The following is a 144,179-nucleotide window of genomic DNA, read 5'->3' as shown; positions in this document are numbered from 1 at the left end:
GACATTGAGTCCGCTAAGACATGTAGTCAGACTTGAATATGATGAACTGGACTTGGAGTTCTTGTTGAAGACACAACTTTAGAACATTCCAAACAAGAATAAAAGGTTCTGAGGCATGGGTTCCACCTTTGCTGTTTGATCGTAGTCACCACAGTAAAGTTCTCGGACAGAATGAGAACACTCTTTCCCATATAGATCCCCTGAAACGCTCTCGAAATGGCTTTAATCTTGAGAATGTTGGTGTGTAAATGGCGGTCCGAATGGGGCAACACTCCGCTATCTTCTTGGAATGATGGAAGATGTTCTCCCAGCCCTCTATGCTCGCATCCATACTGTGATTTCCGGAGACTGTACTGGTAAATGTATACCCAAAGTGAGGTTGCCCCATCCTCTAAAATGGAACCTCATAGTTGTACCGATTCTGAGAGGTTGATCCAGGGAGCAAAGTGTCAGCCTCCATTTGGACAACATAATCAGTTGTAATGGGCACATAATTGGGTTGCCATACATCCTATTTTTACATCGCATTTCCTCCTTTTGGGTCTTTACATCTACAGAGACATATTACAGATACACCCACTCTCCTGTTCTAGTTTTTGAAAGTTCAAACATGGCACCTTAATAAAAAGGCATTATGAGGACAACGAGGTCCGCTGTCGCATTGATCAAACTGAGCAGGCGAAGGAATTCTCGGGCGGAGGGATTGTCCTGTATCCTGAGGGAGACATACGCTGTTTACCCGCGTGTTGAACTCCATACCTAGCTTGACAAAATGAGGTCGGGTTTGTTCTTGTTGATAAGGAAGCCAAGGATGAGAAGGACAGTGACAAGAGATATTATGCCTTGTTCAAATATATAACTCACCTGATGTTTTTTTTGTAGAATGTTGTCCAAGCAGTTTGATGTTGCTACTATAGAGGTGGTCCTGACATTGACCATTACCCGTTCCATCAGTCGTATGAAAACCAAGGACTGATGTTGAGTCCAAACAGGATTGCCATGAACTGGTAAACTGTGTTTTTGTATGAAAATTGCCGGACGTGAAGATATACATGTTGTAAGTCCACACTGATTGTGTAGTCTCCCTCCTGAACGGCATATAGATCCCGACAGGTGAAGAGTACGGTTTGCCTTTTGAACCAGAAAATAACTTTGCATTAAAAATGTAAATCAGATGACATGAACATACAATACAATCAGTAAAACGAGAAAAGTACAATATAAAATCTTGAACCATAATGGATGACTCTCCTCTTTCCGAGAAAAAGACAGCATACAGTAACAAAAAGGTCGGAGTGGGATGTCAGCGTCGGTGGTCTGCAAAACAAATCCCTGCGTGCAAATAATAATAAAAAAAACAGAAGAAAAGAATAAAACTAACGAAATTTGAACCGACAAATTATATATGTAATTAAACTGTCTTTTTCGTTTTTAATCAGTTATAATCTAAGACATTGCAGTGGAGTTACAGCACATCATCACAAAAGTGGCTATAGGGTGCCAAGTAAAAAGTAGATGTTCGAAACATATAATAATAATCTGCATAAAACCCCAGCAAAAGGCAGGAAGACAAAACCTTCCATATACATGTAAACGTGAAATACGAAAAGTCAAAAATATAAAGTGGAAACATTGTTCAAATTATTCCAAGTATACATAAAACAAAAGATAAAGGTAACAAATAAAATACTTCATGCGGTTGAGTAACTTCAAATTGTATTACCAAAGTTGTCAGTGTTGCTAATTAACACACTACAATGGACAGACAAGTTTGTTTTAACGGCACATTAAAATAATACTGGCTATATCATGCCGAGGAAATGGGAGTCGCGTGCCCTTCCCACAGACACTGAGGCAGCCGACAAAGGGCTGGAATGGGCGGTGGGTATCGAACCTGCAACACAGGGAGCACGGTCCCATGCAATGCCAGTTTGAGCTACATCTCTTCCCAAATAAGCAGTACAATTTACAAAGTAATAGGAATGGGAATATAAAACAAATTGTTATTGATCTCGGAATTCATTAAATTACCAAACTGTTATAAATAAAACGCAAACCTATTCTTTGAAGTTGCTGCGTATTGCATATACAAACTAGCCTATATTGATTCCAGTCAGCAGCTGGAAGCGAGATGATTTACGCTAGTCTGATAAATCGACCAACTCCCATCCCCAAATTGTGTTGATAATGATGGACGGTATCAGGTTGATTTGATACAACATGTTTATTAAAATGTGCAATTTTGCTGCATACAAATCTTTGCAGAACACACCTTCGTACACTTTAGACACTTACCAGTATTTGGTATTAACCATATCTAGCGCGAAATTCAAAATGGTCACATGACAGACGGTTGTGCTATTTTCTAGAGAAGCCTCTGTCCGTCTTTCAAATGTGGTAGTAGTATTCAGGGCTTACTGGGGGTGGACTTTGGTTTAACTTTGACTCTCTGGGTCTGGATTCTGGCTCACTCATGTCATCTTTAAAATCACTGGCATGGATTTGAGCCAAAACTTCAGCTACTGTGCGAGGCGATAGCTCACGTTTCTGACTCTTACTTTCTTCTCCTTTCTTCACGAAATGTTGATCGTTTCATCTTGATTGCAAAACGTTAAATGACTTATTTTATACACGCCATGGTCCCCTTTATTTCAATGTATGGCCCGTGTCTTTCCCATATAAAGGGTTAGTCTCTTCCCTCAAAGTATTCATTTCACTCTCAATCTTAGCAGAAAGATTTAAGAGCAGTGCTTGGTGTCTTATGAAAGTTTTCTGCAGAGAAGCTGACGGAATACTCCTCCTCCTTTCAAGATAAAAGTTAATATACTTGATATATCTGTAAGAAGAAAGGATATTGGTCTTCTGAATGTCCACACTATAAAAGCAAGACAGGCGTCCAAAAAAGACAAAGGTCAAGATCTGACACTGGTCTTCAGACCGCCCTAAGAAACAACAGGAGCGGGAGGAAGAGAAGGCTTCCAAGCAGGAAGAAGAGGAAGAACCCAGACACGTCCAGACAGAGAAGAAAAGAGGACGAGAAAGTGAGGAAGAAGAGAGTAAAAACGTGTGACAGTGAAGAAATTCAGGAAAAGGAGAGTGAAAAAACAAAGAAGACGTTTGTGAACTTTTTAAAGTGATGTATTGTGACACTGGATTGTAAATTTTTACCAGATAATATACCAGAAAGAAAAACGTAAGTGTCTCTTGGTTTTGATATTTACAGTAAAAACCTACACTCACGTACTCGCACACGTATATCATAGGTAAAATAGGGATTTGAGTTTGATTTTATTTTGACAAACATTGATGTGTGTTTATTTTTGTTTGTGTGAGTGCGCGTACGTGTGTTTGTGTCTTTTTTCCTTTATCAATCCCTTTTCATTACACTCATGTGTGTTTGTTTTCTGTGAATGTGGAGTAGTGTGACTATAAGCACTAACTCATTTGATGGCTCTCTGAAAAGAGTATTAATCTAAGGATCCAGAAGTTAGACGAAGTATGAGTAAGAGAAGAAAACTTGTGATGTGTATGAGAGGGTATGCTAACAAACAAATCAAAGGACCTTGTCAGGGCCCCTCACCTGACTCGAAAAAATGCATATTCTCTCTTTGCCAAATTGATGTATTTTTTTATTTTTAAATGTCTATATATGTATATATAACATTCCCATTGCCCCATGACAGTCCCAATCCATTGTTGTTATAATCAATTTCCTTTTCCCTAGACAGTCCCACCCCTGTTAAAATACATTTTGTCTCTACAGTGTCTTAATGTTCCGGGATATGTTTAGTCTCCGTTAAACGAGGTACGTGATGTGATATGTCGAACCGAAGTACACAAGTTCTACGCGTGGGAAAGTAACGACATAAAACATTCGATAGCATTGAGTCGTTATCACATCTTTTCAATGGATGTAATATGTAAAAACCATATATAACTATTTTTATAATGATAACATTTGACTTTTATTAGTTCTAATTTCGAAAAGTTATGTTGCTGCCAATGATACGATACTGGGTATACAGCTATAACGAAGAGTTAAATGTTGAGTGATTGTCAATGATACGATACTGGGTATACAGCTCTAACGAAGAGTAAAATGTTGAGTGATTGTCCATGTGCTGGATTATTAACAGATAAGTAGAGATGTGCTTCACTCAGTTGCTGTGAGATAGGTTGAGGTTGGAAACCGCAATTCCCTCCCCCTTTAAGCGCCCGGCAAAGATTCGGAGTAATTCACCCTCACCTCAGTGTAACCGGGGCAATTATTCACAGAACTTTTATTTAGGAGGGAGAGGTCGGTCAGTGATTGACAACTGATAAAAAGCTGTTCTCTGTAGCAGAGTAGGAGTGTCAGTAGGGGTGTCACTAATATAGAACTTGCCTCTGGACTCAGCCAACCCTTGAAACGCCACTCGTGTCACTGTCTTATGTAACTCCCCTTTTTAGCAGCAGAGAGGACGAACGGCCTCTATTGACTCACTCGTTATGCACAAAAATAAGCCTTCCTGAAAATCGCAGAAAAAGTGTTCGAATGGAAAATCGTAGCGAAAAAAGGGATTGCGGTGACTGAGTGCCAAGTATGAGACTGCGCCCTCGTTGCTGCTATTAATTAAATAAAATTATAACAAATAATGACAAACCTCGGAGAAGCTCACACAACTAGATTAGCTCGAGAGCGAGAGGAAGCATTAAAAAATTATATACCATCAAGAGATGCTGTTAAAGAAAAATTACAAACGCGACAAGAATCCCAAGTTGAATTCGCAGAAGGTGCAGAACAGTTATTTAGACCTGTTAGAAAAGTTACTGAAAGAGTTGTAGCAGCTACTGAAGGTCTTCTTCCATCAATCAAACAAACCGCTGACCAAACTGAAAAATAGCAAAAAGAACTAAACAAACAAAAAAGATTTTACGAGGACTTCCAACTGAAATAGCTGCTGGTCAACTTCCACCTATCGAAGAAGAAATACAACATGTATTTGATAGTATTGATAAAGTCCGCAAGGAGGTCAGTGATGTAAAGAAACTTGTTACGCCAGAATCAAAACCATCTCCAAAACCACCAATTCAATTTACCAAAGAGGGTCATAGATAACTTTATGAGAAGCCTAGGTTGATTGCCGCTTACGGATATAAAGATCGTGATAAATTATTAGATCCAAATACCGCCGATATTTCAGAAGAAAAATGGACTCCTTTTATATTTCGAACATTTTAAAATAGACAGAGAATCAACAGTAAACACAGGGAAAAATACGAACAATTTGTGAAAGAAATTGAAGATATCAAAAAACGTCCGTTACCAGGACATATTTTATCATCCAAAAAAAACTTCATTCGCTCCACCTCGTATTGAGGAGGAAGAATTTTACGATGCGCCTGGTGCTACTGGTAGTGGTTTTGGAAGTGGTCTTGTTACTTGTCCTAATAATATCATCAATGATGTGCAACGGTTAGAAGTTCTCAAAGGAGGAAAACGAGCTGGTAATAATTCTCCAGAAATCATTAATGAAGCAGCTGATATTTGTCGACGATTATTTCAAGGTGGTATCATGGATATTACCATTTACCGTGAACTTGTTGATGAATTCGTTGATGACTATAGTGATTAGATAAATGGTAAATAAATAAGATGATCATACACAGTAACGGTCACCGCAGACCCGTGATGGTCAGAGCAGTAAACTCGCGATTACCTGTTTACAGAGTGTATTCCGGAGATGGACTTGGCGATTTTGTTCAGGGATTATTTAGAAAGATGGCTCCCAAAGCAGCACCAATTGCAAAACAGTTATCAATGAAAGCTATCAAAGTTATTCTTGAAAAAGCTCCTGGTGCAGTTGCTAGTGCTGCTGGTAAAGCCTTCACGGGAATCAAAGACAGAATAGCTCAACTATTACGCAGACGTCAGACTGCTAAACCGCAAGTAAACTTGCCACGGACGGTTTTACCGTCTACAGAGGTTATGCCCGCGGATGTCAGTAAAATAATAAACCAAGCCGCAAATCAAAAACTAGCAGCCTTGGTAAATAAGCGTAAAGATGAAAAAATAAACACGAGTTTTATTTCAGGAAGCGGAGTTTCCCGAAGGTCTAGGTGATCACGATTTAAAAAATGAGCAGTATAATAAAGATGTTGAAACGTATATCCGATACAGCATTTGACATGGACGAGCCAGTCCAAAAAGATGAATCTGTACGTGATTATCAATTTCATTCCTATGACGCGCGTATACCTAACGCACAAGGAAGAATTGAATTGCAGGTCCATGACACAAGTAGATATTTTCTACCCGCTGAGGCTTTTATTGAGGTACAAAGTGAGCTTGTAACAGGTGTTCCTCTTAACACACCATATAGGGATAATGCCATAGTTGGTTTTGTTAATAACGGTATTATGGTGTTATTTGACAGTGCCACGTACATGATTGATGAAAAAAACATAGAAACAATTCAAAAAGATGTTGATGTGGCCACCACAATAGTAGGGTTAGCAAGATGCTCTGACGATTATACAAGATCAACTGGCGTGGCGATGATGTTTTACAAAGATAACTCTAATCATCCTGATCATAGGCAATTTCTTCAAGTACGAGTGCCACGAAATACTTCGGTTGATCCACAACCAGGTCCACCTGAAACAATAGAAAGACCCGCTGATGCATTTTTGATGCTACAATGTCAAAATCCTGATCACAAGTTAGGATTTGCTGACCGTAAATTAATGTTGAAAGGTAACCGTAGAATATTTTCATGCGCGATTCCACTGTCACATATCTTTGGATTTTGCAGAAATGTTCGAAAAGTTATCTTTGGAGCGAAACACACAGTTGTGCTTGTACGAAAAGGTAACAGTAACGATGCTATTTGGAGATCAGACGCAGCTGCTGCTGATAAAGTAATACTGTTTAAACTATCGCTGTGGATGCCAGTAATGACCCCATCGATTGCTGAAGAACAGCGATTACTTTCTTTTATGAATACAGGCGGTAAGTCTCTGTTATCATGGTACTCACTGTCCATCGATAGTACCCAAAGTAACATTACTGGGTTATTCACGTGGCAAATAGCAACTCAACAGGGTATATCTGCAACGAGACACATATTTGTTGCGTTGCGAGATGCTGCTCGGGTGGATAATCAAGAACGTTCCCATATGATATTTGACAAACTAGGTGTTACCGAGGTTACTTTGAGGATAAATGGGCACCAAGAACCATCCGAGGATATAATTTTAAATTTTGAAAACTATTTTGTTGCGCGCGCGTATCATCGATGTTGTCGTATATGGGACGTAATCAAAACATAGATACTGGTTTACAAATCTCACAGCTGGATTTTACAACATTTTATCCAATCTATTACTTCTTGCTGAAACATTTAGATTTATTTAGGCAATCTGTCGTTGATATACACTTTAGAGCTAAGGTGAATCCAGGTGTTGTTGCTAATAACAAAGCAATCGCGGTTATACTCAGCGACAAAGCAGTGTTACTTGAAGGTGCTTTTGGTCGAATGAGAATCGTTGATGCACCAGTGGAAAATCTTAATGTGTTACCTTAATCCACGTTATTTAGAAACACGAGTATTTAATAAAAATGTAATATTACCATGTTAGTGTTAGTCTGACTCCTGGTCAGATCAAAAAATTACAACCCGTATCAGCAAAAAACGTGGGACAACAATAACGCTAAAGCTCAATCAAATCACAGGCGGTGAAAATAAACTGTCGTTGATAGCGCGTCAACTTAAACATCTCAATGACGACAAACAATCCCAGACTGGAATATGATTTAAACTTTCTGCTGGTGCTATCAACAACATGGTTAAAACGGGAAGAATATTCCCACTTCTCGCGGCAATACCAGCATTGATAGCTGATGATGCTCCAGCTGTTGCAAAAGCTGCTGCGTTAGGTGCTGTTGGAACCGCCGCCGGAATGGCATTGAAAAAAGCAACGGGAAAGGGTATAAGACTTCCGGGAACTTATCTAGGAAAAGGTCTGAGACATCCGGGGAGTTATCTAGGACGATCCGTTCAAGGAAAAGGTCTAAGACTTCCGGGAATTTATCTACGTTGAGCTTACAATAGGGATTTACACGGATGTCAAATTTTGATTTACTTGATGCGGCTAAACAACTCAAAATAAAAACTTAAGAGGGTTTTCTATGCGAGATCAATTACCACAACAACCAAACAACGCTGAAACAGGTATTATTAATCTCGATTCACGTGTTGGACCCGGTACTCATTGGGTAGCATACGCGATTGACCCTAGTGGAATTGTTTATTTCGATTCGTATGGGTTAGCTCCACCGCAGGAATTTATCAAGTATGTCAAACAGTCAGGGATCCCGGTTTGGTACTCAACGTTACCAGCACAAAATAAACCGATCCGCCAATATGCGGCCGTGAAGCAATTGCTGTGCTCGAGTCTATATCAAAATCATCATTACCACCTCACAAAGCTGTGCACAATTATACAAGTCAGCGTTGGAAATCTACGATTTGAAAACGAAGAAAAGAATAATGATTGATATTTACGGAAGATCTCGTAGTGATATTAGCATTAAAAAAAATCTGACATAGATTTATCAAAGTACGTGACCAAAGACGATCTAAATAATCTCATGAACCTGGCTGGGGTTGACCGAGATGAAGTTGTTGTTTTTCAGGACCGATATGGTAGGCTAAAAACCAGTAACATCAATGGAATGATATAGTTCGACGAGTTCTCGGTGCGGTCACAGATAACATCCCTGTGTTTACTGGCGGTGGTAAAATCATACACTCAGATATATCGCTTACAACCATCAGAGATGAAATCGTTAATCGTTTAAAAGATACAGGCGACACAATGACAGATGAACTCAGATTGAGCGGAAATAAAACAGTAACGCTTGTAGACCCAACATCCGACGAATACGCGGCAACAAAAAAATATGTTGACGTTAACTACAGCGCCGTAGATAATAAATTATCCACGTTACAGGCCGAGTATGACGTTCATGTGAGTATGTTCACGAATCTTCGTAGAATTTTTAGAAAAATGAATGAAATCGCAGATGATTTCTTTGGTATTCCGTTGACCGCTGACATGAATCTGTCTGATATGAAGACGAACATTGATACAATTAAAACAAATCTAGAATATGTCATAAGTGGGATTCCAGAGATTGTTAGCAAAATTAATCTGATTAAAATTCCTCATAAACAGATCACCAATAACGTATACACAGTGTCATCGGGATTCGCAACATGGTCACAGCAGAATAAAACTCTCAAACTTACCGCAACAGTTACTGGCGTGTATATGCTGTGTTCAGTGCTGAAAAATTTGAGATATTTACAACGTATCCCTGGCGGCATTCAACCGACAAGATTTCCGGGCTTGTGTCTGTTGTGTTAAATAGCGGAACCGAAGAAATATTTATACTGGAAGCAGCTGATAAGAAATTAACTGCAACATCTTACTGGTGGTGTCTTGAATTCATTGCTGAAACGCCTCAATTGTTTACTGCGTAAAATAATAATAGTCTTAACAGAGTTATGGACAGAATCAAGAGTCCATTGATAAGTACACCGTGAAAAGTAAAAAAAATGCGTGCAGTTGCCATTGATGTTGTAGTTTATTCAGTGTCCACGTTAGTTGCGTCCACCGGTATAGTATTATTCGCGCTGAATCCGATAACAGTAGCGGTAGCAACGATATGTGTTTCATCATCAGCGGCCATCGCTGGTGTTTTTAATATTATAGCGAAAAAGATATACACGTGCACCACTACAAAATTACACGATTATGATACGCGGTTGCACACGGCAACAGCCGCGTACTCGAAATTATCATCGCTGATATAATCCAGTCTCGACGATACAACAATATCAGATTTCGAATTTACCAACATGGTGAAGATATACAATGAAGTAATTGATTCAGAAAACCGCCATTTGAAAAATGAAAATTTAAATAATGACCAAACTACTTGAGCAGATAGCCGCGAACACAGCGCCGATAAAAACAACGATGATATCGACAAGCTCAAAAAAACCAGAATTCAGTATTAATTTTCCAACTGCGATTTCAGTAAAAGAAATCGCTCTTGCACAGTTGCGAGTATACCACAGTTGGCCAAATATCAGATCAAAATCAATCGGTGAATTACAACCAAATAATTCGCTGTTGTTTCAAATAAAAATAAACCAGATGGAAATCCCCGACTGGAACGTCGTTGGAATACCAACCGGCAGTTGTCAAATCGAACAGATCAATGATGAATTTGCACGCAGAATAAAAAATATCACAGACCAGGAATCCAAAATAGCAATAACCGTTCACGAACCAACATTATCATCTACAATCGAGGTAACCTCTCCCGATTATGCCGTTGATATATATCAATCATCGATCAGATCAGTGTTAGGATGGCCTGTTGTTGCACCGCCTATACCTACAACACCACCAGAACCAGCGCGGTCTGATTTTACCACGGACAATTTTTCTTATCATGGAATTACCCCCATTATACGAAAATCATTATTTCCCTGATCTGAAAAATGTAACGGTGTTGAGTATTACTTTTAGATTATTTAGTAAAGACCATATATTGTGTAATTTCATTGTTAAACAATCCCCTGAAGGAGGAACTAAATCTATTGAGATTCGATTAGACATTATTATTGACTATTTAAAAGGGGCCCCCGAGTGGCCGAGTGGTCTAAAGCGCTCTCCGTTACGGATCATTGCCATCTAACTTCTGTCTGCGTGGGTTCGAGAGTCCAATCCGGCCAATGTTATTATGTGAGAAAGCTTGCCAGTAGCTACTCGTGAGTCGGTTGTTCCTTCCGGGGTTTTCCCGGGTTCTTCCTCCACCATTAATACTGGCCGCCATGTATAGCCTATTGTGTGTTGAAAAATGGCGTTAAACCCTATAACAACAACAACTATTTAATAGACATTAATCAAGTCATTAAACAAATAGAAATATTAAATCAGCTTGTATTCGACATGGAATATCTTAACCAGTTTGTAATTTATGCAATAATTACTTACACTGACGACAAAATCGCTATCAACAAAGATTTCTTGATAAATACAAAATAACAGAAGCTGATCTTTCGACATTTAAATTTCACGGGTATAACCCAGACGAGCTAAGAAAATCCACCAACGATATCATTGATGAGTTCTTTCCTAAAATACACGCCGAGTGGAGAAAGATAACGCCTTCCCGGGATAACATTTTCCGACACAACAAAGACCCAACGGGGACAGACCGTCATGTATCTCCAGAAATCGTAAATATATCCTCGGTGATCACGATCAACCTCGTCTATGATGCAATTGATGGAAGCGATCAGATAAACATAGAAATATCCACACAGGCACAGCAAGGATACATCTTGTATACTTTTACCCCACAAGCCCCACCGGGGTCTTTTATTGTGCAAGAACCAGTCAATCCCGTCTATCTGCGATGTCATAATCCACTGATATCAAGAATAAATTTCAAACTAACTGACCAACACGGGAACTTGATTGACTTTCGAAAGAAACGCTAAATCTGAATTTATATGTAAAATCGTAAAAACCGACAATTTTCAAAGATTTCCAATCGTGAAAAATCTACGATTTCTTATCAACTGAACAGCACAAAAAAATAATTCTCCTCCTTGTCAGTCAAGGTGGACTGAGAGAGACTAATACTGGATCAGACCCAAACTGTCGTTCAGATTTCACAAAAATAATTTTTTGTTTGAAAATCTGTCGGTGCTGTTAATTCTGATAAGGTAACAGGTAGTCAAAGTCGTGTGCGTCGACTGATTTGTTAATTATGACAAGGTAACAGATAGTCACAATCGTGCAAAACTGATAGATTTCACAATAATTTTTATTTATACTGAAAATTGATCAGTGGTAACAGCACACAACAATAATTCTCATCATTGACAGTCAAGGTAGACTATTTCCACGAAAGATTCTAACTTTCATTTTCATTACTTGACATAATTTTTTCGATTGCAAGAGAGAGAGAGAGAGACAAATTCCTTTACTTCACTTTCTTTTATTGTAGCTAGCGATTGACACATCGCCGCCTGAATTTTCTTTACGAATTTGTACTCGGATGGTAAAGTAATCTTTCCTTCTTCCCTTCTTTTTTGCAGTGTCTCATAATCGGAAATATTTTTTTCAGGATTTAGTTCATCAGATATATTTATGCCGTCGCTTTCTAATTTTTTAATAGCAGACATAATATCATTGATATTATCGTAATTCATTATACAGTATGTATATATATATATATATATATATATATATATATATATATATATATATATATATATATATATATATATATATATATATATATATATATATATATATATATATATATATATATATATATATTTAAAAGAAACATATTTTACTACTCGTGTGAACACCTAGGGTTTCCATATAACATCATAGCAAGTCCAGAGGGGTGTTTTTTACACTCAGGACAACACAACTGCATATGAGCCTCTAGGGTGCTCATATTACATCCCACCAGGCTCAGGAGCACACGAAACACAACCCCCTGTGTGAGCCTCTAACCTGTCAAACAACAGTCTAGCAGACTCAAGAGGGCGTGTTTTCGAGGACGTCACAACACATAGTATTTAAACTATTTATGACAAGGTAACAGATAGTCAAAATCGTGCAAACGTGGAGATCAAATGACTTGATAGTGGCAAGTAGAAAGATAGTTCTTGATACACTTCAACAACAATTATTTATGTTACATAAAGAAAAGTTTCCGGAATTATCAGTGTTATCGACCAGCAGATACGCGACGGCAAAGTATTGACGTTGATATATTAGGACCCTTGACAGAGTCAAGGAAACATAATCTTGTATTAAACGATATTGTTTTAGTTGATGTCAATATTGTTGAAGATGCGATAAAAATAAACAAATCTCCGTGGACGCTAGGATACGCAATGACAATTCACTCATTTCAGGGGTTAACCATCTCTGATACTCGACTTTGGATTGTAGATGATCGTGTCGAATGGTCAAATTTAGTTTATTTAGCAGTGTCTCGAGTCAGAAGAATATCGCAGCTGCGGAGAAATGTCATGGACGCTACAAAAATTATTGATGATGTTATTGACAGCAATATAGTAAGAAACAATTAGCCGGTTATAAACAAAGTGACAAAAGAAAAATAATCGGGAATTTGATATTGATGTTTAATTTATCAACGCGCTGAAGCAGCAGCAGAATAATAACTGTGTGAGCTGTAATTGTGTAATGTTATGGCAGTACTCGAGTAATAATCCAAGACAATTCACCGTAGATAGAAAAGATATTAGTCGCTGTCATACACGTGAAAATACGATGTTGACCTGTCTCGAGTGTAATCGACGTTACGGGTCTAGTTAAGTGATCGCGGTGGTAATTGCGTGTCTTCGGGAATTACTTGTAATTGTTCAAATGTAAATCCACGTTGAGGAGCAGTTGAATCTAATCTGGAGATTGCAGGTCTACCCGATGATTTTACCACGCTGGACATCTTTTGTGTCGTAATACTCCAGATAGGATCAGTTGCTCTGTTTTTTAACACCTTCAAGTTCACCAGGTTCATATAAATATCTTACAGTCACATTACCTAACACTGGCTGCACTGAAAAATCACGTCGTTGTACTGGTATATGCGCGCTTGTAATTGCATTAATAGGCTTCATGCTGGTTGTTCGAGTAATTTCATAATTTAACGCAGCTATCACACTTGGTAATCTTGCAACCCACTCTTTTGTCTTGAATTATTTCCTTCGCGTATTGATATCCAAATAACCGCTCAGCAAGTGTTCGATTAAATCGCTCAACAATTGCCTGATCTCGGTGAATTTCAGTATGTCCTCATCGTATTTTAACGTGTTGTTGTTTCGTCAGCGATGATACTGCACCCTGAAATTCTTTGCCAGGATCAACCTGTAGCAGCTGTGGCCATTGTAGACCACCTTGTGGTCCGAGTCCTCGTTGATAAATTAGTTTAAACGCAGAAGCTAATTCAGCAGCTGTCTTTGTTGATAACGGCTCAGCTTCCTTATATCTACTTGCAACATCAACAACAGTTAACGTGTATTTGTATATTACTCGACATCTAGTATCATGTGGTAAAAATAAAATATCAGCCTGATGAACTTCATTAGGGACGCTGACATCAAAATGTACGTATTGTATTCGTTCAGGCGGCGGCAGATAAATTTGCCATATCGGTTGTCGGGCTAGCCATTTTTCAGCAGTAGAACGTTCGACACCTGCCGCCGAAGCGAGTTTACTAATCGCGGAGCTACCTTACCCTTCATTGCAGATCTCACCAACCAATTAGCTAATGATTCTTTGAAAGATTTATTTTTTATGGAATTTAGCGGGTGAATTAATTTCACATCTGCGATATGCCGCTGCTGAAGATCTTTACTTTTATAAGATACATCATGAGCATGACACGCTTTATCAATAGCGTTTATTAGATATTCACCTGGTTTTGGTTAGTCTTGGCTTTCAAGCCTGATATCAAGTCTGGTACCAGGACCACATTAATTGTATCCTAGAAGGTGTTTTTCTCCTGGATATTTCGCCTATGGGGTTCCCGGTAATTTGGCTACCAAAGGCGGCAATATCACCTCCTCGGTTGTTTTGTTTTTAAACCGACTTGTCAGCGGGAATAAACTTAAATTTCTTTGTACCACATTGTTCACACTTACCTGTAACTGTTGACCTGTTATTTTTTGTTGTGTTGGTTGTTAGTTCACCTGTGGGGGTACGCGTCGTACACTTCACACAATATAAATCCATATTATAATTATATGGATGTAATTGATTTTTCAGCGACAAGAAAACAAGAACCGATCAAGCATCATGCTGCGTTACCAAATTATGTGCGAATGATTATCATAGGTCCATCTAGGTCTGGTAAAACGCAACTATTACTTAATTTGATAATGAGATGGTTAAAATGGGATAAGTTGTACTTGGTTGCACCGTCTGTAGATGATCAGCGATGCTACGATGTACTTAAAGACTTTAATGAAAACGCAGCGCTGTTGAATGAACGCGGTTATGATGTTATCGAGTTTATTACTGATATCGATGAAGCGCAATCTGTAGATGACCTTGTCGAATTTATTAATAATTTAGTTGTGTACGGTGATGTGATGCTGGATACACATTCAAATCCAGCTAGAATATTTTCTCGAGGAAGGCATAAAAACAGATGTGATTTATGTAACCCAGAGGTATACACAAATACCTAAAGTGATCAGAGACAATTGTAATATTCTTGCTGTGTTCAACGGAGTTGACACGCATACGTTGCAAAATATTCATCAGACCTGGTGTAACGGAGATATGGATTATAATCGTTTTAAAAATGTATTTAGTCATGCTCGGGCAACCCCGCATGGATTTATAACGATAAACTTGCATGACTCACGGTCACGATATCGAATCGGTCTTGATACAATTTTTACTTAATAGCAGCAACGAGGGCGAAGCCTCATACTTGGCACTCAGTCACCGCAATCCATTTTTTCACTACGATTTTCCATTCGAACCCTTTTTTGCGATTTTCAGGAAGGCTTATTTTTGGGAATAACGAGTGAGTCAATTAGAGTCTGTTCGCCCTCTCTGTTGCTTTTTTTATCAAAGAGACGAAACTGTTTGTGATCTACTAGAATCGTGATCTATATTGTCCCGTGTATGAAAGTCCTAACAACCGAAATACTCACCTGATACCCATGTGAGAAGCTGTCTGCTTATATGGGTTCGTGGAAAACCGTTATTATCTGTCTTGGAAATATACTGCGAATATTGTTCTTTACTGGAGCAGGGATATGCCTCAAAAATATGCTCGTGGAATAATGTGAGATTTTATAAATCATCCACTTTGATTGGTAAGTGCAGTACTTTCGTTTCTAACTGCATATTTATTTCTAATTCAACCAGAGCAGAAGAGGAGCTGTTGGGGAGAGTTAGAAGAAGCAGGTTTTACGTTATGCGTTTCTGTTTCATAGCGGTAACTATATCAATTTGTTAATGTATCAGATATTTGTCTTATTCTTAAGCAACTCCGTCAGCAGAAGACAACAAGGGTCTCTTTCCTTGATAAATGTAGTTTCTAGCGCGTGTACAGCGTGACTAACACAACTGGGCTGAGATAGCGGAGCGAAGTAAGAAAAGTAAAGTAACCATTCAGATAGCTGTCTCATGGGTGAGAAGTGAAACACCCTTGTATTTGACTCACGTAATTCTATACCGCTGATAGTTTAAGCGAATTTTTTAAACAGTTTTCTTAGACTTTTGCTGTGGTGATAATATCCGAATAATTCAGTTAAATGCAACAACTAATATTAAAGACACGTGACTTTCGCACAGTTTATGACGCCAACACTTTTCTGCTTATCACGAGGAGACAGGATCTCCATGCACATACTTGTACTAAATTTGGACATAAGCTATAGTATCGCAAATTTCAGTTGAATGCAGCAACATGTGTAAAATATGTTACTTTCAAAAGCTAAAACATCGAAAATTAACATCCTCTCGCCGCCGCAGTCGCGGACGTAAACTGGCCTACCGTTCACGGGAAGAATACAAATGTTTTATTATTGTTACAGCAATGTTTTTTATAAACTGAAGGCGAAAATGCAGCCTATTTAGGCAATGAACTGTAAATCATTTATTTCATTATAGTTCATTGATAATATGGATATCTGATAATAGTTTCTTTTTCTCTTCTAACAGTTGGTACCAATAGAAATCATACTTAACTTTGTAAATGACCGCAACAAACTTCTCAAAAGGGCATCTGTTGTCGTAATTATTAAGTATTATATAATAAACCCATTCCATTTAAGTTTAAGAGACGTATTTGAAAATTTGCGTCATTCATGTCCTAGTTTACTGAGTCGCTATCTAAAATATTCCACACAAAATAGGATCTGTGAAAGTTGCAGTTCTAATGTAGTTGAAGACGAATATTATTTTATTTTATTTTAGAATACGAAATGTAGATGGAGCTAAAAGACCGTTCAGTTGGAAAAAGACAAGTGCTTATAATTTTTTATATATGTTGTTAAAATATAGAAAATATGTAAATATTGTTGAACAATCTTGGAAGGCATTTGCATTATACTTTCAAATAGGAATATCACATCTAGACATTCTGCTATTTTTCGTTATTGATACATACACAAACGTTTACGAAATACAGCGTGAGTCTCCTAATGTATACATTTGCTAGTCTTCATGCTCTTGTTTGTTTTATTGTATATTGTCTATGCACCTAATTTGTGAATAAAATGCTGCTTTTACTTCTAGTAACCGTTGAATTTTAAACTACGTTGATAACTGTGTTTAAAAAATTAAGCTGGTTGTATGTAGGGGCGTAATGCTGCGGGAATGGCGTTCCTTTTTGCGTGTTACGATTTTTGCGATCGCCATTGTGCACCCCCACCCCGTCTGAGTAACCTGTGTACCCCGACTTCTTTATTGCGTTCTCTCACTTCTTTCTTTAACACTACACCACTGGTTGTATGTGAATCAAATAATTAAAAACATAATTATTTGAATTTGTACAAAACTTCAACAATCTGACTTCTGTGTATTTTATATATATACTAAAACCTATCACTGACACACTCTTAATGAACAAACCATCGCTGAAAAGCAATTTTAATACTTAATATACATACCATCCACGAAATGCAATTATTATTACCTTAAGCTCGAACAAATACTGCTACGAATTCAACAGATATTCCTTGGAACTGTTTAACCTGTTATATATGTAATACTCAATACCTTTCTGTTTTAAAAACTGGTGGTTTTTTTTACAGATTAGTCATAGTATTCTATATTAAAATTAAATATATTATCCTTATTTGTATTGCTAACTCGAACTTTATTGCCCGACGTGTATGGGTGTGAATGTAATGTAATTTAATGTATGTGTGTGTGTGTGTGTGTGTGTGAATCTCGACTCACTTATCTAATTGTTCTAATTATTCTGGATCTATCATAATCTAATTTCACCTTTGAATAACCAATTTATATCGTGTGTTTTGTTAAACAGAAAACACTGGACAGATGCTAACCATTCAATGAAAATTTGTTGTATTCTATTTTTCAATCGGATTTAGTGAAAGCAATGTTTTGCTATAATTAGTCACTCCACAAATTAATAGGTAATGGGTTTCTTTAAACGAAAGATACATTCTGTCGGCAACGACATTTTATCTTCCGTCGATTAGAAAACGGATACATTATCATACATTGACTAATTTAACACAGCTAACCTACAGTCTGGAATCATGCTCTCAGATCAAGCCAGATTTTACTTAGCGCCTTCTCGGCGCCCCGAGTGGCCGAGTGGACTAAAGCGCGCTCCGTTACGGATCACTGCCGTCTCACCTCTGTCTGCGTAGGTTCGGGTCTCGGATTCGGCCAATGTGGGTATGTGAGAAAGCTTGCCAGTAGCTTCTCGAGGGTCGGTGGTTCTTTCCGGGGATTTCCCAGGTTCTTCCTCAACCATTAATACTGGCCGCCATGTATAGCCTATCGTGTGCTGAAAATGGCGTCAAACCCTACAAGCAGCAGAGAGGGTGAACAGACCACTTAAGGGAGTGGTCACCCTTGTGTTTGGACCAAAAAAAATAGTGACCCTTCATAGAGGTCAATACCACGTCTACGATTATTGTTTGTCCTAAACAGAATTGTAGACGCCCCCTCTCTGCTGCTATTCATGTTGTAAAAGAAGTTTTTAAGTTTGATGAATATTTTTCTTTTCATCTGAATCATGGGAATCTTCGGAATCTTCGGAATTTGTTCTATGTTTCAAGTAATATTCAAGTTCTGATGGTGGTTTTTCTATTTTTGGATTTATGTTCTTTCTGTGTTTATAATATATCATCAAACTTCTGTATCGATCTCCACCGCAATTTTTGCAAATCTGATATAATCCTCTAACGCCGTTGTTACAACCAACACAACTTCGTGGACCAGCATGAGGATTTTTCTTTATAAGATAATTATGTTTTTTACAATATTCTCCACGACATTTTTTATCACATTTGTTAGTGGTTCCTTGACGCAACCATGCACAGTTGTTCATTATATGAATGATATCTTTTTAATTAAATTTACACCTCTTCTGCTGATATCAATTAAAAGATTGATATATTAAAAAAAATAATGGTACATTCGGAATCTCATACTGCAAGAATAGCTCGAGAACGATTAGAAGCAATTAAAAAATTTCTTCCTGTCAGAGACTCATTCAGAAAAAATCTACAAGCGCGGCAAAAAGCTCAATTTGAGTACGAAGAAGAAACTAAAAAACTGTTTAAGCCCGTCACTGCAGCTACTGAGAAAGTTACAACTGTCATCAAAGAAGATCTTCTTCCGGTATCAGAACAAACTGCAGCACAAACTAAAAAAATAGCAAGAAGAACTAGACAGACAAGGAAGATTTTACGAGACCTTCCAACTGACATAGCTGCAGCTCAGCCTCCACCTGTTGGTGAGGAAATACTTGAAGAAATTGGAAAACTTCGTACTGAGATAGGTGATATGAAAGATCGTGAATTAATAAAATCAGAAGAGGAGAAAGATGATGAAAGGAAAATAATTACGCTGAGTAATAAATTTACTAGTGCGGGTATCAGATTAATAAAAGAAATAGGGGATATTGATACGTTATCAAAATTTGCAGTAGAAAGTGTGGATAAAAAAGAAAAACTTTTAAGACCTGAATATAGTTCCGCTCGTATTAGTAATCCTGAAATCTGGTATAAATGGATATATCGTATATATTACGATAAAGATAGAGTTTACTCCAATGATGAGGTATATGATGATTATCGCAGAAAAATAGACATGTATCTTGCACAAAAAGAACCAAAAGTATCACAATCTCTCAGAACAATAAGTGAGGAAGAAGAAGAAGTATCACCCTCAAGACTATTTAAGAAAACAACAGAAAAAAGATCACCCTTAAGACTATTTAAGAAAACAACAGAAGAAGAAGGAGCAATGGGAAGTCGTCTGGGGGATGATTTTGTTTGTCCTGATAATATCATCAATGACGTGTCACGGTTAGAAGTTCTCATAGGAGGAAAACGTGCCGGAAATAATTCACCAGAAATAATTAATGAAGCATCTGATATTTGTCGGCGATTATTTCAAGGTGGTATCATGGATATCGGAGTTTACCGAGAACTTATCGATGAACTTGTTGATGACTAGTTGTTAGATAAATGGTAAATAAAAATAAGATGATAATACATAATAATCATCGCAAACCTGTACAGGTCAGAGCGGTAAACTCACGATTACCAATCTATAGAGCTACTTACGGAGATGGACTTGGTGATGTTATTCAGGGATTATTTACAAGGATAGCTCCAAAAGTAGCACCTGTTGCAAAACAATTATCGATGAAGGCCATTGATATTGTTCGTGATAAAGCTCCTGGTGCAATTGTCAATGTTGCTGGTAAGGCGTTCTCGGCGATCAAAGAAAGACTAGCACGATTATTGCGACGAAAACGACAACCACCAGTCAAATTACCAAGTACTGAGGTGATGCCTGCAGATGTCAGTAAAATAATAAATCAAGCTGCAAATCAAAAACTAGCGGAATTATCTGAAGAAGCAGAAAAAAATATAACAGCAAATTTAATAGCAGGAAGCGGTCTTCGTCGACGATGATCATCATTTGGAAAAATGATAATTATAATAAAAATGTTCAAGCGCGAATCAGACCCAGCATTTGATATGGAGGCACCTGTCCTTAAGTATGAATCTGTACGTGATTATCAATTTTATTCCTATGACGCAATACAACCAAATCTGCGGGGGAGAATCGAATTACAGGTTCACGATACAAGTAGATATTTTTTACCCGCTGAGGCGTTTATTGAAGTAGAAGGTAGACTTGTAACGAATGTTGTAGCTAATATGCCATATGCTGCCAATTTGCGTGTTGGTTTTGTCAACAACGGAATTATGGCACTGTTTGATAGCGCCACATACATGATTGATGGAAAAAATACTGAATCGATTCAGAAGGATGTTGATGTTGCTACAACAATAATTGGTCTAGCGAGATATTCTGACGACTTTACAAGATCAGCCGGTCCAACAATGATGTTTGCCAAGGATACTACTGACAACGCTGATCATGTTCAATATACTAAAATACGGACACCACGAAACACTGCATCTGATCCACAACCAGTTGATTTTGAACACGCAGACAGACCAGCTGATGTTTTTAATATTATAGGAAGTGTCAATGCGACTTACAACTTAGGGTTTGCAACACGCCGAGCAGCGCTGTCAGGAAATGATAGAAATTTTTCATGTGCAATTCCATTATCTCACATCTTTGGATTTTGCAGAAATGTTAGAAAGGTAATCTTTGGAGCTAAACACACAATTGTACTCGTAAGAAAGGTTAATGATAATGATGCAATCTGGCGAGGTGCTGGTGTTGCTGAAGGTAAAGTAAATATATCAAAACTCTCATTGTGGATGCCAGTAATGACACCATCTATTACTGAAGAACAAAAATTACTATCTTTTATGGATCAAGGCGGTAAATCATTGCTATCATGGTTAACAGTAACCACAGATGCTGTTCAAAGCAATGTTAATGGTTTATTTACATGGCATATAGCATCACAACAGGGTGTTTCTGCACCACGACATATTTTTATTGCGCTGCAAGATAATGCTCGGACGAATAATCAAGAACGTTCACATATGATATTTGATAACCTTGGAGTTAATGAAGTTTCCTTGCGGATAAATGGACATCAAGAACCGGCTGAGGATATATTGTTAAATTTTGAACAAAATCATGTAGCGCGTGCATATCATCGTTTGATGTCATTCATGGGACGTGATCAAAATATAGATACCGGTTTGCAAATATCACAACTAGATTTTACAGGTCTATATCCGATTTATTATTTTTCGCTGGAGCATCTTGATTTATCCAAGCAATCTGTCGTTGATATACACTTTCGAGCTCATGTTACTAACCCGCCAGGTGGTGGTGCCTTCTACAGAGCAATCGCGGTCATACTTAGCGATAAAGCCATGTTACTTGAAGGTGGTAGTGGTCGAATGAGAGTCGTTGATGCACCAGTGGAAAATCTTTAATCATTCAGAAAAATATTATTTATATAAAAATGTCGTATAGTCATGTTAATGTTACTCTGACTCCTGGTCAGGTAAAAAAGCTTCAATCAAAAACCGCCAACAAATGTAGAACTAAAATATCACTAAAACGAGATCAGATTAGTGGTGGTCCAAACAAATTATCGTTGACAAATAATCAGATTAAACATTTCAATAAAGCCCTGGAATCAAAAACTGGAGTTCAATTTCATCTTTCTCCGAGCGCCATCAAAGACATGGTTAAAATAGGTGGTATATTTCCACTTCTTGCGGCTATTCCAGCGTTAATAGCTGCTGCTGCTCCAGCCGTAGCAAAAGCAGCCGCGTTAGGTGCTGTTGGAACAGCTGCTGGAATGGCACTAAAGAAAGCAACAGGAAATGGATACAAAAAAAGGGACGCGGCTTAAGATTGCCAGGATCTCGTTGGGGGAGAGGTCTAAGGCTTCCACGTTAGACGTTCCAGCATCAAATTTTGATTTACTTGATGCTGCTAAAAAATTAAAAATAAAAGTCTTTAGAGGTGTTTTTATGCGAGATCAATTACCGAAACAACCAAACAAACTCGAAACAGGTATTATTAATCTAGACTCGAATTCAGGACCCGGTACTCATTGGGTATCATACGCGGTTGATCCACGTGGAATCGTTTATTTTGATTCGTACGGGTTAGCTCCACCCGTTGAATTTATCAAGTATGTTGCACCACTTCATAAAAAAGTTTGGTATTCAACGCTACCCACACAAACAATGACAGATCCGCCAATATGTGGCCGTGAAGTAAGTAATGTACTCGACGCTATATCAAAATCATCCAAACCACCACATAAAGTTGTGCATGATTACACAAGTAACCAATTCGTTGCGCGTAAAGCGTTTTAAACAACAGGTCTTATTATAATGGTTGATATTTCAGGAAGAAGATCTATCCGCGTTAAGAAAAAACCCGGCGACGTTGATCTGTCGAAGTATGTGACTAAAGATGACCTCGCTGATATCATGAACCTGGCTGGAGTTGACCCAGATGAGTTTGTTATTTTTCAGGATCGACATGGTAAACTAAAAACAAGCAATATCAAATGGAATGATATAATTCGACGAGTACTTGGTGCAGTTACGGATAATCAGAGATTCAAGTATATCATTAGCAACAATTAGAAATGAAATTGCAAGAAGCGTTGCTAATCGTGTGAGAAATACCGGTGACACAATGACGGGTGAACTCAGCATGAACGGAAATAAAATAGTAGTTTTTAAGAGATCCAACATCTGACGAAGACGCAGCAACAAAAAAATACGTCGACAACGTGGATGGAAAACTATACACGCTGCGGGCTGAGTATGATGTTCACGTGGGCGCTTTTGCAAGATTTCGAAGAAATTTTCAAAAAACCGCAGAAGAATTCTTCGGTACTCCGCACGCCATTGACATAAAACTCGTTGATATCAAAACTAACCTAGACACGATCAAACAAACACAGCAAAACATCGTAGCGGGAATTCCTGAGATTGTCAGTAAAACTAATTTGATTAAAATTGCAGCTGGAATAACTCCCGGACATATCACAAACATCGTATACACGGTATCATCGGGTTTTGCAACGTGGTCACAGCAAAATAAAACTATCAAATATACCGCAACAGTAACTGGCGTGTACAGTTGTCCGTGTTCAGTGCTGCAAAATTTGAAATATTTACAACGTTTCCATGGCGTCATTCAACGGATAGGTTTTCCGGGGTTGTATCTGCTATATTAAATAGCGGAAACGAGGAAATATTTATTCTGGAAGCAGCTGATGAGAAATTAACCGCAACATCTTACTGGTGGTGTTTGGAATTTGTAGCTGAAACACCTCAACTGGTTACTGCATAAAAATATATGGACGGTGCACAATACAGGTACAATCAAGCACGTGAATGGCAGGCGGCGTTAAAAGATCAAGTCGATCAATATACAGTAAAAGTAAAAAAATATCGACGACGATTAGTTATCGTTGATGTGATTATTTATTCAGTATCCGCTGTTGTTGCTCGAACCGGTGTCATATTATCAGCGGTGACAATGATGGCACCAGCAGCTGTAGCTATTTGTATTTCAGCGGCAACAACGATTGCAGGTGTGCTTAATATCATCGCAAAAAAATATGTACTTGCACGAACGAAAAATTATCCGATTACAAAATAAAATTACATACAGCGACGGTAGCATACTCGAAATTATCCTCGTTGTTATCAGCGAGTCTCAGTGATGGAATTATATCTGATTTCGAAATTTCAATGATGACCAAAATATACGACGAAGGTATCGGTATTAAAGATACAAGTATTAATAATGACAGAATTACTCCAGCAGATCGTGACCAACACAACTCCGCCAAAGATAACGATGATCTCGGTAAGTTCGTCTAATCCTGAATTTAGTGTTAATTTTCCTATTGCAATTCCAGTAAAAGAAATAGCACTAGCGCAATTACGGGTATATTACAGCTGGCCAAATATCAGATCAAAATCATTTAATGGTACACAAGCAAATAATTCGCTTGTATTTGCTAGTAAAAAAAAACCCGATGGAACACCTGACTGGGTTGTTGTTGGAATACCCACTGGTAGTTATGAGATCGAACAAATCAATGAGGAATTTCAACGTAGAATAAAATCAATAACTGGAAAAGAAGCAAAAATATCAATTAACGTTCATGAGCCGACGCTGTCCTCGACGGTTGAGATACATTCTCCTGATTACGTGGTTGATATTTATCAATCTTCAATCAGATCCGTACTAGGTTGCCCTGAAATTCCCCCGGTGTATGAAGGACTACCAGAACCAACTCGGGATGATTTTACGTCAGAGAACAGTCTTCGTCATGATATTAAAATGAATTCAAATTGGTTAGATTACATAGAAGAAAAACCAGAACAGAGGTGGAGGATACCTGTATATGATCCTAGAGCTCCTTTTAATAATCTTAATAAACGTATTATTACTTTGAATATTGATTCTATATTTGCTTCAATAAACTCAGACCATGAAATACAGGTAAATAATTTACGTGATAGTTTTCAAGAGTATTTATCTGATTTGACATCTGCGCGCGTTAATATTGTTAGGTACATAGAAGTTTTAAATTATATAGTTAATTCTTCTGAAGTTATCTATAATAGAATTAGAGATTCGGTTCTTAAGTCATCAAGCGATATAAAAAAATCCTTCGCAGCCAAGTACAAAATATCCGAAGCTGACATTGCAACGTTTAAGTTTCCTGATTATAATCCAGATAAATTAAGAAAATCTGTCAATGATGTCATTGATGATTTTTTTCCTAAAATACTCGATGCGTGGAAAAAACTAGCACCACTAGCAACTGTTCTTAGATATGATAATGATCCACATGGCGGCGGAAGACACGTATCTCCGGGAATCGTTAATATAACGTCGACGGTCGCGGTTAATCTAGTTTGTGACGTAATCGATGGCAGCTATCAAATAGATCTCGGAAGATCAAATCAGGCTCAACAAGGATACATCCTATACACGTTCACACCACAAGTTCCCCCCGGAAGTTTAATCGTGCAAGAACCAACTAATCCTGTGTATCTGCGGTGTCACAATAATATGTTAACACGAATAAATTTTAAGCTCACAGACCACCTTAATCGCTTAATTGATATACGTGGAGAAGAACTTGTGATAAATCTGTATGTGAAATCTTAATAGAAGCACGTGAGGGTTTTTATACACTAAACACTGACACGAGGATTTCTTAACAGTTAGATGAACATTTGTAACAGAGATCAGACTCAAATTCGATCAACTTAAAAAAAAAATATTTTTTTATTACTGATATGGTGATTGGTACAAATTAATCAGCCTTGCAAAAAAAAAATTATTCAGAAATATGTTTTTTTTTTTTCCTGAAAATTTGATCATTTTACACTACACGTGGTCAGCGTTGACAGGGACCCCAGTTACCAAAACTTTCATTTTCATTATTACTTTGGATCGTTTCACCAGTAACGGGGTTACTTTGGATCGTTTCACGATCTGACATAATTTTTCTTAATTGTCTTATGCGAGTACTAATCGTTTTCTTTGCCTCGTACTCGTGGGATAACAGCGTTTAATTCTTTCTACGGCGGCAGAGAGAGGAACGAATTCCTTCACCTGATTATCTTCTACGGTAGCTAGCGACTGAAACATTGCCGCCTGAATCCGTTTCATGAGCTTGTATTCAGATGATACTGTGTGTGTTCCCTGGTTTTTACGTTCTTGTAAAATCTCAAAATCAGAAACTATTTTTTCAGGATTTAGTTCATCGGATATATTAATTCCATCTTTTTTCAATTTTTTAATAGCAACAATTACATCAGTGATATTTTCATGGTTCATTATGTAATATATAAATCTTTAAAATAAAAAAAATTATCCCTATAGAACCCCTATCGAGTCTTTAGCGAGTTCGTCGGGATGTTTCAAGGACAGCACAACATATACAATGAATGAAGAGCCCCTATCGAGTGTATTAGCGAGCTCAGATTATGAATGAAGAGCCCCTATCGAGTGTATTAGCGAGCTCAGATTATGCATTGGACGGCACAAACATATAACTTAATTAAGGAAATGAATATATACAATGAAATGGATATATACAATGAATATATGCAAGGACAGTACAAACATACACGCTCAGCAAAAATCCCACCCACAATAATTAATCCCGTGGGTGATACGAAAATGTATCAACCACCGGTCGATATTGTGGTTGAATTTTGCTGAGCGGGGGGTTTTGCGGTTCCCCCATTATTATAAAAATCGCAATTATGCGCACCACCGACAAATTGTCAGCCATGGGGATTCGATCCTGGACCGCGAGCGTCACAGTCCAATACCATACTGATTGAGCTATCGAACCTTGTTAAAAACATATGTTTCGGAAGTTAATATATAGCTAAGGAACCAATATTTACACTAAAACAGCGGTTTCTGAATAATAACTACTTCTGCATTAAAATAACGGTTTCTGTATTATAACAACAGTTTCTGAATATATAAACAGCGTTTTTCCTAAGCAGACTGCAAATACAACCTGCGAATCAATAACAGCGGTCCTAAGTGGCATGAACACACCTGCAGATCGATTTATACCATAACAACGGTTTCTGTTCTGTGCCTATATTACAGCTTCCTTGCGGATCAATAACATTATCCTGATTTCTCGTAATGTTGTATGATGGGAAATATTTAAAAACCATAAATATACTTCTACGAGTAATTAATTACGACGTAATTAGTTAAACTGACTAACTACGATCATAAAAAATCAAAATTCTACGAAGAAAACTATATATTAAAAAGTAATCTCCCTTTAATATAATCAAAAATTCAGTAGTATACGATCAGACAGTACTGGGTCCCCTCAAATAATAAATGGTTTTGATAGTTTATCTCGTTAACAATATTGAAAGGTGATTTTCTGCTTATATTTTTTCGAGAAAGCGGTTTTCTATATATTTTCTGCTACTTTTTGTACTGAATGCGGGTGAATATCAAAATATTTCGCAGCAGAACATATTGAACGAAATATAATTACTTCGCCAGTTTCTGTGTTTGTAGAATTTACCGCCCTCTTTCCGATTGTCTTACATCTTCCAGTATTACCACATGCAGAGTTCACGCTTTGTGTGACAACTCGAAGGTTGGATAAATTATTGTTTTGAGGATTCCCATCAATATGATCAATAACAAGACCGTCATTGATCACTCCAAAGAAACATTCGTAGATGAAACGATGACAATGATATCTTTTCTTCCTAACAGTAAATCTAAGATAGCCATTACTATCAACAGTACCAACTGGTCTCTTCAACCTGCAGTGTCTAATGACACCATTAATATCTGATTCATAGTTTGTTATTGTGGGATGTGGGACAAAAATATTTTTCTCCATATATACAATAATATTATTTGTTTAAATCATTATTTGTCTAAAATCTTGATATATAATCCTCCACGGATTTTATAGCGTTCTCACCATTATTATTTTTTTGGTCATAATATCTTTTAAGTTCTCTGAACCGTTTTCCACCGCACTTTCCACATAATCCTGTTTTTCCTCGCACTCCAATACCACACCGCAGACATGGTATTGGTCCTAGACTTCCTCGTCGTATGTTTTGTGAGTGCATCCAACAAAATTCCTTTCTGCAGGATTTGTTGCATCGATTTACTGAGCCGATCATCAACCATCTGCATTGAGACATTGTATATATAATATTTATTATTTTAAATATTTGTTTTAATTATATGAACGAGTTTGAGAGATTATCCCAAACTAGGCCTGTTAAATATAAATTCAACCTCGACAGATTATCTCATTTGCCAGTGCGAGATTTGGTTGATCCGAAAAATAAAAGTTTGATCTCGAAAATTCGCGACGCCAAGAAAGAATTTTACACGGATGGTGCATCTCATACATGGTCAACGTTCAAGATTATACGCAACACTGACAAAGTCAGTGTCGACTCTGTCACGGACGCCACAATGGATGACAAGCGAGCGGCAAACATCATTAACTACATCGCTGAATACGAGGGCAATCAAAAATATTTCTTCAGAGTAAAATTTATTGTATTAACAGAAACAGGTAGTTGGATTATCCGTGACAAATATGATCCTGTCCTTGGTAATAATAAAACTGTCATATTAAGTAAAAATTCCAGACCGGGTCTACTGACGAGTATTGACAAACCGTATTATGAGCGAGCGTATCCTGCAACAGCGGTTATTTATGGAATCTATGAGATAAATAAAAAACCCAACGTTGATAAACTAGCGCCGATGAAATTTTCAAGGTTAAATTGTGTAGCCGAACGAGTAATAGAACACTTTACAAACGCGATGCGTGGAAATGGATTAACTGATTTAAGGCGTGAAAAAATAAACTCGTGGGCTGATTCAGTTAAGGATACCGGTGCTACAATAAAAGATGTTGCTGAACTAGGAAAACTATTAAAATTTCCAATAACCGTAGCGACATTAACGGGAGAGGTACTGTACGAATCGAAATATAAATCGAAAGGAGCTCCAATAAATATTATTGATCATAACGCGCATGCATGGACTAGCGCAGTAACAATATTTCCACGTGATCGAACTGTTAGATTTTACTCCGGAGGTATGTTTGATTTTATTAACGAAATAAGTAAAACCAATCCTGTATCGGTATGGTTATTTAAAAGTAATGTGGAAGGTGAATTTGATCAGTTTGTCAGACCAAATGGTGAAATATATCGAACAGAATCCCTCCATGACGAGATGAAAAATCTTGCGGAGAAGTTTTTAGAGTGCAAGCACGCGGAAAATACTGACAAATTACTAACTAATTGTTTTACCGTTCCATCTGTTGCGGCTCATTTGGCTAGAGAAAGAAATTCATGGAAACCAATACGATTTGATTTACTTGAAGATGTACACGCAAGTTGCGTCGAATACGGACATGGCGGATTGTGGAATACCAAATATAATTACAATGATGTCATTTCGGTTGATATGGTTGCATGTTATCCGGGAAGTTTTCTAGGATACGGAGATTGTTCTGTGTACTTTAAAAGATTTGGTCACCCTACAAACGAGATGAGGCGAGTGGCAATTAATGGACCATTACCTGATTTTGATCTGACTGGATTCGCCTGTATTGAATCATTCGAGTTTAACGAAAATCTTCACAAGATTTGTTATGTTTGGTTTGGTAGACATTTTTGTGAAAAACGTTGGGCACCTATAGTTTTATTACGATATATGCTAGATTGTGCGATACTGACATCGTTGGTGGTCAGTGAGGCGATTATATCATATCATGCACAGACGAAAGTTTGGTTGCTCATGTCAGATTCTGAAGTTATTAGCGAATTTAAGGATGTTTCCGAAGATGATATTCCTAAAATTCTCGAGAATAAACTCAAAACCGCAAAAGATCTCGGTAGAAAAATTATAGGTAAATTTACTCAAGGTGGTGCATATGATCATAAAAGACATCACGCACGATTAATTCTAGATGATGCCGAGTACGATTTTATAATCGCTGATACAACAGCAAGAAATATATTTGTAAATCGAGAAAGTGTTTATTTATCCGACGGAACAAAATTGGGTACGATCGTTGGTTACATAAATGACGTCTCCCCACAGTATACTCATCTAAGATCTTCCATGTTGGCTTACGTTTCCATAAATTTATTATCGATGATTAATAGATTTCCTGAGACCGCAGTCAGAGTCGCAACAGATTCGTTTTATATTTCAAGTAAATATTTAGAACCTGTTATGAAATTTACAAGTAATAATGAACGATGGGGTTCGTGGAGAATAAAAAAGGAACTATTACACAATTATACAGAATCAGCAGATGTTCCAATGAGAGATTTTTATCGTAAGGGTAATAAAATATCAGAAATGTCGAAAGCGCCATCATTGAGTGATCCAATAACCAGATATAAGACAGTATATCTTAATGGACCTGGTGGATGCGGCAAAACGACTCGAGCAATTAATGTTTTTAGAAATTCAGATATGATCGTGCTGACACCCACACATAGACTTGCACGTGAGATGAAACAGCGGCAAGTACAATCGTGTACGTATCATAGTTTCTTTCGGTGGCGCGGGGATACATGGACTCCTGAACGAATGGGAGAAAAATATATACCTAAAATGATTATTTGGGACAAGATATGTACGGTGTCATTGGATACATTAAAAACGTTTCTTGATTGGTTGTTGACGAAAAATACCGCTATAATAATGTGTGGCGATCATTGTCAACCGCCGCCTTTTGTTGGACCATCTCCACATGATTGGTTAAAAAATTTCGTTGATTATTACGAAGAAATAGATGATGATCATAGAGCTCTCGATGCAAATTTAAAGGAGTTTAAAAAATTAATCAGATTACAATCAAACAAAATTCAGTGTGAAATAATACGTGGAGTGATCTCAGAGACCTTAATGAGTGATTTTTTAAATTTATGGAGACCCACCGATTTGATCGTAGCAAGCAGAAAAATAATCAGAGACGATTTACAACAGCAGTTATTTCAACTACATAAAGAAAAATACCCAGAATTACCCATACCGTTGTGTTATAGACCATCAGATACACGAAAACAGAATATTAATGTTGATATTCCAGGACAGACTGAAAAACAGAATCTCGTATTAAATGATATTGTCGCCGTTGATATCAGTGTGGTCGAAGATGCATTACGCGCTGACAAATCTCCATGGGTGTTGGGATACGCTATGACGATCCACTCGTCTCAGGGATTAACTATTTCTGATACACGAGTCTGGATTGTAGACGATCGCATTGAGTGGTCAAATTTAGTTTATTTAGCGGTATCGAGGGTCAGAAAAATATCTCAATTACGTAGAATTATAATTCCTGAAATCGTTGATAAATTTTACATCATCGATGATAATATAATAAGAAAAAAATTAATCGGATACAAACAATCTGATAAAAAAAAATAAACGCGACTTTGATCTTGATGCTGAATTTATTATTGAGTTAAAACAGCAGCAGAATAATCATTGTGCAAGTTGCAATTGTATAATGCTGTGGAGGTATTCGAGTAATGATTCAAGACAATTTACCGTAGACAGAAAAGATAATAGTCGCGGTCATATACGAGAAAATATCATGTTGACCTGTCTTGAGTATAATCGACGTCGCGGAGCCAGCGCCTTGGGTGCTAGTTAAGTGATCGCGGTGGTAGTTGTGTATCCGCGGGGATTATTTGTAGTTGTTCACGTACAAATCCACGTTGAGGAGCAGCCGAATCTAATCTGTAGATTGCAGGTCTACCTGAGGATCTTGTCACGGTGGATATTTTGTGTGTGGTAACACTCCAAATAGGATCAGTCGCTCTCGCTTTACCACCTTCAAGTTCACCAGGCTCATATAAATATCTGACTGTAACATCACCCAATATTTTCTGTTTTTCAACATCTTTTCGTTGTGTTGGTATATTTTTTTTTGTGACTGCGCTAATGGGTTTCATGTTGGTTGTTCGTGTAATCTCATTATTTAATGCAGCTATCACGCTTGGTAATCTTGCAACCCGCTCGCGAGATCTTTATCCTGAATAAATTCCCTCGCGTATTGATATCCAAATAACCGCTCAGCGAGTGTTCGATTAAATCGCTCAACAATTGCCTGATCACGGTGAATTGCAGTATGACCTTGTCGTATTTTCGTATTATGTTGTTTCATCAACGATGATACTGGACCAAGAAATTCCTTACCAGGATCAACCTGTAGTAGCTGTGGCCATCGTAATGGTCCTCGTTGATAAATTCGTTCAAACGCGTCGGCTACTTCAGATGATGTTTTCGCTGATAGCGGCTCTGCTTCTTTATATCTACTTGCAACATCAACTACGGTTAACGCGTATTTGTACGTTTTTCTACGCACAGTATCATGCGGTAAAAACAGAATATCAGCTTGATGAACTTCATTAGGAACACTGACATCGAAATACGCGTACTGAATTCGTTTCGGTGGTGGTAGATAAATTTGCCATATTGCTTGTTTGGATAACCACGTTTTAGCAGTAGAATGTTTAACCGCTGCTGCATCAGCAAGTTTACCAATTGCTGCTTTGCCTCTCCAGTATCCTCTTGGTGAATAATAAATCGATTCCATTATTAATTACCAGCTCTAAGCGCTAATTTACCTTTCATCGAGAATCTTACTAACCAATTAGCTAATGATTCTCTAATATTTTTATTTTTTATGGAATTTAATGCGTGAATTAATTTCACATCTGCAATATGTCTATCTTGTAGATTTTGACTTTTATAAGCTACATCATGAGCGTGACAAGCTCGATCAATAGCGTTTACTGGTTCCTCGCCTGGTTTTGGTTGATCTTGATTATCGAGCCTGATATCAAGTCTGGTACCAGGACCGCAATAATTATATCCTGGTAGATGTTTTTCTCCGCTGTATTTAGCCCATGGAGCACCTGGAAACTTTGACATCAAATTAGCAATATCACCACCGCGCTTATGAGGTAAAAACGAAAATTTCTTTCTTCCGCATATAGAACATTTTCCACCATACGCTATTTTTTTATTTTTTGTTGTAACCGTAGCTAAATCAGTAGTTGGAGTTTTAACTCTACAACGTAAGCAATATAAATTCATGACATAATATATAGATGGATATAACTGATTTCTCAGCAACAAGAAAACGAGAGCCAGTTAAACACCCCCCTGCGTTACCAAATTCCATCAGAATGATTATCATAGGACCATCTGGATCGGGTAAGACGCAGTTATTACTTAATCTGATAATGAGATGGTTGAAATGGGATAAATTGTATTTAGTAGCACCATCCGCTGATGATCAACGATGTTATGATGTACTTAAAGATTTCAATGAAAACGCACGATTACTGGATGAGGGTAATGATGTTATAGAGTTTATAACCGATATTGATGAAGCGCCATCCGTAGATTCCATAGACGGATTTATTAATAATTTAGTTGTATACGACGATGTGATGCTAGATAAACAATCAAATCCAGCCAGAATATTTTCCCGAGGTAGACATAAAAATACAGACGTGATCTATGTTACTGAACGATACACACAAATTCCGAAGGTGATCAGAGACAACTTCAACATTTTAGTTGTGTTTAATGGCGTAGACACACACACACACTTAGAAATATTCATCAAACTTGGTGTGGTGGTGACATGAATATAATTAAATTCAAAAATTTCTTCTCACGAGCGCAAGCTACTCCACATGGATTTATAACAATAAATTTGCATGATCCAAGAACAAGATATCGTGTGGGTCTTGATAAGATATTTGGGTAAATTTAATTAAAAAGATATCATTCATATAATGAACAACTGTGCGTGGCTGCGTCAAGGAACCACTAACAAATGTGATAAAAATGTCGTGGAGAATATTGTAAAAAACATAATTATCTTATAAAGAAAAATCCTCATGCTGGTCCACGAAGTTGTGTTGGTTGTAACAACGGCGTTAGAGGATTATATCAGATTTGCAAAAATTGCGGTGGAGATCGATACAGAAGTTTGATGATATATTATAAACACAGAAAGAACATAAATCCAAAAATAGAAAAACCACCATCAGAACTTGAATATTACTTGAAACATAGAACAAATTCCGAAGATTCCGAAGATTCCCATGATTCAGATGAAAAGAAAAATATTCATCAAACTTAAAAACTTCTTTTACAACATGAATAGCAGCAGAGAGGGGGCGTCTACAATTCTGTTTAGGACAAACAATAATCGTAGACGTGGTATTGACCTCTATGAAGGGTCACTATTTTTTTTGGTCCAAACACAAGGGTGACCACTCCCTTAAGTGGTCTGTTCACCCTCTCTGCTGCTCTACAACAACAACAACAACAACAACCTAGCGCCTTCTGTAAAATATTTTATAAAATGAAAACCCTGGGGATAGATCTTGATGGGCAGAACTTCTTTAGTCACCAATCAACTTAGAGACACACAATTGCATTTATTTCATCACATCCCATGACTTATCAGTACGAATTTGAAAATGGTTATTTCAATCCATTTACAAAAAAACATGAATGAAGCGCCTAATACACATAATTATTACTATCTCAAATTGTTAACCATTCATGTGTGGCCATTTCCCGAGATTTCCTTATTTTAAAAAATTAATTATGGACCAGGTTACGAAACGAATCCCTTTTACGCTATAGTTTTGTGAATTCAATAGATTATGACGTCCTATGAGGTTAATTACTCGGCTTGAGCAACATATTCCCAACGCCAACTCACGGCAGACAAACAATTAATTGCAAAGATCTAATAAAGCTATAAACGGAGATGTAAATACAAATAGCATATACCCTTGGTTTGTTACGAAGATATTCCTTACTGCACTTGTACGAAAGGAGATCAACGCTGTTGACGGGAATAACTGATATGAACCCCGGGTATGTAGACAATGGATCAATATATTTAATACTCTCTCTCTCTCTCTTCAGTTTTCTATTACGAATTCCTACATTTATACAATATAATAATAATAATAATAATAATAATAATAATAATGAGGACATTGTATAGCGCCTTATCTTTAGAAGCTCTAAGCGCTTTACAACATTAGACAACACCTATAAGATAAAAAATCATATATAATGATATGATTATAAACACCAACACCATGAAATTAGAAAACATAAAAAAACATTCTGATAATATTTAAGGTAGGAAACATTATTAGGTCTTTAAGTTTGTTCTTGCAGTCGAAATAAGTGAGTTTTGAGAGCACTCTTGAATGGGATCACTGTGTCTTTGTGTCCAAGTTCAGTGGGCAATTCATTCCACGTTGCTGGGTCCTGGTATGCAAAAGAACGCAGCCCATATGACTTTGTTTTCGTAGTGGGAATAATGAGCATACGATTGTCAGAAGAGGAGCTTAAGTATCTTGCTGGTGTATACACATGGGTGAGGTCGGATAGGTATGTTGGACTCAAGTCTTTCAGTGAAGCGTAGCACAGAGAACAAATGTTGTGTTTGATTCTGGATCAAATGGATAGCTTGTGTAGGGTACAGAGCAGCAGGGAGGTGTGCTCTGATCATGGTACTCTAAGTATGATTCGAGCAGCTGTGTTTTGAACTTTTTGAAGTTTTTGGAGTAGACATTGAGATAAACCAGACATAATTGAGTTACAATAGTCCAGTCTTGAAAGTACTAATGAACACACAAGTGTTTTAGTGGCATCAACTGAAAGATGTTTGCGAATGGAGCTGATGCGTCTCAGCTCAAGATAAACAGCCTTGCATATGTTCATAACATGTTGGTGCAGTGTGAGAGTACTGTCCAGAGTAACACCTAGGTTTCGTACTGATTGTGTGAATTTAATGTTGGTGTTACTGATATTTAATATTTGAGGTAAAGGATGTGAAAGTAGTGAAGTGGGCCACCCTAGCGACAATGGGAATTAGCATTACAGAACCCCTTGGGCCACTCTAGCGACAAGGGAAATTTAACATGGATAAAAACCCTGGGTCACTCTAGCGACAAGGGGAATTTACCATGGAGAAAACCCCTGGGCCACTTTAGCGACAATGGGAAATTAACATGGGAACATATTTTGGGCCTGTTGAGCGACAAGGGAAATTTAACATGGGAGATAAAAAGCAATTCTAGAGACAAGGGGAATTTAACATGGGAATAGAGTTTGGGCCTGTCTAGGGACTAGGGGAAATGGAACAGGGTCGGGACCCTATTTTAATACGGTCCCGACCTGATGGGTCTCTATTTTTTTGTTTTTTTTAAAAATAAAAAAAAAAATAAAAAAATGGGGTAGGCAATTGAAAGTCGATCTCTTTTCGAGAAATGTGGTGGCCCTGAAAAGGGCCTTTGGTTTCATCATCATCTTCTTCTTTTATTTCCTCCACTTCTGTAGCCATCTTCTAACTTTTGCCATTATTCCTGTCTTATTTATTTCTGATTCAGGCATCCAGTCAGGATGACCTATCGCTCGGAATTTCTCCTGTATTCGTATCCAGTTATTGTTGAGTTTCTCAAAGCTTTCTTTTCTCTTTCTATTTTCTTCTTCTCTTCTTTCCTTAGTCCACTTTTCTTTGATGCTCTTTACCTCTTCCGTCATCACTTTCCTCATTACTTCTTCCGTTTTTGTCAGCTGGTCCAACCCCCATTTTACGTATCGCCACTCCGTCCAATTCAACATCTTTTCTAAGAAGCACCTGACTTCGATGACATTTTCAAGTGCTTCCTTTAAACTTCCCACTCTTACAGAAGGTGGGTCAATCAATCCTCTCAATCTCTTTTCCTATTCTTCCATCATTCCTTTTACTATCTCCTTTGCTTCTTTCAGAGTATTAAAACAGTCAAGACACTTTTCTAACTTGAATTCTTTCTCTATCTTTTCCATGACAAACGTAACATCTACTATCCAATAATAAATACCTATCAAATGATTCAGTAACGCTGTTGCTACCACCATTTCTTTGTCTTTATTCCGTGGAATGGGTTTTAATGGCTAACACTGTTAGCTTTATAGTTAAAGCGCAGACGTGATGGAAAACATCCCCCTAAAACAAAATTGATATTACCTAGATTATCACTTAAAACGCGCGGACGTGAAGGAAAACATCCCCCTACTTTTCTCATTTCATATGATCTACTATCCACATACGTGAAGCAGCAATTAACAAACCCAAAATCTAATATTCACACACGCAAAGCATTAAAATGAAACCCAAATCTACTATTCACACAAACGTACTTGAGCGCTTACAAATAAACACACACACACACACACACACACACACACACACACACACAAGAAAAAAGAGTCAGTGTTTATATTTACACTACTCTATATACACACATTGGTAAATCGATTACTATTTCTTTTCTAGAGTATTGGGTAGCCCTGAAAAGGGCTGTTTGTTTTTGAACTCCAGTGACACCTGGTTAATGATGGCACCTTCCAGGCCTGGCACAACACACACATCTTCTTCCCCAGTCTCCTTTTACTTTTTTTCTTGAGAGCGCAGAGGGAGGATGATTGGCTTCAGCATTCCAATCCTCTGTCTCTGGTATCTTGTAAGCCATCCTCTCTCCTATTTTGTTTTCCTCCTCTTCCCTCTGTCTTCTCTCCTCCTCTTCCTTCTTTATTCCTCCCTATTCTACTATGGCCTCCGCTGCCAGTTCATTTAACAGGCGCCTGACATATTCCAGATGTATCTGGAGTTCAAGAAGTTTGCTTATTCTGGTATTCATTGTCTTGTTAACGAATGAACAGTGTAGCTAGACTGCCAAGCGAGTTTCAATTTATACTAAAAGCGCGGACGTGAAGGAAAACATCCCCCTAAGACCAAAGTTATATTACCTAGATCATGACCAAACAACGTGCGGACCTAAAATAAACACTCACTCACTTTTTATACTACCCATCACTATTCTAAAAAAATTTATTAAACAAATAATATACTATCCACATACGCAAAGCAATCCAATCAAACCCCAAATCTACTCTCCCCACACGTCAAACAGCAAAAAAAAAACAAAAACAAACCATCATCATAATCTACTATCCACACAAACGTACGTGAGCACTTACAAACACACAATCATATACACAAACACATACACTCACACTATAAAAAAAGAGTCAGTGTTTATATTCACACTACTCTACCTACACACATTGGCAAATGGATTACTATTTCTTTTCTAGAGTATTGGGTAGCCCTGAAAAGGGCTGTTTTTTTGTTTGCTATGGCAATCTTTTAGTTTCTAAGAATGCGATGTCCTCTGACGATAGACTTTCTGACGATAGGTCTGCTTCTTCGGAAAGAAAAGAAGAACTCTTTGGTGTCGATACGACAATCGACAAAGCCTCTGTCAGGTTCAGGTTGTTGCTGCTGTTGCTCTCTCTGCTGTTTCTGAAGTCTGTACTTCTCTGTCCATTCTTCTTTCTCCCTGTTCACTTCTTCTCTGAAGAGCTCTTCTATCAGGTCTTCAGTGACTTTTAGCATTCTCACATTCTCTATCTCTTCTGGCTTCGGTATCAGACTGTGTCTGACCCTGTGCAAATTCACGTAGGCTTCGTTTAGCTTAGCTAGTTTGGAGCACATCTTCGTAGGAGGATGAGTCGACAATGGATGGTTAGACTGGAGGCTACCCCGGCTTTAAAGTCAAAGCGCGGACGTGAAGGAAAACATCCCTCCACGGTTTTCGAGCCGGAACGTTCAATGAGTGCCATGATAGGGATAGTAAGAAGTCAAAGAGCATGAATCAAGATTTCTATAGTCAAACAAACCACAAAGGCATTTTTTTCAAAACACAACATTTTTTATTCAAAAATCACTTAACACTAACAAACAACTCTAACACTTTTAACAATAATCCAACCATATAACATCAAACATTTTGTTTCAAATGACAAACATTTTTTTTCCAACTCACACATTATTTTGGACAAGGCTGACAACGTTGTGAATGAAATTGTGATTTCCACTGTTGGAAGTCATTAGGCCATTGATGGACACTACGTTTCCTAGCTTGAGACAAAAGATAAGCATAATGGTCACAAAACCATTCATCTACTTTCACGTCGTTTCTAGAAGAAGAACGAGGATCAAAATGAGTCACTAAATGTTCTAAGGAATAGCCCAGGCTGCGATGATGCAGAAAATACACACAATATTGTCCACACACCAAGGAATCTGTGCCTTGTAATTTCACATTATTGAATCGGTTGTCTGAGCATTTCTTCTCATAAAGTCAATGATATCGTCTTCCAAAGGGGGCAATCCATACGAATCGAAATATTCCACACATCCTTCTTGAGGAAAGTAGACGGCTACCCAGTGGGTTCCTGGGAGATGACTGTCGTCCGTGTTGATCACATAAGCTAGATGGTCTTGAGGTGTACGATGAGGGAGTTCATCTTTAGCACAGACGACAGGATTCCAAGAAGCCGAGTACGAGCTGTGGTTCAAAAGGTAATAAAGTTCCCAGTTATCCATTGATTTGTGTGGTTTTCTTCTTCACAGGTAATGATAAGTGATCAATCCGATCCTGACTTTTTGCATGATAATGTCTGACAAGTAAAAGGCGTTTAGATCCGACTTCTTACTCTGGTCCAAGAGAGATTCGATGGAGGAGAAGAATGTTTATCCAAGCCTTTATACCACTCGTTCAACACGAATTCTATCTCGATGTGATCTCAAGCTTTGTCCAGATATTCGTCCAATTTTTCTTCTTGACTTAACATCAGACATTTGTTGTGTTGAATTTGACTGGGATGATCGTTGTGACATCCATAGCACTCTTCCTTGATCAATTCTTTCATTATATCTGCCAGGACTGTAGCAAAACAGGAGACTAAATGGGCTTCTTGTTCTGGCCATCTTGACTTCATCATGATAACTTCTTCGTCTTGGGATTCTTCTTCTTCTTCCACGGTCTCCTCACATTCCATCTCCAAAGTTTCTCCACTAGGTAAAAAGGGATAACAGTCTTCCATGGCTTCTAATGATCTAGAATGACTTCTCTCAAACTGTTGATTTCTATGGTATTGTCAAATTCTGCATACAGGAGGACGTTCACTGTGTGATCTGGAGGTGGATTTGCAAACTGAAGTTCCACACGAATCTGACCCGATTTTATAGGGTGGCAATGTCCCTCGTCGCTGCCTTGGTCTGGAGTGAAATCAAAACCCCACAAAGCATAGCCTCCTGCATAATCGTCATACGAAATACCGTGACTGGTGTTGGTTCCTAACTGTCCCGTGGCTTCGTACAGGGACAAGTACGATCTCAAATAATTCTTCGCGACACCAAAGTTGGGCTCAAAGGGTCGGGTACACAAGGTCTTGCCGTCGCGACTGACTTCGATCTTGGACACATTGTAATGTTGAAACTCAAAAGGATTTTGATCGTGGGTTCCGTTGAAGGCTGAATTCCTGACGATACCAACAATCAAACGCTTGGGTAAACGCTTGGGTAACTGTCCTTGGAACAGATGATCTTCGATCATAGATCGCTGTTCAGCGGGAATGGTGAACGTTTTCACTTCTACGCGTCGTATCGGATACTTGGCGGCCGTTCTGCTCAACGTGTGACTGACGTCGTTTCCCACTTTAGGTAACACTTCCACACGACGCACGTAAAATCAGGCTTCTTGAACGATAGTTTTGTATTCATTGGCATGGGCCATCAAATGGAAAGCGGCACTGCTACAATTCAGTCTCTGACGGATATCCACCCCGTTGAGCAAATACTTTTCTTGTAACCACATGTCCAAAAGCAAACGATCCATCAGTTCTAAACTTCGACCTTGCAGAATTTTCTTACGACGGTCGTTAAACCCCACAGTGTGAGGATTGTCATCTTCTGTCAGGACTGTGTCGTTAAACGTGTCAGGTTTCCATACCACGCAAGCATCCAGATGAGTATTCTTGGCTTCTTTTCCGCACGTCAAGAGATTTTCCAGGTAGGCACGATATGGGTAAGTATCCATGCTGCTGCTGACCAGTTTGTTATTCAAGTACAAGTCCACTTCGCTGAACAAGGAATGCATGAAATTGTTGACAGGAGCTACTCTAGCATCGCCTCCTGGATTGGTGTTGTCCATTTTGATCTCTTTCACTTTCAAGTACAGGTAACTGCTATTCAAATCGATGTAATCTTCGGGCTGTCCTTTGATTTCAAACTCGATGGGAGCGGAATCCGTCAAGGAGGAGACGGGATGAAATTCCACCCACTGGGATTCTTGCATCGTCATCATGGTGGGGGGGGGGGGTGCATGGCAAGCAGATCCAGTTCCGACTTGGAACAGGTGCAAGACTCTCGGTGCATCATTTTTTTCTGTTTATCAATAATCGAAAACGTCTAAGTCTCGAACGGTTCTTCTTTTCTTTGTCTTTCTAGCTTTAGACGTATGAAGTCTGGTGAAAGGGTGTTTTCTTCATCGTCTCTTTCTGCCTTGTCCTTGCTGAATGCTTGACTCGGTAGCGTGCAGGGCATTTATAGGTGTGTCTCGTCGGCCCAAAAGGTCTTTGCCCGTTTGCAGCAAGACATTTTTGCCTGCCCTCATGAAGGCTTCTTTAGGATTTTGTTTGTCGATGATGACATTTTGGAGAAATTCTTTGCCTTGTGTCAGTGCCGCATCTTTCAAGGCGTGCAATCCGCGTGTCACCATTGGTTTCAACACCGGGGCCACCGAACGAAAGGGCGATTTTAACATATCTCCTAAACCGTGTCCTCGCTGTCGAGCAACCCCTCGGTACACTGGATACATGACTTACGAATCGTGAGAGAACCGTTTTCGAAAATGGAGTTTCACCGTGACTTTTCCTTTGGTAAACGGAATATTTTGTCCCAGATCTCCTTTTATAGCAATGTTGACCGTGTCCAAATACGACTTGCTGACAGGCAAATAGTGAGGATGTACAAATTCGCGGTGAACGTGGTAAGTGTTTCCACCTTCCTCGTCAGTGACCGTGGCAGAATCCACTTTGAAAGGAATGACACGCAGCAAAGGCACAGAGGTGTGTCCCACCACGTTGTACTCCACCACATCGGAGTACACAAACATCAAATTCAGTTCTTGGTTCAGTTCTACCGGGGCACGAAATAACTTGCTAAAAGACTCGTTGTCGTAAATGATTGGTAATTCGTTTTTCTTGAGCATGGCCTTTCTCATGTCCATGTCTCCGCCCAACATGTCAAACAATTCAGGACAAAATAAAATGGACACGATTTTACTCCCGTCAAATTTCATCAAGAAGCGACGAGCTGCTTCGTGGTATTCCATGGTGACACTTTTTTTAATACTTTCCAAAGCTTTCAGAAACACGACATTAAACCTGGAGGTTATGGTGCTCACCAAATGTTGACCACCAAAATAATAGCCTGGAGGAACGAACAAGTGATAGGTGGTGTACTTTTGATTTTTTGTGCCAGGGGTTTTCTTGTCATATTTGCCATGGGTATCCAAGTACTGTTGCAATTGTTCATCATGAACTTATACAGCAAAAGAATATTTTGATTGGGAAGGACATTGAGGACTTGGGTCGGGTGAATGATTTCTACTAAAGCCACTTCCCAATGGGCTTCGTGATCTAATGGGATGGTCTGAGGTAATTTGGCCGTGTAACAGCACAACGTGTTCTTGGGAAACACCTCCATGGAACTGTCACTGGGTAAGGTTAAGTAAAATTGGTTTTGGTGACTCATAATTCCAGAGTTCTGTGGCTGTCCGAGGGGTTCCTGGACGTCAGAGGCGTGTCTCCGCCCAAAATAGGGTTGTTGTTGTTGTTATTGGAGTGGTGACTGACACTGGCACTGGACACAAGGTTCTCATGGTTCCCGTTGGAAGAGAATTTCAGGGAGGGATTGGGAAGCAGGAAACCGATGCAACTGCTCAATAAAATGGTCCACAATTGTTTGTCTCCTTGTTGCAAACTTAAATTGGCGATGGCTGCCCCGATGACACAATACACCACGAAGATTTGGCAGAAAAAGACGATTTGCGTTTTAGGCACACGTTCTCCATATCACACCCACAAGGGTTGTTTCTGTAAATCTTGCAGAGAAGAACTGGGTGAAGGAGTGGTCGACGTAGCTGCGTCTGTCTGAAAGGGCATGATGGTCACTTCTTTTTATAGTCGATGACTTGCGAAGCGTCGATCCAAGAATCAAAACTGGGTGGATATCCTTTCCAACGAACTTTTACTTCTTTGACACGTCGTTTGCCCACTTTACGGGTTCTGCGTTCGAGAATGCTTTCGATGTCGTACACGTCGTCTTCTTTTTTGGTGACACGTTGTAACTCGGGTAAGTAAAACGTTCCTTTCAGCACTTCTCCGTTCATGTCTTCCAATTTATAGACGGTAGGATGACGGCCATGCACTCGTCCAGTGACACGAAACAATTCGGTCGTACAGTTAGGTAAGTAACCTTTGTCGAAAGTGCGTTTGGTTTTGCCAATGCGTACCCAATCTCCTACGGTCAACACTCCACTTTTCTTGGGGGCAGCCCTCGTCGGGGACGTACCAAACAGGCGCTCAAACACCAGCACTTCGTTCTCGGGAGTCACTTCTTGCGGGGCACGTCCGATGCTTCGATGGTAAGATTGGTTGTACGCTTGCACCAGGTGCGGTAAGATGTCGATGTACTTCAGAGTGTGGTGATGCGTAAAATATTTCCACATGCGTTCTTTCAAAGTGCGTTGAAAACGTTCCACGATGCTGGCTTTGGTTTCGGGATTCTCGGTGGTAAAAAAGTGAATGTCACGTTTCTTTAATTCTTTTTGGAAAGCTTGGTTCAGAAATTCGGTGCTTTTGTCCGTTTGCCATCGAAGAGGGTGACGACCGCTTTGTTTCAACACTCGTTGCAGGGCTCGCACTAACTCGCTGCTCGATTTGGAAGTCAAGAGTACGACCCAGGCAAATTTGGAAAAGACGTCGATGACACAAAAGAAATATTTGTAGCCACGATTGTAGCTGGCCAAATGAGAGACATCGGCTAAATCGGCTTGCCATTGATGATCGATGCCTTCCATTTGGGTGCGACTTCTGGCAAACTTGCGTCGGATGGGTTTGTGTAAAGTGTCGGTAGCTTGTTCTTGTAACCATCGTTGCACTTGAGGTAAACGGAGACTTTTCAGTCGCATTTTGGCAGCACGATACAATTTTTGAACTCCTGCGTAACCTGCAGGATGCGAGGGATCGTAGTAAATGCTGGCTAACACTTTTTCCATTTTGTGTTTGTGTGTTAATAAGGCACCCACTCTTGGAAGATGCTACTCTTTTTCTCTTGGGGTACTTTCTTGGATTGCAATGCTTTGCGTGTGCGACCAGCAATAGGTGTCGCAGAGGAGGATGTCGGAACAGGGGATATCGGTTCTTGTTTCACTTCTGTCTTCACTTCTGTCTTCACTTTCTTTTTCTCTTGTGATGAAGAAGGGGTGGTCATCATCTTTTTAATCCATCCAATTCTGGAGGTAGGTGGTGTTGTCAACTTGCGTACTTTTTCTGGTGGAGTTTGAAACCCTTCTTCTTCTTCTTCTTTTTCTCTCTTGGCCACTGGTAGTGGTGGTGGTACTGGTGATGGTGCTGGACTTTTCATCAAGGTCTTAAAATCTTTCAGAGTGGGTAGAGCTGTTTCATCTAAAGCTTTCTGGTGAAAGAGTTGCAGTCGTTGCAAGAGTTGATCGTACTTTTGCGATTTTTCTGTTTCGGACAAATCTTGGCGATCCATCAAGGACTGCAGTTCGTATTGTAACTCTGACATCTCGATCAAATGGGGATTGGGAGGTAAATGCGGGGTGTGTTGTTCTTGCCAACGATGGTATTCCATCCATCGTTTGTAAGTCACTAAAGCTAGTTTTCATCCTTCCATGGGGTTGTCAAGGGTCGATTCTGAGATCTTGGGACTTCCGAGGGCCTTTTTATCTTGCTCCCACCAGTCCTCCCAACATGGTTCCCAAGACTCCTTTCAGCAAGGGGCCTAACAAGAGGGGTAAAATGCCTCCACGTTGGACCAACATCTTCTTCTTTTGACGAAGAGGAATTTTCTTTTGAACCATTTGGCGAAAAACGTGACGATGTTTGCCTAAGCATTGTTTCTGGTGTTTGGACAAAGGGATCGTGCCTTTCAAGACGTTCAAACAACATTCGCACACGGTATCGATGACCTCTTTGGAGGCTGATTGAATTCGTAGGGGTGAAGAAGCTTTGGACAGGACAGATAACATGTCCCCATGTTTGACTAAACGTGGAGGCAGTCCTTTCCTTTTCTTTCCTTGGGGTTGTTTAGAAGAGGGATGTTTTTTGGAAGGTGACGTCTTTGAATCTTCAGGAGCACCAAAACACTGATACCCCGACTTTGTCACACACCTTTTTTATACTGGAACGCGTCGCCACTGATTGTCTTTACATCGTATCAACTTCAGGACAGGCATGACAGATCGTGCAGGGGTACGCAACGGACTAAATCGAGCCAGTTCTTGCTTGGACAAATCCAGTAAACTTTGTAACATGCCCGATCTTTCTTGGATTTTGATTTTGGGAGAAGGTACTTTGTGAGCAGCAGCCACTGCCACTAAATTGGAGGGTCCCGCCACTGGGGAAGTTCTTGGGGTCATCAACGGAGAAGTTCTTGGTGTGATCAACGTCTCCAAGTACTCTTCAGTTCTTGGTGTCATCAACGGAGAAGTGGATGAACTTGAGGCTGCCGGAGACGCAGGTCGTGGTTTGCGAGTGTAAGGTTGCGTCCTGGCCGAAGTGCCTCTCTTGCGACTAATTTTCTTCTGTGGACTTTTCTTTTTCTGGGGGCTTTTTCTCTGTTTCTTTTTCTGGGGGCTTCTTTTATTTTTCCGGGGTGGTGTCTGGTAAGAGGAGGGTCCCGCCACTGGAGAAGTTCTTGCAGACACGGGTCTCCTTGGGGACCTGGTCTTTTTCTTCTTCTTGGAGCTTCGTTTGACTTTTTCTTGGGGAGAAGTTTGGGGGCATTAGGATCCCATCTTAAGAGAGAGCGAATGATGACCCCTCCTAGAGTACCGCTCCCTCCAGGTTTCAAAATGATTTGCTTTTTGGTTTGAGTGTCGATGCGGGGATCGGCCAGTTGGGTCAAAGCGACTTTGTTTCGATCAAAAAAGCGTTTGGTTTGATGAGGAATCTGAATGATCCCTTGTAGTAATTGACGTGCCGTCACCGTGAACCATCGTAAGACTTCTTTCAGACTAGCTTCTAAGACACGAGCTCGTGTTTGTGGATTTTTTTCTCGACTGATGCCATACAAGGCACGAATCAATTTGACGGGAAGATGCGACTGAAGGGACGTCATATTCACACTGTGTGAGACAGACGAAAAAGGGTCTGAGGTTTTTATAGATTTTTTAGGTGGAGTGAAATGAAGTCGAGGACGGAGACGTGTACAGGACAGGCCCTCCGTCTTGGCACCAGTGGTGAAACAAGTGGGTACGAAATTGCAAATCATCGGGGGTCGTAGGTTTCAAATCGACGAGTAAATAGGCGTGTGGAGTTTGAGTGGCATCGTCGTACGCCTGAGTCAGCCAAGGTGTCCCTAACTGTTTGGCTAAGACTTGCACTTGCGATTTATCTCGAGGGCTTTTAAACAAGACCACGTAATGCGCATTGAGACTGATGGTGCGATGGGCTTTACTTTGTTGAAACAAATTTTGAGTGATGTAAACGACACTGGCATTACGATGATGCCCTTTGCGCGTGAACCACAGTTTAATTTCTTCTTCGTCTTCTCCTAACATGTCATTGAAAATGACCAAATGGGTTTGACGGGAGTCAGAGACGATGTCGTCGTCTTCTTTAGGAATGCCTTCCACAAACACAATGGAATCGCCTTGACTTTCTCGCAAGAGGGTGTACGCCGATTGCCACTCTTTGTAACACCACACGATGCTTTGAGGTGGAAGATCGATCAAATGATGTTTATATTCGATCAAGCGTTTGACGAATTCGGTTTTGCCTGAACCGCTAGGTCCAGCAATGAGCATGTTAAAAGGATGGCGAAGATACAAAGCCTCCCAAATGGCACGATCTAAGTGTTCGTCGATGACTTTGACAGTGGAGGAAGAGGGAGCAGAGACAGCAGAGGTAGCCATAGTGTTCGGAATGTCACTTGTGACACGAAAACAGAGAAGACGAGAGTTTATATACTTTTTTCAGGACACGTTTATTGAATGTTTTAAACATGAATACAAAAGACAAAAATACATAAAAGCCAAAGGCTTAAGTACAACGATAAAAGGCACATGATAACCATCAACGTGGAATAAAAACAAGTGTCTGTACAACATGTTTTGGGTAATGTTCTGACCAGTTCTATAAGGGGTAAGGTCACACAAGTGTCCTCCCGAGAGGGTCTTTCAGGGATGTCCACGACAGTCCTGTCCTGGGTGACGGGTTCTTCTGGTACTGTCACTAACACAGGTTGAAAAGTCGCAAGGCTCACAATCGCATTCCACTTCAGAAGCCCCAAACTTGAATTGTGGCTTTCTAAACTTGTTTTGTGTTTCTCTGAAAGTATTCATCTTGTTCGCTTGGTCTTGGTAGTCACAATGAACTATCGATCTTGCCTAGGGTTCCTTTGTATATACAGACCAATACCGACGTGTCCATACGGTAAGGTGAAATGATTGGGAAGTCGCACTCGCTTCTGGTACACGATTTGATAGACTTTTTCCAAGGGTCGACTGACGATGTGGTGAGTGGGTAAACGTACAATCTTGTTGGGTTGATAGGTGGTCACTTTAAAGTGTTCATCTTCTCCAGATTGCAAGGCTTCTTTCAATACCCCAAAGTTGACCACACGACTGGTACGATAATTCAGAGTCAATCCTTTCACTTTACACTTCGTGTGCACTTCTCCTTGTGGGTCCCGGTATTCGTAGCCTTAATTTTTTTGGACCGCCACTGACGAAACTTAGAATCTTGTCGTCGGGATGCTCGTCTGTCCAGGCTCCTAAACGGTCTCCTTCGATGTCAGGGTGCTGTTGACTCGGGTGATGGATGTAAATGCAACTGTCCGTGTCAAAGTACAGTACGCGTTCCCCTAACAGTTCTAAAGCTTCGTACAATTTTAAGCGAGCATGAGCTGTCACGTAAGCCGCAATGATGACATTTCCAAAAGGGTCGTCTTGTACAAAGTCCAGATCTTCTTCGTAATTGACCAAGATCAAATCCTCGCGAACGACGTCCACGTGTTTCATGAATTTGGTTTTGTCATGAATCATCTGAAAGTAGCGGGAAGGTTCTGTCAAATACTCCGTCTTGGGTAAACACGGACGTTGTGCCATTTTACTCCACAAGCAATTTAACATCACTTTGGCAAACGATCGCCTGCCTTTGTTTTTCTCGATGTGATCTAAAGTAATGCCTTCTTGTGCCCAGTATTTCTCTTTGAATGTCTTTTGGTCTTCTGGAGTGTGACACCAGGAAGGATAACCACTGGCTTCTTGTTTCAGTTTCAAAAAGGCATCCATGTAGTCTGCGAAAATGCCTTTCTGCGTTGGGTCACATTGTGGTATTGTTGTGTCTTGGGAAAGTGACAAATTTCGTACACTTCTAACAGTTGATATCCCATGTCCAGAGCTTTGAACAATTCTACGCTGACCCACGTCCCCATCAAGGCGCGTTCTTCCTGGGTGTGCTGGCAAGGTTGATCTTGGTTGCACGTTTCTGCACAAGTACGGCACAAAGGAAACATCAATTTGCCTTGACAATGGTGAGGTAACACGGGAAGATACAACTCCGTGGGAGGCAAAACTTTGCACTTGATCAAGCCTTCGTATCGTCGAATGTTTTTCAGGTCGATGTGTTCCTTGAACAATTGTGGGTGTCCTGCAAGAAAGCGACAATATTTGCACACGTAGGGATACAGCGAACACACGTCCAAGTATTTGATTTCTTTCCCTTTCTCTTCGTCGGCTTTGTACAGCAAACAGGTGGCATTGGTACTTCCTCCGTACAAACTATCCCTCGGGTTCAGGGGGTCCATGAACTGGTAACTTTCCACGAGGTGTTTAAACTCGGGATCGGTTTTCAAACGGTGATCGTATTCGTGTTCCCACATTTCCACCACTTGGTATCCTTCCTGTTCTAACTTTAGGCGTCGCTGACAAGTGGCCTGGTACAAGTCTTCCATGGTTCGTTGTAAAAACTGATTTTTAGTGCCACGGTCAGGATAACAGACGGGACATCCGTGAAATAAGCAACCGTTAAACTCGTACACGGTCTTGGGGTTTTCTAAGTCCCAACCATCGACCGAATGCGTTCCGATGGTCTTTTCGCCCCCTCTGTTGCGGGCATGCTGAATCCACTTGTCTTCCTTGTCGCACAAGTAATGTAACCAGCGTAGGGCTTTGACCGAGTATTGACGTTTGACATAGTTGGTCGTTTGAGGACTGATGACAGCTACGGTGTTTTCAGGCATGAATCGTTGCCGGTACACTAAGGAACACGCTTTGGCAATGGTGCAAGCTTCTTTCAAAGGATCGACCCCTCCGTGTTCCATGAACAGTTCTCGAAATTTTCCACAGCAACGTCGTAAAATGTCCACGTCGGAACGACAATACTTTAACATTTCTTCCTGAAAGTCGAAAGGGTCGGAGGCGTGAGCCTGGTACCAAGCGTAGAAAGCTTCTAGTTGTTCGGTACACATGTTGTCAGGGTCGTAATAGTGAGCCTCAGGCAAATGGGGTAGAACGGCGTGTTGATTGGCTTCCGTAATGAAAAAGTGTGGAAAGTACCCTTTAGCCATTTCTGTCATTCCAAACGTTTTAGGCATTCGGCTCAAAGGCATGGCCAAGTAACTCATCGAATCTTTAAACTGTACTTGTCCCACTTGCATGAAAATGATTTTGGTTCCGTTCAAAGTCACTTTAGGACGTTCGGTGCCTCTTTCCGTATAGTATCTCAAAAGAAACTGTCCATCGTATCCGGAGAAATTGTGAGCCATCACCGTGGCATGACGATGACAATCTCCGTAACGTTCGATGTCCTCTTGGCTCCACGTCTTGTCGATGGGGTCTAAGACCCATTGGGCAAAATCGGCTAGCGTGTTCGGTCCTCGAAAGATTTTTTCACGTCCTCCAGGAATCTTGCTGCAGCGAGGGCAATGACTGAAGATATGTTCCTGAATGCACTTCTCGCACGCTCGATGAACCACGCAGAAATTAGGAACGTGAATGCCAGTCTCTTGCATGCATTTTCGAAATCGAAAAAAAATGAAATTGCCTTTCTTCTTGTGACCGTCCTCTTTCTCTGGTGGGGGTTGGTATTTTTGCACGTAGCATTCGTGTTCCAAGTCCACGATGTGGTGACAAATGTGACTTTTTTTCTTTCCTGAACATACGTGTGCCTTGGCATTATTGGTACGCATGCCTTGTCCACACCTAGGGGACAATCTCAGCAGTTGACAAGCACATTTCTGCTGTGAACATTGCGTCTTCAAATGTTGTTGGTAACAGGTAGGGCTGACAAACGTGCGCAGACAAGTTGAACAATGCACTGGTCCTTCGCTCAGACAGGGTGGAGAGGCCAAACATCCTGAGTATTTCAATCCACAATGCTTGTGTTGCTCTCGATTGTTATAGCCATAGTCACATTTCTCACAGTAATATCTGTATCCCAGGAATCCGGTGATAGTGGTAATGGTATCGAAATGGTCATCGTGATAATAGACATGAATGTATTTTCCATCCTTAAAGTCTTTCCCTCGAAACAACAGAGGCCCGCGCATTTCTTGAGGGTGCACTTTCAAGGTGTATCGTGGAGCTAGGGCATCTTGCAATGTTTGCATTTCAGGAATGCCACAGGGTGTGTCTGTGGACAGGCCGGGTTGTTGCAACAGGAGTTCTGATTCACTTCGTTGTTTGGCTCGGTCGAATCGTTGAATAGTTTTCCAGGCTCTTTTCCATTCTACCGTGTCATTCTTGTTAGCATAGGTTCGTCCCACCACTATGGCCCTGGCTAAACACATCTGGTCTTGAGGGTTGTGAATTCGGACGAGACTCGTTTTGGTGCTGCGAAGGTCGTTCACCAATAAGACTTTTTTACGGCCAGTCCCTTGAGGAGGAGAGACGTGGGTCATGTCCAGTGTGGCTTTTCCATCGGTGATGTCAAACTGGTCATTAGATTGTTGTACGTGTTGAATCTTGTCCATGACTTTGGAAGCAGTCAATTCTGCAGGGCTGCTAAACTCGATCCAAACAGGGGATTTCAAACCGTCGTGTTGTATGGAAAGTCTCAAGCGATCGTATTCTTTGGGTTGACATTGTCGCTTGAGTGTGGTGAGCAAAGAATCCCACACCCCGGTGATGAACCCTTCTGCTTTCTCTAACGGTACTTCGGACTTGAAATCTTTAAACTTCACCGTGTATTTGTAAGCCGTGGTTCTAAATTTTCTAGAGGAGCGCTTTTCCGTCTCTCGAATGGAATAGTACTTTTCAGGGTTGACTGAGGGTGGTGAACTTTGTTTAGAGGGTTCGGATTCTGGTTCACTCATGTCCTCTTCAAAATCACTGGCATGAATTTGTGCCAAGACTTCAGCCCTGGTACGAGGCAATAGATCACGTTTCTGCCTCTTACTTTCTTCTTCTTTCTTCTTAAATGAATTGGATCGTTTCATCTTGAGTGCAAAACGTCAAATGACTCAAGTGTAAACACCATAGACTAATTTATAGTCATGGCAGACCAGCGTATATAAAAGGGTGTGTGTCTTGTCCTTTCACTATTCATTTCACTCTCAAACCGAGCACAATGATGGAAGAGACTAGCCAAATCGAACGTTTCATCAGAGCTTTGCGAGGGGTCATTAGAAAATTTTCTTCAGACCAGCCTTCAGACTACTCTCCTTCTTTTCGAGATAAAAGTGAAGATACTTGCTATATCTGTCAAAAGAAAGGGCATTGGTCTTCAGAGTGTCCAGACCGTCAAAAAAGAAAAACAGGGGTTAAAAGAGACAAAAGTCAAGATACCTGTTATTATTGTCAAGAAAAAGGACATTGGTCTCCAGATTGCCCAAAAAAGAAACAAGAGGAGTCAGAAGAAGAGAGGGATTCTTCAGAGGAAGAAGAGGAGGAAGATAGCAGCCAGGTGAAGAAAAAGAAACAGGAGAAGAAAAGAAGAAGGGAAGAAAGTGAGGAAGAAGAGGAGGAAAAGACTGTGACGGTGAAGAAATTTAAAAAACAGAGACTAAACAGTGAGACAGAAGAAGTGAATGTACTTTTTAAAGTGCTCTGTTGTGAATTGTGAATTGGATTGTAACTATTTATAAAAGAATAAATTAGGTATAAAAAGGTAAGTGTCTTTGAGTTTTGATTTTAAATAAGAAGCTACACTCACGCACTCATATACACGTACTATAGGGGTAAAATGTTTTTGTTTTTTTTGAGTTATTGGCAATTGAAAGTCTATCTCTTTTCGAGAGAAGTGGGTGGCCCTGAAAAGGGCCTTTCGTTTTTGGTGTAGGGGTGAATTTAAGCAATCAACTTTAACTACCTTAAGCCTTTGCCACGGCCGAGGCCTACTTCTGATGATGATGATTTGGTTGAAATCACTAAGGGTGGTACGGTAGGCTTAGCCACAGGGTTGGCGTGTTTAGCTCGGGAAGGTCGTATTCTCTTCGGTCGTGATAAAGAAGTCTGATACATTTGTTTCAGACTTCTTAACTCCGCTAAAATGTCTAACAGTACCGTGACCGTTTGATTTTCACCCTCTTGTTTCTTTGCTGCTGCTTCTTCTTCTTCTTGTTTTTTTCTTACCTCTTCTTGCTGTTGTTGCTATAAAAGAAAAGCTTGTTCCGCTTCCTTTTGTCGTTGTATAAATTTCTTCAATTCTTCTTTCTGTCTCTGTCTAAAATTCTCCACGTGTGGTAATGAAGGTGACGAAGGTTCCGGAACAAACTCTTCTGAAAGTAAGTCCGGGTTCCCTTGGGTGGTTTCCACTGCTGGTGCACCCCAATGGATCGTTTTCTGAGTTTCCGTCATGTTGAATCACTGTCGCATGGATTGACAGCGCACGGCACTAGCGAATCTATATAGACCACGTGACGTCACAGACTGTTCTCTTCGGATTGGATGCGAGCTGACTGAATTTTGTAACGCGTGTTTGGATTGGTCAATGAACTCAATCCGTTTCAATCCTTCCTCTACCTATAAAGCATGTGGACTGACGTTGAATCTTCCACCCTTGTGTCAACGATGATTTTCAGGACGGACATACCGATGTATGTCCGATGCGAATGGACAGTTGTCCATAGGACCGCCAGCAACCTATGGATACGTAGGATTTACGTGGAGAGGCAAGGATGCCTCAAAAGAGTCCTGATTTACGGTCCTACAGTGAGACGAAGCCTAAGGACAAGAAGAAGTCACAGATGCCCTTCATGTTAAGGGCATATATAAACCCAAAGGCCCTTTTCAGGGCCACCCACATTTCTCGAAAAGAGATCGACTTTCAATTGCCTACCCCATTTTTTTATTTTTTTTATTTTTTAAAAAAACAAAAAAATAGGGACCCATCAGGTCGGGACCGTATTAAAATAGGGTCCCGACCCTGTTCCATTTCCCCTAGTCCCTAGACAGGCCCAAACTCTATTCCCATGTTAAATTCCCCTTGTCCCAAGAATTGCTTTTTATCTCCCATGTTAAATTTATCTTGTCGCTCAACAGGCCCAAGATATATTCCCATGTTAATTTCCCATTGTCGCTAAAGTGGCCCAGGGGTTTTCTCCATGTTGAATTCCCCTTGTCGCTAGAGTGGCCCAGGGTTTTTCTCCATGTTAAATTTCCCTTGTCGCTAGAGTGGCCCAAGGGGTTCTGTAATGCTAATTCCCATTGTCGCTAGCGTGGCCCACTTCACTACTTGTGAATGAGAAAGTCTTTGTGTTGTGATCAGAATGGCCTCAGGTTTATCATCATTCATCTGCAGCTTGTTACATGTCATCCATGATTTCACATCAGAAAAGCGCCTCTCTACACCTTGGATGATAGCATCAACTTAAGTTATGTGGCTAGATTTGTATATTTGGGTGTCATCAGCGTACAATTGGTGAGTTGTTGTTGTAGGGTTTAACGCCATTTTTCAGCACACGATAGGCTATACATGGCGGCCAGTATTAATGGTGGAGGAAGAACCCAGGAAAACCCCGGAAAGAACCACCGACCCACGAGAAGCTACTGGCAAGCTTTCTCACATACCTACATTAGCCGAATCCGAGACTCGAACCCACGCAGACAGAGGTGAGATGGCAGTGATCCGTAACGGAGAGCGCTTTAGACCACTCCGCCACTCGGGGCCCCTACAATTGGTGAGACACTGGATAATGATATATGACACTTGAGAGCGGCTGAGTGCATAGAATGAATAGAACAGGTCCAAGAACAGACACCTGTGTAACACCACAACATAGATCAACTGGGCTGGAGTGTATTCCATTTGCAGACACAATTTCTGTCCTGTTGCCCAAGTAGGACTTGAACCACAGTAAGGCTGTATCATGAAAGCCAAATACATGCTGCAGATGGTGAAGTAATATAGCATGGTCTATTGTGTCAAATGCTGCAGACAAATCAAGGAGGATGAGAAATGTAATCTTTCCGCTATCCAAAGCAGAGAGAATGTCATTAACTACTTTTAGAAGAGTAGTTTCAGTACTGTGGCATGGGCGATATGCAGATTGTACATTGCTGAAAAGACTATTTAATTCAGATAAGATACAAGCTGGGATAGAACAACCTTTTCTAAGATTTTTTTATATGAATGGGAGATTAGAAGCTGGGCGGTAGTTCTTTAAATCGTTATGGTCTAGTGTTGGTTTCTTCAGCTCAGGCTTTACAATGGCAGTTTTGAAAAATGATGGGAATTCCCCTGATGAGAGAGAGGTATTAATAACATCAGCTAGTGAAGGCAATATTGGATATAAGAACTCAAGCAGCAGTGATGTTGGAATTGGATCAAGTTCACATGAGTTATTTAAAGTACAAGGCATGGATGCTTAAGTTGGCGTGTGTTATTTTTGTGTAAGCATTCAGAATAGTTGTTGGTCTTAAGGACAGTTTCATCACACTCTTGGCTAGAGAAATTTATTTTGGATACTAAAACATGAAAAATGTTTCAGTAAAGTTTGCTTGACAAAGTATGAACAACATGCGGTTGACATAAGTATGAGCAAGTGAAACTTCTGAAAACCGTGAAGGATAATGTCACGCGCTCTAACGCACACACACACACACACACACACACACACACACACACAGTGACCAAACTTTAAGAATCATGTGACATCGACAATACATGTGTAAAGGTCACGTTATTTTCGGCGTGACGTGATTGCTTTGATGCAATTGTTTCCATGACGTCACGTCATAGCTACCATCAAGAACACGCATACGTCGGATGCATTTATATCATCGGAAATGGTCTTTATAAAGTTTTAACAAGATGGCCTTTCCTGGAAGGCTCAGAGATGCAGTGGCCTCTGTCTCCCACTGCTGCTTTGAGGATGATGTTGATGATTATGATGATGAAGAAGATAATTATGATGATGATGTGGAATGGTATGGAACACCAGAACCAGCTATATTCCAGGTTCGTGCCAACTCAAGTATTGTTATATTGTTAAATGTACTTGACGGGGTGGTTTGGTTAGTTGATCGGAGCAGTCTGGCCTATATCGATGTTCCATGAAGGTCGTGAGTTCTTGCTTTCCTTCTTTGTCCTTGTACGAGCGAACACAAGCAATTTTAATATATCCTCTATCCTCTTTTAGTTTGCAGTTTTAAAGAATAAACTGTGGCTTAACGTGGTGTAGTCAAATCGGAAGATTTTCATATCGAAGAAAAGAAAAGTTTTAGCTTCCTCACTAACGTAAATGATTATGGCATATGTTAAAACACTAACGCTGCATGAAACTTTGTTTTATGTTGGATTTCACTTGTTGTTACATTCAACATTTGTTCCAACCTTAAATGCATTGTGACTGGTGTTCTTCACTTCAAAACAGCATTGCTTTGTAGTCTCTATATCTTTCAGTGACGTGTAGATGATCTTTAGGACCCCTTCTGCGTTTCTGTTCAATATGGTAATTTGACGTGTGTGTGCCTCTTTCTTTTACCGTTAAGAGTCTAGGGCGTCAACATACAAATTATACATTTTAAAACCGATGGCTGTCCAACCATTTGATAAAGTTCACTTGGAGCTTATGGAGAGAAGTCAATGGCAAAAATAGATTTTGGTCTGATGCTCATGGAATTATGGTCCAGTACATATCTTTTTGCGTTCTAAAACTATACAAAGCCTATCTGTTTATATGACTTGCTGTTTGTACAATGCTTGTATTGCCTGTGCTTGAGTTATTCTATGATTCCCCGTCAAATTAAGAGTTTCTTTCTTTATTCATATGGATGATCATTGACAGTTGTGAATAGTATCCATATTTATCATGATGTTTGACTCATGTTACAGTCCCGACTTTACATCCTAGCATTATATAAGCAGTGTCTCCTCTTGTACGAAATAGCTTGGAGATCCACCCTGCCTTTGCTTACTGTGCACCGTGTTGCCCTGGTAATGAAACCATTTTGCAAGTTCAACCAATAAACTTTATGTTGATTTGCTTCAAACAAATTAACATTTAATTCATATAAATTAAACTGCTTTAAGAGTTGTCTAGAAGTCATGCAGTTATAGTTGTTCTATGAAAATAAAGAAATACCAATGGCATTGTGTTAGGATACAATTACTGTTCCCTGAAAAGTGCTTTTATCCCGCATGAAGTGCACTTAGCGAGACATTACACACTGCCCGGTTAGTTTGGTTTTTTTTGTAAATAGACAACGTCGACAAGAAACGGCGGCACACACAATCTTTACATTGATGGATAACTTTATTTTACCATCTGAAGTAACTCGGATGTTGTTTCTATTTATTCTTCTCTTGCAGTTGTTTGAACCCGTTGCCACATTCTCGGTGAGAGCGTTTGATGAAAGAGAATTTGCAAGTACCCATATACGCATGAGAAAGAAGCGTACGTGCAAGATTCTAAAAAGGAAGAATGATGCAACTGCAGGTACTAGATTTATTCACAATCAGTGTCAATGTGCATTTGATTAATTTTCATTAAAAAAAAAACAATAGGTGTATCAGTCATTAATCGGAATATGTCACATTTCTTAGAACAGGGAACATTGTATTTCTGTCTTGTCATAGCTAAAATTCATGTATGTGCCAAAGTAAGTTAAAACAGAAAGAAGCATTGTCTTTCAAGATTGGTGGTCTAGCGTCATGGAGTGGGAATGAAATATCTGATCATAGATGACCAATAGACTCGTCCAAAACAAAATGTTGGTACGAATGAGGGATGCACAACAATTTAGTCAATTCATTCGCGATAATTTAGTCGTTAAAGATATGTATCCTAAAAATATACAGGCTCATTGTATCACTATATATGTTGAAACCATTCTGTCTAGCAATATTTACCCATGTTCTGTTTTAGTTTCTGGATGTGCACATGCTAAAAAAGCCATCAATTACACTGCCATGAAGAAGGGCTTGCAGCAACAGGCGTTTGGACAATGCACAGTAAGTAGGTTCTACTGTGTTAATCAGTGGTTCTGAACCCACCAGTGGTAAAACTTATCAAACTGTAGAAACTGGATCGTGAGGCTAAAAAAAAAAAGTTTTTTTTTAGAGTTGCAACCAAGAAAGTTTGGGAACCACTGGTGCAAGTGCTGTAGACCCAAAACTCGGTTTTGTAGTTAAACTTATTTTTTCCATTTAATTTATTCCTTGCCATTCGTATGGTTCATGTTTATTAGTCTTATTTTCAGCTGTACTTTTTCTGTTTCTCACAATTTTTATTTGACTTGTTTAATGTAGCTTAGTTACGCTTTTGTCCGTTATCACAAATGACATGGATGTTTCTTACCACTTTGAGCACATTCTTGATTATGTGGGGGTTGCATTTAAAACAAAGTTTTTGTAAAACTTGAATTTTGTTTTTAAAAATTAGTTTTTTCTGAGAGAATACAGCTTATCAAAACTGATTAAGATAAAGTAGTTTTAAATTCAAGAACATTTTGTTTATCTATTTTCCAGAAAATTAATGTCGCGCATTAGAAAGAAAATAACAAGAGAATCTCATCGCTAAACTTGTCTGCCAAGTTCTCGTTGTCTCGTGTGGGTATTGTGTAAATTCGTAAATAAAAACTCTGCATGGAGAAAAATTGCTTGAGTTTACAGTTCAATTACAGCATGTTTAGAGTCCAACAAAATAATTCCAAAACATGGCCTCATTACATTGTTGTGATGTCTTGCTTAGGTCAATCAAATAAATGTTTTAACATAAGTTTTTGCAGAATGTAAAATTGCCCATGCTCGTTGAAATATTTCAGTCAAGAAATCTTCAGGTTTCAAGGTCGTAGTTTTTGCACATTGTTAAATTCTTTACTCTTTTTTTGAATAAATAAATCTTGCATGTAGCCGCTTTCCTATAATGGCTAAATTGAAGAAATCCTTTTTAAAGAACACCGGGACTTATGAAGTTAGGACTTGATTTTGTAAACTTGATCAAAAAACGATAAAAATACCTGACGATCAATGCCTGGCGTTATTCAAAGAACATGGTAATTTATGCGAGAGAAATATAAACCTCGGATGTAGATGCAGAAAAATCAAAAATACTGTGCATCAGAAACACCCCACCTTAACCACCAAAAAAACAAAAACAAACAACAACAAATAAATTGAAATCTATTCGGACTACATCTGCTGTTTCTATTATTAAATAAATGGTAATGATTGACAGATAAAATACCAATGAAAAGAAAAAAGTTTGATGCATTCGCAACTTCTTCGTGAGCCTAAATTTCGTAAATATCCCATGTGGTATCAAAGCAATCTGAGCAAAATCAGATCTTCCCTGTCTTCACGTAGGACAGTGGAGATCTGGCTTAAATCAGACTGATATGAAAGCAGCTATAGGCGTATATTGGATGTATGAATAACAGGATTGTCTTCGATGTTCCAAACTGATAGATCATTAGATTAATTACTGATCAGTCAACACTCACACTGATCATAAAATTCAGTTCCTGTAACATATAATTTTACATTCTACAGTTTCCTTATTTTTTGTTTTAAATTAATAGATTTCATTTAATTTCGAAACTATACACATAAAAGTAATGATCTAAACGAATAGAAAAGTAATATGGCTCAGTTTAACTGTGATCTGAAGTGTTTGTAAAAGGTGAGTCGAATTTCCAACATTGCGAATCCCTTCCTCCACTCCTCCATTCAGAATATCCTCGTGTCTTTTCGATGCGATCCGAATATCTTGGAGTCTCTGACAGTGTGTGTGTGTGTGTGTGTGAGAGAGAGAGAGAGAGAGAGAGAGAGAGAGAGAGAAAATTTGGATTTTAACGTAGCTTTAACAATTTTTCAGTCATATCGCTACGATGTCTGCAGTGTGACAGTTTATAGTGATGTCTAGCACTGAGGCATCATGCTGCAGACATGTAGAATGATGTCCCACCCAGTCACATTATCCTGACACAAGGCCGACCAGTCCTAACACTAACCTCTTAATGCTGAGCGCCAAGCGAGGCAGATGTTTGTACCATTTTTGTAAGTCTTTGGTATGGCTCGGACGGAGATTGAACCCACGACCTACCGGATCCGAGGCGGATGCTCTACTATAACCACTAGAATCTCTGACAGAGACTCGGATGTAATTTGACTGATACTTCTGAAATTGTTAAACTTTTGGCCGTTATTTACTTCATATGCGGTTTTTAGCGTGCGATGGAAAAAGCCGACGATACTTATTTCTTATTGTCCAGAAGGGTAACTCCCTTTGCACAGATTACATAATATTTAAACGAGTTGTGAAGAGCATACCACAAAACCATGCCCGTAATCCACAAGGTTGGTTCACAACTTGCGATTATCATTTTTAACTGCCCATTGTTCATATTGTGTAACAATAACTTCATGATGTCATGTCATCACTAACATCGTAAGCAATAGTTTTATGCTATTAAAACCGAATGATTTCTTAAGTTTTGTATTTTCAAAGTTAAAGGAAAAACATTAAAAATAGAAGTTATGGAATTTTATTTGATCGTGCCCGTTGCTAAGTGTTATTTTCAACACTTAATGTTTTATAGATGTATTTTCTTCTCACATCTTGCCGGATGTTCATCTACCAAAAATATAACTGGGAAATGTTATGAGTGAAGAGAAGAAAGAAGCACAAGTACCATACACCTGAAGTTTACAGATAATTGCCTGAGTTAATTCAGTTGTAAGTTTCTCAGTAATCGCTACAAAAACTGTTAAAATAGTATTACACATCAAGCTCTGCTGAGACTGGAGGCATGGAAAAGAGTTGTGATTGTAGAGACTTGTATTCGCGTCCTAGTTGTGATTATCAAAGTTTCCTAGCATATTAAATAAATCTGAGATAGAAAACAAGTAAAGGAAGTGTGAAAAGTACAATGCGATCGCGATTCTTTCCTGATATCGGTACTACAGTCTGTGTAATCCTTAAAGGGCTGCTGTTTGCTATCTGTGCTTTATTCTACTCTTGGTGTTCATCATCACTGACCAGTGCTTCAATTTGTGCAGCTCAGTGTTTTAGCAATATATGAAAAAATGCCATTGACTTAGAAGTGAATAGATATGTGTATTGTAGAAAAGCTGTCCTTATTATTATTATTATTATTATTATTCAATTTTTTAAACGGTCCTTTTGAAGCCGGGTGTATTACGTCCTGGTCCTTTCTGACCCGTTACTGGCCTTTCTGGACCAGGTCTTTTTTAACCCGGTCCTTTTTCGTACCGGTCCTTTCTGACCCGTTACCATTTCGGATAATTGTTATGCACCCTTTCAACTTTACCGAAATGGACTGCATTATTAATAAAGGCAAGTGAACTTGCTGCAAAGTCAACAATAAAGAAAGTAAATTAAATTAAGTACAAAGATAACAAACAAATGGACACAATATGATATGAACACATTGACTACGTAATAAGCAGGCTGAATAGTTAAGGGAATATCGATACAGGTAAAAATTAACAAGCATACTACCTAATTTCGTCAACTGTCAAAATGTTCTATATATACCAATTCAGACGACAATAGAAAACCCCAAAACATGGAGGCAATATCGCAACATTTTCCCCATGTCGTACAGTATAAGGTGTCAACCCTAAGTTTATTTTTCTTGTCGACCCAAAAACAAATATTAGGTTCGACGTCTTACATTGTAGGACTAATGTACGTTTCCCCCGATCTTTCAACTCGTTTGTGTCTTTAATTGTTTTACGTCATCATTTTCAGGATCATTTAGACGATCGGAAGAAATTCTATAGAAAAACTATTTTGATGTGTTTTAATTTTTCCCACTTACAGTATATAATAGAAAAAAGCGCCCCCCCACCCTTCATCTGGAGTAATGGGCGGTCGGTCTAAAGACCCTAAGACTACCCGAAGACAACACAGAAGTTTCCCAAACACTCTCATCTACATTTTATACATAGGTGTGGTCTGTCATTCCTGTTAATGTTGTGACCCTTGATAGTTGATTATAGTGTTACAAGTCTATGCTCTTAAAATAAGTAACAGAAAAGAGTGAAAGATTTATAAAATTTAACAAATAATTTATTTCCGTTTAATTCAAAGTACAAATGATAGAAAAGAACTTATGTTATTGCAAATTAAATCCCAAAATAATCCATAAATTACAGACACAAGTCCTAATAGTTTAAAGTCCTGAATAAAACTCAGCATTAGTCCAGAGTAAATCCAAAAACTGATGGCAATGATGTGTCTGTTATAACTCCTAGTGTGTTGATGTGCCAACAGTCTTTTATTATATCACAGAAATATAATTCCATGTTTGAATACACTATAAATTCCAGTGAATGTCTCTATCCAAGAACTTAATCAGAGCGCTTTTGTATTTCCATAGAAAATAATCACTTGAATTCAATAATTTGAAGAAATAAAATCCATCCCAACTGTACACAACATAATACAACTTAAAAGTGCCAGATGTTAAAACATGAACGATAAAATCCTCTCAGTTAAACCATTATATATAGTTTTATACTTGACCTCATGTCACAATTAGCATTTTCTATTAAAAAATTTACCTAATGGAAATAACTTTATAGAATGATCCTGATGTTTAGAAAACAATAATCTTGATAATGTATATTTCACTTAGGAAATTCCAAATCCTTGACCAAAATAAACATATTGACTTCTTTTATTAATAATAATGCTTATTAAAACCCCATATATATGGAAAATAATTAAGCTATGTATTCGTTGTTTACAATGATTAAAATAAAAAAGTCAGATTGTGTCAAGTAGAAATGAACTCAATTTTGGACAAGGTTAAGTCCAACATACAATGTTACAATATAATAGTTTGTAATGCAATAAAATAAAATAAAGCTAACTAACAGACAAAGCAAAGTTAATATACCTAACAATGGCAACAAAGATTTTACCCTTCTTGGCTCATAAACCTCCCACCTGAAGTGTCTTAAGTGGGTATTTCTATGGGGACTTGAGTTTGCCTTGCAATGAAAACACTAGATCCTTGGAACGGCAACTTCATTCAACCTGTTGAAGTAGGAATCACTGTTGCCATTGGCTTTCCATTGTTTGCTGAAAGCAGTGGCAAAAACTTATAGGAATGCATTGTCCTTATCCATGGCCTTATTGGTGGAGTTTCTCCACCTTTGTAGGGATATTTCTCTGGGTACATTGAAGGTTTTACTATAGCACATTAAGACCTTTTTAAGGACTATCCGTGGTCATCCTATCTGTAGTTGCCTAGGATTTGAGAGGCCCATCAAGACTAAGTTTTGCTTAAAATGGAGGTCTTGCAATTTTGAGCTCAGCCTTTGCGCTATGAGCTTTTACCAGTGTCATGGGAGTAGCATCAGCCAATTTTAGATCATTAAGTATCCCAGTCCTCAAATATTTTGACAGATTGGTTGGTCCAATGTGGCCATCCAGAGTCCATCACACTGGACATGTCTCCCTTTTGTTCCATAGTGACTAGGCTGGGTCTTTTATCAAATTTAGAGAAATCAGAGCTCAATCTGTCTTGAGATTTTGTCTGTGTGGGGATGAATTGTCTCACCAAGAGAGTGTTAGTAAGTGTCTTGCAAGATACTGAAAGTAAAAACTGCATTGTAAACTTGTCTTTTTCTTTGCCTGAGGAGGACTTTGAACTCTGCAGTGGACTTAGGCAGACTACACTTGTGTACTCCACAGTTGCTCCTTTTCCCTGCTTTGAAACTGCACATGAACCTCTTAAATGTTCAATTTTCTTCTCGATTGGGATTCCCACCCTCATCTGAATTGGTGGACAAATTGGGACTGGTTTCTGGCTCAAGTCCCCATGCACTTGTCAAACCCCACTCTTACCTGTTCACAAGTGCATCAAATTCAGGGCAAGATGCTTATTCAGAGGCAGAGTGACTGATTCTTCATGGTCCATGGTCTCAGGAAGAATTTATCAACAATTTTGGAAATGATGGCAGTACTCTTAGACCTTTAGGGATGTGTCCACCAAATAAGAGGTTGCTAAGGATGGTCTCCTTCCATGTGTCAGTGGTAGTATACTACAGGAGATGAGGAGGCATGCATGCACCTTCTCACTGCATGAAGGTTTGTAACCTCCATCACCTGGCAAATTCCGGAGGAATATTCCTCTGAGACTGCCATAATTTTGGCAAGAAGAACAGTTTGGCAGACCATCTGTCAAGGAAAGGGAAGACAGTTTTTACAGAATGATCATTCCACAAATCTGTAGCAGACTCCTTGTTGCTACTTTAATGAACGGTGGACTTGTTCACCACGTAGCTGAACAACAAGTTCCCTTTTCACATTTCACCACTCCCCGACCAGATGGTCCGGGCATTAGATGCTTTCTGTCTGAAGTGTGATTGTCTGTTCACTTCCTCCTTCCAACCCTTCAGGATGATCCCACAGGTCCTACATGACCAACACAGTTCAGGCACTCCATGCCTTAGGTCATTCTGATAGCGCTTCTGTGGCATCAGCAATCATGGTTCAGTGATCTCCTTGATCTATTGGTTGACCATCCGGGACCTTACCTCAGAGGAATGACCTCTTAACATGGTGTCTCTACTACACAATAGTCCACAGGTTCTCCATCTTCATGCTTGGCTCATCTCAGACAATCTCTTTGCAAAGAAAAGTTGTCAGTCAGAGTTGCCAAGTGCATCATTCAGTACAGTAGAATGTCAACATCTAAGGTGTGTGATGCCATATGGAGAATTTTTTGTGATTGGGTTAGTAGAAAACAATGCTCAGTTTCTACTTTTATGGGCTATCGAGCATCCCTTTCAACACTCTATAGTTTTCAAAATTCCCTGCCAGCAGGACAGATTCTCCCCTAATAGTAAAGACCTTATCAGGTATTTTGAATGGCAAAGACCACTGTCTTGCCTAAATGGAATCTCTCTTATGTCTTGTGGTTTTTAAATACCACTTCTCCCATATGTACGTTTGGGTGAAGCTTCCTTTGAGAACCTTATCCTGATCATGCTTGGCACCTTAGTGTTTTCAAGACAAATGGGCAAGATTCATGCCCTATCCATAGAGAAGGGATGTGTCAAGTTCATTGGGTATTTTATGTCAGTTTCTTTTATTTGCCAACCAGGTCATTTAGGAAAACACCAGCTTCCTTCAGTTGCACCACTCTTGATTCAGATCCTGTGCCACATCTGCATGATGGATGACCAGGATAGACTCTTATATCCAGTTAAGGCCTTATGGTTTTATTAGGCAGCCTCTAAAGGGAGAAGGAAGCATCTATTCCTCCTCTATTAAAGGTTCAGCTGATGTTTCAGCTTAAATCCTTTCTCTGTACTAGATTACATTAATTATCATTTGAGCTTAAAAGTCCCTTACTAATTTGAATCTCCCTTTCATTTTTAAATTACTGATAAAACTCATGAGGATGCCTGATGGGCCAGTGTAATTCATTCATCTTTGGAAGATATGATGAAAGGTGCATTTTGGCACTGTCACCTTATTTTTCCCTTCTTTTGCCTCTGCTTGTTAGCTCTTCTGTGAGGGTGTGTATTCCTTTGTTTGTTTTTTATTCATCAGTTGTGGGATCATCATTCCCCTTCAAAGCTGACAAATTCAGCTATGCAATAACAACAGTTATGTTATTACCGATATTAAAATGTAGTTTTTGGTGGATAAAACTGACTTTAATGGTATAAAATTTGCCTGCTGCTATTGCCTGATTTCCTCTTTTCATCCTGCACTGATGTTTCCTACTCAGTTAGGCTGCTCCCTCAAAATAATAAAAAGACACCATAATGCATGCTTAGTATGTGTAGGATTCTCAGGCAGGGGTGGTACAGTGTTCTGAAAGCTTCTGGTTCACTGTAATGGGAGGACAACATTTTCATCATTTGGGTAGGGTATTTGCCACCTGGAAAAGTACTAGTTGTGCAGTAGCAACAGTTAAGTATTACATAATTAAAATTAGTTGCACACCTCCAGAAACTACATTTCAAGTGTTGAAGCATTCCAGTCATTTCTTTCATTTCTTAGATCTTTCCTTTCAGTCAATGGAGAAATCATGTTACCTGAATTGTAGGCTGCTAGCTGTACAGCTGATCTTCTAAGGCAGAAATAGGACTGGCCAAATTCTGGTTAATAATGTGTAGTACTCACTCAGCATATATTTGTAACATTTGTTTTTTTTATGTTGTTTACCTGTTATTATGATACGATTCAGTTAGGATCTTTGCTGCATGGAATATGTACACGATGAAAGAATAATGCAGCAGGACTGCACTATGTACTTTTTGTAAGCAATATCAGTCTGATATGTAATAGTTTTGAATGAGCAGTACACGTAATTGTCATGATCTTCAGCCTTTTTTGTAGCAGTGCCAAATTCAGCACCAAATACAATCATACGTTGAGAAAAGAATTAACATAAAATATGTGTTAAACTGTGTGCTTAAGCGGAGACATAGATATATATCACTTAATTGGAATGGGTTGTTCCAGAGTCACTTAGCCATCTTCTGATTGGATGACACAGTTATTGATTTTGTAAACATTCACATTCAGTAAATTAAACTAAGCTGTTTCCATGTATAAACATTAAAGTCTTACTCAGTATTTAAGATCACAGAGTACCAACTTTCTTTCTTGGTAACACATGTTTTTCCCTATGTTGAATGGTAAACTTAACTTACATGGCATTAACCCTGCTTATTTTGATTGGTGGCTCCATGTAGAAGGCATCAACTCAGCTCTGAAGGGTTTAATTATCGAGCCAGTATCTGAATTCATGTGTCTGAAGTCTTTCGAAAGGCAAATTGTACAGTATACATAAAGTTCCATGCATTGGGGAGTACAATATGCTAGCCTGGGCAGTTATAATTCATTTTTTGAGCAAGTGAAATTTCATTCTTTTAGCCAAAGTTTTTGGTAGCATTGTTTGACAGTTTACTTTACATCATCCACAGCGCTAATTGATTGAAATTGGAATGGTTACCCCCAATTGCATAGTTGTGTAAATGCTTTTGCAGTGTACAAATCAGATACACTTTCTTTTGCTATTACAGGGATGTGCCAATGAAGTATTAAGCTCCTTGAAGACTGGCCTGGTCTGTAATGACATCACAAATGAGGACACTGGGTCTGACAATTTGCTTTTTATGTCAGAGACCACCACCATATATGTCTGTCTGCAGTGTGGATTGCAGGTAATTACATGTACTGAAAAATGATGCTAAACTATTATAACCTAATGTAGTGGATATCAGGTAATCATGATAAATTGATACTAAGTTATTATAACCTAGTGGAGTGGATATCTGTAATTACTACAAAATGATGCTAAATTTGTATGACCTAATGGAATGGATATCAGGTAATTACTACAAAATGATACTAAATTATTATGACCTAGTCGAGTGGATATCAGGTAATTTCTATAAAAATGATACCGAATTAGTATAACCTAGCGAAGTAATTGCAGTATATATCATTTTCAGATACAATTTTTAGCTGGCCAAACCTATCACATAGCCACATCTGGTACGGTCATGTGCATTTGACATAAGGCAACGCGAGTGACCTACACTTCTTACATGAATAGAACATTTGTCATCATAGATCGCCGCAGATAGCAGTAAACAATAATATGCCAGCACACAAGTATAAGAGTTGAAATGTACATTTTCATCAAGTATTTTTAACAATAAATGAGTATCTATTGCTTTATGTTACTGCATCGTGACTCTCATCTAAACTCCACCCCCACCCCACACCCCACCCCTTATGCCTGCATGGTAATGAATAATCCAAAAATAAACAAGTTAACTAATGTGACCCTAAGTACAGATGTCAAACATTTAAAAATTTGTTTGAACCTTTCTTCACAAAAATACTGTGTTCATGACAATCACTTAAAAGTTGCCCTACGTTGATTGTGCATGCATTAAATATTGGCGTGGAAAACCCCAGATTTGACTTCCTGAAAAAGGTATATATGAATCTGCTGTTTCTACTTGGCAGAATTCATTGAGACTTTGGATTGTCCATTTTCCCCCAAAGTCCCCTTTGGTTTATTTGAATTATAGTGGCAATAATTCTCCTAAATAAATGATAACAGCGGTATCTGAATTTCACTCAAAGACTTCTTATGATTTCTAGTTGGTCATAAACGAGATTGGTGTAAGCCTGACCTCCAGTATGGCCACCAGAATGATAATGTGGAAAATCTTATTATCACTACTTAGTGTAGATGCCTGGTCATATCAACATTGTGCTTTTACTGAAAGACATCTTATGATGTATGGTTGATTCCAAATGGAAATGTTATACATCTGATGTCTTGAAAATCTTGTTGTTGTTGCTCCTCCAAAATGCAGTGTCATATCAATGTGGGGTTTTCATTGGCAGACTTCTTGTCATATTTTGTTGATTCTAAATTAAAATGGTGATGTTCTGCCATCCAATATGGCTACCATGGTTGCCATCTTGAAAATCATATTAGACATTTTGCCACAAGGTTTTCATCAGAAGAGTTCTTATTGTGTCTAGTTAGTGCTAAATTAAAATGATAAGATTGACACTCAGTATGGCCACTGTGGTGTCCATTTTGAAGATATTGTTTTTTATTCCTCTCCCAAATGGATTTTTCAATCAACATAGGGTTGGTCTTAAATGAAAAAAGGTATCAGTTGTACATCCTGTATGGCTGCCCTGAAAATTTTGGTGTCATTACTCTCCTTGAATGGATGGTCATATTGATTCAAAATAGTGGTCAACATCATGTATGTTCAAGAAAATATGTTTAGTTTTAGTTTTGCAATTAAGATTTCATTTAGTTTTTCTAGTGGTCTTAAAGATTACTGTAAAATGGTGAAGTGATTAACATTTAGAGATTATGTTCCCCCAACAATGGTAGCACACCAAGCTTTTGTCAAAACAAACCTGATGTTTTCTCCATATGTAAAGAGTTCTGTAAAATTTTAGTTTCACTTTCTCAGCTATCACTCTGTCACTAACACAGTGGCCAAAGAGATGGAAACTTGAAGTAATATTTCCTACTGTTGTGAACCTGAAGATTCCTCTTGCAGTTTGTCAACCAGAATCTGATACAGAAACTCTGTACATGGCTTTGTGCCCCATAGTGCAATCACAACAACGCAGTACTTATTGATATTTGTATTGTACATCATGAGAAGATGCTGTCTCATTTAAAGGAACTAGCTCCATGTGTTGATAATTGACAGCCCCTGATTTTTCTGTCACAGTTCAGGTGATTGCTTAGTGAAGTGAAAATGAATACAGATGTTCTCTCAGATTGAACAGAAGATATGTACCTTTAAGCCAATTTAAACCAGGTGGATTATTTCCACATGTGACAAAGTGTTGCATTGGATGGAACTGTCTAAAATAAGTTTTGAGAAAGTGCGATTGATTCATTGTTTTATTTTAGGATTTAGTTGAGCCTTTGTTACATATTTAGTAATAAAAATATGCTACTGTGTTCCGTTTGTTTAGTAGAATAGTAAATGATACTAGATCAACATAATAAAAATGCATCAAAAAACATTTGTTTCAATGAAGTTTAAAAAAATTAGACATGGTAATTGAATTAGACATGGTAATAGCTTTCACATTCATAGATCTATTTTTATGTATACTTAAATTGCATTGTTTTGTTTGTTGCTTTAACTATTTTTTAAAAATTTAATTATATCCTATTGTAATGTAACATTGTATGTTGGACTTTGTCCAAAATCAAGTTTCTTTTCTACTTGACCAGAAGTATTTTTTGAATTTTTTTAATTTTTTTAATATTTTATTCTGTAAACAACTAATGCATAGCTAGCATATTGTCTGTGTTTGTGCCATTAATATCAGGATCATTAATAATAGAAGTAAATATGTGTATTTGGATCTGGGTCTAGCTTATTGGGATTCTCCAACAATTTGCCTGGTGTACCTGAGATTGTCTAAACTATATATTATAATTTTATTAACAGACTTTCTAATAGTAACTAACATTTTATTTTGCAAAACATTAAAAACTTTCTAGAAGGTTATTTTCAATTAGGTAGTGTTTTTTGTTTTTAAAAAAATAAAAAATGCTAATTGTGACCTGAGGTCAAGTAGAAGACTATATAATCTTGTTACTGAAAAAAATATTCATTCATTCTTAAAGTTTGTATTATTATTGTGCTCAGTGTTCATTTGGGCTGGAATTTTTTCTACAAATTATTTAAGTTAGTGATTTTTTTCTCAGGATATATAAAAAAATATTATTCTTGGACATATTCATTCACTGGGATTTATAGTGAATTCAAACTGGAATTATATTACAGTGTTTCAACAAAAGATTTGGCACATCAGCATTATACAGGGCATCATAGACACATCAACACTTCAGCATTGGACTCAGTTTGGATATCTGCTAAAGTTTATTTAGAACTTTTAATTATTAGGACTTGTGTTTGCAATAATTTCATTTTCACTTTGTATTCTAGGGAAATAAATTATTTGTTGAATTTGAATGCCATCAAATCCTAATAGCTCCCCTGAAGCAAGGAAAGTCATGGATCACTTGACTATTGAAGTTTACATTCAGAGATTCCCAGAAGATCCTGTTTTCTCCTCACCAGGTCAGGCAGTTGTGAATACAGTTTTTCTATCCAATCCAAGAGATGCTGAATCTGTCTGGCTCCCATCAAGCAAACTCTCAGAAAGAAATTCTTCTTAGAACTAGAGGTGAACAGATTTTGTCAAGCAAAAAGACATAGCACACTGAAAACCTGTGAAGATAAATGGAGAGTTTTCTAGTAGTGTTGGGATCAGAAACACATCTGTAGTTAAAAGCCTCAGTACCAGAGATAACTTCTTCTTGATAGGGCTCTAGTTAGCTCCCATTGCAGTTCAGAGGTACTGTTCTATGATTTCAGACATAGACATCATGTGAACTTTCACATGGGTTCTTATTTGGCTGCAAGACACCCTTCATTCCACTGCCGGTAGCTGCAGTGACCCCTCTCTGGTACCAAAATTGGTTCTAGCTATTTTAGCTGTCTGATACATTGAGGTAATACACCTCATTGCTTGTTCCAGACTATGGGCTTTTCAACCAGAGTGGTTTGGTTTCACTTGTGATTAATCTTGCATTGATTTTCAAGAACAGGTTCCCATTAATTGGGAATCAGTCCTTCAACTTTCTTCTTTGGACTATCTTTAGGCATCAGCAGAACCCAATCTTGCCTTTGAAGTGCAGCTTACAGTAAACAGTGTCTTCAGTAGTAATTGACAGTTTATTGGGCACTAGTCCCTCTATCCAAACTCTTGTTTGAAGTTACCTTAGAAATATGGTTATTTTTTTATCACTTCTGGTGGTAAAATGAGCCAAAGACATGACTGACATTTTGTTTTAACTTGGGAGGGAGGGATTTGTGAGATTGTGGATAAACTCCTAACATAACTGTGAATGGGTAATTATTATTGAAGAATATATTTCACTCTAATGATCATTTTCTGTTGTTTGTAACAGGGTTGTGGCATTAGCTCCCCAGGAAGTCATGCATTGAGACATATTGCTTCTGCAGGCTCCACCTCTCATGCTCTGGTCATCAATACAACTACATGGATGGTTTTGTAAGAAATTTATTTGTGTTTCAAAAACATTTTATGCATGTCAGAAGTTGCAATAAATGCTTAAATTACCTTACCTAACCAGCATATTATTAGCTAACATTTAACAATAAAATAATTTTTGGACTCTTTACTTTGGCAATAAAATGGTTTTAACTATGAGTTTTTTAAAACTAATTTTACAGAAATATGTCAAGAATACAAGAAAGTTGGATTCACATATTTGGATTGTATTGTGGGGCCTGACTATAAAATTTGATTCTATGTCAATCAAACTTGGTATTGGAATTTTTAAAAAATTTAAACTTGGACTAATAAAATCTGTAGAGTAATGCTTATTTCTGAAGATCCTAAACTCAAAGGAAATAAATACCTATTAACCCACTTAAAAAAACAGTTTGGGTCAGCAAATGTTAGGATTTATTTTTATTATGAAAACGTATATTGACTTTACTTCTGTCAGAATTTAAAAATGGAAGCATAAACTTTCAGGTGTCTTGAATGCAAGAAAGAGATCCCAGATGTCCAAAGCAAGCGGCTGGAAAAATGCACGAAACATCTTCAGAAGTTAGCAAGAGGTAAAGATGATTCATTACTATAAATTACTTCTTCCCAACACATGGCTTCATGCAATCCCTTACAGAGATAATCTAGTGTAAAGTATAGCGGGAACCAATTTGTAATGTTCACTTTATTGATCTGTAAATTATGAGCACTATTGGCCTACTAGTTTAGGGTAAAACAGCCTCAAAGAGCTCAATTTCTCTTTTGAATACATTACCTGATTGCATTAACATCAGGAAGATGTTCTGTTAGCTATCCAATCCAGCAATCACAAGAAGAGAAGCAAAAACAAAATTGTCAAAGACAAAGGGAAGAAATTCTTACCAACCCATGCTTTTATCTCCCTTGACCTCTGCTAGGTGGCTATGATTGTTTACCGGTTTTTTTGCTTTTGCTGATAGAAATTACATCATCTCTAATACCTCTTAGGTATTCTAAGTCAGTTTTATTGATTAGTACACCATCCATCAACATATGTGGTAAACTATTACATGTAAAGGTCTGTACTGTGTATTGATACTATTGTATGTAAAGGTCTGTACTGTGTATTGATATTACTGAGGAAAGATCTGTACTATGTATTGATACTATTGTATGTAAAGGTCTGTACTGTGTATTGATATTACTAAGGAAAGGTCTGTACTATGCTATTGATACTATTGTATGTAAAGGTCTGTACTGTGTATTGATATTACTGAGGAAAGGTCTGCACTATGCATTGTTACTTTTACATGTAAATGTTTGCACTATGTATTGATGAGTCCCAGCTGGAAAGTAGCATTAGTTTTCACACTAGCTTGTACTGTTGGGGAGTCCACATATAGTCACACCGTTGATAGGGTCATTAGTGATTGGAGGCCACATGAATTACCTTTCCACATTTATTCATTTTTGTCTTGTGTTTTGGCTTAACATAAATTGTAATTTTTAACACAATATTCATTTGTGAGCTCTTTGTTTCATCTGGGTTTATTCGCCTCATGTTTTCTGATAGAAATCAAGTCCAATAAACATATACATATTAAGGGCTGCTTACATACGAGCAGACTACCATATAACTGCTATAATTTATTGTCCAAATTTGTATAGGTCATAAAATATTACTTTTGAAAATAATTGAGGGTGTCCCAAGACATATAGTGTCCTTGTGTGTATACATGTACCACAAGTGAATGTAATAGAGCAACGTCCATTTTCACATGCAAATGACTGATGTGGTTTTATAAAATGCCAAACATAATGTAAAAAGTAAGTAATTGTAACTGTAAAATTGAGCTTGACTTCTAACATAAAACTCGATTGCTAATGGTCTTAAAAAAACTTGAATATTAATTGAACACCAATGGCACTGTCTGCAAAGGGCATATGAAGAAATATGTTAACCATGTCAGATGACATGTTCTGTCTTTGATCAATTTGTTGATGGTGTTTGCTGATTGTTTTCCTTCTCACACTTGCTATTAAAAGAGAAAGAAAAATAACACTAATAGTATTTGTATACTATTCATGTATAGATGTCCTTTTTAAATTTTTTAGCAGTTGTTGAAGTTGAAAACATTTTGATTTAGAAAGACCCATTTTTTATGGATTATTTATCAATTATTTATGAAGAATTTATAACCATTGATAAAAATGACAAATTTGTATCCATACAGTGTTGGTATCTTTCTTAATATCTTGTGCCATAAGTTTGTAAATGCAAAATTAAAGAAGCAGTTTGTGGAGTGTGACTTGAATAAAATTATTTTCATCCCAACCATTATCTCCAGCAAGATGTGTCAGTATGAGATCCCCAGGAGAGGAAGGGACTTCATTTGCTTCATCTTGGAGCACATAGAAGGAGAACCAACACAATATGGTCCAGTGAAGGTTAAATTTTAAGCTGATATCATCATGATGCAGTTTGCCACAACATTGGGTATTCATACTGTAGTGCATAATTTAATGAGGATTAATATAATGATAACAAATATGAAGGCAGGATTTTCACGCTGATTAATTTTATTCCACACATTCAGCCATTAAGCTTACTTTTTTACTCTCTTTCCTTTTGCAGTCCCCAGTGTTGATTCTTTAAAGGGTAGAAATGGCTCATTAACTCGGAAAGTTATGGCATGGATTGGTGATGTCTATACTGCATGCTCCTGCATGGCCTCGGTTGTAGTGGCAAATCAAGGTAATTATTGATGCATGAACTTTATCCTGCAGGCTGTTGCTCAAAGGTTACTCAAATCTTATGAACCTCATCCAATAAAATATGGCTTCTAGGGATGGTTGTAGCTTTTTCAAACAGATTATTAGAAGAACGATTTTTTAAAAAAAAAATATTGCAACACAAAAAACCACCATTAATTTCAGGGTTTTTTCCAAGTTCATTTAGTACGTACACATTTATTTGAAAAAAATTTCCTTTTTATTTTGCTTTCTTTTGCCTTAAATGGTCTCTTGGAGTAGGTAGGTAGGTGAGTATGTAGGGGCAGGTAAATATGTAGGTAGTGTTTGGTACATCAGTGCAGTTCATGTTATATAGTGCTGATTAAAATTCAAATTTTAAATTTTTACATGATTCAAAGTTCAAATATAAGTACAACAGATTGCAAACAAATCTTTAGTTAGAAAAGGAGCAAGATTGTCTATATTATTTTCTGCATCATAATGTTTATAATGACTGTTTGAGACTCGTAAAAGCAACGATTGGCTACATAATCAGTGATTCCTTGTTTCATGATGCAATAAACTTTTTTGGAGTGGGAAGTATGAAAGTTTTAAATGAATATGAACGGACAATTATGTAGCAGAGGTAACTAATGACCTGCCGTTGTATTTTCTATTTTGAAGTGATATAGAAATCCTTTCCACAAGAACTTCTTTCCAAAACATGCCTTCATGTATTCACTTTATTTCTTACATCTATAAAATTTGAGCACAACTGAACCCACAAGTTTAAGAGACTCATAGAGATGGTTTATCTGTGATGCACATCCAACACTTCCAATTATGGCCATGTTAGTACTGTCAGGTGATATATATATATATATATATATATATATATATATATATATATATACAGATAAAGAGAGAGAGAGAGATGTATACTAGTTGTACAGTTGATTGGTAACCAGCCTTTTATATTCCTTTTTCTGTTTTCCCAGTTACAGTCCATACAGCATCAGTTCCAACTGCATCCTTCAATCGTTCTTCCTCACAGGAGAGCAAGGGCCCATCAAGCCAGAAAGTAATGGTATGGAACCAAATTTGTTTCCTTAAAGAACCTCTTTGTTAACAAGACCATTGTTTATCAACATGTTTATTATGTCTTCTGCTGAATACCACTCCCATGGCCTAGTGGTTAGAGCATCTGCCTCGGATGTGGAAGGTCATGGATTCGATCTCCAGCTGAGTCATACCAAAGACTTACAAACATGGTACTAACAGCTGCCTCGCTTGGCCCTCTGCATTCAGAGGTTAATGTTAGGTCTGGTTGGCGTGGTGTCAGGATAATATGACTGGGTGGGACATCATGCTACATGTATGTGGCATGATGCCCCAGTGCTAGACATCACTATAAAACTGTCACACTGCAGACATCATAGCGATATGACTGAAAAATTGTTAATGCTACATTAAGAATCCAAAATCACACACACACACACACACACACACATCTTCTGCTGATTGGCAGTTTTTTTTATAATAAAAAAGTTTGTCCAGATTCATTGAGTGTGAAGAGCAGATGTAAACATATTTGTTAAGTTGCGAAAGTAATTAAAAACATTTTATACACCCCTAAAACTAACAAGTGATGGGTAGTAATTATCAGATATGTTATTGATGAGCTCAATACTAAAATTGCTTTGTTAGGCCAAACTTTGAAATTGTCTGATGAAACACTACAAACTGTTCATTGAAATCTATTAACTTTAATACTTGCAGGGTTTGCGTAATGTGGGGAACACATGTTACTTCAATGCAGCCATGCAGGTGAGTAATATTTGTAAGAAGAAAAAGGAAACAACAAACTAATATATTGTCCTTTACTTTACTACTGTTGAATAATGCATTTTTGATTAAAACAGGTTTTGTCTTGATCCATTAGATCATTATCTCTCCTTTTTTTCACTCACCCCCCACTTTTATAAATTCTGTCCATATTAATCTGTGTTGAAGTCTGTCTTTATTCAGAAGGAATTATTCTGTTTGACATAATCTTTGTAGATTTAGTTTGAGCGGTAACATAAAATCTTAGACTCAAAGTTTAAGCTTTAATATTGTCTTATTGATTATGTACCACCATCTTTTAGGTATGGTGTCTTTATCAGAATTCATTAATTAAATTTCCTCTGATACAATTTGTAAGTATCCAACAGCAAAGTAGGCTGCAGTGACATGCAGATGACTTATCTAAGGAGATGATTGTTACTTTTTGTTCGTACTAGCTCATTTGCATATTTCTAATCTATTCTAAAGAGAGAATCATGAAATCCATTAAATTATTTGTTGATGAATAAATAATGCTGACATTTTGTTTTCAGAATTTGATTCAGACAAACAGTCTGGAGAACCTCTTGATGGAAAGGAACATAGAAGGGGGACCACTCTTTCTGCCTGGCAAGAAATACATCAGTGACAGCTCCAGCAGTAGAGATGAGGATGATTATATTATGGATTTGGTATGGATTTAAAGATTGTCTTTTTAATGCATGAATTATTCTACATATCCTCATTTTGTCTTCTGTGTAGGATTTCTACTAGGTTGACAAGTTTTTATTGTCTCACAGGTGAAAGTATGATATGACATGGGTGTCATACTGTCATGGTCTCATCATCAACTTAATTTTTATAAGTCAGATATACATCTACAGAGGGATGAAGGTGAGACACTGGGTTGGAAAGAACTCTTTTTACTATTTGAATATATAATCAGCTTGACCTCATTGAACGTTTCTGACATGGGATGCTATTTGTCATGTTAGTTATTCCATCATCTGTACAAGTAGATATTATTATTATTGTTTATCTTAAAATACCTTATTCTTTCATATTCCATTATTTAAATATGTTTTGGTTCAAATCTGCTTAAACTTTATGCATGTTTATTTTTTAGGAATTAGGTATTGAAGGTTGTGTAATGTATGATTTACTCATTATGTCTTTTCTGTTGTTGCAGCCAAGCATTAGGATCAGCCTTGGTAAACCCAGACCCCTTACCATGACACTAGCAAACTTCCTTCAGGAGATCAACTCTATGACTCAAACCAGTGTTGTCAACCCTAGTGCCCTCTTTGGACAAGTCTGCCAAGAGTAATCCAAGTTTCACAAAGTCTAAGATATCTATAAAAGTTTCTTCAAAGTGCTTATGTGATGAGAGACTCTGTAATTATGAGAGCTTCAGTGTCTCTGTGTATAGCATTACTTTATATCTTTTTAGATGTTTAAAATGATGAATTAGCTGAACAAATCATGTCAGTCACATCAGTAAATACAGATGCTCCACATAAAAACACTGACCTCATCACAAGAAACTTCTGAGGAATGAGAAACGTTTTACCTGTACTATAAGTCCATTACCTTTACTATAAGTCCATTACCTGTACTATAAGTCCATTACCTTTACTATAAGCCCATTACATTTACTACAAGTCCATTACCTTTAGTACAAGTCCGTTAAAATTATGCATGATAGTCCACAGTGTTGAAATACTCTGTATGTAATGTTCACAGTTCAAGAGCCTGACTTGAAGGCATGGAATATTGTCTGTTTTTTCTTACATCTTTCTGTAAGTAATGTGGCTTGTATTTCTTTTCTCTTGTCTGAAAGTGAAATGATGGATACATTATTTTCTTGAAGATTTGCTTGTGCAGTGAATTTACAGAAAAAAATGGGTTATGGTCAGGTTCAGTTAATTTGACTTTCTTTGTCTTGCCCTAGAGCATGTAACATTTGCTTTTTTTGCAGGAGGGAAGACTACTACTTGCAAATCTTGAGTTGGTCACTTTAATGTGCTTTCCTTTTTCCTCAGGGCCCCGATGTTCAGAGGCAAGCAGCAACATGATAGCCATGAGCTTCTAATTCACATGCTGGACATCATGCGATCTGAAGAAATCAAGGTAAATACACATTCCTTTGATAATTGGTTTCAGACCAGAATTAATTTTCTCCTGCGTATGAAGCACATACAAGACAGGTACACTTTTCCAACAGCAATGTTGTTACTTGCATGGAAAAGTCAGGTATACTTTTCCAACAGCAATGTTGTTGTTTTGAATAGGCAAGGCAGGTACACTTTTCCAACAGCAATGCTGTTGTTTGAATAGGCATGGCAATTACACTTTTCCAACAGCAATGCTGTTGTTTGAATAGGCAAGGCAGGTACACTTTTCCAACAGCAATGCTGTTGTTTGAATAGGCAAGGCAGGTACACTTTTCTAACATCAATGCTGTTGTTTGCATAGACAAGACAGGTATACTTTTCCTACAGGAATGTTGTTCTTTGCATACACAAGACATTGTGTTATTTTTCCAACAGCAATGTTGTTGTTTTAATAGGCAAGATAGGTATACTTTTCCAACAGCAGACCCTGTTGTGCTATACAGCTAGGATTAGGTTTAGCAAGTGCACTACTTTTTGTGCCATACAGCTGAATTTGTGCAGACTGAAATATCGTAACAGTTTGCCCATTTTTCCTTGTGCTTACTGAAATATTGTCATAGCTTGCCTATGTTCCCTTGTTGTTGGAATGCTTGTGGTTTTATATGATTTGCTCTTAGGGTAGTAGAATAAACCCAATAGATTCTGGGGTTTAAAGATCAAAGGTCATGATAATGGTAAGTCTGATATGAAAATGATGGCTTCTGCTTATTAAGTTCAATTCAAGTCAGCATACCTTGACCAAAGGCTGAGATAATTATGACTCTTTGGTCAGTAATGTAGAGAGTCAACCATACCCTAAGAATGCCCTCACAGAGGAGTATTAAACATGAGGCAGGTATATAATGTTACAGTGCAGATCAACATTCATTGAAACAACCCTTTTTTCATCAATCACATTCATTGCACTCTTTATACCAAAATGTTCCCTTCATTTGTTTTTTTTTTTGTTTTTTTAAACTTTAATGTCATGGACATAAAACAATTGCTTCATGCAGATTTGGGCTTGAAATGATTCCATTATAATAACAGCTACAAACTTTATGAATGTATTAAACTTACTGAGAAAGTACTGATCCACTGAACTGTCATGTTAATTATTTATCAAGGGAGACAACTCAAATGATGATATCCAGTGTTAGTTATCTCCCTTATATATTGTTCCCCTGTCTTAATGGTAGAAATGGTACTAAAGGAAAACAACATTAATTTAGCAACAAATGTTGTTCATATTAATATAAATTCTCTAGTTACAAAGGAAAGAAAATTAAGAAAATGGAAAGATTTTTTTCGTGCGTTAGGTTTTTGATTGTGAAAAAGATCATTAATAGCAATTTCTCTGGAGTTATGTTCTTCATTGTGGTCTTATGTAAAATAGTATCTCTTGATCAAAATTAGATGATTGATACTGCTCATTCCAGTCAAATTTGATTTTAAAATGCAAATTACGTCTTCCAGAGAGGTCAGGTTGCAGTGTTGAAATATTTCGAGCTGGTAGTAAACTCCAATCCCCAAACAGTGGATCATGATATCAGGATGAAAGTCAGGAGTAAGTATCTCCCTCTCTCTCTTTATATATATATATATATATATATATATATATATATATATATATATATATATATATATATATATATATATATATATATATATAGTGTACTTATATGTGTGAATCATTTGATTATCTTGTTTTTCTAGGTTACATATATATTTCATGCAAGTCTGTTTCTTTATCATATTTGTTTGCTGATCATAATACATTAAGAAAGCTATCTTGCACATCGTGTCCTCCCAGGTTTATTTTAGCAACAGAAGCGATAACATCTTGCATATCCCTCTCTCCCAGGCTTGCTTTACCAACAAAAGTGATAATAAACCTGTACATCCAGCTCTTTTGGGCTTGTTTTAGCAACAGAAGCGATAACATCTTGTATATCCAGCCCTCCCAGGCTTTTTTTTTTCAACAGAAGTGATCATGTGTACATTCAGCCCACCCAGGCTTGTTTTAGCAGTAGAAGTGATAACATATTGTACATCCAACCCTCTCAGGCTTCATTTAGCAGTAGAAGTGATAACATCTTGAACATCCAACCCTCTCAGGCTTCATTTAGCAGTAGAAGTGATAACATCTTGTACATCCAACCCTCTCAGGCTTCATTTAGCAGTAGAAGTGATAACATCTTGTACATCCAACCCTCTCAGGCTTGTTTTAGCAGTAGAATTGATAACATCTTGTACATCCAACCCTCTCAGGCTTGATTTAGCAGTCGAAGTGATAACATCTTGTACATCCAACCCTCTCAGGCTTCATTTAGCAGTAGAAGTGATAACATCTTGTACATCCAACCCTCTCAGGCTTCATTTAGCAGTAGAAGTGATAACAACTTGTACATCCAACCCTCTCAGGCTTCATTTAGCAGAAGAAGTGATAACATCTTGTACATCCAACCCTCTCAGGCTTCATTTAGCAGTAGAAGTGATAACATCTTGTTCATCGAACCCTCTCAGGCTTCATTTAGCAGTAGAAGTGATAACATCTTGTACATCCAACCCTCTCAGGCTTGTTTTAGCCGTAGAAGTGATAACATCTTGTACATCCAACCCTCTCAGGCTTGATTTAGCAAAAGTGATAACATCTTGTACATCCAACCCTCTCAGGCTTGATTTAGCAGAAGTGATAACATCTTGTACATCCAACCCTCTCAGGCTTCATTTAGCAGAAGTGATAACTTCTTGTACATCCAACCCTCTCAGGCTTGTTTTAGCAGTCGAAGTGATAACATCTTGTACATCCAACCCTCTCAGGCTTGTTTTAGCAGTAGAAGTGATAACATCTTGTACATCCAACCCTCTCAGGCTTCATTTAGCAGTCGAAGTGATAACATCTTGTACATCCAACCCTCTCAGGCTTCATTTAGCCGTAGAAGTGATAACATCTTGTACATCCAACCCTCTCAGGCTTCATTTAGCAGTCGAAGTGATAACATCTTGTACATCCAACCCTCTCAGGCTTCATTTAGCAGAAGTGATAGCAACTGGGGTTGACCAAGTTCATGTCAGATTAGAATGATCATGAATACTTCCATTTGCATAGTAGCACACTCTCTTGAAGTTTCTCACAAATACATAATCTATTTTTTTATTATTAATTCATCAATTCTATGGAGTTAATTTCATGCCAGAGAATTATATTCTAGCTATATTTCTGTGTACTGTAGTATCATCAGTGTTCGTGGGGGACCCATTTTCATGGTTTTCATTGTTGCCCCGAACCACGAATTTAAATCCCAAATGAAAAATGAGCCACGTAGGATGATGCCCCCCCCCCCCCAGTTTTCTTACAGTGCTACATTGCTAGAGATTAACACAGCTACTAGTATTTGATAAAGCAAGTTTAATGCTGTAACCTTGTTATTAAATATTAGCTTTTAGCTTTTACATGTGTTTGTTTTATTTTTTATTGTGACCTAATGAAACAAGAATTATAAATCATTTTATATTTTTTCAATGCACACGTTCAGTAAGGTATCTGATAGCTGTAACTTTACACTTACATCCTTAAATTGATATGTGAGGTAAGTAAGAATAGAGAGAAAATAGAGAAGAAGCATAGGTATTCAAGCAATAGTATTACTGAAAATGAAAGAAAAAGGAATACAAAATAATAGTTTATGAAGATTAAATTTAATACTTATTCCAACTGAGCCTTCATTCGAGTACAACTGTTGTTGAAATATTTAAGTCCTTCTCAAAGCACACTTTATTTTATCCCTGCATTTTTAATCCAAAAGAACAACAATCCTGTAAAATACTGTAACTATTTCTTGAACACTGTTATTAATTAAATACTATGTATACACACTAATTACAGCAAAGTATTAAAGATTACACTTCACAGATTTTTGGACAAAGCCACTGTATAAACATCATGTCAATCAAGTCTCATGGTACTCACAAATGCTTCTCAGGTAAATAATCCCCAGATTGCTGAATTATACAAGTACAGCTTTCTCAAGACCACTATCCATTCAGCATGAACTGGCTTGATTAATGAGGTTGCAAGGTTTGCTAATACTGTGCACACTGATTATCACCAGTAATATCTTTTTCCATAATGGCGTCCATGACCTATTTAGCATACTACTCATGGAAGTGTGACTTTAATTCTTCTGTAATAACCAATTGGCCTAGTCATATACTGTATAGGGGTCATTTTTAGTGGATATAAAATCATATACTGTATAGGGGGAATTTTTAGTGGTCATAAAATCAAATACTGTATAGGGGGAATTTTTAGTGGTCATAAAATCATATACTGTATAGGGGGAATTTTTAGTGGTCATAAAATCATATACTGTATAGGGGGAATTTTTAGTGGTCATAAAATCATATACTGTATAGGGGGAATTTTTTGTGGTCATAAAATCATATACTGTATAGGGGGAATTTTTAGTGGTCATAAAATCATATACCGTATAGGGGGAATTTTTAGTGGTCATAAAATCATACTGTATAGGGGGAATTTTTAGTGGTCATAAAATCATATACTGTATAGGGGGAATTTTTTGTGGTCATAAAATCATATACTGTATAGGGGGAACTTTTAGTGGTCATAAAATCATATACCGTATGGGGGAATTCTTAGTGGTCATAAAATCATACTGTATAGGGGGAATGTTTAGTGGTCATAAAATCATATACTGTATAGGGGGAATTTTTAGTGGTCATAAAATCATATACCGTATATGGGGAATTTTTAGTGGTCATAAAATCATACTGTATAGGGGGAATGTTTAGTGATCGTAAAATCATATACTGTATAGGGGGAATTTTTTGTGGTCATAAAATCATATACTGTATAGGGGGAATTTTTAGTGGTCATAAAATCATATACCGTATAGGGGAATTTTTAGTGGTCATAAAATCATATACTCTGTAAGGAGGGATTTTAGTGGTAGAGAGATGTTTGTGATGAATGAGGAAGTAAAAATAAATTCCATACATTTTTTTGACCTTACATAATTTACTCTGGTTTTCTAACTGCTAAAATAATTTTTGCCAACATTTAAAAGTTACATTACTGGTCTAAGTTGCATACCTGTATATTCCAGACAAAATTGATTCTGTACAGTATATAAATATATCCAGTATGTTTTTTCCATTGCAGAATATGGTCGTCAGGTTAATTACACATTTGTGGATGCTTTGTTTGGAGGCTGTCTTGTTAGCACTGTAATGTGTGAAGAATGCCAGTATGTAAGTATATATTTAGTTTTACTGATCATAGACTAGAAAAGCTTATGAGATGGTTATCCATGGTCATTTGTCTGACCTTCTGTTAGCACAAGTTTGTTATGGCAACTCCTGAACCACATGAAGGGTTGCCATGAAAACATGACACACACATTCATCCCAAAGTATAAATTGGTCCTAAATTATAATGGTACCACTCTGACACCACAGTAGTGATCATCTTGAATATGTTGTTATTGTTACTTGTCCTTGATACGGTTTTCATTGACCAAAATACTTTGTATGATGTCTAGTTCTTTCCAAATGAAGATGGGGCTCATCTGAGATCTAATATGGCTACCATAGCAACAGTCTATCAAAAACTCTTGTTATCACTACACCTATCAGTTTGAAGTTTTCACCCAAGGACTTAGGGGACACTCACCAGTTATTATGTAATTTTGCTCTTTTTTTATACAATTTACTTCTGAAGATCAGGAAGTGAAAATGACCAAGTGGAGCTAGCACTTTTTTGAAAGGTGCACATCTGGAGTAAGGCCAAGCTGTATACTCTATAACCAATCATATACCAAACTAAAGGGAACTAAAGGTTCTTTGAATTATACCTAAGATATACAAGGTCTTTTTTAAATAGCCAGTATAACCAGTGAGGTGAGCTGGGGAAATTGTTTTTCTTTAAAATCCTAACTGTATGCAAAATATGAAACTATAGTGCGCCGTTGATCTGATCTTCACCATGGCTGCATTTGTGGCCATCTTGAAAAATCATGTTCTTGCTACACCTGCATTAATGATTACATTAACTTTAGGTTTTCATTAAAATGTTGTTGTTTTTAGGTCTTGAGGTCCTAAATAAAAAATATCTTCTTATAAGGCCACATTAGTGGCCGTCATGAAAATTTTGTTATTGCAATTTCAGGTGTCTTGATGCAGGTCATATTAACAAGGGTTTTTCACTTCATATGAATTCTGGTTAGTCCTAAATGATCTGATTTTTAATATAGCCACACTTCAGTCATGCTGATACATATAGTGCTACACCTACTAAAAAGAAAGTTATGTAAACATGGTATTTTCACTAGTTGATCATTAATGAAAATTATGCTGACATGACATCCAATATGACCATAGTGACCATGTTGAAAATCTTGTTGTCGTTTCTTTCCCAGACTGGATGATCATATTGACATTTAACTCTTAAGATGTCTAGATTTTTCTCAGTGAACATGGTTCCAGTCTTACATCCAAAATGGCTGCCAAAATGAAAATCTTGGTATTGCTAGTCCTCATAAATGAATGGTCATACTGACATGGGGTTTACACCAAAAACTTCTTATGATGACCAATTGGTTCTGAATGAAAATGTGGCCAATTTTACATCTCTTGTGGCCACCACAGTGACCATCTTGTAAATCTTGTTTTCACTGAAGAATATCAGGGATCTTCTCAGCACTTTGCAGTTAAACAGAAGAAGCAATTTTATCTTGGATACATGGACATTCATTTCATATAGGAAAGCATTAGCCCCTTCATTGGACTCCTGTTTGGCTAATATAACAACTTTTAGGGGTAGAAACTACTACTGGTTGTGAGCATTTGAAAAAATGTCTTTTTTATTGGTTCATGGCATGCATTGTATCAGCTTTAAAGTAAACTAAATTGATTTATGGTATTTTCATATTTCTGGCTCTAGCTTACATTCCAACCATTATGCTTTTGGCAATAAAAAGTTGTTTTTGTCATTTTTATTATCATCTCTTTAACTCCACTTATAAATTTGAGAATATTCTTAAAAAGGTGACTGCTGCTTGAGAATAGCATAAAAGTAATTTCCTTATTTGCTATTTAAAGTAACTGTATATGACGTTCCAAGAAAACAGACGGGTTTCTGCAAATGTGAACTTTGTTTCACAGATTCATTTTATTGATAAGGTACGGATGTCGTGAACCAGTCTCTACTTTTAAAGAAAATGGTGCCAGATGTTAAGTGAAATGTTTACGATGTGAGTTGTGGATGTTATTTGAAAGGAAATGTTTGAGAAGATGGATCTTATCAAACTTCAAACTAGGTCTGATTAGAAAATAACAATAAATTGACACTACTTTACAAACCTTAGTTTGAGTTCAGTACAGAGGATGATAACAGAGAAATTGCTGAAAGTGCTGCTTAAATGTCATAAACACAGCGCCCTCTGCAGGAGAATGGCAAAACTGTCTGCTTTGTCTTGAAAATTGAGATATTAAAAGTTTTCTCCTAAACTGGTGGACTAACTGTACTCAGATTGTTTATATGTCATACAGCCTTACTGTGGTTCAAGTCCTACTTGGTCAACATGACACAGATTGTATCTGCAAATGGAATACACTCCAGCCCAGTCGATCTATGTTGTGGTGTTCCACAGGGGTCTGTTCTTGGACCTGTTCTCTTCATTCTGTACACTCAGCCGCTCTCAAGTGTCATAGATCATCATCCAGTGTCTCACCAATTGTACGCTGATGATACCCAAATATACAAATCTAGCCACCCAACTGAAGTTGATGCTACCATCTAAGGTGTAGAGAGGTGCATTTCTGATGTGAAATCATGGATGACATGGAACAAACTGCAGATGAATGATGATAAAACTGAGGCCATTCTGATCGCAACACAAAGACTTTCTCATTCACATCCTTTACCTCAAACAATAAATATCAGCAACACCAACATTAAATTCATACAATCAGTACTCTCACATTGCACCAACATGTCGTGAACATATGCAAGGCTGCATATCTTGAGCTGAGACGCATCAGTTCAATTCGCAAATATCTTTCAGTTGATGCCACTTAAACACTTTTGTGTTCATTAGTACTTTCAAGACTGGACTATTATAACTCAATTCTGTCTGGTTCATCTCAATATCTACTCCAGAAACTTCAAAAAGTTCAAAACACAGTTGCTCAGGTCATATTTAGAGTACCATGATCAGAGCACACCTCCCCACTGCTCTGTACCCTACACTGGCTATCCATTTGATAAAGAATCAAACACAAAATTTGTTCTCTGTGCTACTTTTCATTGTCGGACTCTAGTCCAACATACCTATCCGACCTCACCCATGTGTACCAAGATACTTACGCTCCTCTTCTGACAATCGTATACTCATTATTCCCAATATGAAAACAAAGTCATATGGACAGCATTCATTTGCATACCAAGGCTCAGCAACGTGGAATGAATTGCCCACTGAACTTAGACAAAAAGACACAGTGATCACATTCAAGAGGGCTCTCAAAACTCACTTATTTCAACTGCAAGAACAAACTGAAAGACATAATAATGCTTCCTAACTTAAATATTCTCAGCATGTTTTTTATTTATTAATGTTTTTCTAATTTCATGGTGTTTGTTTTTGTAATAATATTATTATATGTTTTTTATCTTATATGTGTTGTCTAATGTTGTAAAGCACTTAGAGCTTCTAAAGATTAGGCGCTATACAAAGTCCTCATTATTATTATTATTATATGTTTTTATGTTATAGGTATTTTCAAATGTTGGAAAGCGCCAAGAGCTTCTAAAGATTAGGCGCTATACAAAGTCCTCATTATTATTATTAGTATTATTACTATAAAGTGAACTCTATCCAATGAATGTTTTTTATACATTCTTACCCTGTATTTTCTCTTTAATTAATTTTATCATGTTTATCAGTGGCACCCCAATTCTTTAGGCAGCTGCATATAAATGTAGTTTTATTTCTTTTGAAGTTGAAATTTTTAAAATCTTTGTAACTTTGTTTTCTTTGTTTTCTTTTCTAGATCTCCCAGACTTTAGAACCATTTCTGAATTTGTCTTTACCTGTTCAGGAAGAAAAGGTGAGATTTTTTACAGTGAAAACTGCAGTTAATTCACTGTATTTAATGGAGAACCATTTTTCTTGTAATTCACTACTTTTCATAAAGTACAATTTTTCTTGTAATTCACTGTTTTTCATGGAGATCCAATTTTTATTTGTAATTTATAGTTGCTAGAAAATATGAATTTGAGGACTCAGCAAACAATGATCCGTCTTTCAAAACAATATGAATCTACACCAAATCCACAAATTTATGAAGTACTAATCATTGACATATTTGGGATAAATGTGAAGAAGATTGATACAAAATATTAAATGAATTCACGGTATTGAATTTGACTTCGATAATCAAATTTTGTAATTCCTTTTCAAGAAACTTAAAGTTATAAAAAAAAAATGTTTAAAATTAAACTCAAGAGTAATCTTATTATTGAGATCCTTATATTTGTCTTGCCTGTGCAAGCATAATGAGACACAAGTATCTCTTCTTTCATGGCCATAATGGGGATGGTGTCAACAATGTTAAAATTTGGTGTTCAAGTATTTGTAAGTCCTGCACATGGTAAATATGTCAACAATCAATGTGTGTGAGACACTAGAGTCTCATTAGCTTTGCTGATTGACATTTATTTGGTTAAAGGTCCAATGTATTCAATATGTTAGAAAGATCCTTTGCAGTTAAATGAATTATGTAGAATCTAGATGGTAGCTACTTGGTTTTGAAATCCAAAATCCCTCATTTTACTTTCTGTATCCATAGACCAAATTCGGCCAACAGCTGAGCTGTTGCAAGTGTAATTACACAGTTGCAAGTATAATCAAACAGCTAGCAAGAATTTGCTGTCCAGTCAGCTTCAATTAACTTGGATAGAATTTGAAAATCATTTGCCAGTGGATGTAATCGGACAGGAGAAAGAGGAGGCAAGCAAAAAGATGGTGAAGGTATCAGATACGGCTCTCTTGTGCAGTGCTTGCTAAGCTTCACCTATCTTTCATCCTTCTCTTACCTTGGTACCATCTATTTTACTTAAAATAGTCACTCTACACAGTTTGCACTTTTTCTTGCTCTCCTCCATCTTTAACATAATGATTTTGAATAATTTAACAACTGTATTTGACTTACACAACATCTTTCTTTTTGTTTACAACTGTTATATTCATTTTGCTTGATGCAGCAACTTTACAAATATGTTGTATCATTCAAGTATAACTGTTACACATTTAAATGTGAAAGCTACACTCACTGCATTGTAAGCAGTTTTTGACTGTGCTGTTTTGCCTTAATACAGTAAACTCCGTTTATAATTCAGCCAGATTTCATGAAATATTGAACATATTACAAAGCGCATTATCTTGGTCTGTCAGTGTTGAATATAACATTCTGCCTTGATTATAACAAATCAATGTTTACTGCATACCAGTAGTGATATTTCTCCATTGAATTCATTTCTAATGACATCATTGTTAGGAAATAAGCTCTGCCATCTCTCAAATCTAACAGTGCTAGAAAAACAAAACTTTTGTCTTCCCCATCCATATGTCATGTATAGAAAGCAAAAGAACTCTTACCTAATCCCTCAACTTACAACCATGAGGTGATTACTCATCAACATTTTCTTTGCCATTTAAACTTATCCATAAAATTGTCCTACATTGCCAATAAAGTTCCTAAAAGATCTTCATTTTATTGTATTCACCAATAAGTGTGGTATAAAATTGTTTTAAAGTTTCTGTAAAAGGAATGGTAATCTTTGTTTTTATTCAGTGAATAGTTTTTCATATTTTTCAAAGTTTGTGAGTTACGTTTTTTCTTAAGTGTTGTACTGTACTCTGTGGGTATGGAATTATTAACCCTTCTAAATGTCATTTGTATCCCTCAAATATGAATTGCATGGATTATAGAGCTTTTAATGCTGATCTCAAACAGGAAGTGGGTTTCTGTGCAATATTTTCTGTAGTACCTTGGTTTACTAAATGCAGTGGCAGATGTGATTCCTCTAAGCTACGTTTTTTGTGCCCTCTCCCAATAGCAATGCTGGCCCAGTTGTGCCCCTTTTCTGGACATTTAGATAAGCATATTCTGATCTTAACCAAACGTTTTTCTGTTGTTGTTTTGGATTTAATGCCATTTCTCTGCACAAAAAAGACCATACACGGTGGCCAGTATAACTGGTGGTGGAGAAACCTGATGTAGTGGCCAAATTTTGGCTGTTACACCTGGAAAACCTTGGTAACATCCCACATTAGCCAAGCCTGAGACTCTAATCCACATTTATATAGGTGAGATATCAGCAATTGATAAAGGCTAGCACTTTAGATGACTCGACCATCCAGGACCTGACCAAAAATAAAATAATTTCGTTGACAGTGACAAGACATGTAATGTCGCATCATTGGAATACCTCTGGAGAAGCCTAAACCTGGTGATATGGTTTGTATGAACATCAGTTCATTCAGCTGGCAGAAGTGGATGGGGGGGACACCTGTTGCTTCACTTGACAATGGTAAGTCACAACTGGAGCCCAGAGTAGAAAGTACTTCATATAGACCTTTTAAAATTGAAGGCTGTAATGAAAGCCATTCATTGCTGCAGTGATCACATGTGTGGGAATGTGATCCTGGTAATGTTAAATAATTCTGTAGTAGTTGCTGACCACCTCAGTTGTGGGAGGGGATGACCAAATCGCCCAGTATAAGTCTCTTGGTCAAGGAGGTTTTTATGCTGGTGTTTCTAGCACAGGATCCAGTCTAGATAAGACATTCCAGGCGAACTGAATGTTTTGGTCAATTCTTTGTAAGGACGGGGTCAGATGTTGCCAGTCAAGGGGTCACTTTAGCTGTAGATTCTTCAGTTTATTTATGCACTTTGGGGACAAGCTGCTAACCTTTTTCTCTCCAGTCCCATATCCAGAGGCTTGAGCCATGGATTCTCTAGCAGTCAGCTGCAGTGGCATTAGGGAATACACTTTCCCTTCACCTGTTCTGATTCAGAGTCATTCAGAAACTTGACTCGCAAAGTTATTATGGTAACCTCTCTCAGATGAACAAGTCATGGACAACTTATGGGTGAATGAAATTTTCAATCTCATGATAGACCTCCTCAGAGAAATCCCATTACAATTCAGAGATTTAATAGAAACTATTAGCTGTTATGCATGGTCAACCTTTAGATCTATCATGCAGAGATCACATTAGTGTGATCAGGTAAGCATTCTTGGAGAAACATACTTAACTAAAATAAAAATGAACTTTCTGTTGGAACACAATACATGTATGTTGGTTCTGGAAGATATGTAATATGACTACACTAGTATTGATTCTATTCATTTGAATGTTCTCTTGATAAATTCTGTGTAAAGCAGCGAACATACTGAGGTTATGATCTGCAGTTTTCTTAGTCCCACTGACAGTACATTAGTAGCAAGCTTTGCATTTTTCTCATTTCAGAGACCTAGTATAGCATCTCTATATAATATTGTCCTTGTGGAAGGGAAGAAGGAAGGTGAAGAGAAGGACAGAGACAGGGAGGCAGATATGAAAGAGGATATTGTCCCTGTGGAAGGGGAGATGGAAGGTGAGGAGGAGAAAGGACACAAGGAGGCAGATGTGAAGGAGGATATCATCCCTGTAGAAGGGGAGGAGGAAGGAGACAGAGAGGCAGGTGTAAAAGATGATATTGTTGCTGTGGAAGGGGAGATGGATGGCAAGGAAGGGAAAGTAGACAGGGAGGCAGATGTGAAGGAGAATATTGTCCCTATGGAATGGGAGATGGATGGCAAGGAAGAGAAAGGAGACAGAGAGGCAGATGTGAAGGAGGATATTCACCTATTGGAAGTGGAGAAGGAAGGTGAGGAGGAGGAAGGAGACAGGGAGGAGGATGTGAAGGAGGATATGGTCCCTGTGGAAGGGGAGAAGGGAGGCAAGGATGCAGATGTGAAGGAAGATATGACCCCTTCGTATGTGGAGAAGGAAGGCAAGGAGGAGAAATACATGAAGGAGGATATGATCCTTATAGAATGGGAGAAGGAAGTCAGAGAGAAAGCAGAAAATGAATCAGATATGGAGGAGGATATGGTCCCTGTGGCAGTGGAGAAAGAAAGCAAGGAGGATGAAGGAAATAGAGAGGAGGATGTGAAGGAGAATTTGACCCCTGTTGAAGGAGAGAAAGAAGTGAAGGAGGAGGAAGGATACAAGGATGAGAATGTGAAGCAGGATACAGTCTCTGTGGAAGGGATCAATGAAGGCAAGGAGGAGGAAGGAGACAGGGAGGCAGATGTGATGGAGGAGATAGTCTCTGTGGAATGGGAGAAGGAAGATGAGGAGGAAGGAGACAAAGTAAATGATCTGAATGAGGATATGGTTCCTGAGAAAGTAGAGAAGATAGCCATGGAGGAGGAAGGAAACACTGTGGATGATCTGAATGAGGATATAGTCCTTGAGGAAGGAGATTATGAAGGCAAGGAGGAGGAAGGAAACATGAAGGCAGATGTGATAGAGGATATGGTCCCTCTGGATTGGGAAAAGGAAGATGAGGAGGAAGGAGACAAAGTGGAGGATTTAAACGAGGATGTGGCCCCAGTGGAAGGGGAGAAGGAAGGCATAGAGGAAGGAGACAGGGAAGAGGATGTGAAGGAATATGTGGTCCCTGTGGAATGGGAAATGGAAGGCAAGGAAGAGGAAGGAGACAGGGAGGAATATGTGAAGGAAGATATTCTCCCTTTGGAATGGGAGAAGGAAGATGAGAATGAGGAAGGAGACAATGTGGAGAATCAAAATAAGAATATGGCCCCCAAAGATGAGGAGACAGAAGGCACAGAGGAAGGAGACAGGGAAGAGAATGTGAAAAATGACATTGTCCCTGTGGAAGAGGAGAAGAATTGCAAGGAGGAGGAAAAAGACAGGCAGGATATTATCTCTGTGGAAGGGGAGTATGTAGGTGATAAGGAAAGAGGAGACAATGTGGATTGTCTAAAGGAAGAAAGATCATCATCTGGTGAGTAGAGAATGCCATAAAGTGCCAGATAACTTGGCAGTTCTTTTATCTTTGTGTAGAGAATGTCATAGAGTGCAGATAACTTGGAAATGATTTTATATGTTGGTAGAAAATGTCATAGAATGCCAAGTAACTTGGAAATGCTTTTATTTTTAATTAACTTTAGTACATTCTCCCTTTCTTTTCAGCAATGCTGTCATGTTTTGTCATAATAAAAACATTGTAATTTTCATGTTAAATACTTGTTTTACTGTTGTATGACACAATATTTCATGGCTTGCAGGCAATATTTGAATCATGTTTTCATTATTCTGTATCTGAACAGATGCTGATATAGAAGAGAACTTAAAGATGGACATAATCAGGTATAGCCATTCTCTTGAGGCTTCCATGACCAGTGATTCTGGATCAGTTGGCAGTGCATTAAATGGTGTGGAACCATCCCAAAGTCCTGTCCACATTTCTCCTCACATCAGCTTATCTGCATTAGCTGAAAATACACTGACAAAAGATGCAAGTGTAATCTACAACTTGATTCCCAGTGGTGTTGCAGTATGGGAGACAGAAGATACTGATGGGTCCAGCAAGGAGAGTCATATTGCTAATGGAGAGATGCATAAATCAAAAGTCACTGAACATGCAGAATATATGAATGGACCAATTGCCAGTGGTTATCTTGGAAGTGGCAATACAAGCTTCAAGGAGCCAATGGAACTGGAGGCAGCTACCAGCAGCATTCTATTGTCTTCTTCTAGTTACAAACATTTAAGTACTGGGGAACAGGTCATTTCAGATGTTACATCTGGAACCAACACATCAAGTGTCAGTGAGACCTATTCTTCAGGTTTTTCACAAGATTTATCTCAAAATATGCTGTACCAATCCAGTGAAGAGTCTGAGAAAGTTAAAGATTTAGATGCACCAGTCAACTCTAGTCAGTCCAATGTTTCAGATGATACAGGAATATCTACACAAGGAACTGGAAGTATGGACTCAGTCACTGTTGGAAACAATGAAATTCCACTTAAAGCTGGAAATGATGAAGATATATCTTCTTCATTCAATGTGCAGTACATGAAACCATCAGAGTTTGAAGATCCACAGCCAGTGAGGTCACGTAAAGAGATCTGGAGAGAGGGGCAGAGAAAATCCGTCTTGACTTTAGCGCCAAGATATCACTCAACTTCCAGTGAATGCTCACTTGAGTCTTGTCTCAATCTGTTCACTTGTCCAGAACTTTTGACTGGAAACAATAAGTTTGGCTGCAAGAATTGCACAAAGCTTAAGAAGAAATTAAATCCTAATACAGGTAAGTGTTTTTCTCCCATCTACCGCCAGGTTTTTTTATTTTTTTTTATTTCCCATCCCCTGTTTTTATATATGACTGTACTTCTTTTATCCTTATGCTATCCCCTGTTTATATAAGTACTTCTTTTATCCTTACCCCATCCCGTTATTATATATGTACTTCTTGTATCCTTACCCCATCATCAGTGTTTCATATTCATAACTGTTTTACAAATACTTGTTATCTGTATCATATATCCATATGAGTGTCCATTACTCAGCTCTCCATATAACTGAACTCTTCCACACCAACTGCGGAAGAATTGGTAGAATGCTTTGGAAGGCTGAGTGAGGTGGGGACAGTCATGGTATGAGATCCTGGATGCAACCTTCTAAGAGAGGTGGGGATGGTGTCAAAGGTTACATTTTCAGAGGCAGTATTGACTTTGCCTTGTAACCTAAACACCATGTACACCAATTCAGTGAGAGGGATATATTTTGGTATGAAGTTTCAGGGGGACCATTCAGTGACACTGAAGGATTAAAATCTTGAATGTTGCCCAGGGAGATGAGTTAAGAGTGGGTGGTAGTTGTGTAAAGGTTGTGTAAAAAGGTTTAGAAATCTGGACATTTTTTATAGCTTTCATCTTTATTGTAATTTTTCAAAAACAACATGGGACTTTGTGGTCTTGACCAAGTTTGCATGTATGCATTGGGGTCCATATACATACATAAAGTCACTTCATTTGATCTTAACTCAGTAACTTAGATAATTGATGCTTGTCAGATATAGGGATCTGATACTTAAGGAATATGGAGCCTTGATAAATATGGGATATAGAGACTTGATATCAATGGTTTATAGAGACTTGTTACCCGTGGGCTATAATGACCTGACACCAACGGGTTATAATGACCTGATATCCATGAGATAGAGACCTGATGCTCATGGGTTATTTAGACCTGATACCGATGGGATTTATAAATCTGATAAACATTGGGTATAGATAACTAATACCTATGAGATACAGAGACTTGATACCCATGGTCTTGAGAGACTTGATACCATGATATTTAGAGACTTGGTACCCATGGGCTCTAGAGACCTAATGCCCATGGGTATAGGGAATTGATGCCCATGGGATAAAGAGACTTGATACCCATGGGATATAGAGACCTGATACCCATGGGATATAGAGACTTGATACCCATGGGATATAGAGACTTGATACCCATGGGATATAGAGACTGGTGCCCATGGGATATAGAGACCTGATGCCCATGGGATATAGAGACTTGATACCAATGGGATATAGAGACTTGATACCCATGGGATATAGAGACCTAATGCCCATAGGATATAGAGACCTGATGCCCATGGAATATAGAGACTATGCCCATGGAATATAGAGACTAGATACCCATGGGATATAGAGACTTAATACCCATGGGATATAGACTTGATACCCATGGGATATAGAGACCTGATGCCCATGGGATATAGAGACTTGATACCCATGGGATATAGAGACTTGATACCCATGGGATATAGAGACTGGTGCCCATGGGATATAGAGACCTGATGCCCATGGGATATAGAGACTTGATACCAATGGGATATAGAGACTTGATACCCATGGGATATAGAGACCTAATCCCCATAGGATATAGAGACCTGATGCCCATGGAATATAGAGACTAGATACCCATGGGATATAGAGACTTAATACCCATGGGATATAGACTTGATACCCATGGGATATAGAGACCTGATGCCCATGGATATAGAGACTTGATACCCATGGGATATAGAGACTTGATACCCATGGGATATAGAGACTGGCGCCCATGAGATATAGAGACCTGATGCCCATGGGATATAGAGACTTGATACCAATGGGATATAGAGACTTGATACCTATGGGATATAGAGACCTAATGCCCATAGGATATAGAGACCTGATGCCCATGGAATATAGAGACTAGATACCCATGGGATATAGAGACTTAATACCCATGGGATATAGACTTGATACCCATGTGATATAGAGACCTGATGCCCATGGGATATAGAGACTTGATACCCATGTTATATAGAGACTTGATACCCATGCAGTGTATGAAACTTGCCAAAGATCCTGCAATCATACAAAATCAGTAACCTGAAAATACTAATGGTCCATTCTGTAAGTAACTGGTCCTCCATTTCATCAGACAGTGTAGTCAGTGACTGAATGGTAAATTCAGGTAGACATGAATATTGGCCTTTATTAAGGACCTTTATATAATGAAACATGGAGTATAATGAAAAACACAGAATATTGATATCATATGTAAACTTTATTACATTTTATTAAATTCAGCACCGCATGGCCACTATTTACTGTCCAGGACAATGATACTCACTGTCCAGCTGATGTAGGTCAATTCACAAGTTATTTAGAGTCATCATAATATGGCCATTGATGGCCAGTCTGAATATAGTCCGAATTAAAAAGCAGGATCCTCTTCCATTGACTTGAGGACAGTTATGAGAACTAGACCCAGCCTTTTAATGCACAGCTGCTCATGAAACTGAGTCTGTGGAAAGCAGTGTATTGCAGAAAGAGGAACCGTATTAAAGGCATTCACATCTGTAGATTGCAGCTTATAGTTTTTTCAACTCAGCATCTTGAATGATATCTGTGTTTGTAGTTAACATCATTGCCTTGAAATGGAGATAAATTAACATATTTCAAACATCATCTGCATCATCTAATTTTATTGAAACTAATTTACATTGTTATTTCATTTATGTTTGTAATGTAATTGTCTAATGAGTAGACCAGGATTGTTTACCTTGGTTTGCGATGGCTCCCATAACATTTCAGTCCTGCATAAAAAATGAACATTTCTGTAATTCCAGCAGCAACATGGCTGATTACATATACACATACCACTCTGTTTCAGGATATATTAAACAAAATAGTGTTTCTCTGTATGTTGATATAAATGGTGGTAAAATTCTCTTTGTGCAAAAGAAAATCGGTAATGTCAGCTTCATTTAGAGAAGCTCACATGATAATTCATTGAGCTACAGTGACTGTCTCAGATATCATTCATGATCTTGAGGTGAACAAACTATAATATTATTGTCGTCAAGTCATGCATTCTGTTTACATATTTTAAGTGAATTATGCAACTCAGCTATCAATTTTGTTTCACATTATTCTATTACTTTTGAATAGTTTTTTTTCCTTTGTTTTTATTTGGTCTTTTAGCCTCTGTTGGCATCAAGGCATATCTCAACATGTTCATCTAGGGAACTGCAAGTAGTATGTGTCATGAAACATCACATAGATGCAGAAGAGACTTTATTTGGAGTTATAAGCATCTAGCAAACATAGATTAAACACGAGTTATTTAGCTTCTCATGTCACCAAGACTTATGAGTGATCCTCAGAAAGGATTGTTGTTTATTTTTTCACTTTTTTGAACATATTTCTTGTAATATAATGAAAAGATAAATATATGCCTCAAAATTTCAACAGACAGACTGGCTGCTCATTTTTTGCACCAATATGCAGTGAAATTGGCTGGCATTGGACCAGTGGTCAGGCAACAGTTTTGTGTGTTGTAACCATGGGATTTATTTGGAAATGTTTGTAGATGTGCACCATATTCCAGTAATTTTCAACTCTCCACCATGATGAAAGGGCAGAGGGATATCGGGTTGAAATGTATACAAACTCCATGCTTGTGTTGTCAGGAAAGTGTTGTAAATAATGTGAATATCATGAGGATTACCACTGCATGCAGACATGCTAACTTTTTAAGAGAAAAAAATCCAAAACTGTATGTCATTTTTTAAAAGAATTTAATTAGGTTATACAAAATTGGATCATATGTATTCTTAATTTTTTTCATACAGAGATAAAAACAGTCTACTCCGATGCCAGCAAGAAGTACCTAATAATCCAGCCACCAGCTGTACTGACCCTGCATTTGCAACGCTTTGAACAGGTAGGTTGCTGACTCTAAAAGGCAGTGGAGATATTTTAAAATCCTTTGTCTGTCCATTCATCATTGTATCATCTTATCTCCACTTAAACTCCTAAATGGAAATTCCCCAGACTTGGTATCCATTTCTTAGGTTTCTTGGAAAGGCTCAAAAGTCTAGGATTGTACACATGCTTTTGGCAGACCCTGGATGTCAGTGCATCTGTCCATTAACTTGGAGAGGCTCAAAAAGTCCAGGATTGTACACATGCTTTTGGCAGGCCCTGAATGTCAGTGCATCTGTCCATTAACTTGGAGAGGCTCAAAAAGTCCAGGATTGTACACATGCTTTTGGCAGGCCCTGAATGTCAGTGCATCTGTCCATTAACTTGGAGAGGCTCAAAAAGTCCAGGATTGTACACATGCTTTTGGCAGGCCCTGAATGTCAGTGCATCTGTACATTAACTTGGAGAGGCTTAAAAACTCCAGGATTGTACACATGCTTTTGGCAGGCCCTGAATGTCCATGCATCTGTCCATTAACTTGGAGAGGCTTAAAAACTCCAGGATTGTACACATGCTTTTGGCAGACCCTGAATGTCAGTGCATCTGTCCATTAACTTGGAGAGGCTCAAAAAGTCCAGGATTGTACACATGCTTTTGGCAGGCCCAGAATGTCCATGCATCTGTCCGTTAACATGGAGAGGTTCAAAAGTCCAGGATTGTACACATGCTTTTGGCAGGCCCTGAAGTCCATGCATCTGTCCGTTAACTTGGAGAGGTTCAAAAGTCCAGGATTGTACACATGCTTTTGGCAGGCCCTGAATGTCCATGCATCTGTCCATTAACTTGGAGAGGTTCAAAAGTCCAGGATTGTACACATGCTTTTGGCAGGCCCTGAATGACCATGCATCTGTCCATTAACTTGGAGAGGCTCAAAAAGTCCAGGATTGTACACATGCTTTTGGCAGGCCCTGAATGACCATGCATCTGTCCATTAACTTGGAAAGGCTCAAAAGTCTAGGATTGTACACATGCTTTTGACAGGCCCTGAATGTCCATGCATCTGTCCATTAACTTGGAGAGGTTCAAAAGTCCAGGATTGTACACATGCTTTTGGCAGGCCCTGAATGTCCATGCATCTGTCCATTAACTTGGAGAGGTTCAAAAGTCCAGGATTGTACACATGCTTTTGGCAGGCCCTGAATGACCATGCATCTGTCCATTAACTTGGAGAGGCTCAAAAAGTCTAGGATTGTACACATGCTTTTGGCAGGCCCTGAATGACCATGCATCTGTCCATTAACTTGGAGAGGCTCAAAAAGTCCAGGATTGTACACATGCTTTTGGCAGGCCCTGAATGACCATGCATCTGTCCATTAACTTGGAGAGGCTCAAAAAGTCCAGGATTGTACACATGCTTTTGGCAGGCCCTGAATGACCATGCATCTGTCCATTAACTTGGAAAGGCTCAAAAAGTCCAGGATTGTACACATGCTTTTGGCAGGCCCTGAATGACCATGCATCTGTCCATTAACTTGGAAAGGCTCAAAAAGTCTAGGATTGTACACATGCTTTTGGCAGGCCCTGAATGACCATGCATCTGTCCATTAACTTGGAGAGGCTCAAAAAGTCCAGGATTGTACACATGCTTTTGGCAGGCCCTGAATGTCCATGCATCTGTCCATTAACTTTTTTTTCTCACATGATAGCTTAAGATATGCAACACCTACCTGTGTAAGTTAACAGGAAAGTTTTTCTTGATGAAGAAATAAAAAAAATATTATTTTTGGGGTCAAAAGGTCAACAATCCAGGTCACAGACTGAAAGAATAGAAATCATTTCTTCATAAATAACAGTTCTATATCACAGACTTGGTGCAAACTTTGTGGATGACTTGCAATTGGGGTATGGTAAAAGCCTATACATCTTGACATCAAAAGGCTACAAAAGAAGAAAAATTATTTATGCATAATACATGAGTTTTCTGAACTGCATATGAGGTGATTAAAACTGGTAAACCTTACTCTGATTTTGAGGTTGCTTGTAACATTCCTGTTGGGGCCTGTTATATGTAAAGCCATTATATATGAATCATGTTGTGTGAATTTCACTTGAGACTCAGACAATAGTGTATCACATTTAAGACTCAGACAATAGTGTATCACATGTGAGATTCAGACAATAGTGTTTCACATGTGAGACTTGGACAATAGTGTATCACATGTGAGACTCAGACAATAGTGTATCACATGTGAGATTCAGACAATAGTGTATCACATTTGAGATTCAAACTATCGATACAGCTTAGTATTAAGAGAAGGGGTGTTTTTTTGCTGACTCAGCAATATCTAAGTAGGTTGAATATGTCTTCTATTTCTTCTTCAGTTAGTTTATTGCCAGTGAGAAAATGACAAAAAATGACAAAAATTATCAGTTTAAAGCTGTGCAGTTTACTAAAATGCCACAAATTTATTGGTGCTAAAATATTGTTTAACAAAATATATACATTAGTGCTTGGCTGGTGGATCTGGCAGCATCACCACAAAGTTACAAATTAAACAAAATTAAAGGCAAGACATTGTCCTCAGCAGAGGTCTTGTTTATTTGGCAGATTCTAAGCAATACCTGTATCATTTTGTGATTGTAGCTTGAAATCAAGAACATCAACAAACTGGACTGCCATGTGGATTTTCCTTTTGTCCTGGATCTGGCTCCATATTGTAGTGCTCTTTGCCAGGTAAGTAGCGGGGTTGTGGCCTTTTATGTCCTCACTGCAGGTACAGCAGAGGCATTTTGAAATGTTCATTTATATACATTCCCACGCATTCCTTTTGTGCTAGTAACCTGTTAGCATGTTGAAAGAAAAACCAATTTATGTATATTTAGATGAGATGTTTAAGTATTTGAGCCACTTAAATAATTGTTGCCTTTTTATAATCAATCATTTGTATTTGGTACATAGACATTTTGGTCAAAACCTTTGCCTGAGTTTACCAATATGACTTGATCTAGGCAAATGCTGTACATTTTTGTCTTACATGACATATAAGTATGGCAAGACTATTGGAATCTCTGTTAGAGTTGGCACTGAGACAAGAAAATCCCAATTTAGGGTTTGTATTATTTGTATTTTTCTGAAAGATGTCACTCATACAAAATGCATATAAACATAGAAAACAATCTTTTCACTTTCCTTGACTTGTTCAGTTTTAGTTTCATAAATTCTTCCAATCTTCAATTTTAATAGTAGGATTTTCAGCTCTGGCTGTTTCTTCTTGCAGAATGTAAAACCAGGCCAGAAGAAAATCTTGTATTCTCTTTACGGAGTGGTTGAGCACAAAGGAGGTTTGAAGGGTGGCCACTACACAGCATATGTTAAAGTCCGGCCCAGTATCAACTCCCTGACCAACTTCCTCAGTACTAATCAGGTTTCTGTTAAGGAATACCTTGACCAGTACACAGAGAATGTCCTCCAAATGGGTGATAAGATGGTAGAAGAGATGGAAGAAGATCATGTTAGTGAGATCATGGTACCACCAGGCCAGTGGTTCCACATCAGTGATGACCATGTTAGCAAAGTAACAGAAGCCGCTGTCAAACATGCACAGGCATATATGTTATTTTATGAAAGAATATATTAGAGATTCAATTGAATTTGGTTGATTGTTGATGATATAATTTTTTAGTTTAGTTTAATAATGAAGTATTATAATTTTGCTTTTTTTATTCATGTGATTTCATGGTATAAAGAAAATTATAGTTGTTAAGAAAGAATTTTCTATGCGTATGCTGTATTGTGTATAACCATCTTGTTTTATCCCAGGAACAAAGAAATTACAGTAAAATTTGGATAACGGGTACCTATGTAAAAATAAAATGTACATATATGCCTTCCTATTTCTGTAGTCAATATAAGCACCTATATAATATATGAAAAGTAAAGTACATCTCTTGTGTTTGAAATTCTTCTTGTCTAATAGAGAGAAAAAGTGTCAATTTCATATCTATTTATAGCTGGATAGTGTTCTTATTGAAATATTTCATAAAAGGGACCCAAAGTTCACTTTTTATGTTTAAAGCATATGTTCTTCATATCTTCTTATTTTGGAGATTTGCCCTGTTAGTGTAATTGGCCTTCATTAATGTAAAATCCAAGTATTTACCTTTATTGATTTGATTGTACAGTTTTTCATTTATTTACTTCAAAGGATTTAATATTCTTTATAGCACATCTTTATATTGGGTCTTGCTTATATATATATATATATATATATATATATATATATATATATATATATATATATATATATATATATATTTGATCCATAAACTAAATTATTCACCCAACCAGTCCATTCAGTATTTGATCTACAAAGTGAGTCTTCAGTTACTCAACCGATACAGTATACCCATTCTCAGAGTTTAAAATCCAGCTTAAGTTGAAATTGTCAAGTTGTTACATTTTGCATTAGAAAACAGACTTATGCTTCTATAAGATGGCTTCATTTATATTGCAGTAATTTGTTAAAAATGCAAGTAAAACTAACAAAAAGAAATAATATCAATATGTTAAAATTAATTGCTAAGTGTAAATTTCAAAACTTTATAAAGTATTTTGTCTCCACAAAATTCCCTAACAATAAATGCCCAATGGAAATAAACATACAACTTTCACAGATCTTTGAAATAAACATACAACCTTCACAAATTTTAAAGATAAGTACCTATAAACTTTCCATCTATGCTTTCAATATTTCTATTTTTTAAAGTCTAGGCTTTCAATAATTCTGTGTATTTAAAAGTCTGTGCTTTCAATAATTCTGTGTATTTAAAAGTCTGTGCTTTCAGTAATTCTGAGTATTTAAAAGTCTATGCTTTCAGTAATTCTGTGTATTTAAAAGTCTGTGCTTTCAATAATTCTGTGTATTTAAAAGTCTATGCTTTCAGTAATTCTGTGTATTTAAAAGTCTGTGCTTTCAATAATTCTGTGTATTTAAACGTATATGCTTTCAATAATTTTGTGTATTTAAAAGTCTATGCTTTCAATAATTCTGTGTATTTAAAAGTCTATGCTTTCAATAATTCTGTGTATTTAAAAGTCTGTGCTTTCAATAATTCTGTGTATTTAAAAGTCTATGCTTTCAATAATTCTGTGTATTTAAAAGTCTATGCTTTCAATAATTCTGTGTATTTAAAAGTCTATGCTTTCAATAATTCTGTGTATTTATAAGTATATGCTTCATTTGTAAACATGTGGTAAGCATGAGTAGGATTTATTGTAGAAATATTGTTTTTTGCAGTTTCATTTAGGTAAGAATGACATGTCAGTAAAATTTGTACATATTTTATCAATTTAGAACCAAATGTGGACATTCCTGAGAAGAAAAAAAAGTTAAATATTGGAAATACATCATCAACACCAAACAATTACTGCAGACATTAGAATTTCATCTTCACTTCACTACCCTTCATAGTTACCCATAAATCAAGTCATATAGCAAGCAACATATATCCTGATATTCCATTGCATAATGTGCCTTCAAGTCAGGGTCTGTTTTGTTTGTTTTGCTGATTGCTTCTAATAAACTGCATGGACTTGGATATGCTGGCTCATTATGCATTGGCAGATCTGGGTCTGTGCAGTTAGCAGTTGGACTCAACTTATAAGCAAGTATATAGGGTATATTTTGCAATTTCAAAAGGCAATGAGAATAAAAGTGCGTTGTCCCAGTTCATTTGCAGGCCAATAAAGAGAGAGAAATAAAGATCAAATAAGCATAGCAACTTTTTTTTAAAGAATATGTAATTAGAGTTCATATTGGTATACATAACTCAATTTCAGTCAACCAATGAATACTGTCATTAAAGTTCTTATTGGTATATATAACTCCATTTCAGTCCATCAGTGAATGCTGTCTTGCAAAACTCTATTTTAGTCCATCGATGAATGTCATTGAAGTTCTTATTGGTATATATAACTCCATTTCAGTCCATCAATGAATGCTGTCATGCAAAACTCCATTTTAGTCCATCGGTGAATGTCATTAAAGTTCTTATTGATATACATAACTCCATTTAAGATTTCCAAAACTTTAAAACCTTGTATTAAAAGTTTGTTTCATATCACCTGTATTTTCACTGATCTCTTATGACACCAGTTCCATTGGGTGAGCATTGATTTTTCAAAGCATGTTTGACCTACACTGTCATATATGGATAATCTATGGTTTACATGAGTATGTTTGAAATTAGGTCAGTCACTTTCTGATTGGATCATTCAGGCAAATGTATAATTTGTAATTCTTTATTGGGTCAAACATGATGAAATTTTGTACAAGGCTTTGCATTATGAAGTTCAAGGTCATATTTGATTTTATCCATTTTCTTCCAAAATTATATGGAAATATGGCCTTGTTTGATTCAAAACTACACCCGTATATTGCATTATATTGGTTAGGACATCAGTGTCATATGAACACATTTATAGTTGTTTCCTCCTTTGTTCTTTTCTCTTTCCCTTCTCTTCCATGCATTATTATTTCCATCTTCTGCCTATTTCTCTTTGTCTATTTGAATTTCTCTCTCTCTTACCCATTTCTTATTCATTTCTCCTTACCCTATCCTGTGTTACTTTTTCTATTTCTTCTTTCCTGTCTCTTACCTTCAGTTATTAATTCCTCATCTATCCCATTTTTCACATCTCTTCATTTCTCCCTCATCAGTTGCTCATGGCTGAATTATGGAGAGTTCTTTCTTTCACATCTTCATTTCACTCACATTATCTCCTTTTCTCTTGCACTCTCTCTCTCTTAATTTATCTTGCTCTCTGACCCATTTGTTGTACATTTCTCTAAACTCTATGATGTCTTATTTCAGTTTTATATGTCTGCCACAAAGCTTGTTCTAAAAGATCTGTTGTCAAAAACAACTTTTTTTGTCCAAACATGAAAACTAATGGTTAAAGAGAAAAGTTGAAAGAACATTAAGTTATTTGTTCTTTTTCTGTATGCATAAACTCCATTCCAGGTATGGTCATCTGGGGACAATTTGTTTCCACCAAGGTTTACAAGAACTCCTTGTGTACTAGGGCATGCAGGTAATGTTTACAAGAACTTCAGATTTGATAGGCTGTGTAGGTTAAATGCAACTTTGGAACAATTAAGTTCACTCAGTGGAAACAGGCATCAAAGAAAGCCAATACAGATATAGGAGATTGGGAAGAAATCTTTTTCTATTAAAGTCTTACAAGTTCATAAATTTGTAATGGAGTTATGTGTGCAAAATGGACATTAAATGGATATCAGTGCATCTTTGGATTACAAGAATGGACTTTTTTAAAAGTTGAAAATATCAGGTCTCTTCTGGATCAGTTGGAATATATATCAGATTCACTGTAATTGATGAAATTGTCTTCGTCTGGAAAAAATACTATTCATGTGTTCATGAAATCATTATGGATTTTGAATTGTAATGTTGAAAGAGAATGCTTTGAAGTAGATGGCTAATTTCAACAAAATGTTCTTTTGTTAAAAATAATATAAAACAACTCTAATTTATTAAAATTTTTAGGGGCATTTTTATACAGTATCTAAAGTAAGAAAATTTGGTGATTTTACTAGTATTTATTAAAAATGCATTAAAAAGTGAACAAACTGATTCCTTTACTTTATAAAACAGTGTAAATATGCACTAATTTTAGTGCTAGTTAAATTACTTGTGTGATGCGATAATGTCAGTTAATTCAATTCTCTTGTCTGCAGTAATTGTTTTCTCCATGAACCATTATTATCACTTTACCATTTAAACTTTCCTATACTTTTGTAATATTAGGTATTTATAGTTATATTTATGTATATATTTTTATATTGTGAAGTTATATTTCATTTTACAAGTAAACAGTTGTGATATTGTGCAGTTATTTTCTAATGATGATTTGATAGAAATATATGGACAGTCCCGTTGAAAATACTGTCATACAAATGAATTATGATTTGTTTATGTTTTATGTATAAGTCATTCACTGTGATACACAAAACCATTCTTTGGAGAGGTACCCTTCAAGTGCAGTTCTATGGTACTAAAATAAATGCTTTTGCTCTCAATGGACTATGTGAATGCTGTTATTCTTATTTTGAATTTAGTGCAGATTTTTTCAATTTCTTTGCACAAATATGCACACAATTTACAGCGTATATATGTTAACACATTAACCCCTAGCGACGACTTTACCGGGCAGGAGGTAGTAGCCTACTGCCGAGCTCTGTAGCGTCATGGTCATGCATGATACACTAAAGTGGGTGGTATTATAGAAAGGTAGACGGATGTTGCTCTTCAATGATGCCAAATAATCTGGAATATCTAGTTGCACTACAAAACACAGATAGAAAAACCTCATTTTTTGGACCCGACTTTTTTTTACGCAAAATTCGCCCGTGGTCGGAATCCCATTTTGTGTCCGGATTTTATACTTTTTGGTCTCAGATCTAAGGCAAACCAGTATGAACTGCAAACAGACAGATGAGCCTTTGCAAAAATTAGGATAAAATGGGCATTTGGAATAAAGAGTGGTCTCCATAAAAAAATAATGACTCCATTTAGCAAAAAAAGAAAGAAGTACAACTTTTACCCTTCTGCTCATGTGCAAGTCAAATAGCCAACAAAAAATTATGTTTCTAACACAACTAGGCAGTATGTTATTGAAAGATGACCGGGGATTTGGTGTTTTCGAGTCTATTCAGAAATAGCTTTCAAAATGTGTTTCCTACTCGAATTTCAGGCAAAAATGGCAAAAAGCTCCAGGGGTTAATGTGTTAAGTTTTGTGTTGATTTCATGGATATTGTAGACATTTTCATCGTAAATATGAACCATTTGTATTCCCCAATTCCATGTCAGCTTTGTCATCAAGTCAGTGTACAATTTGTGATGCCAATTCCAAGTCAGCTTTGTCATCAAGTCAATGTACAGTTTGTATTGCCAATTCCAAGACAGCTTTGTCATCAAGTCAGTGTACAATTTGTGTTGCGAATTCCAAGTCATCAAGTCAGCGTACAATTTGTATTGCTAATTCCAAGTAAGCTTTGACATCCAGTCAGTGTACAATTTGTGTTGCCAGTTCCAAGTCAGCTTTGTCACTGTCTGTTTACCACTTAAATTGCCGATTCCAAGATAGTTTTGTCATCAAGTTAGTGTACAATTTGTATTGCCAATTCCTAGTCAGCTTTGTCATCAAGTCAGTGTACAATTTGTATTGCCAGTTCCAAGTCAGCTTTGTCATCAATTCAGTGTACAGTTTGTATTGCCAATTCCAAGACAGCTTTGTTATCAAGTCAGTGTACCATTTGTATTGCCAGCTGCATGACAGCCTTGGCATTAGGTTAGTGTACCATTTGTATTGCCAATTCCAACACAGCTTTGTCATTAAGTCAGTGTATAATTAGTGTTGACCATTCCAAAACAGCCTTGTCATTGAGTTTTAGTGTACCATTTGTATTGCCAAATCCAAGACAATTTTATTATACAAGTTCATTTTTCTCATTGGCAGAGATCATAGTGTGTTTTAGTTGTTAAGATGGAGGAAAGTGGTGAATTCAGAAGGAAAATACTGGTGAGCACTACTCAATGTTGTGCATGCCTTGTCCACCTGGGACTGAACTGGGACTTAAAAATGTTAATCACATGTGTTATTAGTGTGCCTTTCATCCCCACCCCCTTTTTCAAGCCAATGTTTTAATAATATAGCAGTCACTATTTTGACAGCAGTGGCAGCACCAGCAGCAATTAGTGATATGAACAATTAGTGTAATGAAATATCAAAATGTAGAGGGCCAATAGACATCGATGTAACAGGTGTTTACAAAGTGTTAAGCCAGTATCAGCTTGTTTATAACAGGTGATGTCATGTGTATAGATGCCTGATATTTTGCACAATGCTTTCCTTATCCCTCTAATAGATTTTTTATCTTTGGAGCCGAAATCACAGACCAAAATGATATAGGTTGAAATAAGGTGGATTTGTGACACATCAGGTGTTGACTTCCATACCATGGTTATCTCTAAACACATTACCATACTATAGACTTCTCTAAACACATTAATATGTTTTACATATCCAGTATATAAAGATAGTAATCCCAATGTGGAACATAAAACACCTTTCTTTATGAAAATAGTTATCCCAGTGTGGTATATAAAACACCTTCCTATATGAAGATAGTAATCCCATTGTGGTACATAAAACACCTTCCTATATGAAGGTAGTAATTCCATTGTGGTACATAAAACACCTTCCTATATGAAGATAAAAATCCCATTGTGGTATATAAAACACCTTCCTATATGAAGATAGTAATACCAGTGTGGTACATAAAACACCTTCCTATATGAAGATAGTAATCTCAGTGTGGTACATAAAACACCTTCCTATATGAAGATAGTAATCTCAGTGTGGTACATAAAACACCTTCCTATACGAAGATAGTAATCTCAGTGTGGTACATAAAACACCTTCCTATATGAAGGTAGTAATCCCATTGTGGTACATAAAACACCTTCCTATATGAAGATAAAAATCCCATTGTGGTACATAAAACACCTTCCTATATGAAGATAGTAATCCCATTGTGGTACATAAAACACCTTCCTATATGAAGGTAGTAATCCCATTGTGGTACATAAAACACCTTCCTATATGAAGATAAAAATCCCATTGTGGTACATAAAACACCTTCCTATATGAAGATAGTAATCCCATTGTGGTACATAAAACACCTTCCTATATGAAGGTAGTAATCCCATTGTGGTATATAAAACACCTTCCTATATGAAGATAAAAATCCCATTGTGGTACATAAAACACCTTCCTATATGAAGATAGTAATACCACTGTGGTGCATAAAACACCTTCCTATATGAAGATAGTAATCTCAGTGTGGTACATAAAACACCTTCCTATATGAAGGTAGTAATTCCATTGTGGTACATAAAACACCTTCCTATATGAAGATAAAAATCCCATTGTGGTACATAAAACACCTTCCTATATGAAGATAGTAATCCCATTGTGGTACATAAAACACCTTCCTATGTGAAGATTATAAGTAATCCCAGTGTGGTACATAAAACACCTTCCTATTTGAAGATAGTAATCCCCGTGTTGTACGTACCTTTTAGTGATGATATACATGTAGAAAAATACCAAGTTTCATGCCTTAATCGCAAACTACTCTAAGTTTGTAATGGATAAAGGGACTGATGAAATGATTGTCCCCTGCTTTCCTTTAAAAGACAGGGACAATACATTATATTATAAAAGTAGTGTACGACGACTCTGTTTAATCTGATCATCAATGCTTTTGCAGAATTTGTACGGGTGTAATCCTGGTTAAAAATTGACTTCAGTGCAGTGAATAATGGAGAAGCTGTCTACTTAACAGAATACAATTGTACTGCTATCAGTTAACAGCTGTAATCCTAGCAAATAATGAACAGTGACTATTGGAGAAGATGGACACCATAACTGACAATGGTACTACTATTGGGTTATAGCTCTGATTCTTGCTAATACATCAGTCATATAGTATAGTGCTCACATTGGTCACTGTCCTATATGAGAAGTGAACCAATGAGGACCTCGGCAGCGGTTCAGCCGGTACCTTGTTCAGCCAGTCTGTCCAGATCCCGCTATTTTGGTGTGTGTAATCGAAATTAGAAGATTGGATAGGTCTTTGCTTTGTCCGACTAACTGTATTCCATGATGATGAAGTGTGTCTGTGATCGTGAAGCTGTGGCTTTGTCTGTGATTTGTGCTGTTTCTCGTCAAAGAGCATAGTAGAAAGTTCGCTATTTTGAGGTATTGATGCTTTCAGTGGTGCAATGTGTTCTTGGGTGAAGATCTTCAGTTTTCTCCTTGTACGCTTAAAAAGTGGAGGGTTGTTTCGCTTGAGCAATAATCTCCACCATTGGTTGTGAAAATTGTTTATTCTTTGAAGCTTATCCAATATGATCCAGATGTGCAGGTCTAACAACTCTGGGTTGCGACGAAACGCTGCCGTAGTGACTACTTGAACAGATGAGGGAATATTTTGATTTTCCTATGGATTTCCTTTTGCAAAATCTGATGAGATCGTTGATCTACGATTTATCCAATATGAGTGGAGCCATCAGGATGAGGTGATACTCAGTTAGCTTGCTTTCTGCATCATCTTCAGAATCAGAGGTATTGGAGGGTAAGCGTATATGTCCAGGCTGTTCCAATCTATGGAAAGAATATCGACTGCACAGGCCTTAGGATCTGGGACTAGTGAGAGAAAAGTTGTGAGTTTGGCATTCCACCTTGTCGCAAATAGGTTCACCATTGGTCGCTCCCATCGGGCACATATTTGAGTGAAAACCAAGAGATGAACATACCGTTCTGTTTGTATTAGTTGAATCTTTCGGGACATTGAGTCCGCAAAGACATGTAGTCAGCCTAGAATATGATGAACTGGACGTGAATTTCCTGTTGAAGACACAAGTTTAGAATATTCCAAACAAGAATAAAAGGTTCTGAGGCATTGGTTCCACCTTTTCTGTTTGATCTAAGTCACCACAGTAAAGTTGTCGGACAGAATGAGAACACTCTTTCTCATATAGATTCCCCCTGAAACGCTTTCGAAATGGCTTTCATCTTGAGAATGTTGGTGTGTAAATGGCGAACATAATGGAGCAACACTCCGCTATCTTCCTGGAATGAAGGAAGATGTTCTCCCATCCCTCTATGCTCGCATCCATACTGTGATTTCCGGAGACTGTACTGGCAAATATATGCCCAAAGTGAGGTTGTCCCATTCTCTAAAATGGGACCTCATATTTGTGCCGATTCTGAGAGGTTGATCCAAAGAGCAAAGTGTCAGCCTCCATTTGGACATCAGAATCATTTGTAATGGGCACATACAAATTGGGTTGCCATACATCCTCTTTTTACTGGGCATTTTTTTCTTTTGGGTCTTTACATCTACTGAGACATATTACAGATACATCCACTCTCCTGTTCTCTTTTTTGAAAGTTCAAACATGGCACCCTAATAAAAAGGCAATATGAGGACAACAAGGTCCGCTGTTGCATTGACCAAACTGAACAGGCGAAGGAATTCTCGGGCAGAGAGATTGTCCTGTATCCTGAGGGAGACATACGCTGTTTACCCGAGTGTTGAACTCCATACCTAGCTTGACAAAATGAGGTCGGCTTTGTTCTTGTTAAGAAGGAAGCCAAGGATGAGAAGGAGAGTAGCAAGAGATATCATGTTCAAATATATAACTCACCTGATGTTTTTGTAGAGTGTTGTCAAAGTAATTTGATGTTTCTACTATAGAGGTGGTCCTGACATTGACCATTACCCATTCCATCAGTCGTTTGAAAACTAGGGACTGACGTTGAATCCAAACGGGATTGGCATGAACTGGTAAACGGTATTTTGTATGAGAATTGCAATACGTGAAGATACGCATCTTGTTAAGTCCACACTGATTGAGTAGTCTTCCCCCTGAATGGCATTTAGATCCCGTCGTGGTGTTTACATTGTGAACACAGGGGCGTGAATGAACTGATTGAGGGCGCTTAGGTCGACAACAGGTGACGAGTACCGTTTGCCTTTTGAACGTGAAAATAACTTTGCATTTAAAATGTAAAACAGATGACATGAACATACAATGCACTCAGTGAAACGAGAAAAGTATCATGTAAAGTCTATTTTTCATAATGTTTGACTCTGCAGCACATCATCACAAAAGTGGCTACAGGGTGCCAAGTAAAACGTAGACGTTCGAAAAATATTATTACAAACTGCATAAAAACCCCAACAAAAGGCAGGAAGACAAAACCTTCCATATAAATGTAAACGTGAAATACGAAAAGTCAAAATATAAAGTGCAAACATTGTTCAAATTATGCCAAGTGTACATAAAACAAAAGATAAATGTAACAAATAAAATCCTTCATGAGGTTCAATAACTTCAAATCGTATTACCAAAGTTGTCAGTGTTCCTAATTAACACATTTTAGTGGACAGACAAGTTTGTTTTAACGGCAAATTAAAATAATACTGGCTATATCATGCCGAGGAAATGGGAGTCAGTGCCCTTCCCAAAGATACAGAGGCAGTCGACAAAGGGCTGGAATGGGTGGAGGGTATCGACCCTGCAACACGGAGAGCACGGTCCCATGCAATGCCAATTTGAGCTACATCTGTTCCCAAAATAAGCGGTACAATTTACAGATTAATAGGAACAGGAATATAAAACAAATTGTCATTTTTCTCGGATTTCATTAAATTACCAAACTGTTATAAATGAAACGCAAACTTACTCTTTAAAGTTGCTGCGTAATGCAAACTGCGTAATACAAACTGGCTTATATTGATTCCAATCAGCAGCTGCAAGCGAATACGATTTACGCTAGTCTGATAAATCGACCAACTCCCAGCCCTAAACTGTGTTGATAATGATGGACGGTATCAGGTTGATTTGATACAGCATGTTTATTAAAATGTGCAATTTTGCTGCATAATTTTGTTTTGCAGAACACACCTTCGTACACTTTAGACATTTACCAGTACTTGGTATTAACCATATCTAGCGCGAAATTCAAAATGGCCACATGACAGACGGCTGTGCTATTCCACACGGATTTACAAGTCGCGAAACACATGCTTTGCTGCGGAAATATAATGTCCATGTCACCAAAAGAACCTTTAAACTAACGTTAGTTCCACAGCCGCGAGAAATACAGGTAAGTGTATAAAATATACACTGATGTGTGCAGACAGGATTTTCTGCAGATTTGTGCAGGTTTTAACGAATAGGCAATATCATCCCCCTAAACAGTCAGTCAACATCATCACGAGTGTGGGGTTGATTTATCGGCCTAGATTTTACGCAAGCTGAGACGGTCGAGAATTAACCGATCTGATCCAGGAACATCTGAGATCTGTGACGTTACAACAGTACGAGAACTTAAATTCGCTGAGGTTCCGCTCTACAGTTTCGTACTTTGTAAATGGGTTTAATTTTGAAGGAAAAATAATTTCCCAGGTTTTCCTCACTGGTGGTCCTGCTTGTTAGGTACTTTGTTTATTTTAGTTTTTGTTAAAATAGCCATTATTTTTTTCATTAAATGCCACACATTCTAAAAAAATGCAGCATGAATAAAAATGGTTTTACAATAATTTTGTAAAATTCGTAATGAATTATTGTTAAAATTCCAATGCTTTTATTACATTTAAAATAACAAGTAATTTATTATTATTATTATTATTATTATTATTATTATTATTATTATTATTATTATTGTAGTTGTTGTTGTTGATGATATATGATGATACAGCAAGACAAATAGAACCATGTAATTATGTATGCAGAATCCCAGGGATAATAAAAATATTCTGATGAAAAAATTTTGTTTTTATCAGATCAATGATGATTACAAATAAAAATATAAATTGCATTGTGACATAAGGTCTAAAATTTCTATCATTATTTAAAACTAAGAGATTTGATCAAACTTTTAATTATATTTATTGTATTTGCACTAAAAACAACAACAATATACCGCTCCGGTGGCCTAAGTGGTTAGAGCGTACGCCTCGGATACGGGCGAGCACAGGTTCGAACACCAGCCGAGTCATACCAAAGACTTATAAAAATTATATTTGCAGTTGCCTCGCTTGGCGCTCAGTATTAAGAGGTTAGTGTTAGGACTGGTTGGCCTGGTGCCAGGATAATGGGACTGGGTGGAACATGATAATACATGTCTGCGGCATGATGACCCAGTGCACTATATACTGCCACACTGTAGACATCGTAGTGATATCACTGAAAAATTGTTAAAGCTACATTAAAAATCTAAAAATCTAACACACACACACACACGTAATAAATACACTTTAAAAAATGTTTTTCAAATTGCTGGCATGCTATCTTTATAATAAAACATATTTCTATGGTGAAGACAGTTCTCTGTTCATGCTTCATTTTCTGTGGAATTTTTGAGCTTATAATACTAAAAGGATACAAATTTATAATTTAATTACGTGACATATTTATGATCCAGAGATGAACATTTTTATAACTTGAAGTTGAAGTCAATAAAGCGATAGGTATTTAGTACGGTATATGCAAAACAAATCTGCGTCACAAACATGCACCTTACATTAAGTCTATCAGCCATTAGTTTACAATGATTTGTAAAACGAATATTGTCATTTCAATGATGTACAAGATTGAGCATTCCCAGCCTGGATAGAAATAAATTATCAATCGTCCGAAGAGTTGTGAATCGAACATCCGCTGAGTTGTTTGAAAAATTAAAAAAGTAGCTTAGAGACTTAAGAAATGATCCTTTCCACCATTTTCTATTAAATTAAATCTGTCAAAGAAGGCAAACAACTTGGCTTCACAAGGAAAGAGGTGAGACTTTAATACAACAAAGAAAAATAACAGGGCCTAGGAACAAGAGAAAAATATTAAAGAAGTACTTTCTGCAAGTCCTGATAAAGACACAAGACACTTCCTTTCTGGCAAGGTATATTTGATTCCTTTCTGTCATCGTATCAGCAGATCTCATTCACAAAGCATTCACTTATAAGTCGCTAAGTTTATAAATTTCTTTCACCAGCCTCTTCACTGCAACAGAATACATAGCCCCATCTTCGCTAGCCAAGAGTCGTCGATTTTTTTCTATATAGTAATATTGGGTAGAGTGTCAGACCGGGTCATGCCAACGATCTATGGATCTTGTTATGATCTATTTTTAAATAAAACGATTGGTTGGTGCTGTTTCCTTTTTTTACATTACGCTTGTATATGAAAAGTATTGTTATAGAATTCGTCGTTCATACTTTCTACGCATTTTGATCTTTCTAAAACAAAACCGTGTCCATTCTTAGTGCGATCGTTTGTTCGTCATATGACCCTGACCTTTATTAACAGCTGCTCGAACATATTGTAGAAGCAGAATGCAATCAATTCTGCGTGTTTTCTTCGGCAAAATGGGTGAGTGTTGCAGTGCAGGAGTGACTGTGCAATTACATTGTTTTAACTTCTAATGGGAGATTTTAATCAGGGGGATTGCACATTTTGGTCGGAAATTGTGGAGGTGGGTGGGTGGGCTTGTTATTATTATGGTGTAAGGCGTTGGTAGAGATAAAGATTCATATAAAATTACCTGGAAACTGGGAACCAAAATATGTCACCAGAATTTACCGACCTATTAAAAAAAAATCTTGATCAGTCTCTCGTGACCGTTTATATCCAATCAGATTGCAGAAAATCGGTCGATTCATAATAAATGGAATTATATGACTATAATTGCTTTGTCATGTTAATCGGTTCCTGTGTTCATATAGTTGGTCTTTACATTCAACTTTTTACAAGTGGTGTGGAAAGAATGACTATTGTATATTATTTTTCACAAAGTTGTCATAAACCGCGATAGTATGGTAACCTCCCTTTAAAAATGATGGCTGTCATCAGGCATTTTGCTGAGCGGAAAATGAACTCAGATCTTTAACGTCACCAAGAATACGTGTAGGTAATTGGAAAAAGACAATAAAGAATAAAATAATGTAATTGTTGTCAGTTGAGTCTTTTTGTCATTTATAGCATTTTGCTAGTACCGAGATTTCGGAACGCCGGTATGTATGCATTAGTCTGGCCCATCCATTTAAAGTTGCCTGCCATTGACATTATTTTACCACATTACAAAGTAATCGCTGAAGGAACGTGGTATGGTTTGAAAGTTTTAAGCTTTGAAGGAATTAAATAATGCTCAGCTAAATTGAAACCTTGCCAGATAAATGCTTTCGAACACAGGAGGTTGGGTATGATTCATAATGGACCGGCCACTTAGAGTTAATCACAACCTGTTTCAAATTGCTTTGTCGAACAAAGTTTGAAACGTGACACATACAATACATGATGTTGAGACATGTACATGTGTATCGGAAGTGTATGTGTTTCAGGGGGAAAAGGGATAACTTGAACACACCATCAGTTCTCATTTATTCTGACAAATCCGTCAACTACTGGATCCTTGGGCTGGTCAGTTACAATTTTTTAAACCAACGCATGGATCAGGTTACTGTGCTAGCAATGTACTTGTTATATGCCCCAAACAATTATTGAATAATAAAAATACATGGTTTTATGTTGATGTTCTTTTAATTTTGATTCCACTCCTTTACTCCGAGTGTACATATCGCCTTTTGGCATATTGCATAGTACTGTTAAATGTATGTGTTTACACATGTATTGAGCTATTAGGCGATTAGGCGACGTCATCGTTGACATCGATAAATCTCAAGCTTTACCAGATACGCATCTGATAAAAGGTTTCGGATTAGTCTCGGCAAAAATATTTATAGGTTGCTGCATTTGTATGGAAAAAGACTCCTCGACCTTGGGAGTGCAGTATATCCATCCAACAAAACGAGTTCATATTTTCCCATACAAATGCAGTAACCTTTTTATTATATGCTCATTTTCTTATTCTACTTAAGGCTTAATTATATAAACACAAAATTCAGTACAAGAAACAAAGTAACTGAATTTATGATGTATTCCAAACTAAATACACAAGCGCAGATTCATCGGTACACAACAACAGCATTACTAATGCGCACATAACTCCGCCCAGATAAGTTTGAATTTTGTCGCGCGCTAGACATAACTTTTGAAAGAAAATGGCGTTTTGGTCTACTTAAAATTGAACTTTAGATTCATATTGTGAATGAAGCGCATTGCAACAACTTTTCCATTTAGTTTAGAATGAATAGGTTTTGGTATTTTTGTCGATTCTGCTAAATGTCTGGATTTATCTGTGTCAGTGCTACATGAAATACATCGGATTTTATCAGCGAGGGAGTAGCGTGTTGACATCTGCAAGCGTGTTTCTGTTGTGTCATTGAATGTTTGAAATCATAATGTGGGAAAAAAATAAAGTCTTTCAATTGTAATTATCAAAAAGACGCTATGGAATATAATGTTGATTTCATTTTGAGTGCAGTAAGAAGGATGTAACTGCACTTGGAATATAGTCCAAATTATAGTACAATTTCGAAATATGTAATTAAGCTTGAGAACCCATGACATGGCTAATGTAATTCGGATTTGCAGAACTAATAAAGTACATTTGGAGGAAATTCAGGATGTAAAACTAAGTATATTTTTTGCCATTCTTATTACCAGCTAAAAAGACAGTTTATAAATTGTCACTTGCATGTTATTTTTATGGACCCAGAAATTGTATGACCTGTCTGGCGTCTGTCGCTAGCCTAAATCCAAAACGTTGTATCAAAAAAGTTAAAAAGGAATTTGACAAAGAAGCTGGTATGTGACAGTCCACGAAGCATCTGCTTTAGTTCATTCAGAAACAAATTTTAATCAACCAAAACGTAAAGAGTCTACTACGTGTGTTTTCATGATTTGTTTACAAAGTGGTCCCTAATACACTATTGTGCATACGTGTCGTGAACTTGAGTGCAATATGAAGTACACGTGCGTGCAATATCGTAAAATATTGCACTATTCTGACAAGGTAAAGTAAGCGGAGACAAAAATGAGCATATAATACTCTTTATTATCACATAGTCGGTACACTTTGCCTATAGTCCAGGGAGGTCATTCCAACTTTTTTCGGGGGAGAGGGCAAAACGTAAGGGGGGGGGGGGCAAAATTTGATTGGGAGACTTGACGGGCTTGTTAATTTTTGTATATAGGCTACAGCAATTTTACAGCACATGCAAATTCATATTAGAAAGGTTGAAATGTTCTCAGATAGTTATAATTATTATATTAAATTATTTTAAAAATAGTATTATCATAATAATTCGTTTGTGTTTACGAGCTCACGTTCTGTCTACGTGTGCTCGAGTCCATGGTTCGGCTAGCGTGGGTACGTGGGAAAGCCTGCCAGTAGCTTCTCGTGGGTCGGTGGTTCTTCCCTGGGTTTTCCAGGGTTCTTCCTCCGCCATTCATACTGGCCTCTATGTATAGACTATCTTGTGCTGAAAAATGGCAATAAACCCTAGAACAACAACAACAACAACGAGTTCACGTCTTGTAGACATCATCAGAATAGACAGATCATGACTCAACGTTTCGCGTTTCATGATAATCAGAATATAATTTTCTAATGCTGATATATATATATATATATATATATATATATATATATATATATATATATATATATATATATATATATATATATATATATATATATATATATATACGTGTGTGTGTGTGTGTGTGTGTGTGTAAGAATTCCGCTGACCCTTATATTCCGCTGACCCTTACATTCCGCTGCACTGCAGAGGAATTAGCATTATCATTTGTAGCAACGTTAATAGCTGTGTGTGTGTGTGTGTGTGTGTGTGTGTGTGTGTGTGTGTGTGTGTGTGTGTGTGTGTGTGAAACACAATGAATGGTTTCAACATTATATACGGTATGTATTTATGTTAACCGGCGTGTAAAGGTGCAAAGAAAGTCCATTGTATGTAGTAAAAAACTCTCTCTCTCTCTCTCTCTCTCTCTCTCTCTCTCTCTCTCACACACACACATACACACACACGTACACGCATACACACGTACAAAACACTGTTAAAGATGTTACAATGTATATATGTATGTGTCATTGAATGAAATGCATTTATTACGCTTTTATTGTTTCATTTGTAACACTAAATATTTTTTATTTTTAACAGGAAAGTTAAATCGGTTTTGAATTGGTTTCAAAATATGTTGATGCATAGGTCTTATTATAGCAAAATATCAAATATATGGGTTCATTAAATATGGAGTAATCATTAAATACATAAATAAAGAAGAAAGGTGACTAAGCGGACTCCCCTGGCACCATCGGCGAAGAAGGTAGTGGATCTTTTTCGAAGTTAATGTCAACAGGCTTTTAACCCATTGTTGTGGTCAGTTTATTTAAGTAAAGTTATTTCAAGTTATTTACGGGCAACGAGAGAGAGAGAGAGAGAGAGAGAGAGAGAGAGAGAGAGAGAATTCTGGTCTCCTTTTTGCAGACGGTGTCACTCCTTGCGATGTAGGTGTTACATTGCTAGTGCGCTGAATGGTACTGAGTTCAAACTGTAAAAAGAAAGTCAGAACTTTAAGTCTGCAATGTAGTAATTCTTTATCGAAATCAAACATCCTTCAATATAGGAAAATTACACACATATCAAATTATGCTCTTTGGATATAGAATAAAATTATCATACTTATTTAAAGCTAGCTAACGTCACACAAATCTGTAATTTCTGTATATTTGGAATATAATGTAAATAAATAGATGTTGAATAAGTTAACAATAATCGAAAAATGCCTACGAATCACATGCTCCAAACTAATACCAACATTATTTGCAATAAAATTATTGTATTGAATGTTTGATCTAAAATACCAAAATAGTATTTCCTGTAACTTAAAAGGTAATTTATTTCTAAATTAATTATTAGTAAGCATGAAGTTGGTAGCAGAATTATATTTCTACAAAAGTCAATCATATAAATACAAATTGAAAACAATTTTAAATAACATTTACACAATCCATTACACGCAAAAATTTTAAAATTAATATGTTATAGATACAAAATTACAATCGCTTTGAAAGTGAGTGAAATATTTCCTAAACATGTTTCTTATCAAAAGTCAATATGTTAAGGCAATTAGGACAAAAAAGATATAAACTAAGAATAGGTACGTTTCTCTTACCTATACAAAGGAAGCCAGAATCTAAAGTCTTCAATGTAGCTATTCTGACTAGGTTTTCGAGCGCAGCATGTATATATATCTTTTTCTGCATTGAGAGAATGTTTGCTTTGTCCTTAATAGGCTATTGGCTTATAACATTTAGCTTCAACTTTCGTGTTCTCGAAGCTCGGAAAGCCATTCGTACTTCAGAAAAAACTACGAAAGGTTCTCCATTCTGCATTCGAGGAATCTGGTATAATACACAGTTTTGTAGGTAGTGTATTCTTACTTTTTCTACTGGAATCTACGAGAAACACAGTAATATATTTAGTGTAATGTACAAGTGCTGTGGTACATAAGAACGCTGATATTCTTTATTAAAGATATTCAGTTTGGATTACAATAATAAAATTCCAACAATAGACTTTATTAATGTTATACAATTTTGTATTACACAATACAAATATTATGACAATCATTATTTTTTATTCAAATCATACAGACTTGAATTACAATTCTGAAAATTGCACTTTAGAAAGATTTCTACAAAATTCGATTGTGACAGCTTCAGTTTTTCCTATTGCCGTGGTCTGAATGGAATCCAGTTTTTACTGGGAACGATCGGTCCATTTACAGTAAGACTCATGCAATAAATTAATTGAAATTTTGATGACATTGATACTGGTGCATATTGAGCACATATATGTTCATGTATGCTTGTATATATATATATATATATATATATATATATATATATATATATATATATATATATATATATATATATATATATATATATATATATGCCCCTCCATCGATATGTATGTATGTATGTCTCTCCATCGATATATGTGTGTGTATGTATGTATGTATGTATGTATGTATGTATGTATGTATGTCTCCCCATCGGTATGTATGTATGTATGTATGTCTCTCCATCGATATGTATGTATGTATGTATGTATGTATGTCTCTCCATCGATATGTATGTATGTATGTATGTATGTATGTATGTATGTCTCTCCATTGATATGTATGTATCTATGTCTCCCCATCGGTATGTATGTATATATATATGTCTGTATGTATGTCTGTATGTCTCCCCATCGGTATGCATGTATGTATGTATGTATGTATGTATGTCTCTCCATCGATATGTATGTATGTATGTATGTATGTATGTATGTATGTATGTATGTCTCTCCATTGATATGTATGTATGTATGTCTCCCCATCGGTATGTATGTATGTATGTCTGTATGTATGTCTGTATGTCTCCCCATCGGTATGTATGTATGTATGTATGTATGTATGTATGTATGTATGTATCTATGTATGTATGTATGTCTCTCCATCGATATGTATGTATGTATGTATGTATGTCTCTCCATTGATATGTATGTATCTATGTCTCCCCATCGGTATGTATGTATGTATGTCTGTATGTCTCCCCATCGGTATGTATGTATATATGTATGTCTGTATGTATGTCTGTATGTCTCCCCATCGGTATGTATGTATGTATGTATGTATGTATGTATGTCTCCCCATCGGTATGTATGTATGTATGTATATATGTATGTCTGTATGTATGTATGTCTCTCCATCGATATGTATGACTGACTGACTGACTGACTTTATTTCCTCTTCAAAAGAGATTACATCGGATTAAACAAATTCAGGATAATACAAGATCATACAATAGAACAGAAAAGTGACAAAAATACAATAGTAATACTGTGTCAGCTACCGTCTTGACAAAACGAAATATCTCAATACCTGCAATTATGCAAATCTGCAATCATTTGGCGGAGCATGGCACTGATCTTTTAACAGCTGCTTGATGATGATAATATTTCGAAAAGTTAATAAGTCTATATTGTTATGTGCTTAACATTAAGTTCGAGATAGCAACGAAAATGAAATGGAAAACTTATAACAGTGTAATTCTATATGTAGTTTTTTTCTTCATATGACGCATGTATTTATGCATATATATACTTGTTTGCGCGTATGCGTGCGTGCATGCATTTATCTATGACTGTCTAAATGACTTAATTACCTCTTCAACAAAGATTATATCAGGTTACTAAGATACATATTATAAATATCATAAGATTATGAGACACAGTATAGACGAGAACGCAAGCATGATATATACATCGTCAACTAATGCATTTACAAAATGAGATATATAAATGCAGAAAACCATATAGAAATCTCTAGGAAATATACATAAACAAATATATAATCAAATACATAAACACAGCTGTCATACAACAAAATTTGCGGATTTGACAAGAAGACTTTGGCCTTTAATTGTTTATTTTTAATGTTAATTTACTACTTACATTTTTTATCAAGTTTGAACATGTTGGTTGATAGTAGGGCATACATTTTATTGTAGAATGAAGCTATGCTGTTTGCGTTCACCAACATGAGCCTATCTGATACATCATCGTCAATAGACGACATGCAGTCAACCCTGCTTCCAAGAAGTGTCTCCAACAATATATCTTCTTCTTGATTGAATAAGTTAACCCCGTCTCTCACTTCTAAAGAGAGAATCACTCTCTCAAAGAAAACGTTTCGTTCCTCAAGCAGCATTTCGCAACCTAAAATAAGATGTTTCGCTCTGTCGTCAGTCTCTTTTCCACAGAGTTTGCATATCATAACTTTACCAACAGGCATGATATATAGTTTCATTACTTCAGAGAGCAGCCATAACATGGATGGAAATTTACGCCCAAGAAACCATATACTACTTGTTTTTAAGTCCAAATGAATGTTTTTGAAGTGAATTAAATCACCCCTTAGTTCCATATTTGCTCTCCACGTAGTTTCTTCATGGTTTTGAATAATATCAATAATATGTCGATTCCAGACGAGTTTTTCTTCTGTTTGTACTCTTGCTGCATAGTCTAAAAGAACACTTCCCATACCATATTTCTTAGTTATTCTGTCAATATCTGGTATAAATCCCGTCTGTTTTAGCGGTTTGTTCAAATACTGACATAAGCGCATAATGAAAATCTTTTTCCAGATAAAAGTCCAATCGCCCTTACACAATCGGTTGAAAAAGAGCAATTTCATCCTATCTATGTATGCTTCCATTGACCAGAGTCCTAAGGTACTACTCGTTGCCTCCGTAGGCGAATATTTATCGAAGGCTTGCATACGTCGCGCTGCATATCTCTGGAATAACTCAATTTCTTCTATATTCGAGTTTGTGATACCTGACCATAGTTCACGTCCATATAGGACCGAGGGTAGAATAATTCTTTTCCAAATCTTCAGAATTGTTAGAGGGTTCATTCCTCCATCTCTGATACCAATAAAATATAAAGAGTTTAACAAGTGTTTGCCTTTATCGCATGCTTCTTTTATCGCGTCGTTTGGTTTTAAGTTGTATTTTAGAGGTATGCCGGCATACTTCTTACTTTTGACTGCCGGAATTGGAGATTTGTCGAGCAGAAAAGAAGGTATACCAGTCGTTCTTTTGTTAGTAAACAAGATGGTGCAACTTTTACCTGCGTTATATCTTAATCTCCACCTTTTCGCATAGTTGGAAATTGTATCAAGCAGCTGTTGCATTGAATGATGCGAGTTAGACATTACAGTTGTGTCATCTGCTAATAAGACAAAAGGCAGGTGGAGGTCGACAAGATTTAGACCTCGCAAAGTGTGATCTAATTCTGTGATCAAATCATCTATCATTATAAGAAAGAACCAGGCAGACAAGATACGGCCCTGTCCTACACCCTGCCTAATATCGAAGCGTTTGGATAGCTTGCCCGCAAATAAAACAGAGCTTGCTACTCTCTCAAACGAGTCTTTCGTGATGCGCCAGGTCTTATCTTTGATGCCAAGTCTGTACAACTTGTAGAATAACCCGTTATGCCAAACTGTGTTGAAGGCTTTAGCATTATCAAGAAATGTAGCATAGACAGGAGAATGTATGTATGTATGTATGTATGTATGTATGTATGTATGTATGTATGTCTCCCCATCGGTATGTATGTATGTATGTATGTATGCATGTATGTATGTATGTCTGTATGTCTCCCCATCGGTATGTATGTATATATGTATGTCTGTATGTCTCCCCATCGGTATGTATGTATGTATGTCTCCCCATCGGTATGTATGTATGTATGTATATATGTATGTCTGCATGTATGTCTGTATGTCTCCCCATCGGTATGTATGTATGTATGTATGTCTCCCCATCGGTATGTATGTATGTATGTACGTCTCCCCATCGGTATGTATGTATGTATGTATGTATGTGTGCATGTATGTATGTATATATGTATGTATGTATGTATGTATGTATGTATGCATGTCTCTCCATCGAGATGTATGCATGTATGTGTTTCAAGTCTGACCCAATGCGTTTGAGTATCAGACATTCGTCCCTGGAGGAATCAATTATGCAAGAATTTAGTTTGGTTTGGTGTTTCATAGCCCAGGAACGCAAGTAGGGCACCGAGTACTGATGTAATTTGTTGAATATGTCTTGTCAATGGATACGAAGGCCGATCTAGGCTTATCAAATGGTAGGATTCGAACCAGCACACGATCGGCCATGAGCCCGGAGCGCTAACCACTGATGCTCCTGTTTCCATTAGTCACCGTTTATGACATGCCGTTGTAAAGTAGAATACTTACCACCGTATTAGGTTTTATATTCCCGATTTGGCTGTGGGTTGAAATAAACAACTTATTCAAAAACAACTAAATCGTAGCTTTTTACCAGTGTTTGTAGGCATATCAAATACTTGCACACCTATTTATCTTGATGTGTAGTCGATTTAAATGGTAGTATGATCTATTTTAAGCCCGTTGGCTAAACAGGTGCATGCGTTAAGAAAAGTTTGAAAGCTGATATTTTGAAACTTCGATGCAAATTACGCCATGATGTATTTTATGAAGTTGTGGACCGGATTAATTTTCGTATATATTCTTGCACTTTTGAGTATTTTCATTACGTTTTGGCTTTTAACCTCCCAAACAGGTAAGTGTTTTTGTTATACGTTTATTTCACAGTGAGTATTAGTTTCATAATGTATGTATTTGAATGTTTGTCTAAAAGTAGTACTGGCGGGGGAGAGGGGGTGGGGGCGCGAGGGTTCCCGTTAAGGGATTGTACGATGTAATAATATACGTTCAATACTTAGTCCAGGATGGACAGTTCAGCACCCAGGATGTCCCAGTAAAGGACGATATTTTTGTTTCTACTCAGATAATCAAATGTATTCCAGTCCCAAGGGTGTCAACGTGTTAATTTGTGCTACAAGGTGTTGAGATCTAAGCCCTAACTGATAATGGCTCGTACCGGATGTCAAACTATCACAAACACCCGATTTGTTATCTCAGACAACATTTATAAGCATTAGTATAGTGTTGGTCGTTTCCGTGTAAGTAATAGTAAGGTTTCAAAACCCCTAGCCTTTGACCTTTATCCTTAACTGTTGACCCTTTACAGTGCCTACCCACAATTTTCACCTGTACCTTCAGTCACTGCTCCTAATAAATTTGTTAAATATCCGAGCCACCGACCCCCTACATAAAACGCAACATCTGGCTCAGTAATATTTAATTTTTAGAAAAATCTAAAGTTAATGTTCAGATATCAGTTTGTAGTAAAAATGTACTAGTCTCTGACTAAGTGACTAATGTTGGTTAAAAACCGTGAAAATGTCTACATAAGCCTGTTCTCAGAATCCTAGCTCTATGTCTCAGAATTGTCTAACAATTGAAATTTTGAAATAACATTATTCTATTGTTTTTGGCATATTAATTTAAAATAAGATTATTCTATGGTTCGGTATTTTAATTTTCATTTTTATTTTAAAAAACAACATTGTTATATATTTTGGTATTTTAATTAAAATATTGTATAGTTTGGTATATTATTTAAAATGAAATTATTCTATAGGTTGTTTTTTTTAACTAAAATAACATTATTCAAAAGTTTTTTTATTTTAATTCAAATAATGTCATTCTGCAATATTTGGTATTTTAATTAAAATAGTATTATTCTATAGTTTTGGGTATTTTATTAAAATAAATTATTCTGTTATTTTTTAATTATTTTCCATGGATACAATCACTTTTCACAGACACACCCACCCACCCACACCCACACAGATATATATATATATATATATATATATATATATATATATATATATATATATATATATATATATATATATATGGTCTCACTTCCTTGAAACTATAATCTCAATTAGATGCCTTTCAGCGAAAGCGTAAATACAATTTCTTATTTTTTTTTCAAAAATCGCTCTTTTATCTGTTGTCGTTTTTGTTTCTTCTACTAAATAATCATAAATTTGATGGAAATACATTTATGATAACACTTTTTTGTAAATCACGACTCCATTCAGCGTTTTGAAGAGTCATACCAGATAATGAAATGTTGTATGTCAACATCACATTTATACCTATCTTTTCAACTGAGAGGTTTTCTACTTCATGGAAATTAGGGCTTATAAGCCTTATATACGCGATGTTAGCATTGCCGTTTGTCGGCTGGCACTATCATTGATCAGATAAGATTTATTTTAATTGTTTGACGATTAAACACTGTAATCATTTAGGCTATAATTCAGATACTTCTTAAGTTCTGACATTTTTGTTTGCAAATCTCCCAGCAGTGAGCTCCTGGTTTTAGAAGTTCGAGATTCTGCGAGATAACCGAGAGCGTTATTTACAGGCATTGTGAAACTGGTTCATTCTAACTGTTTCAACGAGTCCTTTATGCAAATCATGCATGGCACCAGCACCTTCCCAGCTGCTTTCCTGGTGACCTGGGTTGTTCCATTGATGCTCATGATGGTCCATTTGACCTTTGTTTCATTATTTATGTTACAGAACCCCATTACATGTACTTTGCATAAGTACAGCACACATTTGTATATGACCTGCCCTCCTTCAGATATAGCCTCTACATACAAACATTTCATATTTTGTTTATTTTGTTTTATGGTGAGTGAGAAATCTTTTACTTTATTTATTCATACGGCTGGCGTTATAAGCAGCAAGGTGAGACTCAGTTATATACACAGAAAATATTTCAGGCGGAAACCTTAGTCGGACCTTTTGACCTTTGATTTTAAAGTATAACGCTTAAACCGTCGGGCCCATCCCAATCGGTTAAAATTGGTATAATATCACAGCTTGACGAGGTTTGAATACACATCGTCAAATGTGATGCGTATCATTTTTTTTTAATTAATAATATAAACATAGCTGTCACGTTCCCCGTAATATCGTAACATAACATCAAGTGTCGAAATTGAACTTGTTCACGAAAGGGTATCAAAGCTTTTCTCACCTCCTATATATAAAATTATGGTGCTATGATAACTTATGAAATTTACTACTTTTGACATTAACTCAAAGCATTAAAGTTGGGTATTAAGTTGCCATAATCATCTCTTTCGGGAAAATGGAGTGCGCAAATATTCACAGACCTGTTGACAGACCAAACACTTCGATAAAATAAATTGATGTTTTAGTACTAATCTTTCACTTTCTTTTATAATCGTCTTATTGTATTACTTAACAAGTATACCTATTCTTTAATAAAGTACAGTGAATATTATTTTACCCACTGTGTAAATGTATGTTCATTCACCTGTTCGCACTTCCCACAATTTCAACAGGTGGAAATAAAAAACTTGTTAATATATTAGCCCACCCACTCACCTACATCCCTCACCCTGTGTCTTGAGGTAACATAAGGGGATGGTTTCGCTTCGTTTTTAGGGATTGCTGGAGGGGCCAAGCGTAAAAAATGAACTTTTTTCTCGAAAGGGCATGAATCATGCACGATCTGAATTCCCAATATCTGTTCCGTGCGCACTTGTACACTGTTCTTCCCTTTGTCTTGTAAGTTAGCGCTATCTATGCTGAGTACTGAGTTACCACTTTAATAGCCTAAGAAACGTGCCTTAAGAAACGTGCCTTAAAGACTGGAAATGACCCAGCTAGAGAGTGTATATCTGCCCCTACCCACCCACCCCCGTAATAAAAAAAAGTTTTCCTTTTGTATTGTTATTTTGGCTTCAGCTCTCAAGGAGGTATGAATGATGCCTACTTTCAGCTTCTATGGCAGTCTAAGCTAATATGTCCCAATTTCAGTCATGTCCTTCTATATATTCCCTTGTCCCCCTTCAACCAGATACATGTTCATATGAAGCAAGATTGCTTCCTTACAGTGAATTAATATATGCACATATAATTTGGTGAAAGAATGAATTCGTGGTTTCATAACTGAATGTTCCTCATTCCTAGAACAGTGTAATTAGGCGCAATATAAACTGAGGTTATAAACCATATATCAGAAGCCACTAAAAGCCAGTATGACTAATTCTGCATGTCATGGGCGTATACATATGGTGTTAAATTTAGGTACTTGTTAACGGATAGTCCTGAAGTTTTGTTGGTCATAGTTAGGAAAGATAATCTCTTTTTTAAGTATTCAGTCATCATTATGTCTCGAAATGGCGATGGCATGCCGTCTTACGTTCGACGACGATTCAACACAATCTACTTGATAAAAGGTTGCCACTTTTATCTTGTGCAAGATATTTCAGTTGGCGGAAATACAAAGTCATCTTTATCTCAATAAGTACCTCAAGGAAAGGAATTACATTTATAATGTATTAAGATAAACACGCATCAAATTTATTTTCTTTTTCTTTTCAGTTTTTAAAACAGTTTCAACTCTAGATCTGAATGACTAAGGCGTTTTGCCAAATTGTATTCACTGTCTGACAGCACAAGATTACAGCATGTCCTATGCACACTCATCATGTTCGCAAAATCTCTCTCTCTCTCTCTCTCTCTCTCTGCAATGTAACGTATAATTAATTCCCTATGATCAGGACTTTCAAACTCATTCAGATTTTATCCAGCCTTTGTAACAAAGATATAGATTGGTTAAATAAAATTCACGATGTGACGCAGAAAACTAGAAGATATTATTTCCTATCACAAAAATGATTAACTTAAATATTCATGCGATTTTCTTGTGTTCCGTTATATTTAAACAATGGATACATTATAGCTCTGTTTCTTTCCTTGAGATTCTGTATTAATTTTAAAACTATATGTAATTATAGGAATTGAACTCGAAGGTCGTTCGTACGTCATGCAATCGATTTTTAAGGTTCGTTACTTCATGAAGTCTATGTGATATGACGTTAACGTCTAAAAAAAAGATTAGTTGTTAAAACAGACACTTGTATGAGCAAAGAAAAGTGAAAGAGTTTATTGCATGATTACTTGTGGTGGTAGTTTCTTTGGGCTTTTATTTAGGGGATCGTCTTTAAATGTAGGAGTAACTCTTTAATGACAATCGGGAATATATTAAATCGTACCTGCTGCTAGTTCGATGCTTAAATAAATAACAGTCAACCGTCTCCATGGATATTTTGGCACACCACTATCTAGCCAACTATATAAAGTTCTATTCATTCGATACTATTATTAATTATTTTTCTTCTGTATATACTTGAATATAGAACCTGAAAATAATTTCACAAAATTTGTGCAAGATGAGTACCTGCAAAGAATAAATATGTAAATTGTCATCAGCATCATCCTACGCGCAAATAAAGCAGTCGATTCCTCGGACTTAAAATTTTATGTGGCGATTGATACATTTCGTTTCTTGGTTTAATTTATTGCAAGTTGTTTGTGTACCCATCTAGTACCGAGGAAATGGAAGCTATTTACGGTTTCCAAGGACACGCAGAGGCTGCCGACCTAAGCTGGCCTGTGTGGGTAGCGACTGTGTCAATTTGGAGTAATGAGCTGCAACATTAGTCCCGTGTATCTGCATGTGCTTTTCATCCAGTTTCATTGTATAAGTATCTAATAAAAACAATCATCGTAATCATTGTTGAAAAGTAGTGTCAAGCGACCGATAGAAAAACAAAATATATTTATATTTACCATAGAAGAATCCGAATTCTTGTTGGAATATTTTTTTCTCCAGACATCGCACTGAAAAATTATATCCGTGTATTTCTAATCTTCCTTGATGAATTATTGTAAATGTCTGCTTGCAAGTGCTACTTTCAGCTTATGGAGGGGGGTTATCGCCATAATTATATACATGTATTTTCTCATCTTGCTTGATGCAGAATTGTAAATGTCTGCTTGCAAGCGCTACTTTCAGTTTATGGAGGGGGATTATCGCCTTAATTATATATATGTATTTTCTAATCTTTCTTGGTGCAATATTGTAAATGGCTGCTTGCAAGTGCTACTTTCATAATGCTATCCATGTATATTGTATTCTTCAGTGATGCAGATTGTACGTGACAGTTTGCAAGTGTTTCTTTCCTTTTGCATTATTTTAAATGGTAATTGAGCTGGTAACTGGTATTGGTAGCAACGTTATTTATATTCAATATATTATATTTTTATAATTGCTACCAAAGGAGCCTGATGTTTTATCAGTGAAGTACCTTACAATCCATCATCTTATCTGTACTATAAATATCGCTTCATAAATGGATGAATACGATTTTAAATAATAAAATTAATGAAGTTTCCAGTTTGTTATCTCTGGAAATTAAGCATCTCTTAATTGTATGAAAATGTTCTTTTATAATTAATTTCTTATATGATGAGATAAGGTCGTATTTTTGTGGCTATATAGCAGTGCTAAAGTATATGCTTTCAAGATGATATCCTTGTTTCAAGTCATTGGCCTCGTGATATTGTATTGGAATTGGAGATTTAAAATAAAATTGGAGATGTGAGATACTAGTGACAGACATACGTGCTGGCTATTGCATAAGCATCCATGCTATACAATGATAAGAATTCTGTATTATTTGAATATTTACCATACTTCTTGTTATATATATATATATATATATATATATATATATATATATATATATATATATATATATATATATATATATATATAATTGCCACTGTAAACTGCAGGTTAACAGTAAAATTAATTTCACAAGGATGAGAGAATAAACAGAAGCTTCATCTCTGTAATCGTGTAATCTACTTTCTCGTGAATAAACAAGAAAGAGAAAGCATGGTCTTGAGGTGCAATTATCTGCAATTTGCCCAAACCTTATGTTGTCTTTACTGATTCAAAAAGCAGAATTTGCACTGCGCACAAAAATAATAAACATGCTTTAAATTGATAACATTGTGAATGAGAATATATAAACAAATTAGGACCTTAGACCTAGCTTGTAAGTGGCTACCCTATTCTGCCACCGTGGGTAGCGGCAAATTACACCCACAAAATGTCCAAATAAATATGGGATGAGAAGGGTCAGCAGAAATATAACATTGTGAAAGTACATATAATTGTATACAATTTGGTACATTTAATTTGTTTTGTGCTTCTTGTAGGCTACCTTTCTTCCGAACTGAAATGTGGTCATATAATTCGAATGATATTTTAATTAAGACGCCCAAACATGCCGTAAAGTGGTATAACCTGTAGTTGCTAGGGTCAAGGGAGTAGTCGTATTGTAAGAAATTGACGTGTCACAGCGCCATCTGTTGTCATAATGAGGCATTATTGTATGCTAACTTCCGTGATGCTAGCTTGCAACGTGCTTCGTGATACATTGTAATCGTGATTTCAGCAGGTGTAATCTGTGTAACTTGTGATATAGCAACTTTATAAATATAATATTAAAACTTGTAATAACTGACTGACATAGCATTTGCTATATGAGAAACTAAAACATCAGCGCAGTAGTAGGCAAATTGCAAGATACAATGACGCAGAAGGAAAGTAGATCTGAGTACTTGCAAGCAGTCATTTACAGCTTGCATTAATGAAAAATAGAAAATTCATTACTAGAATAGAAAATTAATGACGAGAATTATGAATGTAGCACTTGCAAAAAGCCATTGATAATAATGCAAAAGGAAAGTAGCACTTGCAAACTGCCACGTAACATTTGCATCACTGAAAAATACAATATACATGGATAGCATTATGAAAGTAGCACTTGCAAGCAGCCATTTACAATATTGCACCAAGAAAAATTAGAAAATACATGTATATAATTATGGCGATAATCCCCCTCCATAAGCTTCACTGTCAATCTAAAGCCACATTCGCAACAAAATCAAACTCACCTACCACTACAGCTCAAGAAGGTATTCAGCTGAGTCCCTCGAGATTCTGCCGATTGAATCTAATGGGGGGGGGGGTATTACACTATGCAACGCACACTAAAGGATTTATACTGGATACTACAGTTGAAAACACATAAGGAGTTCGGCGAAATGGAAAAGTTTAAGCTTCCTAATGCAATCTTATCAAAACTACAATTTATCAGACGTACCATAATATTTACCCAAATAAATATTCCGTAACTCTTTACGTATTATTATTATTATTATTATTATTATTATCATTATTATTGTTGTTGTTGTTATTATTATTATTATTATTGTTATTGTTTAATTTTTTGTCACGCTACATCATGTTCTGGACATACCTCCATGTTTAACTTTCACGTTATGTAATTGTTATTATATATTTAGTGCCGTATGATGTTCGTCTTTTCTACCCATCCTAGAATTTGGTTAAAGCAATTTCGTTCTCTGCGTCATATGCGCGATAATCCATTCTTTGATTTTCGTTATACAGCTTTGTTGAATTCATGGCAGCAAAACGTAGAAACGTAAGGAATCTAGAATTCATCTTGTCTTTTGTGTATGGTTTGTGTTTTGTAGACATAAATTGTTTCTTCCCATGACGATAAACTTGTTGAGCTCAAAACTGTGTTGCATTTCCACAGTTATATATTCTTTATTTTCAGATATATTCAGCCCTGGAAGGCCTTTGTCCTTATCAAAATCAGATGAAACAGGCAAGTCATTTGTATTCTTTTCTCAATTCTTACGATTTGATATCAAAAGAACATTTACAGATAAATGTTATTTACATGTTAACTAATATAGCTCTTAAGGTTTGCCCTTTCTTATAACAGGATTATCAAAAGACACCTACAGTACCTCATATTCCACATACGTGTCATACCCCTTCTCAGCAGGAAAAATATACGGTTGAACGAGTTTTTAATACTGATGTCGTTCTTGACTGAAAATCTGTAAAATGGTTCACTGTAGTTTTACATATTTACATATTACAAGTACATTGGACAATACTCCACATGAATTATATATATATATATATATATATATATATATATATATATATATATATATATATATATATATATATACTCACTCCACATGAATTTTATATATATATATATATATATATATATATATATATATATATATATATATATATATATATAAGTAGTGAATAGGGGCGATTCAGGGACTAGGGCAAGTACTATTAAAAAAGTGAATATTGCATATAGGGATATAGGGACTATGTAAATTAACATTAGGCAAATAACATTAGTTTTCCATAGTCCCTGAGAATTTTTCCTATACAGTATAGGCCTTACAGGGACAAGGGGAATTTAACATGGGAAAAGAACATTAGTTTTTCCCATTGTCCCTATAACTGGATAAACAGGACAATCATCATAGGCATTATAAGGACAAGGGGAAAATGGAACAGGGTCTGGACCCTATTTTAATAGGGTCCCGACCTTATGGGTCTATGGAAATTGAACATGGGAAATTTAAACAGGGAGGGGTCTCTATCTTTTTTTTAAAAAAAGGGGTAGGCATGAAAGTCAAGGTCTTTTCGAGGCATATGAAGGGACCCTGAAAAGGGCCTTTGGTTTTCTTCTTCTTCTTCTAATTTCTTCTATTTCTTCACCAGCTTCTTATTTTCTCTCCTACACTTTTTCTCTTCTTTTCTTTTTCTTCTTCCTCCTTTTTCTTCTCTTTCTGCTTCTCCTCCTCTTCTTTCTTCCTCTTCTCATTTTCTTCTTCCTTTTCAATTTTTTCATTCCAAGCTCTCATTCTTATCCTTTCCTCTTCATCCTCCTTCTCCTCCTTTATTTCTTTCAACAGATCACTGATGATTTCCTTTAGTTTTCTTAAGTTGTTGATCTCCATCTTTATTCTATGTGGACTATAAGAATAGCGATCCTCGTCCAGTCTTACTAACATTTGCTCCATTATTCCTAAATTGTCCAAAACGTCTTGCAATTTTTTCATTTTGTCAAGGTGGTTCGAAGCCATCTTCTTTTTTATTCTTTGTAGAATGGTGAGAACGATGTTGTTGTTGAGTTGAATTATAGTGGTGTGCGCTCGCATTGACCATGTACCACTGGTTTGTGATGCCACAGGCACCTTTTTGATTGCTCCTGGGGGAAGGAATGGTGCCACTTCCTCCAGGCATTTATGTGTTCACAGAACACTTATTGATTGGGCCGTCAGGTCGAGGTACTTTTGTGTACATATCGATCTGATTGTAAGGCCTATATTTTTGATTGAGTGGGATTGGACCCAGCACGTACTCTGTCATTCATTTGCATTGATTAGCTACTAGTGGGATTGGACCCGATCTAGTTCGTATTTTTGTTTTATGATGCGTGCACTGCACGTATGGGTTTTGATGTCTGTCCGTGGTAAAGGGTGAAAGTGGTCGGGCTCGGGTGGAGTTGTCTTGCCACAGGTTAGCAGGGTTTTTCCGATCCACGATATTTTGTTCTAAATTTCCGTCTTTGGAATTTGAATAATAAGAAACTCTGTGCTGTTTTTAAGAGAGATAGAGTCTACTGAGGTCGATGTTAGCTAACAGGTGACAGCATTTTGGTCGGTTGGTTTTGCAGCATTGTGCTGCTGGCCCTGGATGGAATTGGTGTTTTTCCCATCTTATCGAGTAATTATTTTGGGTCTTATTTTTCTAATTGTAAATTTTTGGTTGCAGCCTTGTGCTGCTGGCCCTGATAGTCATTGGGTTTTTTGACTACCTTATACGAGTAATTTTTTGGGGTAGTATTCTATATATTTGTTATATTTGCAGCATTGTGCCGCCGGGCCTGATAGTCGTTGGGTTTTTTCGACTAGCTTATATGTGTAAGTTTAGGGTCTTAATACGGGGATCCCAGATGGTCTATTCTTGCGACCACTTTATACGTTCTATTTTGGGATTATATGGTTATATCTAGTTTTTGTCATAGCTGTCACCTATATAGAATATAGACTTTTGGAGCTGTTAGTTAGGGTGCTAGGAGAGTAGTATGTTAAGAGAAGTGGAGAAGGGTTGTTTTTTACACCACCTACCGCCCGTATATTCCTTCCTGGTATTTCAACTTGGTGTTTTTAAATTTACGCTATTTATTTGTATAGTTTTATCAGTCAGTGGGCTTGTTTTGATAAACTGAGTTTTTCTATTGATTACAATTTGGTACTTGTTTTATGAGTGTATTTATTTTGTAATACTTTTGGCTAGATTCGGATTAGATTCCCTCGTCGATCACACTCGCCTCTCATAAATATTGAGTTCGGGGAGACCGAATCCTTGTCTTCGCCATTGGTCCAAATATATTTAATTTATGTAAGTATTTATTAGTGCAATTTAATTAATTTCGTTGCTTAGCTGGTTTCGGATTAGATTCTCTTGTCGATCACACTCGCCTCTCATAAATGGAGAGGTCGGGAGAACCGAATCCTAGTCCCTGCTATTGGTCTAAAAGGGTATATTGCTTAATTAATTAATTATGGTGTGTATTTAAATTTTTGTATATATTTCAGTTTTTTTAAGGAAAGTTATGATGTTGTTGTATGTGGTTTTTAAATTGGGGTTCGTGCTATTAAGGAATTCTGGATATGTACTTGGCGATCCTATTTTATTTTGTTCAGCTTTTGAAAATTTCCCTTTCTTTCTTTAATCTTAGCATATGTCAAATATGTGGTGCAGATCTTCAGGCACCCGACAGTAGAAACAGTTTGTGTTGTGGGGTTTTGGTCCTATGTGTTTTCCGTAGCTGTTAGCCAACTTGGTTTTTCCTGTATAAATTCTATTTATTACTTTTTGATCTTTCCCTTTAAGTAAAGGTGGTTTCCTATTTCTAATGGTTTCTTTGAGTGTGTTATGTAGTTTTTTACCTGTCTTGCTATTGTCCCAATATTCCTGCCATTTCTGATTTATCATGACCGTTATTAGGCTGTATATTTCACTAACACTGTATGCCAGTGGTACGTGGTTTAGCTCGCTTACCTTTAGTTTAGCTAAGGCGTCTGCTAGGTTGTTTCCTAGTATGTTTATGTGGGATTCTACTTGTTGTTTATTGCTTTTTAGTTTTTTTTAGTATTAAATTGGTTTTATTTAGGAAATTTTCTCTGCTGTTGGTGCTGTTATTTAGAAGGGTTGTAAGGACGCTGAGCGAGTCGCTTATTATTACTGTTAGGGGTGGGTTGTTTTTCTCCACCCATTCTAGTGCTTGTAGTATTGCCCAGAATTCTGCTGTGTAGACTGAACAGTGGTCCGGTAGTCGGTGACCAACTTGTATCTTAAGTTTGGGGATTACGTATGCAGCTGCTGTTTTTGCGGGTTTGGTGGTTTTTGAACCACCTGTGTATATTTGTAGATGGTTTGAATACTTAGTTGCTAGAATTTCTGATGTTGTAGTGTGCAGCTGCAGTTCTTGATTTAATTTATTTCTGTGTTTGGTGATAGAGGTATTGATGTTTGGGTCTTCGTTATACCAAGGTTCAGGATCGAAGGTATTGTTTTTTTCTTTTTGCTTTATGTCTATGGGGAGTAGTTTTGTTAATTCATGCACTATTTTTCCTGTAGGTACGTGGTGCTTTTGAGTGTTGCTAAAGGAGATGTTGCATTTCTCTATTGCCAGCAATGTGGGGTGAGTGTTTGATTGTGTTTGTAATCGGGCTGCATATCTCAGTATTAGTTCCTGTCTTCTGAGATAGAGCGGAAGTTCACCTGTTAGTACTTGGAGCTCTACTAGTGAAGTTGATGGTAATGCTCCAGTGATTGTAATTAGGGCTTTTCGTTGTATTTGCTCTAAATTTTTTAGTTGTTTTGTTGGCGCTAGGTTGTAAACTTGGCACCCATAATCAAGTTTGGATCTTATCAGTGCCCGATATATTGCTAGCAGTGTTTCCTGATTGGACCCCCAGTTCGATCCTTTAAGGCTTCGTATGAGATTGATGTCCTTATCGCATCTTTTAACTACTTCCTGTATGTGTTTTCCCCAATTTAGGTGTTCGTCGAAGTACATACCCAGAAACTTCTTAAATTTAACATATTTTATTACTTGATTGTTTATTGTGAAAGTCGGTTGTGGTTTATTTCTTTTGTTGGTGGGTGAGAAAATGATAACTTCTGTTTTATCCTGTGATAGTTTGAACCCCCATTTGTCAGCCCATTTTCCTATGATGTTTAGACTATCTTGTATAGTTGGTATGGTTTTTTGACTGTTGGGGTTGCCAGCTTTCCATATTCCGCTGTCGTCCGCGAATTGCGAAATTTCAATTTGTGTAGTTGCCAGATTTATGTCTAGGTCATTGATCATTAAGTTGAAAAGAGTGGGACTGAGTACACTGCCTTGTGGAGTTCCATTTTCTAGGGAGTGTATTTCAGAGTGTGTGTCTCCAACTCTAGTTATTATTTTGCGGTCCGTTAAGAAGTTTTCGATGAAGTTGAACGTTTGACCAGTAATTCCATAATGATTTAATTTGGCTAGTAAGCCTTTGGTCCATACTAGGTCAAATGCCTTTTCTAAGTCTAAGAAAACCGCTATTAGATTCCTATCTGCTTTCCTTTTTGAGTTAAAGGCTAATTTGATCGCTGTTTCCAGTCTTATGAGTTGATCCGTGGTGGATCGTTTGTTCCTAAATCCGCATTGGTTTTCGGATATTAAATTATTTTGCTCTAGGTGGCACTTCAGGCGATTAGTTATTATTGTCTCCATAATTTTGCATATTTGTTTGTTAAGGAGATAGGTCTGTACGAGCTGACGTGGTGGGGGTCCTTGTTTTGTTTCAGGATAGGAATAACTATAGCAGTTTTCCATTTATTAGGTAATTTTCCTGTTTTCCAGATTTTATTTAAGAATTTAATTATTGATTGTTTGATGTTATTTGGAATATTTTTATACATAATATATCCTATTTTATCCTCTCCAGGGGAAGTTTCTTTTTTGGTACTTAGTGCTTTATCCCATTCGGCAGTTGTGATGTCTTTATTTAGGTAAGAATTTTTGTTGCCAATGTCCGTAAATAGTTTGCTGAGTTCTTTCTACCTTATTTCTATGTTGTTGGAATGAGTTGGTGTGGTTTTTATTACTACTCATTTCTGCAAAGTGCTTAGCTAGTGCTTCAGCTTTATCTTTGTTTGTAATTGCTCCTGGTATTTTTGGTATGCTATTTGATGTTTTCCCTCTGATTGCTCTAATTTTGTCCCAGACTTGTTTGGTACTGGTTTTGATATTTATACTTTTGCAGTATTTTTGCCAAGTAGTTTCTTTGGCTTGTTTGATGATTTTTTTGAGTTCTTGTTCTTTGTTTTTGTAATTGGTGAAATCCAGTGAGTTTCCTGTGCGTCTAAATTTATTGAGTAATTTTTTTCTTATCTTTGTGTGTTTGTTGGCATAGTTCGCTCCACCACGGGACTGGTTGTTTGTTTGGGCGGCCACTTGTTTTAGGTATGCTAGATGTTGCAGCTAGATTGATAATATTAATCAGGTTATCATAGTATGTGTTTAAATTATCATTTTCTATATCCTTGTGGTCTATTGTGCTGTGTAAGGTTTTATACATTTTCCAATCTGCTTTTTCGTATCTCCACTTGGGTTGTGTTTGTTGTGAGTTGAACTGAGTAGTCATTTGCAGGGTGGTTATCAATGGGAAGTGGTCACTGCCTATGGTGTCAGTTTGATCCACTCTCCATTCCGCCACCTGTGCTATTGATGGGGAGCATATGGTTAGGTCGATGGCGGTGAGGGTACCATTTTCGGGGTTTAATCGAGTTCTGGTACCGTTGTTTAGTATGGTCAGGTTGGATTCTGCTATCCAAGTTTCAACCAACCTGCCTCTTTTGTCCGTTCGATCACTTCCCCATATCTCGTTATGCGCGTTGAAATCTCCGCATATGACTACTCGGTCCACCTGTTCATTGTCATTAATTTGTCGGTATGAGTCTATGTTTGAATTTTTACTACTGCCTCCTGGATCGTATAAATTAAATATTTGGATATTCTCTATTCCTGTGTTTATTATTAGTGATTGAATTTGCACTGACTGATTTTCGTCTACTTTGAGAGGTATGGGCACTGGTGTTACGTTGGGCATGTTATTTATAATGAAGGTAGCTAGCCCCCCTCCTTGCCCTTTGAGTCTATTTTGAAAGTACCCTGGGGCGTAACCCTGAATTTTTGGTAGGGCCCTTATTTTGTTGGTGATTTTTGTCTCTTGAATGCAGATTATGTCAGGTTTTATAGATAAGTTTTGTAGTTTTAGTCTTAACTCATCTATATTGCCTGACAGTCCTCTTGCATTCCATTGCCATAATATTAAGTCCCTATTTGTTGTACTATACATGTTGGTGTTGTTCATTTATTGGTCTATGATGTTGTGGAATTTTATATCCTACTTGTTCCAAAATGAGTTGCAGTATAGTTTCTAGGTGCTTGATCCTACTTTCTAGTGCGTCTAGTTTGGTATTTATTATATTTGTTGGATCCTTTATTTGAGGGGTGTTTATGATATTTGACCTTTGTGGGGAGGGTGGGTGTGGATGGATAGGTCTCCTAGGAGTTTTTGGAGTGGCAGGTTTCCAGTTTGTTGTTGTGCAGTCAGATACAGTTTGCTTAGATTTGTTTAATAAGATTTTCTGTTTAGCTAGTTGATATCGCATGTTTGTAGAGTTCATTAATTGTATAATCTGTTCTTCCCTAATAGCATAGGGGCAGTTTGGTGTGTCGGGGAGGTGGTTGCCCTTGCAGTTTGTACATGATGGGGTTTTTCTTTTGCATTGCCCTCTGTGGTTCCCCCCGCACTGTTTACATGTGTGTTGGAATTTGCATTTTGAGCCGTAGTGGCCCCAGCGTTGACAATTATTGCATAATCTGGTTTTATTGATATAGGTTTCAAGATTATATTTGATACCTGTGGGGTTTAGTTTAATTATTGTTCATAGAGGTAAGTTAGATTCAATTACTGCTGTGTTTGTTTCGTATCCGTGGTGGTTCCTTAATTTGAAAGCTCTATTGATTTGGGTTCCACCTTCCTTGATTTGTTCAGTGATTTGTTCGTTATTTAATTTTTGTAAATTTCTAGTCAACTTCAGGACAGATTTGAAAATTGTTTTTGGTGGTTCTGCCTTTTCGTGTGTTGGGTTCCTTGGTTTATTTGAAAAATTGTTATTTGAATTGCGAGTGGCTCCTGTGGTTGTTTGGTGGTGTTTCTCTACTTGGACTGGTATCGAGTTGATATCCCTTATTTCTAAATATTTGGCCATTTGCCTTTGAGTGCTACAGTGCACTATTATATATCCTGTGTTCGGTCTAATTATTTTGAGCTGCCCTGAGTGGTTTCTTTGTAGGGCTCCTATGATGCTGTTTGCTGTCATGTTGATAAATCTGGGGTTTCTGCTTTTGATATATAATGTTAGTTCTAGAGGGTGGTACTTAATTTTTGGTGTTTGTTTTTCGTGTGTTGTGCAGTTAATTTGGGGGTGGGTGGTTTTTCCTAGTTTGCTATGTTCTTCTATTTGTGGTTTTTGTTTTGCTAAAGGTTGGTTGGTATTAGTTATATTAGTCTGATTCAAATTTTGTTGCAAGGGACCTTTTCCTTTTCCTATATATTCCCTTTGATTGATTGTTCTAGTAACGGGGGTGGGGTTAGAATCTGTGTCGGTTTGACTATATAGTAAGTCGTCTTCCGTTAATGGTTTGGATGGTCCCGGGGTTTGGCTATTGTGGTATTTGTTTACACAGCTTTTGGTCGGATTTACGGGTTTTGTTTGAGTTTTGCCCGTAGGCGTTATGGTTGAGTTGCCTTTGTTTGTCTGCTTAATCCCCTGCTGTGTTTTCCCGCTGTAGCTTCCTGCCCCTGCTGTTTTTGTTTCGATTTGTATAGTTAGAGGTAGTTTTCTAGGGGATAATGCCAATGTTTGGAAATTGGGGGTTGGTGTTCTAAGAAAAGGGTCTATCATGCTATTTTCCATGGCCAAAGTATTTTCCAATACCTCCTCTCCCGGTAAAGTGTCATAGAGATTGAAATCGATTGGAGAATCAGGGTTAAGTTTTTCTTTCTGTACTCGTATTAATTCAAAGTCCGGGGTTGAGGAAGTGAAGGACAATTCAGTGGCTTGGATTTGTTCTGAGTTTGGAGTAGTTTTAAAGGTTCCTATGATTGTAGGTGTGGTAACTGGAGTGTGTTTTTTAGAGTTTGCTTTGTCCATTTTCCTTTTTTGCCTAATTTCCCTGTAATTTTTGGTGTTTCTATCATGGATTGCCTGTTTTGTGAGGTTTAAAGATGCCATATTGTTAGTTGGGGATAAATTAGATTGGTAGTAAAGTAGAGAAAAAAAGTAGAGTGCTGTTGTTAATCCTTGTGACAGAATCTCACAATATTACCGGTGCTTGTACTAATGTAAGGATTCTGTCCAGGCGTATACTAGTAGGGTTCCTAGTGCCTGTTTTGTGGATCGGTGCTAACAGCTAGAAAAGATTAGGTTTTGTTAAAGAGAAAGAGAGTGATTAATTTGCCGTTGTTTATTTTCTTTTGATTGAAAATCGCAGTTCGTTATTGGAACTATATCGTGTGCGGATTCAATCCAGGTATTTCTAGTATGATTCCTAGAACCTGTTTGGGAAAATAGGCGGCAAACTAGATGAAAAGATTTAGATATAGTTATTAAAGTTATGAAATTAAAACAGCACAGAGTTTTTGTTTGCTCGAAAGCTTAGTAATTTTCCTACCTGTATTTAATAGTTAAATACTATGAGGTGGTGTTTCCTAAAGGCTGGTAGGCGGGCTGCTAGGCGGTGGTTCCTTTGTTCTGGCGGTGAAAAATGGCTGCCGGTGACTGCTGGGCGGGCTGCTAGGCGGGCTGAATTCCAAGTTTTTGTAGTCTTCTTCCCTCTAGTCCTTGCTTGCACCCTGTACGAATTTGGCGGTTGAAAGACTTGTTCAGCTTGTAACAAAAAACCATCCGTTAAGGCCAGAGCTTGCCGATGATTTGCGGTCTTGAAGTCTGTACGTCTTCTCCCTTCAGTGGTCTTGATGTGATGATGGTTAGACTGTTGTTGTTGAATTGAATTATAGTGGTGTTCGCAACATAATGTGCATGTACCACTGGTTTGTTTGCACACGGTGCAATTTTTGATTACTCCTGAGGGGAGGAATGGTGCCACACCCCTCAGGCATTTATGTACTCATAGAGTACTATTTAATTTTTTTTTTTTTTTGGAGGGTTCTCTATCCTTTTGATCTTCACAGACCATTTAGGGAGGCCCTCCTGCCCTACATGTTATGATTGGTATTCTGTATGTTTAGCTATCGTGTTATTGCTTTTTTTTGACGGCCTTCTGTGTTCCCTGCAGACTCTGGTTAGACTGGAGACTGCCCCGGTTTTAAAGGCAAAGCGCGGACGTGAAGGAAAACATCCCTACACGGTTTTCGAGTCGGAACGTTCAATGAGTGTCATGGGAGAGATAGAGAGAAGTCAAAGAGCATGAATCAGGATACCTATAGCAAAACAAACCACAAAGACATTTTTTTCTTCAAAACACATTTTTTATTCAAAATCACTTAACACTAACAAGTAACCATAACATTTTAACATTAAACATTTTTTTCAAATCACAAACAATTTTTAACTAACACATTATTTTGGACCAGGCTGACAACGTTGTGAATGAAATTGTGATTTCCACTGTTGGAAGTCATTAGGCCTTTTGATGGACACTACGTTTCCTAGCTTGAGACAAAAGATAAGTATAATGGTCACAGAACCATCGATCTACTTTCACATCGTTTCTAGAAGAAGAACTAGGATCAAAATGAGTTACTAAATGTTCTAAAGAATAGCCCAGACTGCGATGATGCAGAAAATACACACAATATTGTCCACACACCAAGGAATCTGTGCCTTGTAATTTCACATTATTGAATCGGGTGGTCTGAGCATTTCTTCTCATAAAGTCAATGATATCGTGTTCCAAAGGAGGCAATCCATAGGAATCAAAATATTCCACACATCCTTCTTGAGGAAAGTAGACGGCTACCCAGTGGGTTCCTGGGAGATGACTGTCGTCCGTGTTGATCACATAAGCTTGATGGTCTTGAGGTTTGCGATGAGGAAGTTCATCTTTAGCACATACGACAAGATTCCAAGAAGCAGTATACGAACTGTGGTTCAAAAGGTAATAAAGTTCCCAGGTATCCATGTTTTGTGTGTTTTTTTTCTTCTTCTTCACAGGTAATGATAAGTGATCAATTCGATCCTGACTTTTTGCTTGAAAATGTCTGACAAGTAAAAGGCGTTTAGCTCCGACTTCTTACTCTGGTCAAAGAGAGATTCGATGCGAGGGCACTCCAGAGACGTTAATGGAGGAGAAGAATGTTTATCCAAGCCTTTATACCACTCGTTCAACACGAATTCTATCTCGATGTGACCCCAAGCTTTGTCCAGATATTCGTCCAATTTTTCTTCTTGACTCAACATCAGACATTTGTCGTGTTGAATTTGACTGGGATGATAGTTGTGACATCCATAGCACTCTTCCTTGATCAATTCTTTCATTTTATCTGCTAGGACTGTAGCAAAACAGGATACTAAATGGGCTTATTGTTCTGGCCATCTTGACTTCATCATGATAACTTCTTCGTCTTTGTCTTGGGATTCTTCTTCTTCCACAGCCTCCTCACATTCCATGTCTAAAGTTTCTCCACTAGGTAAAGAGGGATAACAGTCTTCCATAGCTTCTAATAGTCTAGAATGACTTCTTTCAAACTGTTGATTTCTATCGTATTATCAAATTCTGCATACAGGAGGACGTTCACTGTGTAAGGTAGAGGATTAGTAAACTGAAGTTCCACTCGAATCTGACCGGATTTTATAGGGTGGAAATGACCCTCGTCGCTGCCTCGGTCAGGAGTGAAATCAAACGCCCACAATCTGTAGCCTCCTGTATAATCCTCGTACGATATGCCATGACTGGTGTTGGTTCCTAACTGTCCGGTGGCTTCGTACAGGGACAAGTACGATCTCAAGTAATTCCTGTCACCAAACGTAGGCTCAAAGGGTCGGGTACACAGTGTCTTGCCATCGCGACTGACTTCGATCTTTGCTACGTTGTAATGATGAAACAGGAAAGGATTTTCGTTGTGGACTCCGTTGAAGGCTGAATTCTTGACGATACCAATAATCAAACGCTTGGGTAACTGGCCTTGGAACAGATGATCTTCGATCATGGATCGCTGTCCAGCAGGAATAGTGAACCTTTTTACTTCCACGCGTCGTATCGGATACTTGGCGGTCGTTCTGCTCAACGTGTGACTAATGTTGTTTCCCACTTTAGGTAACACTTCCACGCGTCGCACGTATAGCCTGGCTTCTTGGATGATGGTTTTGTACTCGTTAGCATGGGCCATCAAATGGAAAGCGGTACTGCTACAATTCAGTCTCAGGCGAATATCCACTCGGTTCAGTAAATACTTTTCTTGTAACCACATGTCCAAATGCAAACGATCCATCAGTTCTAAACTTCGACCTTGCAGAATTTTATTTCTACGTGTGTTAAACCCCACATTGTGAGGATCGTCATCTGCTGTGAGGGCTGTATCGTTAAATGTGTTATCACCCGCTGTGTCAGGTTTCCATATCACGCAAGCATCCAGAT

The 144,179-nt window shown here is 37.3% G+C and overlaps 1 protein-coding gene across 1 annotated transcript; it reads left to right on the top strand.

The window, feature by feature from the left end:
• Positions 1-55,773: 55,773 nt before the first annotated feature.
• On the top strand, positions 55,774-105,719 carry LOC149805535 (uncharacterized). Its single transcript, XM_089934319.1, has 20 exons — positions 55,774-55,920; positions 57,274-57,400; positions 57,830-57,915; positions 66,982-67,122; positions 71,445-71,548; positions 72,038-72,123; positions 74,166-74,285; positions 75,262-75,350; positions 76,043-76,090; positions 76,642-76,779; positions 77,277-77,410; positions 78,130-78,217; positions 79,717-79,807; positions 83,426-83,514; positions 87,313-87,369; positions 90,798-92,343; positions 92,669-93,652; positions 97,541-97,632; positions 100,258-100,347; positions 100,892-105,719. The coding sequence occupies exons 1-20, from the start codon at positions 55,774-55,776 to the stop codon at positions 101,249-101,251; spliced, it is 4,617 nt and encodes a 1,538-aa protein (XP_089790445.1). The 3' UTR covers positions 101,252-105,719.
• The last annotated feature ends 38,460 nt before the right edge of the window (positions 105,720-144,179 follow it).

This window comes from Sinohyriopsis cumingii, chromosome 2, assembly GCF_028554795.1.
Source record: "Sinohyriopsis cumingii isolate HCF-2022 chromosome 2, ASM2855479v2, whole genome shotgun sequence".
NCBI lineage: Eukaryota > Metazoa > Mollusca > Bivalvia > Unionida > Unionidae > Sinohyriopsis > Sinohyriopsis cumingii.
The sequence above is the reverse complement of the archived record's forward strand: the minus strand, read 5'-3'. Positions and strand labels throughout refer to the sequence as shown.

What these genes read in the sequence shown, in the direction of transcription:
- LOC149805535 (XM_089934319.1), top strand. Translation starts at nt 55,774, where the DNA reads ATGGCCTTTCCTGGAAGGCTCAGAGATGCAGTGGCCTCTGTCTCCCAC. An exon ending in AGGCGTTTGGACAATGCACA is followed by an intron (nt 57,916 to 66,981) that starts GTAAGTAGGTTC and finishes TTGCTATTACAG; the next exon opens with GGATGTGCCAATGAAGTATT. An exon ending in TATCAGGATGAAAGTCAGGA is followed by an intron (nt 79,808 to 83,425) that starts GTAAGTATCTCC and finishes TTTCCATTGCAG; the next exon opens with AATATGGTCGTCAGGTTAAT.